General features: G+C 44.1%; 3 protein-coding genes and 1 pseudogene across 3 annotated transcripts; 1 reads left to right on the top strand and 3 right to left on the bottom strand.

Annotated features, from left to right (window-relative positions):
• Window positions 1-348: 348 nt before the first annotated feature.
• Window positions 349-30033, bottom strand: LOC148509102 (phospholipase A2 inhibitor and Ly6/PLAUR domain-containing protein-like). Its single transcript, XM_088443656.1, has 5 exons — window positions 29964-30033; window positions 16273-16389; window positions 10049-10198; window positions 6974-7114; window positions 349-1905 (listed from the first exon to the last, which is right to left on the bottom strand). The coding sequence occupies exons 1-5, from the start codon at window positions 30019-30021 to the stop codon at window positions 1715-1717; spliced, it is 657 nt and encodes a 218-aa protein (XP_088299782.1). The 5' UTR covers window positions 30022-30033; the 3' UTR covers window positions 349-1714.
• Window positions 30034-38670: 8637 nt separating this feature from the next.
• On the top strand, window positions 38671-40924 carry LOC148509101 (serine/threonine-protein phosphatase 4 regulatory subunit 3 pseudogene; annotated as a pseudogene).
• Window positions 40925-47179: 6255 nt separating this feature from the next.
• On the bottom strand, window positions 47180-67775 carry LOC148509100 (phospholipase A2 inhibitor and Ly6/PLAUR domain-containing protein-like). Its single transcript, XM_088443654.1, has 5 exons — window positions 67717-67775; window positions 64225-64341; window positions 58884-59033; window positions 53409-53549; window positions 47180-48709 (listed from the first exon to the last, which is right to left on the bottom strand). The coding sequence occupies exons 1-5, from the start codon at window positions 67772-67774 to the stop codon at window positions 48519-48521; spliced, it is 657 nt and encodes a 218-aa protein (XP_088299780.1). The 5' UTR covers window position 67775; the 3' UTR covers window positions 47180-48518.
• A 35112-nt stretch (window positions 67776-102887) lies between these two features.
• Window positions 102888-120011, bottom strand: LOC148509099 (phospholipase A2 inhibitor gamma subunit B-like). The gene is made up of 5 exons (XM_088443651.1): window positions 119933-120011; window positions 115658-115774; window positions 110414-110563; window positions 109451-109591; window positions 102888-103326 (listed from the first exon to the last, which is right to left on the bottom strand). Exons 1-5 carry the CDS (start codon window positions 119988-119990, stop codon window positions 103133-103135), a joined length of 660 nt encoding a protein of 219 aa, XP_088299777.1. The 5' UTR covers window positions 119991-120011; the 3' UTR covers window positions 102888-103132.
• Window positions 120012-121896: the final 1885 nt, after the last annotated feature.

Raw genomic sequence — 121896 nt, 5'->3', positions numbered from 1 at the left:
AGTACGCATGCGCGAACCAGTCAGTGCGGCCAAAAATCGTTTGTACGCTATATAGCGAGTGCCTGCTATTTTGAGTGACAGAATGAGGCGTATGTGGGTGGTAACAGGGGAAGGTGCTTGAAAATGGGGAGTGTAGATCCGAACGCAGGCGTGCTTAAAGGTCAAAACGGGCGTATTATGGGTGTGCATAATTAATACAGCAGCGTCATTGACCACGTCACTGGGTTATTTTATAGCCAGAACTGCTCGCAAATTTGTGGTAGCAAACACCAACCACAAGAATAGCGAGCAGTTCATACGCTGGTCGATGTACTCGATTAATCTAATAAATAGCGGACATGACGTATGGTGCGAGCGGCCAGGGGGCGTTTTTAACAAATAAACGAGCGTATGTTTTGCTCGCTCGTTCAGACTTAGAGGTGTGAACAGACTGCAATTTGCGAACGGATCATTTGAATAGCAACCCCTTGTTTTTGAACGAACGACCGCAAATAGCGAACGGCTCTGAATGAGGGCCTATGTTCTCTTTCTATTTTTATTTATATGTTGCTACATGTTGGAATGTAACGATTGCTCCAATGGGACAAGCATAATACATAAAGATACAAGAAGTCAATTTGTTTCTGTGGAGAATCTCAACTTGAGCGCAATAGGCGAGTGGACATTAAACATACCAGGAACGTGACTATAATTGTACATATTACATGTATGATATAAGACAGTGCTGATGCATGAACTCTACTTTCTGGTTTTGAATGGTGTATATTAAAGGAGTGGGGAACTTCTTATCTGTAGAGTTCTACAGTGGCCGCAGTCTGGTTGCGCAGGAAGAGATTCACAATCATTGTTGGTCCACGATCGTATTGTATTTCACCAGGGTTTTTTTTACTGCTGTACCATCTGTTTTTATTCCAGCGCTGATGCATGAACTCTACTTTCTGATTTTGAATAGTTTTTGAATGGGTTGATGCTGAAATTGGTTCATTTTGTATTTTATAATACAGTATGAATATTGTGTCTATAATACATCAAATATTTTACAATAATAACTAACCAATACAAATTAACATATTAGAAAAAAAAGAAGCAGCAATATTCATTTAAACATTTTAAAGAAATTTTGGTGCCAGTGCCAGAGTGGGGGTGGGGAGTGGACAGAGGGCCTGATTCAGAGCCGGATGCTCTGACAAGAGTGCTCGCTCTGAATCAGGGCCGTCCTACCTATTATTGGAGCTGCTTCCAGGCCGCTCTCATAGCTGTGGGTGACCACCCACAGCTTATGCGAGCGGCCAAAAAGAAGGTCGCGATGGTCAAGGCCATCATGACCATCGGGGTTGCGACGAGACCCTTGCAGTAGGGTCTCATTGGCCGCATGCCCGGAGTGCTTTTGGCTCTAACAGAGCCAAAAACACTCCCACTGACATCACTAGTGATGTCAGTGTGGCGGGACCCAGACGGTAGGCGTTCCCATGGAAACGCCTCCATCTGGCCAGCCACGCCCCTGGCACGCCCACCAAAGGGGGCGTGCTATCACTCAACATCGACAGCATGCCCCCTTTGGTGTGAGACCCGGAGCGACGGCTTCCCCGTCGCTAGCCAGGTCTCACGCATGCGCACGACGGAGCAGCCTCCGTCGTGCGCATGCGCACTTGGGCAACATCGACCCGCTTGCGAGCACTCTGCGCTCGCTAGCGGGTCTGAATCAGGCTCAGAGTCACTGCACAAGTTTTAACACTGAAAGAGCAACAATAATACAAAAGAGAAGACTGCTCTGTAGCCCAACACTTCCATTGCATAAATAATTAATTTGCATTTTCAGCACCCCAAATTCCACAGTATGTGTACGAACATCACAAAAACTTTTAGTGGTGCATCCACGAACAGCAGAATATTTTTTTTTGGGTGCTGCAAAAAAAGAAAAGATAAAAAATATAAATTATATATATTTACATATATGCGCAAACAATATGGAGAGCGCAGTAATGAGAATAGTATAAAAAAACAGCTTTATTTGTAATAATGCTCACATACATCAATGTAAAAGACTTCACATATAGCCCGGTTCTTAGCCCCCGTCAGCTCAGAGATCTCCACAGCTGCCGTCGGGACCTCTGGTTTGCTGCTTTCTCTACAGTATAAAAGGGAGCAGATAGAAGGGTTAGCCACACACCCTGATGAAGTCATAGGTGAAACGCGTTGGGTGTGGCATCTAACATTAGACATTGTTACGTCACCTGCTCCTTCCAGTGACAGCGGCAATCCGGAAGGTCCTGACGGCGGCTGTGGAGAGCTATAAGCTGAGGGGAGCTATGAATTGGGCTATATCTGAAGTCTTTTACCTTGATGTATGTGAGCATTAATATATATATCACTCAAATTCATGTTACTTTTTTAAAAAGAAATATGTAAAAGTATTTTGTACTATACAAACTGGTAAAGTTTTATTGAGTGAGGTCAAAAATTGTTAATATTATTGTTATTATAATTAGTAGAATTACTTATATAGCTCAGCATATTTTGTTGCACTTTACAACTGGGAACACCAAGTAATAAAACAAGACTGGATCATAACAGACAGACATAGAGGTAAGAGGGCCCTGCTCGCCAGCTTACAATCTACAGGGAAATAAGCACTGATACACCAGGATAGGTGCAACCTATCACCTATTGCTTAGTGGTTCAGCCAGATTGCAGAGGTTCATGGTGGGTTGTAGGATCCAGTCATAGAGATGGTGTGAAAGTGAAGAAAAGGACAAAATGAAAGTTATGTGTGGACTGTATAGTGGGAATGGAATTGGGAAGGATATCTTATAGAGGTTATTTGGGTAGTTCTGGAATTTGATAATTTTGTCTGAAGAGGTGAGTTTTCATGGAACACTTGAAGATTTAATGACTAGATGCAGAGCCAGGCCTGACCAATTTAATGCCCTAGGCAAGATTCTTTCAGGTGCCTCCCCCCCCAATGTGGGACTCAAGAAGGGGGCATGTCCTCACTGAATGGGTGACTGGGGAGGCAGAGAGTGTCATTGTCTCAAACCATCAAATCTCTCTGCCTTGTGTGCCTCCAGCCATCAAATGTGTTTGTTTTGTATGTCTCCAGGCATCCAGTCCCCAGACTTTTATCTTGTGTCTCCAGTCATCAAATTTTTCCCCTTGTGTATCTTCAGCCAGTCAGTCCCCAGCCTATTGTTTGTCTTCAGAAATCAAATCTCTCCCTCTTGTCTGTCTCTAGCAATTCAGTCCCCATCCTATCGCTTTAAGAAGCTCTCATAAGTTACTTACTTTTACTGTATTTATCTGCTTCTCTCGTCCGCAGTGTGCTCTCTGCTGTAAATGACGCTTACATGAACTTAGGTCATGCCAGTGTCATACTGATGGAAGCTGCAGGAGCTTTATGACCCGTGCGGGGCTATGACAGGCAACAGTGCAGCAATGCTGGAAAGCCTGTACATTCCATTGGAGGACCACCACTGTTAGCCGGGACTTCTGAAATCTGGAGCTGGCGTAGCGGAGCTTATATGTCCGACCTTCCCAATTTCCCCTAGAATTTTACAGATGCCCCTAGCTATTTTCCAATACCAGCTCTGCCCAGAGGAAAGTCTCATTGTGCATGGGAAGGCATTCCAAAGAATGGTTGCAAAACTGGGAAACCATCGGTAACATCAGAGCCTCACGCACACTCAGAAATACTCAGAAATTGCTAAAATTCCTGTACGCAATGAGAGCTCAGGCTGCGTATGCCATCGCAGTGGATAATTTATGCACGCCCCTGTAACGGCGTTCAAACACACAGGCACGCCCTTTGCTCTACTGACCACCCTCCCATCACCACCTCTAAATGGCACTTCCTGTCAATCACTCTGCCATGGGTCTGCATGATGTCTGTGATTGCAGTCTGCTTGCTGTGCGATCGCAGTGGCAAGTTATCGCACACGCACTCCATGCACAGAACGCAACAATCAGCCAATTTTGTGCGAATTAGCAACTGTGATCCTTGCTGAATCAGGCCCTATGCCCCATGTTTTATTGCAATGTTATTACACAACAGATAATGAAAAAACAATATGGGCGCTGATGTTGCCAGTAAGGGAGCATATGAAATAACCAGCTGTAATAGACTGTAGCTATCTTGAAAAGCGAGGCACTGACCCTCCTAAATACCAAATTGGGCAAACAAAAACAAGAAGCACTATCCAATGACAGTCAGTAGTATTTAATATTAGACAATATAAAACAAAATAACGGATAAAGATAAATACATATAGGGTAGTGTCTGCAAACATTAAATATGACCCCGTAGGATAAAAATGTCAAAAGACATTTATTTTACACTAATGTCTTTAAAGAGGTCCTAAACAATATAAAAATGGGCCTTCTATTTTGAAACTGAAGCCAATATATCTGTAGATTCAGTCGATATAATAAACCGAGAAATCACTGTGCAGAAAATTATTTCCAATGGATGGAGACTCTCTCCAATATTAGTAAATAAATCATCAAGACCAAATGATGCACCCGGTAACTGACTGCTACTGTTATCAAAACTATTTAAAACAATAAAAAAATGAACATATGAAAGAACACATATCAAAATGCAAAGCAAACAACCATGAGATTATAATACCAAAAATTGAATAAAATAACTAAAATGTAAAATTAAAATCATTATTATATAAAAATATCTCCATTTTAGCTAATTTATCATGACAGGAAAAGCTGCCCTAATTCATCTAAAAAAAATCTGACAAACAAAGGGAAGATGACTAACACATGCATCAATAAATATTTGTAATTATATATTCTAAATATATTCAAAAGACATTCTATTACACAGTGGATGGGAAACAGGACGGAATCTCAGATTTAACAATGATCTTACATCCTACAGCACAAAACCCATTAGTAACTAACAGAAGTCTCAAGATAGAGTACCTTTATTTTGAGGAAGTAAACAGAAAAGAAAGAGAGAAAGAAAGGAAGAGCTATTCGTATTCGGGATATGCAAAAGGCTGTGGTAGATACAAGGGATAAATAGTGGCAATGTTCAACGGTGCGAGTGGATGGTAACAGTCATTGATGGGCCCCTCGGGACCTAAGGTGTCCATCTGTCTACACCCTCCATCCCCAAGACACCCGCCATTCTATCAAACATTGTTGAGTTCAATGGTATCATTTAACCCCGTTGGGAACTAAAGTCCCTCATTTAAAAATCCAATATGCCTCTTTCTTGCATAATAATTGATATCGATCTCCTCCTCTGGTCGCCGGTTTGATCTGTTCGATCGCTTTTACTCTAATGTCTTTAATGTTTCCAGCGAGGCAGGCCGCCACATGTCAAGGTAGTCTATGTGTTTTTACATTTTTCAGTACACAACGTCTATGATCCAAAAACATCACGTTTAATGTACGTGTGGTTCATCCGACATATTGACTGCCGCAGCCGTATGTACTAACGTAGCTGACATAGGTACATTGACAATTCAGAAATGAGTTAATTGTATAACTGTTTTGATCAAAAGATTAAATTATTGTGTTACTTTTATGATCAGCAGGAGGGGCATATAGCCTTCCCACATTTAAAGAAACCTTTAGGTTTCATAGCCAACCTGGGTAACCTATGTTCCTTTCTGGAAACAATAATTTTCTATGTAAGTAGACTAGGTGCTAATTTGTGCTTCAGGTTACCAGCCTTCCTAATAGCACTTTACACTTTCCATCCAACTCCATGGTGAGAAACCTGTCCATTCTGAGAAGGGAGGAGTTTCTCCTATGATATTTCTAATTTCAGAGGCTGAGGAATTATACCGGGTTATGATCTATTATCAGTAGATGCATCTTTTTTGAGCGCAGGTGCTAGATAAATGTCAAATAGAATCTGATTGGTTGCTATGGGCAAGATCTCCACTTCTAAAAACCGGCATTTTAGTAAATATACCCCTAAATCTCTCTGCATATTTTATTCCTGTCCAACCTACAAGTGCAACAAGATTTGGATAAGTAAGAGAACCCGAGTGAGGCAACAATATAACAAACAGGAAACATTTCATGACGATTATAGTAACTTAATATGATCACAATCCCATTGGCTGCTCCACAGCAACTGGGGAAGCGGTGGGCAATAAGAAGTGTAAAGGAGCACTGGGTTCTGTGATCACATCATGCATCTCTGTTGATAGTGATCAGAGAAGAGACTGGACAAGCATACACCAGTGGACATGGCTGAACTGGTTTTGTGGCAATAATTTATGTAAAAGGATAAAGGGTGAAGACCCTGGAAAAACACCAAACTTTGCCGAAAATTCACTGAGCTTACAGATTGTAATGTGACATGTAATGTTGGACATTAAGAGTTTGAGTTGATGAGGAGAGCGCACTGACGGCCTAATTCAGACCCGTCACGAGCGCTGAGCGCTCGCAAGCGGGTCGATGTTGGCCAAGTGCGCAAGCGCATGAGGGAGCCGGCTCCGTCGTGCGCATGCGTGACATCAGGATAGCGACGGCCAAGCCGTCACTATGGGTCTCGCTACAAAGGGGGCATGCTGTCGATGGTGAGTAATAGTACGCCCCCTTTGGTGGGCATGCCGGGGGCGTGGCTGGCCAGACGGAGGCATTCCCATGGGAACGCCTAATGTCTGCCGGCCCCACTGACATCACAAGTGATGTCAGTGGGAGCACCTTCAGCTCTGATAGAGCCAAAAGCACTTCAGGGCTTGCGGCAACGAGACCCTACCACAAGGGTCTTGACCATCGCGACCATCTTCCTGGCCGCTCACCCACAGCTATATGAGCGGCCAGGAGGCTGCTCTAAAAATTCAGAAGGACGGCCCTGATTCAGAGCGAGCGCTCTGTCAGAGCGTCCGGCTCTGAATCAGGGCCTGAATCTCCAATTAGTAGGTTTCCTTCACTTATGTAGATTACAGAGATAATATTGTGCTACTGAAGATGGAAAATGACTAAGCGTTGCTACAGTTACCGGTTTCTTTGGTAGTTTCTAAAAGACACATAATTTCATTTCCAGTACACTGCATGGTCTCATTCGTGTAACAGTTATCAGAAGAATCACTAGAACATGTTTGGCAGATCCGTCCATTTGGTTGATCGTTATCATCAGGTACTGTGAATCAGAAACATAAATAGGTCTTAAGATAGTCATACACTACAGATTTGTAAGAAACATTTGTCGGAGTGATTAAATTATATTGCAGTGCACACCATACATGGAAGAATTTGTCAGATAGGACTGATAGGGGTAAATTTACTATTGCTCGATTTGCAAGTCGATTTGAGGAGTGATTTAGCACTTCTCGAATCGCATGCAGTGAAAAACGTGTTTTCACTGTATTTACTATTAGTCGATTTGTTTTGCGATTTGCAAAACAAATTCGATTTGAGTCGGTTTGAACAGTGATTTGCTGTTCGATTTGGCAAGTTCATCTCCAAATTGAAGGGCAAATCACCCTTCAAATCACTCTTCAAATCCCCGACACAACGAACTGCTTCATGCTTTCACTTTCAGCATGAGCAGTTCATTGTCATTCTGATACATGCAGACATCAGTGAGATGCCTGCATGTATCTCACTGTAAAAAGTGTCTAAAGTGTCTAAAGAGTTAAAGTCACCCCCCAAAACACAACCAGCCCCAAACTTTGCCAACCCTGTTCTGATTAACTAAGTACAGGGAAAAAATTACGTAGGGTCTCCCTGTACTTAGTACAACCAGCACAAGGCTATGGGAAGCAAAGCTGGTTCTGGATTTACAGGGAAAAAATTGCGTAGGGTCTCCCTGTAAGATCCAGAACCAGCCCTGGACCCTTTCTAACGGGGCACTGATGCCACGGCCAGGGGAGCCCTATCACCGGGCTCCCCAGCCGCAGCATCAGCCCTGACCATTAGTCAGCCCAGGCCAGGGATCCCTGGGGAATTGGATACCCCTTCAAAACAAGGGGTCTCCCTCTCCAGGGAACCCCTAGCCTACGCTGATAGCCCGGGGCTGGCCCCGCCACCCCTGGTTGGTGGGTGGCGGGTTGATTGTGACAGTGTGGTGTAAAAATAGATATAAATAAACATTGTCTTTCCAGTAGAACTGCAGGTCCCAGCAAGCCTCCCCTGCATGCTGTTCAAAGTAAACTATCCCCTACTTAGTGCATTATGGAGCGAATTCTAAGTAATGAACATAAACTTGGACAACAGGTACATCAGAGGATATGCTAGACATTTGTTGAAAATATAAAATATTAGTTACAAATTTTGTACCATATAGGAAACTGCACACCCTGAATATATATATATATATATATATATATATATATATATATATATAGTCTCTGTTGACACTATTAAATTACATTTTGTACCCTGCATGATCTGAAAGACATCATGTGCTGGCTATTATACCTGACATGTTATGTTCTGCTATAGAGAATGCTGCTAATTAAATGGACACTGTTGTTGTCCACAATGGAGGACACATTTAACAATTGTAGCACTGTACAAATGACTTGTATCGCCATATCACCACCTGGCAATGTGGTGAATTTTTAACTAATCTTTTTTTTTCCAATCAATGAAAACTTCTCTGCAGCACCTGTTGTCCAAATTTCTCTTAATTAAGAGCCTTAGGGGTAAATTTACTAAAGTGAGAGTTTTTAGAAGTGAGTTTTAGAAGAGACGTTACCAATAGCAACCAATCAGATTCTACTTAACATTTAACTAGCACCTTCTAGAAGATAATAGCTAGAATCTGATTGGTTGCTATGGGCAACATCTCTTTTAAAACTCACTTCTAAACACTCTCACTTTAGTAAATTTACCCCATAGAACTCACTCCACAGTGCTCTAAGATGGGATACTTTATTTTTAACAGCCCTGCATATTAACATTTTAGGGATCTGAGCTCTTGGTAACTGATATTGCCTAAAGCAGCTGTATGCCTACAGGAACTGAAAAAAAAACCTGGCACTAACATAGCGTACGCAGGACCCATTCTGCGAGTGTGCAGGACAGGTCCTGCATAGTTTCACGCAAGCCCTTGAATGCATCTGCCTGATTGACAGGCAGAGTCATTTAAGGGGCGGTGCAGGGGCGGCCGCCATTCCCAGAAACGGGGGTGTGTCCGCCTCATTTTCCGGGCGTAGCTAGTCCAGGATCTGCGTTGATCAACGCAATGTCCTGGGTTCGCAAACCGACAGCCAAAGTATACTGAGGATTACTCAGCTGGCAAGAGGCCCGGCACCATCCATGATAGCAACCATCGACCACGATGGCGATCCCAGTCTGCGACATCTGTCGCAGTGTTGGGATTGCAAATGCAGCAGGGGGTGACGGCCCTGTTCAGACGGACATTCTGCGCCTCCGTAGTGCTGGTATAATGTTCGATTGTGCGACCCTTGTGCATCCAAAGGTGTGTCTTAATACGCAAAGAGGTGGATTAGCACCACAGATGGTGGGTGTCTCTTTTGGAATCTCATCAGCTGCGGCATTAGCCTAAAGACTAATAGGGGGTATCCACTTAGCGATATACAAACGACAGCACGATTGTGACATTGCAATCGTGCTGTCGTTTGTATAGCTAGTGATGTGCTAGGACTGCATGTTCACTCGTTCAGTCCTGGCACATCCCTCATGCCCGCACATGCAGAACCTGACAAGATCATCAGGTTGACCTGCATGTACGGGCGATGTCGGATGTCGGAAGCGACCCGCGGGCACGCGCATCGCGGGTCGCTTCCGTCCAAAACATCCCCGATGCATGCACGATTTGCAAGCGATTGCACGATAATGACATCGTTATTGTGCAATCGCTTGTTTAAATCGCTTAGTGGATACCCCCCATTAGTCGTGCTGTGGAATAAGATGCAGTCTCGGTTGAATTAGCATCCAACTCTGAAACAGGCCCAAAAAGGTTAAAGTAAGTAAAATTCAAACTTGCAAGGTTCATCGTTTCCTAGAATAAAAAGGTCATTATAGTTCATATTTATTAGACACAGCATTTTTCACTTTTATTAAAATAATGAATTTACAGCAGGGAAATAAAAATATAAACACTTACATATCGGTATCGGTGGCGTACAGTTATCTGTGTGACAGCAAGTGATGCCCGTCTTGAATTTGTAATTTAGAGCACTGAGACTCCCCGAAACATTGCATTCGTTTTTAGGTGCACACGCCATGAAAAATTCTTTTTTCACTAGTTTTCCATCTGTAAAACATAATTAATAATGAGGATCTATTATAAAAGAAGCAAATAGAATACTTTTAGACAGATTTGAATAACTAATAAACAGCAGTGGGCTGAGCCACTTGGCACTGGACCCCTATTGAATGTTGTAGTCCAGCATCTGGCTGGCCCTTGCTGTGTGTGATACAGGTCTTTTATGTGCGGCCTTTGACCTTTACTGACACAACATTGATACTGTAGAATCCAGTGGGACCAAGGTTGTGATGTTAACCGATTCGGCTGCATACTGTTGGCTATGACCAACACTATGCTGCCAGAGGGCCTGATTCAGCAAGGCTGTGGCGTCCCTCCCCGCGGTGACACCCGGTGCGGGGAGGGATGCCTTGAGCGCGGTGGAGCCGCACACTCCGCTGAAAAGGGGCGTGACCTCGACGGAGGAGGCGTGGCCTTGGGAACGGGGGCGTGGCTTTGCATCCCGAGTCCGCCAGTACTTAGTTATCAATGGGGGGTGGCGGAGGTGCGGGCAGTGCAGGCTCCCTCTCTGTGACAGGAGCCGAGTGCTGCACATGATGTTACAGTGCTGCACCCGCCTCCTGTCACTGAGGGGGAGCCTGCACTCCCTCGGCAGGTGACACCCAGGTGCGGCCCGCATCCCCCCCACCCCCCTTCTGACGCCACTGCAACAAGGATGGCAATTGCAGAGCTGCACGCAGGCTATAGATATACTGTATGATTTATGCACGCAGGCAGAAAGTGATAAGGTACCAGCCAATCAGCTCCCAACTGTCATTTTTCAAACACTGCCTGTGAGATAGCAGTTGGGAGCTGATTGGCTGGCACCTTATCACTTTCTTATCACTTTTCACTCTGTCTCCTAACACTTCTTAGTAAATAGACCCCAATGTGTGGTAAAATTTGGCAGCCAGTCCCTCATAGTTGTCCCAGCTAGTGTTCTTAAATAAGAAGCCTGACTCTAGACAAATGTATCTCCTGGACAGAATTGAATGTTTTTTATGTCATTCTATAGGATAATTAACATGCAGGAGTGTATATACTGGACATGTGCAGACCAGATTGCATCAGTTATATCAAAACAAATTAAATAGAAATAAAATGGCCGTAAGGTACAGTAGTGCATGGCAAATCCCCAAACCCATTTCTGCTATCTCTAAGTCGCTCACTTACTGAAAGCAGAATGTGTGACCCTAACAGTGTACAGAAACTCAGCGCGGTTGCTCCTTTGTGACATAAAGCATGAGGGGGCTCAGAGGTGACATCTCTGGGAGTACAAAAACTTTCACTGTTTGTTGGGAAGACCTTGATGAATTCAAAGAGCACTTAGCTAAGTATGGATTACAGTACATGTAGGATTGTAATTAGAGTTTGTGTTAAAGTTGAAATGCACTATTTGTTGTTGCACTAAGCTGTTAGTTTGAGCAATTGCAACCAATCAGCTTCTGTCATTTATCTAGCATCATATTTAAAATGACAGTTAAATGGCGATTGGTTCCTTTGGCAGACATTATGTCTCCAAGGATAGATACATCTCCCCCACCGTCTTTTTTACGCTACACAACAGCTTGGATTCCCAGGCTGGTGTCAGGAATATCCCTGTACTTAATAAACCCAATTTGCCAACGATAGCTACTGTCTGTAATAACCTTCACTGGCTGCCTCTGATGATAGCTTCTGAATGCCTAGCATGAAGTACCGCCAGCTGCCCTCCTATTACTACCTACATCCTCTGGACAATCTGCTCTTTATCCACTGAGGCATCACCAGAAATCTCCTAGTGACAATGAGAACGTAGTCAGCTTCTCTAATGTCTATAGCTCCTTCATTCCCTTATGAGATACTAGGACCAATGCTCCCATTCTATAGAGGCTTCTTGTTCCACACCTGCAACGCAAATCTCTGTCTTCATTACAGGGACTAATACCGTATGTCAATATGGCATGGTTACATCAGGTACCATTGAAAGAAGCACTGCGGTGCGTGGTGCGGGCCCCACCTGGACCCACACCCTGCCCCAATTATAAATACGCCCCTGATCATATGGTGCTTCCCCCATAAGCGCATTATTCCCAGATGCAGCAAATACTGTGAATGAGTACTATAAAAAAATAATAAAATCAAGCGCTGATAACAATTTGTAAACCCCTGTCTCTTTCCAGCAGCTACCAATTAGGGAGTACACAACCCCCAAAGTGATAACAATATAGAAAAAGAAGGAAGGGTTTGGAAAAACACAAGTTGCATTTAGTAATAATAATACATTATTTGAATAATACACAATTCACAGTCACACCGGCTGGTATTACCAATATATAAAACATACATGAAAAAAAAATTTTTTCTAATACTAATCCATTATGTGGAAATGCTGGATAGAAAGTCTGACAGTCTTCAAAGCAATTATGATGTTACTTATTAGTGTTTAATAGCACAATTCTCGATTATGCCTATTTATCCTATTCTCCAGTCATGCACAAGCAGGGTTAGTGTAGCTGTCCTTGCAAATTATATTATACAGTACATCACTGCAAGCTCAACAATTAGCTGTGAACTGAGAAAGTATAATTACCTCCTCTGGTTTACATTCCTGGCCAGGTAATGCATATTGTACTGACTGAGTGCATCAATTATACCCCTTTTACACCAGAGCAAAAACCTGGGTTTTTGCTGGGTCTACCCTGGTCGCAGCTCAGTGTAAAAGTGTCCCTGAAAAATAACCCAGGTCAAGTGACCCAGCAATCCAACCCAGGTAGCTACCAGGGTTGGACCCAGGATGGACCCGGGTAATGGTGCAGTGTAAACGGTGCAACCCAGGTTATCTGACCTGGGTCATGCCTAAAATTAGCTGATTGGTGGTTGTGGAGCATTCACTTCCCACTTTTTATGACCTCACAGGTTTAGCAGGGCAGACCTGAGTTCAGTGTGAACAGGGCTGACCTGGGAGTAACCCAGATCGAAGGTGAAGTGTAAATGGGTCTGACCTGGGTCTGACCAGGGTTGGAACCATGTCCAAAAACCCAGGTTGGACCTGGGTTTTTGGTGGAAAAGAGGTATTAGTCACCTTGCAAGCTGCGATCCATCTCAATAGACACTTGCAGTCTGGGGTTTGCAATCCCAGTTCCCTCTTGAATGCTGCCTCATGTAACCTTTTTCCAAAAGGTCTGTGCACAGAACCGATCTCCTGCTTGGGACAGTTTGAGATAGTTCGGCCGGTGTGTTATAATGAGCTCTCTTTACTCATTTCTCCATCTCAGCAAATCCTTCTGATGAAGCCACATTGCGGATCTTGCCTACATGGACTAGTGCCATCTTCAGATGGCGTTAGCAGATTACCTACAATGGGGCAGCCCTGCCAGAGAGGGATCTTGCAATTCCTCTCCAATGGGCTGCAGGATGTTGCAAAGCGCATTGCTGCTTTTGCCGCAATACGCATGTGCAACTTTATAGCCACAAGGGTATTCGTAGGTAGAAGTAAAGTGATGGCAGGTCCGATCATTTTACTTTTTCTTGATCGCCAGGATAGGTTCTTATCAGAGCCATTGTCCTAGCGATTAAAATGAATACATCCCAGCAGCACAAGCATCCTTATTGCCACAATTTGAGGCAATAAGACTGCTTGCGTCAATATATATGCCTCTATTTCTCTAGGAGGATTTTGAAAATTATAATTTGCTCAGAGAAGGAGGGAACTCCCAGTCATCTCTTTCCTCTATGAGCAGGAAGCAATGTGCAGTTTCAACACCGAGCACAGATCTATCTTTCAAAAGATAGAAGGTGACATTACCTAAAACGATCAACCCGGTTATTGCTATCATTTAATGGTAGTGAATGATCAATGATAGCTAAATGTTGATAGGTTGATTTGGGCAACTTCTACACCAGTTCTGTGAGGAAGGTTTAATTGATACATCTCCCCATAAATGAGGTGAGGTGAGTAAATAGGTGGATACAAGGGCAAATCTTTAATGGGTGCAGGATATACTTGCCAACTCTCCCTGATTGTCAGGAAGACTCCCAAAAATATTAGAAAGTTCTTCCAGCAAAGCCAAAATCATCAGTCCCTGGCACTACAGAATTTTGGCCTACTAACTGGCTGCTTGCCGGCGTCAGTGCATATAGGACTGGGTGTAGGAGAGTTTTAAACCCTTCCTGTCTCTCAGTTATGAGCTGCAGCTGGGCCTGTCTAACCGGGAAAACCCGGAATTCCACATCTCCACTGCTACTACAGCTGGCACAGGCTTCACTCTAGTCTCCCTTGGAGGGAGCTTATCCCACAGGAATGTGGGCAATTCAGGTGAGAGATAACACCTCTCACCACAATTATATAAAAAAACAGATTTATGCATACAAATGGGATTATTAGTTTCATTTACCTGCATTGGGTATAAGGTACAATGATCCCTATGGCTACATATATTTTCTGAAAAATATCAGTGTTTTTATCAACAAGTAGATCTTACTAACAGCTTTGGGACTCTTTTACATTTGGATGTAAATCAATTTTATGGCGCGTCTCTCAGATGTAGCAGTACACGCCCACTTTACCGCTGTGCTCATAGGTGCTGCTTTCACCATCTCCCTGAAATGCTTTTTCAAAAGTAGGAAAGTATGGTGCAGGATGTGTGGTGCACATGGCCCCTGGGTCCAGAGGGTCTACACCACATACACTGCACCCAGTGGCGTATCTATAATAGATGCAGTGTGTGCGGGGCACACGGGCCCCCAGGGTCCAGGGGGGCCCCACACTGCACACATATTATTTTAGACGTACCTGTCTGTGGTCCCACGTCGGGTGTCTGCGCTGCTCAGAACACTGGAAAATGGCCGTCGCGGCCATTTTTCTGGTGTTCTACACATGCGCAGTAGAATCCGGGCACTAGAGTATGCCCGGACTCTACTGCGCATGCACAGAACACCGGAAAAATGGCCGCCACGGCCACTTACTGGCGTCCTGCGCAGTAGAGTCCGGGCACACTCTAGTGCCCGGAGTCTACTAAGGCATCGGTGGCTGGTTATCCGCGTTAGTCGGCTGCCGGCCACCGGGGAGAGAGGAGGGGGCCCCACACAGGGAGTGCTCATGGGCCCCCTCCTCTCTTAAGATGCCCCTGCCTGCACCCATATATAATTATACTTACCTCTCCACAGTCTCCAAAGTTCTGTTCTGCAGAGCCAGTCCGATGCTGCAGAGCAGCAAAAATCACAGGGACAATGGTGGCGGCCATTTTCCTGGTGACTTGAGTAATACAGATGTAATACAGATGTCTCTGGGAAAAAGGCAAGGGTGTCATTTTGCTGGGGACCTGCACATGCTCAGTATATACTGGCACAAAGCCAGAATCTACTGCGCTGCTTGAGGAGTGGGCCCGCACTGAGGGGCTGATTCACTACCATACACAACTGCATATGCAATAGTGATTACGCACGCAGTTCAACTTCGATAGTATGCTAATCCTTTGTGATTGCAATTCCCTCGCAGCACTACATAAGGACGCCCACTTTACCTTACACACATCCATAATATTTAGCAAGACTTCAAAACCATCGGTAGAATCGAGTACCATCGCAGCCTCACGCACACTTGTGCAAGCTCTGACCTTACTCAGAAATTGCTAACAATCACACGCTATCAGGCCTCAGGCGGCGTAGGCAATTGCAGTGGATAATTTATGAACGCCCCTACAACGGTGTTGAAATGCACTGGCACGCCTGCATTCGCCCGACCACCCCCCCGTCACCACCCACAAATGGCACTTCCTGTCAATCGCTCTGCGATGGGTCTGGGTAGCCTCTGCAATCGCAGTCCCGTTCGCAATAGCTAGTTCGTGCACGCGCATTGTGATGCATACACATGCGCAGAATGCAACAATCAGCCAATTGCATGCGTAATCGTAATTGCGTATGTTAGTGAATCAGCCCCTTTGTCTCCTCTCTTAAAACATACCTGGGTGGATAACCTAGAAACCTTGGAGGAGTCTTTTAAATCTTACTCTGGAGAAGCAAAAGTTAAGTTATGCAACTGCTGGTGATCTACTGTAATAGAGTATATTTTGGCAATGTTTCAGTTATCTTGTGGAACATACGTAAATACGTCATAGTAAAGAAAGATGCACAGGCGTTATCCACAGGACAGACAGTACCGGCTCCTCGGCAGAATTCCAGAAACGCACCAATACACATGTGGCAAGAAAGTGCATAACCTATGGGAAGACACAGAACATCTATTACAAAAACATTTTACAACTCAGCTTCAATTCAGAGCCAACATGAGTATAAAGTACAGAAATGAAATTGCCAATGAATTATAATTTATCATATGTAGAAAAACCAGGAAACCCTGCTGAGATGGTCTCCTAGCTATGAGGCGGATAGAGCATTAGTAGCAAAATGAGTGTAAATTAGTACCAAAAATAAATGCATGCAAAACTTACATACAGTATTTCCATTTTCCACAACTATAAAGAGCCACTGACATCTCGCCATCCATGTATGTGTGCTTATAGACAGCATGTGCTCCAAGGGCAGGGGTCTTCAACCTTTAACCCTCCAGCTACTGTGGAACTACACATCCCAGCATTACCTGCCACCATTTTGATATGATAGCATGCTAAAACTGTGGCAGGGCATCCAGGGATCTGTAGTTCCACAGCAGCTGGAGGGCCAAAGGTTGAAGACCCCTGTCCTAGGGCCTGATTCAGATTTGGGAATAAAGTAATGCTGCGTACACACGGGACGATCTGTTCGGTGAATGATATATCTAAACGATCTCCCTAGAAATTCCCAGTGTGATGGATGAACGATATTGCTCGCTCTGAATCAGGGCCGGGTTTTTTTTTTTGGATTGGCCTCTTGGCCGCTCGCATAGCTGTGGGTGACCACCCACAGCTATTGTGAGCGGCAATGATGATGGTCGCGATGGTCAAGGGTAGTGGTAGGGTCTCATGGCCGCAAGCCCCAGAGAGATTTCGGCTCTAACAGAGCCGGAATCTCTCCACTGACATCACCCGTGATGTCAGTGGGGCCCCCCAAACGGGAACGCCTCAGTTTGGGCAGCCACGCCCACGGCCTGTCCACCAAACAGGGCGAGCTGTCACTCAACATCGACAGCTTGCCCCCTTTGGTGCGAGACCCGGAGCGACGGATTGCCCGTCGCTAGCAGGGTATCGCGCATGCACACGACGGAGTGGAATTGCTGTTGCCAACCATGATTAGTACTGGCATAATAAAGGCACAAAGTCCAACGTTCCCCTGGTATCACCACCAGCCCTCACAAGGAAGTGTAAGTTTTGTTGCATGTCACACGCATCACGGCTCTCGGAGCAGCTCCTCAATGTGATGAGTTGGCATTAGGAGGCTCGTTGGTATAAAAAGTGTGACACAAAATCAGCAATCAGACAAATTATCTTAACAAACTGATTCTGAAACACATAAATCATCCGAATGCCTGAGTAAGGATAAGAGATGTGCAAGGACCCCCATGTTTTTGTTTTGATTCTAATTCATCATCGAGTTTTAGTTTTGGCAAACCCTCTAGTGTTGTGGTTCAGATTCGGTTTTGGTTTTCCTTTAAAGGTGATTAAAAAACAAATTTATAAAAACATCTAAAATCGTTTGGACCTGTCTCTTTACATGCAATCCAAAACCCGAGTTCAATTTTTAAATCTGAGTTCTGAACTGAGTGCAGACCTGAACCAGGACTCCGTTCGACTTGGTACCCCAAAGTGATTCCAAACTAGGGGTGTGCACCGGCCACTTTTCGTGTTTTGTGTTTTGGTTTTGGATCTGGATCTTTCTTCGTGTTTTGGATCTGGATTGGTTTTGCCAAAACCACCCTTCCGTGTTTTGGGTTCTGGGTTTTGTGTTTTGGATCTGTATTTTTTTTAAAAAAAGCATAAAAACAGCTAAAATCACAGAATTTGTAGGTTTTTCTGCTCCTATGCTATTATTAACCTCAATAACCTTAATTTCCACTCATTTCCAGTCTATTCTGAACACCTCACACCTCACAATAGTGTTTTTATGTCCAAAACGTTGCACCGAGGTAGCTGGATGACTATGCTAAGCGACACGAGTGGGCGGCACAAACACGTGACCCATCTAGGCGTGAAACTGCAGTGGCAGACAGGATGGCAGTTTGAAAAACTAGGCCCCAAACTGTACATAATGCAAAGAAAAAAAAGAGGTGCAAGATGGAATTGTCCTTGGGCCCTCCCACCCACCCTTATGTTGTATAAACAGGACATGCACACTTTAACAAACCAATCATTTCAGCGCCAGGGTCTGCCACACAACTGTGGCTGAAATGATTGGTTCGTTTGGGCCCCCACAAAACAAGCTGGCAATTAATGTGTCCCTGCACAAACTGGCTCTATGGAGGCAAGATGTCATCCTCATCCTCCTCATCCACCGATTCCTCACCCTCTTCAGTGTGTACATCCTCATCCTCACAAAGTATTAACTCGTCCCCACTTGAATCCACCACCACAGGTCCCTCTGTACCTTCTGGAGGCTGGTCTCCCTGGAAGAGCTGATAATTCATTTTGATGAACATCATCTTCTCCACATTCTGTGGAAGCAACCTCCTATGCCTTTCGCTGACAAGGTTCCCGGCTGCACTAAACACTCTTTCGGAGTACACACTGGAGGGGGGGCAACTCAGGTAAAATAGAGCCAGTTTGTACAGGGGCCTCCAAATTGCCTCTTTTTCCTGCCAGTACAGGTATGGACTGTCTGCCATGCCTACTTGGATGCTGTCACCGATGTAATCCTCCACCATTCTGTCAATGGTGACAGTATCATATGCAGTGACAGTAGACATGTCAGAAATTGTTGCCAGGTCCTTCAGTCCGGACCAGATGTCCAAACTTGGTCCTGCCTGCCCTGCATCACCGCCAGCGGGTTGCTTAGGATACCTAAGTTTTTTCCTGGCAGCCCCAGTTGCAGGAGAAAATGAAGAAGGAGCCGTTGACGTGTCACGTTCCGCTTCAGCTGACAGTGTGTTCACCAGCAGGTCTTTGCACCTCTGCAGGCTTGTGTCGGCCGGAAAGAGAGACACCACATAGGCTTTAAACCTAGGATCGAGCACGGTGGCCAAAACGTAGTGGTCTGATTTCAACAGATTGACCACCCTGGAATCCTGGCAAAGCGAATGAAGGGCTTCATCCACAAGTCCCACATGCCGAGCGGAATCGCTCCGTCTTAGCTCCTCCTTCACTTTCTCCAGCTGCTTCTGCAAAAGCCTGATGAGGGGAATGACCTGACTCAAGCTGGCAGTGTCTGAACTGACTTCACGTGTGGCAAGTTCGAAGGGCTGGAGAACCTTGCACAACACGGAAATCATTCTCCACTGCGCTTGAGTCAGGTGCATACCCCCTCCTTTGCCTATGTCATAGGTGGATGTATAGGCTTGTATGGCCTTTTGCTGCTCCTCCATCCTCTGAAGCATATAGAGGGTTGAGTTCCACCGCATCACAACCTCTTGCTTCAGGTGATGGCGGGGCAGGTTCAAGAATGTTTGCTGGCGCTCCAGTCTTCGGCACGCAGTCGCTGAATGGCGAAAGTGGCCAGAAATTTTTCGGGCCACCCAAAGCGTCTCCTGCACGCCCCTGTCGCTTTTCAGAAAATTCTGCACCACCAAGTTTATTGTGTGAGCAAAACATGGGACGTGCTGGAATTTGCCCAGATGTAATGCCCGCACAATATTGGTGGCGTTGTCAGATATCACAAATCCCCAGGAGAGTCTAAGTGGGGTAAGCCACTGGGCGATGATTTCCCTCAGTTTCTCTAAGAGGTTGTCGGCGGTGTGCCTCTTACTGAAACCGGTGATACACAGCGTAGCCTGCCTTGTAACGAGCTGGCGTTTCTGAGATGCTGCTACTGGTGACGCTGCTGCTGTTGCTGCGTAAGGTGATACATCTACCCAGTGGGCTGTCACAGTCATATAGTCCTTAGTCTGCCCTGTTCCACTTGTCCACATGTCCGTGGTTAAGTGGACATTGTGTACAACGGCATTTTTCAGGACACTGAGGACACTTTTTCTGACGTTTCTGTACAGTCTCGGTATCGCCTGCCTAGTGAAGTGGAATCTAGACGGGATTTGGAACCGGGGACACACTACCTCCATCAATTGTCTAAATCCCACTGCACTAATGGCGGATACCGGACGCACGTCTAACACCAACATAGCAGTCAAGGCCTCAGTTATACGTTTTGCTTCAGGATGACTGCTGTCGTACTTCATCCTCCTCGCTAAGGACTGTTGGAGGGTCAATTGTTTAGTAAAAGTAGTGGTGTTCCTACTTCCTCTCTGGGATGATGAACGACTCCCAGCAGCAGTAACAGCAGCAGCGGCAGCAGTAGGCGTAGCAATGCAGGATCCTCCAGAGGAATCCCGGATAGGAGAGTCAGTCATGCCAGTGACATGGCCTGCAGGACTACTTCCGATCCTGACTAAGGAGGAAATTGACGAGGAGGGAGTTGACGGTGTGGTTTGCAGGCGCTTGGATACAACAGGACAATGGGATTTAGGTGTCCCTGGACTGCTTACGGTCTTAGCCAAAGTTTCTGAACTTGACAGTAACTTTTTATGAACGTGCTGCAGGTGCCGTATAAGGGAGGATGTTCCTAGGTGGTTGACGTCCCTACCCCTACTTATTTCACCTTTACATATGGTACATATGGCAAGACAGTTGTTGTCCGGATTTGGATAGAAATATTGCCAGACCAAAGAGGTGGAATGTTTGGTCTTCTGCCCAGGCATGACCGTGATGGGCTTTTTCATCCCACGGACAACAACTGTCTCCCCCGGAGCCTGATTTAAACAAACCACATCACCATCAGAATCCTCCTCGCCAACTTCCTCCTCAGCGCCAGCTACACCAGTATCCTCATCCTGTTGTACTTCAACAGTGACATCTTCAATTTGCATATCAGCAAGTGGACTGTGGGTGCTCCTTTCAGCACTTGCAGGGGGCATGCAAATGGTGGAAAGAGCCACCTCTTCCCGTCCAGTGCTGGGAAGGTCAGGCATCGCAACCACCACCACACTTGGACTCTCCTTGGGGATTTGTGATATCTTCTTAGAAAGCACAGTTCTTCGCTGTGCTTTTGCCAGCTTAACTCTTTTGATTTTTTTAGTGGGAGGAGGGCTTCCATCGTCATGTGAAGCTGAACCACTAGTCATGAACATACTAGGGATCGACCTTAGCCGTTCCTTGCCACTCCGTGTCGTAAATGGCATATTGGCAAGTTTACGTTTCTCTTCAGCTGATTTAAATGTCTTTTTCAAGGTCATTTTCCTGAACTTTGCCATTTGGGATTGTATGTGCCCTCTACTATGACATTGGGCATCGGCCTTGGCAGACGACGTTGATGGCATGTTATCGTCTATGTCATGACTAGTGGCAGCAGCTTCAGCACTAGGAGGAAGTGGTTCTTGATCTTTCTCTATTTTATTTTTATCGGAGAAAGTTTGGTCCTCCATTTATGTTATATCGATTTGATATATACGTGCGACTAAACACAGAAAATAATTTTTTTTTTGGTTTGGACTGGAGTGTACTTTGTGGGTTACAGCACCCTTTAACGGTCAAGCCAGCCGGCCCTTTACTTATGACACAGGCGCACTCTTGGCACTACTTTGTTGATGCACGTGCGGCTACTGCGCACACAATTCACAAACACAGAAAATATTTTTTTTTTGGTTTGGACTGGAGTGTACTTTCGGGGGTTACAGCACCCTTTAACGGTCAAGCCAGCCGGCCCTTTACTTATGACACAGGCGCACTCTTGGCACTACTTTGTTGATGCACGTGCGGCTACTGCGCACACAATTCACAAACACAGAAAATAATTTTTTTTTGGTTTGGACTGGAGTGTACTTTCGGGGGTTACAGCACCCTTTAACGGTCAAGCCAGCCGGCCCTTTACTTATGACACAGGCGCACGCTTGGCACTACTTTGTTGATGCATGTGCGGCTACTGCGCACACAATTCACAAACACAGAAAATAATTTTTTTTTTGGTTTGGACTGGAGTGTACTTTCGGGGGTTACAGCACCCTTAACGGTCAAGCCAGCCGGCCCTTTACTTATGACACAGGCGCACGCTTGGCACTACTTTGTTGATGCACGTGCGGCTACTGCGCACACAATTCACAAACACAGAAAATAATTTTTTTTTTGGTTTGGACTGGAGTGTACTTTGGGGGTTACAGCACCCTTTAACGGTCAAGCCAGCCGGCCCTTTACTTATGACACAGGCGCACGCTTGGCACTACTTTGTTGATGCACGTGCGGCTACTGCGCACACAATTCACAAACACAGAAAATAATTTTTTTTTTGGTTTGGACTGGAGTGTACTTTCGGGGGTTACAGCACCCTTAACGGTCAAGCCAGCCGGCCCTTTACTTATGACACAGGGGCACGCTTGGCACTACTTTGTTGATGCACGTGCGGCTACTGCGCACACAATTCACAAACACAGAAAATAATTTTTTTTTGGTTTGGACTGGAGTGTACTTTCGGGGGTTACAGCACCCTTAACGGTCAAGCCAGCCGGCCCTTTACTTATGACACAGGCGCACGCTTGGCACTACTTTGTTGATGCACATGCGGCTACTGCGCACACAATTCACAAACACAGAAAATAATTTTTTTTTTGGTTTGGACTGGAGTGTACTTTCGGGGGTTACAGCACTCTTAACGGTCAAGCCAGCCGGCCCTTTACTTATGACACAGGCGCACGCTTGGCACTACTTTGTTGAAGCACGTGCGGCTACTGCGCACACAATTCACAAACACAGAAAATAATTTTTTTTTTGGTTTGGACTGGAGTGTACTTTCGGGGGTTACAGCACCCTTAACGGTCAAGCCAGCCGGCCCTTTACTTATGACACAGGCGCACGCTTGGCACTACTTTGTTGATGCACGTGCGGCTACTGCGCACACAATTCACAAACACAGAAAATAATTTTTTTTTTGGTTTGGACTGGAGTGTACTTTCGGGGGTTACAGCACCCTTAACGGTCAAGCCAGCCGGCCCTTTACTTATGACACAGGCGCACGCTTGGCACTACTTTGTTGATGCACGTGCGGCTACTGCGCACACAATTCACAAACACAGAAAATAATTTTTTTTTTGGTTTGGACTGGAGTGTACTTTCGGGGGTTACAGCACCCTTAACGGTCAAGCCAGCCGGCCCTTTACTTATGACACAGGCGCACGCTTGGCACTACTTTGTTGATGCACGTGCGGCTACTGCGCACACAATTCACAAACACAGAAAATATATTATTTTTTTAGCACTTGGGTGGAGCACCCCTGATGGACAGAGCACCCCCTGGACAACACTACAGCACTCCTTTAGGACTGGGACACTGCACAGGACTTTGGAGTGGACACAGCCCCTATGGAGAACTGACTGCACAACACAGTCCAGCCAGACCCTATGGACTTTGAAGTAGTGGACACAGCCCCTATTAACAACAGCAGCACAGCACAACACAGCCAGCCCCTATGGACTTTGAAGTAGTGGACAACAGCAGCACTACACTACACTACACTACACAGCCCTAACTCCCACCCTCCCTCTTCACTGTCCACAGCCGAGTGAGAAAATGGCGCCGACGTGTGTACCTTATATAGGATCCAAAACCCGCGAGACTCGGAAGGCGGGAAGATGACGTTTTGCCTCGATTTCAGATCCGAGTCAGGCGGGAAAAGTCGAGCCTGACTCGGATCGGACTCGGATCGGGGGGGCTCGGGGGGGTTCGGATTTCAGAAATCCGAACCCGCTCACCCCTATTCCAAACTGGGACTCTGTTAGACTTGGAACCCCTCAGTTCGTGTCAGGGCCATAACTAGGGTAATGTGGCCTGTGCCATGGCACAGGGCACTGCAGGGCAGGGGGCACTGTTTGGGCCTGTCAATTTTCCTGTTTATTATCATTCTCACTTGTAGCTTCCTCTTCCTTTATCCCCAGCACCTCCTGGCCTACACTATCTCTTCCCTGGCCCTAACCCATGAGGCCATGGCCCTTTTTCAGGTGCACTATCTTATATTCCTATACAAAAATTGAGGGGGGGGGGGTGGTGCCAATGCTCTTTCTGGCCCAGGGCACCAAAACGTCTAGCTGCGGCTCTGAGGGAAGGGCTTCTTTTTTTCCCAATCTGGAATAGCTAAATGTTGGGATGTATACAACCTATAGGAAATGACATCATCCAAATGGTCACGGTAATAAGTGAATCGATCTGCTCCGATCCTGTTCTTCCCTCCGCTGCAGCTTCTTACATTTTTCTTTCACTCTACTCTGATTCTTCGTTTCCCATAGCCCAGACCCCCCCCTCTCTTCAGCACATTGTACAATGCACAGCAATGGTCAGTATATCAGCAATATGTTGTGAAGTAATAATGTAATGTGTGGAAGTGGGGTGGTATGTATTACTGTAATGTGTGCAGGTGGGATTTTATATAATGGAGGAGGCAGATCTGTCATCAGAAATTGTTGGGCCCAGTACAAGTGAATCAGTAATACACATACAGCGGCTATAGTTTAATATATAAGTAATAGCTTGTATAACAGGGTTGGGTATGGGATGCTGGCGCTCGGGATCCCAGCGGTCAAAATCCCTAAACTGGCAATTTGACATGGTTAGGGTACCAACACTTGTCGTTCAGTATCCTAACAATTCCCCTCTCCCTCCCCTCCCTCCCCGGTGCCTGACACTAATCCCCGCTAGTGCCTAAACCTAACCTCCCCCTCCCCTCCCCGCACCCTAAACCTACCCCTACCCCTTAGTGCCTAACACTAACCCTTCCCCTAGTGCCTAACCCTAACTATAACCCTCCCCCTAACCCCGATACTTAGCTTCGGGATGCCGGAGGTCAGGATGCCGGCACCGGGTTTCTGAAAGGTATCAGGATTCAGGTGCCAACATTCTAAGTACCGGCATCCGGATTGTCGGGATATTGACCGGATCCCGTATAACAAGCAGATTAATTTATAGCTTGTGTAACAAGCACATGAAACTTGCAAGCTTGTATAATGTTCAACTGGTACAATAATATAAATCTTGTGCAATATAGATCGTGTATAAAAAGCATACAAATATATAAACCTCCATAATAAGCACATAATTAGCATATTAATATATCACCTGTATAACAAGCACAGGATAATTGCAAGCTTGCATTACTCTTACCTTGTTCTACTGTACATGGATAATATATACAGTGGGTTGGGTATGATATCCCGGCTGTCCTGACAGCAACGGCATCCCGACAGCCTGAATACCGACACCCATAAAATGATATGGTAATTACTTTTGTAACCCCTACCCTAACCCACCCTCCCCGGTGTCTAACCTCCCCCCTAGTGCCTATACCTAACCTCCCCCTCCCCGCATCCTAAACCTATCACCCCCTCCCCGGTGCCTAAACTTATCCTCCCCCCTAGTGCCTTTACCTAACCTCCCCGCACCCTAATCCTAACCCTCCCTCCCTGTGCCTAACCCTAACTCTTCCCTTAGTGCCTAACCCTAACCCCACTAGCTAACGCTACCCTCCCCCTAACACTCCGATACTTACCTTCGGGATGCCGACGGTCGGGATACTGGTTCCGGGATCCCGACCTGTCGGGATTTCGGCGCCGGTATGCCAAATAAATCCCTATACAGTAGCTTGTGTAACAAGCATTTTAATATACAGCTTGTACAACATAGAGTCTGTATAACAAGTATATATCAAAACACAGCCTGTATAAGAGATACATGATAATCGCAAGCTCATGTAATAACTTACAAAAAATTGGAAACCTTAATGACCTGTATAACAGGAATACTATTATTTAGCTTGTGCAATAAGCATGAGATAAGGGTCTCCTAAATATAGAACGGACTTCCGTGAAGCTCCATTAATCTTTCTGTTTGGACAGCATGGCAGTATCATGTCTGCTATTTATGCTGCATACTAGAACGATCGTGATACAGAGCCACTAATTCTGCCACTAACTATACACAGCTGTACAATCTTTGACTATTATGGTAATTAAATAAAACACGGTTTATATCCTGCTTGCAGGAAACCACTCACATTATTTATACCTGTGGGTCAGTTATTTAGCGATGTAGTTGCGTTGCACAGAATGCCGACACTCAGCATCCCAGCACCGGAATTCCGACAGGATGCCACTGTCAGTATTCTGACTGCCGTCCTTCCCGACTGCCAGGATCCTGAACCCAACCCATTATTTACCCGCTCGCTTTGAGGTAATATTTGGATAATAGCCGTACCTGTGCTATTTAATAAATATCTGCGGTATCTTTAAACAGGGAGTTACAATAGGTATATTTAACAACATTTAGCTAATGAGCACAGAATTCACAGATAAAGTTGTATGATTTATGAGACTGTACAATGGCAAAAGGACATTACCAGCTAGGGACGGTATTTAATTAGTTTCTCACTCGCGATAAAGCTTTGCCTGCATCACGTATTTTAGATGCGGAAACTTATCGTGCGCGCCCTCACTTTTCGCCGTATACAATTCCAAAGTACGCGAAAACGGAGACACACGAAGTCAAAAGACGCGAAAAGTGTTGCCAGAATCGGGGAAATCAGCCTGAACCCCCCAATAAGCTGCAGAAACATTGGGGATCAATGTAGTAGTGCCCGATTAGCCCTAATAAAACTATTTGGCGTGCATAAGTTCGCACAATTGGTACTAATTTGCGTCTTTGCACAAGTGGTGAAGAATGGCATAAAGCAGTATTTTTTGGTGAAATTAAGTAGTCCTGGCAAATTTGGGGTACCTGAAAATGGGTGCTAGCATGTTTTAATGTCTGGTATGTGAACTTTTAAATAAAGTGAGATTGCACCTCTAAAAATGCACCTGCAATCTCCAAAACAATTCTTAGTGTGCCCCCAGAACCTTATTTCGCTAGTTTGCGAACTTGTCCCCCCAATTTACACATTTTCACCCCCAAATTCCAAGTATTTTTTTAGGGTGTTCTTGGGACTTTTTTTAGGATTTTTTTGGTGCAGTTCCATTGGGGGGGCTCTCCCAAGGGTTTTGAGTGGTTGCCCCACCTTTGCACCCCCAAACAAAAATATTGCACCTCTTTTCTCCACCTATTCAGAGGCAAATCTTTTTTGCCTATTACATTGCATTGCGTTTTTGCGTACGCGAAAAGCAGATGGAATTAAATAAGGCAATAATTTTCTGACAGGCGAAAAGTCGCAATCGATGATACTTTTTCGCGGATTTCGACTTTTCACTTATAATTGAAAACGGGCCTAAAGGGGGATACTATTGATACACTGTATACCTTTTAACACCTGCTGGTTAACATCAACAGTGTCAAGAAATTGCTACAACTTATATTATCTACAATTAGTGACTTACTTCAATAGTTCACACACACATGGATTCATTTTGCATTTATCACTTTATCTCTTGACATTATTTGGTTATACTTTGCTTTGAACAATCCCTATTACAAGGCATATATACGTGATTAGATATTCAAATTTAGAATGCATGAGATTTGATTAACATTAGGGGCAAAATGTAATAGGGTCCGAGTTTGTAAAATGTGCGAGTATAAAGCTACAATATAGTCGCATATTTGTAGAACTCTCCCTAGGTGAGTATGCGTGAGTGTGAGTGTGAGTGTGCATGTATGTTTAAATAAAATGTAACTTTCACAGTGTTTGTGTATTGTGGTTAAATATTTATTTTGCAGACAAACTAGAGGTACTAGTGATCCCTTAAACCCTGCATGCTGGTACTTGCTAGGACCTCTAGTTCTCCAGTAAAAGACAATATTATTGATCTAATTTTTAAACACAATCAACCACCCAGGGGTGCTGGGTATAGCTCCAGGCTATTATCCCAGGCCTGGGGTGCCCTGTAGAGGAGGAACCTCAGGGCTGACTAGCGGTCAGGTATAATGCTTTAGCCAGGGACTCGGTGAAAGTGTTTCCTGGCTGTGACATTACACCTCTGCTAGAAAGAGTCCAGTGCTGGTTATGGAAAATACAGGGGACCCCAGCTCATTTTGTCCCCTGTATTTCCACAACCAGGACGGGCTCAACAGAGCATGGTGCTGATTCATAAAATACCCTACACATTTTTTCACCTGTACTTTAAGAACCAGGATAGGCTCACAGCCTCACCCCTCTAGCATAGCAGCCCTGGGCTGGTTATGCATGTGGAAGGGGGGGCACATTTCATTTTTTTTTTAACACAGAAGCCTTTACGGATCTTACTGATCTGTGAAGGCTTCTGTCTAAGTCAGACCTTGTAATGTGAGTCACATTGTAAGCAGATAGGTGTAGAATCTTCACAAGGACAACAAAGGTCTATGAGCCTGCACGGGAAAAAGAGTATACAAGCAGAGGTCGGGAGGCAAATATCCCTAATGCCAACTTACTGTCATTGTATATGCTGATTGCTGTTTAACTATAGAGGGTTGGTGGTACTCCCCTGAGTCAGAGTTACAACATTCAAAAAGGACAAAAGAGAAAGAAGACTCTCGTTTGGGGGCACACTTATGTAAAATTTATATAATTAAAACATAACTTTTAATAAACACCACTAAAATAATTTTATAGTATCAAACATTTAGAAGAAATGCAAAGAAAAAGAAAAAATAATAATAAGACAGTTATATACAATACAGGCATATACATGTTTGATAGAATTAAGATAGTAGCTCATATGGGTAAATGTCCCATCAAGCGGTGGTGTATTGCCAAGGCAAAATAATAGTGTAAATACACACTATGAAAAGACTGATTACTTGTACCCTTGTACTGTATGGTCAGCACCAAGTAGTTACGGAGAGAGTCTTAATAACCATATGGTCAAATTCTCCTTGTACTCAAAGACAGATGCTGTAAATCCTATTACCCTTGTTATCAGAAATGTTAGATACAAATGTGTCACATAAAGGCAATGATGTATAATCATAACACTTTCCTATGACTGTATGTCCAGGAGGATGCTGTAATAAAATACCTGCATAACGAGACGCTCGCTGCTGCCTAATAGAGTAGCTATTTAAACAGTGAGAAATCAAATGGAGAGTCTCTTTGATGTCTCACTGTTTAAATAGTCACTCTAATAGGCAGCAGGAAGCGTCTCGTTATGCAGGTATTTTATTACAGCATCCTCCTGGACATACAGTCATAAGGTGCATACACACGGGACGATTTGCTCCATGAACAAAATCGCCGTGTGTCCCCGGCAGGGGTCTGCTCAGTGTTGTGTTGATACTGAGCACAAACACTGAATGAAATCAAGAACGATTTAGTTCAGTGCCGGGCTCCCTCTCTCATCCCCGAACATATTCAACCTGACAATATAGTCAGGTTGGACGGGAGGTTCAGGCGATGAACGTCAACTACCAACTCCAAACAGGAGCGCGCATTGGTAGTTATCGTTCATCGTTTTGGGGCAAAAACTGGACGATTTTTTGGACGACTGAATGATAACGATATCGATATCGTCCAGTCATCCAAAAAATCGCTGCGTGTGTAGGCACCTATAGTCATATTGATATAAAAGTTAGTAAGCGCTGACAACTCTTTTATTTTGTACTTTGTGAGTTGTTTTTTAGATTAATTTTCAGGCTGATCTTAGCAAGTTATGCTTCCGATGAAATACAGAACATCCCTGCTGGTGTTACCAGATCTGTCACTAACTTTCCAGGATTGTTTTACTTCAAAGCAAACTCTATATACAATAAATGATGGGAATAAAAACAAACTTACCAGTCTGTGATAGAGCAGACAGGATACATAGAAACAAGAGGAGAGACTTTAGCCCCATTCTGGAAGTCAACAGAATAACAAATGTGATGATGGCGCAGCTTCAAATTCAGATTGCGAAATTTCTCCAGAAGTCAGAGATTTGGAGTATAGTGCCAGAAGAACAGACGTGGAGTCTCACTAAATAAATATAAAGCTGCACAAGGACAATAGATTGAATATGATATTCTGTAGTAGTATATTCTGAATTGTTATACGTTTAGTTTTAATATGAAATGTATTCTATGTATAAGTGGTAACACATGACACCAGTGGGTGTTTTCACATGTACACAGAGGTCTATGCAGGGGCGGATTGGGAACTGAAGGTGCCCACACACATACCGATATACTTACGATCCGACGATGTGTCCGATTTGCCTTGAAACTCTCCTCGCCAGCTCAGCACACGATATGCACACGATATACTGTCCAATCTTCATCCAATCTCCTGCAGCCAGACTCTTTTTTATAGTGCATTGTGTCCTAGATTGTCATTGTACAGCACGGCAGATCTGACGATGCGATGTGCGGCCTGCGGGGGCGCGCATCGCATCGTGATCGTGAGTGGGAACTCACGATTTGGGAATTTTTTACCCCATCTGTCGTTCCGATGTGTCCGAATCGGCCAGATCAGGTAAAAAATCGCTATGTGCGTTGGCAGCTTGAAAGTGGCCCTAGAAAATATTTCTTGAAGTGGCCTTACATGGGCGGCAACAAATCAACTGTAGGTGGAGCCAAAACCAAAGTAGGCAGATTTGTACATCACTATACCTGGAGACATCAGTGATAGGCAAGGCTAAAGCAGCGAGTAATGGTAGGCGGAGTTACACCAACAAAAGGCGGAGCATGTCACAATAACCAAACCTAACACGCAAAAAGGTTAGAAATTATTGTGCTGTACAAAAACTGTCTAAGAAATGAAAACTTGGGGCGATGTTTCATCCTCTGCTAGTAATAACTTTCACAAATTTCTAAGTAAAAGTTCTCAATACTTGGCAGAATATTCCACTTTGCATATACGTGTAAGGCACATGCTACTGCTCTCTGTTTTCAGAATGTACTGTGATTCAAAGGGGGTGTCAAAGCCGGATAATCGGCTGAGACACTCCCCCACTTCCTCTCTGCTGACCTTCCCTCTATAATCCTTGGTGACTTTAACATCCCTATTGACATCAATAATCCTGCATCCACCAATCTTCTTGCCCTCTTCTCCTCCTTTGGACTTTCTCAATGGACATCCACCGCTACCCACTGTCTCGGCTACTCCCTTGACCTTGTCTTCTCCCATCTGTGTGCTCTCTCTGACTTCTCCAACTCTCCCTTCCCCCTCTCTGACCACCATCTGCTTTCCTTCACTCTTTCAACTCCTCCACTCCTCCCCTCACCCAAAGCCACCATCACCAGACGCAATCTTGAGACTCTTGACCCTGCTGTCCTGTCCTCATCACTTGATACTCTCCTCTCTCCTCTATCAACCATGGCCTGCCCTAATCAGGCAGCCTCCTTCTACAACAACACCCTCACTTCTGCACTTGACTCTGTTGCCCCCACCTCCTCTGTCCCCCTCCATCAGTCCAAACCCCAACCCTGGCACTCCAAACTGACCCGGTTTCTCCAAAAGTGCTCGCGCACAGCCGAGCGTCTCTGGAGGAAATGTCGCTCTCTGGCGGACTTCCTTCACTTCAAGTTTGTCCTCTCTTCATACAGCTCAGCCCTCTCCCTCGCCAAGCAATCCTTCTTCCAGTCGCTCATCACCTCTCAGTCCTCCAATCCCCACAGTCTTTTTGGTACTTTCAACACTCTCCTTCACCCCCCCCTCAACCCCTCCCATCCTCCCACACTGCATTTGACTTTGCCTCCTTCTTCTCTTCCAAAATTGAGGCAATTCATCACAGTATTTCCTTCAATCTCTTTGCCGCAACCCCACCTCCCCCACCATCCATACCTCCCAGCCATCCCACCATGTGCTCCTTGCACCCCACCATGGGTGATGAGGTCCACTCCCTCATCGTGTCCTCTCCCCCTTCCACCTACCCCCTTGTCCCCCTCCCTTCTCGCCTTCTACGCTCCCTCTCCACTGCCTGCTCCCACCTTGCTCACCTTTTCAACTTATCACTCTCCACCGGCATCTCTCCCTCCTCATTCAAACATGCTCTTGTCACACCTATTATTAAAAAACCCAAACTTGACCCGTCCTCACCCGCCAATTACCGCCCCATTTCTCTTCTCCCTTTTGCCTCCAAACTACCTGAGCGGCTTGTCTACAGCCGCATCACCAGCTATCTCTCTGACAACTCCATCCGTGATCCTCTTCAATCTGGCTTTCACCCACTTCACTCCACTGAAACGGCCCGACCAAAGTCAGCAATGACCTGCTTGCAGCCAAATCCAGGGGCTACACTATCTCTGCTCATCCTCCTGGACCTCTCTGCAGCATTCAACACCATGGATCATCCTCTCCTCCTCCTCACCTTCAGACCTTTGGCACCTCTAACACCATCCATGCCTGGTTCACCTCTTACCTCACCAACCGCTCCTTCTCAGTGTTTGCCTCTGGCTCCACCTCCCCCCTTCCACCCTTCCCATTGGTGTCCCGCAGGGTTCTGTCCTGGGCCCACTGCTCTTCTCCCTGTACACCTCTACACTAGGAGAACTCATCAGCTCCTTCGGCCTCCAATACCACCTCTATGCCGATGACACGCAACTATACCTCTCCTCTCCTGAGCTCTCCCCTTCTGTCCTCTCTCAGGTATCCAGCTGCCTCTCTGCCATCTCTTCCTGGATGTACGAGCGCTCTCTGAAGCTCAACATTGACAAAACCAAACTCATCATCTTTCCACCTAACAGAGTCTCAACTCCATCCAATCTCGCTATCACTGTTGACAACACCATCATCTCCCCTGTACCCCAACTTCACTGTTTGGGTGTCACCCTTGACTCCACTCTCTCCTTCACCCCCCACATTCAATCTCTGGCACAATCCTGTTGGTTCCAGCTACGCAACATCGTTCGCATTAGGCCTTTCCTCTCCCAGAATGCTACCAAACTGATTATTCATTAATTAATAATTTCTCGGCTTGACTACTGCTACCTTCTCCTTACTGGCCTTCCACATTGCAATCTTGCCCCCCTCCAGTCTGTTCTCAAAGCTGCAGCTAGACTTATCTTCCTCTCCCGCCGTTCCACTTCTGCTGCTCCCCTCTGCCAAAACCTTCACTGGCTCCCATTCCCCTAGTGAATCCTTTTTCAAACTCCTCACCTTCACGTACAAGGCCCTCTCTAACTCTACTGCTCCCTACATCTCCAACCTCATCTCCTTACACACTCCCTCCCGCTCACTACGGTCTGAAAATAACTGTTACCTCTCCTCCACCCTGGTTACTTCATCTCATGCTCGTGTCCAAGATTTTGCCCGTGCAGCCCCCATCCACTGGAATGAGCTTCCTCGCTCGATCAGGCTCTCCCCAACCCTGCAGAGCTTCAAACGTGCACTGAAAACCCACCTGTTCATCAAAGCATACCCTTCCACCACATAACCATATTACTAGGTCTCTGTCCCTCCCGCCTCAGCCATCTCTACCTTGCTTACTTCCTGCACTCAGGTCCCCCTCTACATACTCATGCCTCATGTCATCTGTCTGTCTCCCCTTTCCCCTAGATTGTAAGCTCCTAGGAGCAGGGTCCTCCTCCCCACTGTCTCACAGCCTTCTTCTCTAGCACTTCTATGACAGCCTTCACCTTCAGGGCTGTATTGTGTATGGAGAATTGTGTTGCTAATTGTTACTTGTGTTCTGTTTATATTTTGGTTACTGTATTGTAATGTAATGTTCTGTGTACCCTTTACTGTATGTATGGCACTGCGGACCACTTGTGGCGCCCTATAAATAAAATGTAATAATAATAATAATAATAATAATAATAATGCAGTATGTTACTCTATGTTCCTGCACATTAGATAATCACCTGTACCTTATTATGGTAAGTTTAGATTAATGATAAACTTTTAGTGAAGCAAGTTATTGTTAATGCTAAGTGCTGCAATATTCACTTGTTTATACTTTATTTGAACCAAGTCAACAATACTGATTGTGTGACCACCACGAATGCTACTTAGTACTGGCAGTGATTATGTTTAAGTTAGTTAATAGCTAATTATACCTGATTTTATGGTTCATTAAAGGTAACATTTTCTAAAGTGTTTTCTTTTTTTCCACTTTCTAGATTGTGTAAAAAAAAAGTGAGTTTTCTGGAAGAGCGTGTGTGCCTAAGAGTCAGTGACAGGGGCCCGGGAGTTTCAGCGCTTCCAATAGCCAGGCCAAAAAGGTATTTTGTTGTTGTTACACAGACAACTGTGCTCTGCCCCCACTGGAGTGTAAGTGTTTTCCTGTCTATGCTTCTGTTATGGTCTCCTAGGACTCACCATGTAAGACCTCTAGAATCACTAAGATGAGGTCTTCACCAATAACAGCCACCCACTGTTCCCATAGAACTGGACATGTTCACAAGTACTTAGGTGGCTGTCTGGATTTACCTTGAGATTTTAGAAGCTTACACAGTTATCCTAGGGCCACTAGATGTTATGTGACTGATTGAGATATGGCTTTGAGAGCCGAGATGATAACAGGCTAAGATGTGACCTTGTAGGCCGAGGTGCGGCTAGAGAGCCAGGATGCGGCTTTGAGAGCAGAGGTGGGTGGTAACAGGCTGAGATGTGGCCTTGTGGGCCGAGGTACAGCCAGACAGTTGGGATACGGCTTTGATAGCCAAGATGGTAACAGGCTGAGATGGGCAGAGGTGCGGCTAGACAGCCGGGATGTGGCTTTGAGAGCCAAGATGTTAACAGGGTGAGATGCGGCCTAGTAGGTCGAGGTGCGGCTAGTCAGCCAGAATATGGCTTTGCGAGCCTAGATGGTAATAGGGTGAGGTTCAGCCAGACAGACAGGATATGGCTTTGAGAGCCTAGATGGTAACAGGCTATGATGGTTATAGATGACTACATCGAGCGGTGAGGCTGCAGGGGCAGGACAACTCAGGAACACTGCAGGCAGCACAGAATGGACAATCTAGATGACAGAGTGAGAGTGTAGGAATAGAGTTCTAGGACTCAGCAGAACAGGCACAGATGAGCAGGACCACGACAGGCAGGATCCGTACGGACACACACACACTTTCTATAACCTACGAGTCGGGAATGAACCAACAGGCTTAAGAAAGGTGCTGAACCAATGGATGTGAGGCAGGTGATTATTGGAATCTACAGGTTAGAAGGTAACGTCATCCAGTATGACGAGCTATAGACCGGGAGAGTGACTGGCGAGCTGGAGGGGAGACACCCGGAACACAAGTTAGTAGCAAGGCGCGCTGGCAACTTGTAATAGCTTATATGTTTATTAATTACAGAACAATGAAAACAATACAGATGTCAAAATCAGTTTTATAATACTGCATAACATTAGGCATACTTGGTTGTATTTTATCACTAAAAAATGCATGTGTGCTTATATGTGAACTGTGAAAATTAAAGGAGCAGCACAAATCTTTTATTAATGTGGATGCATGTAATAGGTTAGTACGACAAGATGATGGAGCTTGTGAATAGAACAAATTTTTGGTCAATAAGATTAAAAAGACTGGTTAGCACAGGGTGTATCTCGAGGGTGCCGTTGGGGTAGCGACATTGACGCCTCTATACTCTGTACTTTGGGTGGCAGCATAGGTCACATACCCCTCATTATGGCCTTTGAGCAACATAACTAACTCTTCAAAAGAAAGCAGGGGCTCTTAAAGGTAGGGAGTGGGGGAGAAATTATATGCTGCTGTGCCAATATGATGCCGTGGGAATATAAGGGAGGCACAGTGTGGTAGATCCATACATCCTCCCCTGATGGAGCATAACCCTCTTTACACACATTGCCATGCATTCCTATAGTCTGGGACCCAGTGGCGTAAATTCATCCCAGACGCCCGGAGGCAAGTTATAATTTGGTGCCCCTCCCCCGGTAACTGCCACTGGCACTGTAATGTAGCAATTCACATGCAGACAGGCTATAGATAGCTGAAGGCAGCAACTGATGGTATGATATGGAGCTATCGACTAGTGTATGGTGGCTCTCAGGTGCCGGGAAGGGGTACTGGGCGGCTGTGACGGTACACTTTGGGTACACAGTTATAGCCCTAGGTTGGGTGAATATGTTGTGGACAATGGAGGAGGTGCCCCTTCAAAGCTGGAGCCCGGTGGCAGGTGCCTCCATTGTCTCCCATAGTTCTGCCCCTGCTAGGACCCACACAATGACTTGGGCACCCTGAAAGCAAGAGTTATAATGCAAACATTAGACCTCAAGACCTCACACAAATTGGATATTGCTCCTTCGTTAACCCCTATGATGTGTTTTACACTGTGGTGGCCTCAGTTCTCTGATCTCATGCTTTTCTTGCCTACAAAAGGAACATTGGCCCTCATTCAGAGCCGTACGCTCTGAGCAGAGCGCACGCTCTGAATGAGGGCCGGCCTCCATGAAAATGGAGCGTCCTTCTGGACGCTCGTATAGCTGTGGGTCACCACCCACAGGCTATACGAGCGTGCATTTTGATGGCCGCGATGGTCGAGACCATCACGACCATCGAAATTGCGAGCCGGAGCCTGCGGTTGAGGTTTTCAACCGCAAGCTCCGGAGTGATTTTGGCTCTATCAGAGCCAAAATCACTCCCACTGACATCACTAGTGATGTCAGTGGGCCGGCTTCTGACGGGAGGCGTTCCCATGGGAACGCCCCCATCAGGGAGGCACGCCCCCGGCACGCCTACCAAAGGGGGCGTGCTGTCAATCAACATCGACAGCACGCCCCCTTTGATCAGACAAAACGAGCGAAGGACTTTCCTTTGCTCGTCGCGTCTGGCGCATGCGCACGACAGAGCTCCCTCCGTCGTGCGCATGCTCAGTCCATAACATCGACCCACTTGCGAGCGGACTACCGCTCGCGAGTGGGTCTGAATCAGGGCCATTGTCCAATAAGGTAATTCTCCGCAGATGTATCGCTCCCACTATCTGCAATATCGGCAACCAATTGGTGATAACTAATGGAATAAGTGTTAGTGTTCACATTTCGTGCACGGGATGATGTTCTGGTCTTTACTGTGATCTTCACTATGGATTTGTTGGATTTGCGATGATAATATTTTTATTTATCTCCTGAAACATTCCAGTGAATGTATCGCAGACAGCAACTCGTATAGCACAATCATGATGAAGATTTTTGCTTTCATTAGGCTCCAAAACAAATAGAAGAAATACTGTATATTTTCATACATTAAACTTAAAACAGTTGAAAAATAAATGTGGTGGGATTGTGCTGTAAATGAGCTATGGTGCAATAATTTCATAAAAGCTAAAAGTTAAGGTGTATACACACGTAAAGATTTTCTGTCCATCCATCCAGCAAGTTGATTGGTTGGAAAGAAAATCTGGTAAGGTATGAAAGCAAAAGACAATCAGCAATTTGCTCTCAAATGCCGGAAAATGGACAAAAACTGTTGTATTAACAAATTGATTAGATCAAACATTTAACAAACTTGTCTGACGCCCATTTTCATCTGTTTTCTGGCATTTAGGAGCAAAATGCTGATCATCAGTTACTCCCATATGTTACCAGATTTTCATTCCAACCAATCAACTAATTGGATTGTTAGACAGAAAATCTTTTCGTGTGTACCCAGCTTAAGTGTAATACCCCACAACAGTGCCCCTATATTTGCGCAGTCTAACTTTAATGCATAGGTGACAGCTGAGAGAAATGGGGCTGGTAGGAGTGGGCATGCAGGTAAGTGTGCATCGCCGCATGCCCACAGCCATACACAGGAGAGATAAAAGGATCCTCAGCAGCCATAGAGCATCATTTGGAAGAGCCTGGAGGGGACTGGAGCTGCGTGGTGTAGCCAGCTGCCTGTGAAATAAAAAGGCTGCTACTGCCGTGTAACCAGGACCAGACCAAGAGCAGGGGGAGGCACCTAGAGAGAGGACCTTGGACCAATCATGTGGCTTCATTCCGGAGCTCCGGCTCAGGAGACGAAGAGAGGAATGCCCAAATGTCTCCTAAGCCAGCCCACCACTCAATGACTGAAGGAGAGATGATGAGGACATTAGGTTAGAGTGGAGATTAGCAGCAGTAAACAGAGGTACATCGCCCTGGCTCCTCCTTTACCCCCTCTTGCCTCCAACAGCTCCAGCCCAACACAATCCCCACTGCCCCAGGAACCTCATCCGTTGATTGCCGTGGTGACCAGCCCTGAGGAGAGCCCAGAGATTCCAGGCCTGAAGCCGCATGTTTCTGTCAATAAAGTCCAAGGATCAGGCCTGCGGTCCGGGCTGAGAGAAGAAGCAGTTACTGGTGTCAGGAATACTCAGGGATCTGGCCGAGGAATGAGTATAAGGAGATCCCGGCAAGCAGGCCCTGGAAGCCATTTGTTGGGGGTCACATAAGCCTGAAGAGTGTGCTGGGCCACCTGGAAAGCCTGGAGATTGAGCCCTGCTTACTGGATGATTAGAGTCAGGGAAGACCAGGGACCGGGTCCTGCACACTGTATGATGGGATTCAGGAAAGGCCCTTGCTCTCCAAGTGATGAGTGTCCGGAAAGACTGGGGACTGGGCTTCCCACAGTAGAGATGCACCAGGATGACTGACACCCAGCAACAGGTGAAAGTTTATTCACTGAATGAAGAATAGCAGTGGGACGAACGGTGCACTGGCCATGTGTCCTCCGGCTACATGGAGAGACTGAAGGGCATGTTGCTGCTATTGAGGGCCGAGTGTGATGTCTCACTGTTGTTCAAATCAATAATTAACCTTTTAACACTGCTTACCAGAAACAACAGGACACTTTGATTGTGTGGTCAGATGCAGAATACTTTGATTTGGCTCTGATTTTTTAGGAAAAAGCTGGTTGTGATGAGATTTAAAAGAAGATATGTCAGAAGCAAGGGAAATACCCTTCTGTGGACATCACTTAGGACATAGTCAATGAGTCAAAAGAGGAGCAATTTGAGGATATGTCATTCCCTGGCTTGGAGCTGTCATCCTGTGAACTCAACCGGCTAGAGAAAATTGCTGAGGTTGTGGCATCCTCTTTACCCTCTCCGCTTTTCCATGAAAAACTGCCACTGGCCCTAGAAAATGAAGGGTACTTCAAAAAACTCCTTGAACTTTTCCATGTGTGTAAAGACTTGAAGAACATTGAAGGATTACACCACTTGTATGAAATTGTCAAGAGCATCTTCCTCTTAAACCAAACTGCTCTCTTTGAGGTCATGTTTTCTGAAGACTGCATCATGGACATCATTGGCTGCCTGGAGTATGACCCCACCTTTTCCACGCAGCGCAAACAGGGAGCTTCTGACAAAAATTTCCAAGTTTAAAGAGGTAATTCCAATATCGGACACAGAACTGAAACAGAAAATACACCAGACCTATAATGTGCAGGACATACAGGACATGGTACAATGCACCCCTTCCATCTTTGAGGAAAGCATGTTGTATATGCTCCACTCCTTAATATTTTTAAACAAAGTGCAGATAGTTGGGATGTTACAGGAAGCTCAAACATTTGTAATAGAATTATTTGCGCACCTCACAGATGAAGCAACAGTTGATGGGAAAAGACAGGAACTGGTGAATTTTCTAAAAGAGTCCTGGGCTTTCTCCCAAACATAACAAGCTCAAAACAGAGAAGCGTTCTTCAAGACATTGTCTACAATGGACATTCTGCCTGCCCTGGAAGTCATTCTAGGTATGGACGACACACAGGTCCGCAGTGCAGACCTTCGTATATCCAGAGAACATGCTTGCAACATCCATAAAAACAGAGACAACATAATTCTTATGGTTCTTCTACAAACATTGCATGAACATCTTTACTTCCCCCTTAATAGCCAACACTACTGAGGAGAGGCCCAGCAAAGTTGATTTCCAGATGGCCAAGCTGCTGGCACTGATCCTAGAGCTGCTGACATTTTGTGTTGAGCATCATACTTATCACATGAAGAATTACACCACCAACAAGGACATAATGTGGAAAGTACTGGTGTTCATGTCATCCATGCACTCCTTTGTGGCCCTGTGCACACTGCGATTCATGCAGAAGATAGTCTGCCTCAAGGATTAGTTCTACAGCAGATACATAGTGAAAAACATCCTTTTTTTACCTGTGGTTAAAAAGCTTCTCAATAATGGTTCTCGATATAATCTCCTGAACTCTACAGTTATCGAGATATTTGAACATGTCCATGTGGAGGATGTAAAATCATTAACTGCTCATATGATTGAGAATTACTGAAAGCATTGGAGGATGTGGATTATGTACAGACCTTCATAGGACTTAAACTGTGATATGATCAGCAACGCGAAAGGCAAGACAACACCGAGCTAGACAGCATGCGATCCATCTTCCGCAATCACCGGTACAGGCGAGACACCCACTCCATAGAGGATGAGGCGAACGTGTGGTTTAACACAGACAAAGACGACATTGAGGATGGAGATCCAATGGTGATTCCTGCTTACAAGATAAAGAGCAGTGATGATCTGATGGACCCTATCAGCAAGTTCATGGAATGATAGAAATTGAAGGAGAGTGAAGAAAAAGAGGTTCTTTTAAAGACTAACCTCACTGCCCGGCAGAGGTTCAATTTTAAGATTTACTTTTCTAGCATGACAAAGACGAACCTCACCAGCCAATCAGCAGCAAGCAGTTAACCGCTGTCTCCGGGCTCTAGGATCCGATTCCAATAGCACACCCCAGATGGCAGCTATTACTACAAAGGGAGGCCTCGGTAGACTGGTGGATTATCCAGATGATGATGACAAGGAGGATTACGAAGATGAAGAGGAAGTGACTCTACCAGCCTCGAAGAAAGCAAGTATTGGCTCCTAACACCAGCATCTGTTTTGGGCAACTCCCATCAAATACATGATCTCCCTCAATAACAGAAAACACACCACAGCTGTATGCACAGTGCTGTGAGCAAGTCCGACACCATCCAACATGTTGATATCTGCTAATGAGTGCCAATCCCTAGCAACACAAGGAGAGGGAGGGCGACCACTGTAAGACAGGACTATACACAGCCTCTGCTATCCCACAGACCACACTTTGCCATTTTCTCAGGGAAGGAAAAAAGACAAATAAAATGCAGACAGGGCAGGAGTTTATTGTAAAACTCTGTATTGCTGTATTGGCTGATCCAATGCTACTACATGTAAGTATGAGAAGGAGAGAGGCTCTGAGATGTGCAACTCAGTGTCGAAAGATTAACCAGGGTACATCAAGTTATTGGATCAAATAATGAAGTGAATCCAACAATGTGCTCGAGCAAAGTAGTATGGCCCTTGCTGAAGTAGATCCAACACAAACTAAATACCAGGGCAAGACAGAGCTTCTAGAAGAGGTTGTTGACAAGGAAAAGATAGATGAAGAAACTCCTGTGGAAGTAGAAACAGAAGCTGAAGCCAGCACAGAAACAAACAAGCAAGCTAGCATGAATGGATTCCTTATTCCCCTTGACAATGTGGGAAAGGTAAATAAAGCAGATTGTCTGCAAAAAGGAGAAACTGTGAAGTTCCAAATCTGTGTTCTTAGTCAGAACAGGGAAACCATGGACTGCAGCATAGAGCCCCTCGGCAAGGGTACTGTAGAATGTGTGAAAGATCAGTTCATCTTTTTTAACTATGAAAAAAGGGACAGCAAGAAACCTTTCTTCGACTTGAAGGATATCTAGGATGATTTTGAACTGCAGGCTGTGGAGGAAGTGCAATTCTCGGTTATCATTAATCAGCGAGCTGGGCAGTGCTGTAGCTGTAATGTTACACTCCTAAGTAAAGGCCCTGAACAAGCACAACAAGGGTTTGATTGGCAAAAGGTACAGGAAGAAAGTCCAGTGCTGCAAGAACTGATAGACATCATACACAGCAAAAGGTTACTGAACAAAATGCAAAGGATTAAGGCTGATCCTGAACTTATCAAGTTGTTAAGACATCAACATCATATTGTAGTCAAAAAGGAACTGATCGTCAGAAACAGTATTGACCCAGGTACTCATTAAAGAACCATGCAAATTGTGGTACCAAGACAACAAGCCAACCTTCTGTTGTCCGCATATCAAAATCAATCTAGACATTTCGGCAACCAGAAAACTGAGGCCATTTTAAGAAAATTATACTTTTGGATCGGAATGAGAAGATCCATTGAGACTTAGTGTACAAATTGCATTGCCTGTTCCCTCAAAATAAATACCAGGCCTGGACAAAGGGCTCCCCTTCACTGCATAAAATGTCAAAATCCCTTGGAAACTGTAGCTCTTGATCATATCTAACTTTATCATGCTTTGCAAGGCTACCAGTATGCCCTAACTATGACAGATCATTGTACCAAATTTATAGTGGCTGTCCATGTGCGAGACTTGACTGCTAAGACAACTGCTGAAGTCTTCCAAAAGAACTTTGTTGGTCCTTATGGTTACCCTGGCCTTATATTGACTGACCAAAGTCCTGCCTTTGAGTCTCAATTGTTTTTAGAGCTCTGTACTCTGTATGGTTGTAAGAAATCAAGGACAACTAGCAGAACCAGGAGAGCCCCGGGACTCTAATGGCGTAGGATACACTACATGCTTTTAAAGACTGACCATTGCCAGTTCTATATTTCAGCCAGTAATTGTTTGATTATACCACCTATGGATATAAACACAAGTGCTAATTTACTTTGGATTTAATTTGGATGTAACCCCGGTATAACCTAGTGTGGGTGTTGCTGATTGTGGTTTTTTATTGTATCTTTATGTGATCTTCCTTTTTTGTACATGTTGATTATTAAATTTGAAAAGACATATCACACTATATGTTTTCTTTCTATTTTTATTTATATGTTGCTTCATTTTGGAATGTAATGATTGCTCCAATGGGACAAGCATAATACATTAAGATACAAGAAGTCTGTTTGTTTCTGTAGAGAATCTCAACTTGAGCACGACAGGAGAGTGGACATTAAACATACCAGGAATGTGACTATAATTTTACATATTACATGTATGATATAAGACAGCGCTGATGCATGAACTCTACTTTCTGGTTTTGAATGGTGTATATTAAAGGAGTGGGGAACTCCTTATCTGTAGAGTTCTACAGAGGCCGCAGTCTGGTTGTGCAGGAAGAGATTCACAAACATTGTTGGTCCACAATTGTATTGTATTTCACCAGGTTTTTTTTTCTGCTGTACCATCCATTTTTTTTCCTGCCCATATGAATGGCAATTTTGTGGATACTTTCTGCAGTTTAATAGAAGAAGATATAAATGACATAAATATGAGAAATGTGAAATCCAATCTCACATATGAAGAAAGAAAGGTTTTAAAAGGTATCCTATCAAATAGCGACCTTATAACTGAACCCGCAGATAAGGGCCGGTATATTGTCCTGATAGACAGGGAGAATTACGAGTCTAAAGTACTTCAACTTTTAGATGACAGAACTATCTATCATAAATTATGCACTGACCCTACAAATAATATCATGGGAAAATTACAAAATTTGGTAACTGTATATGTAACAAAATGTTCTAGAGGAAAAGGAACAAAAGTTTTTAAAAATTCAAGAACCCATGATTCCAGTTTTAGATATTTTACCCAAAGTGCACAAAGATCTGATCCATCCTCCTGGAAGACCTATTGAGTCAGGGATACATTTTGTGACTTCCAATATGTCAGAATTTATTGATTTTTAATTTTTTACTTACAGTCCCTGATAATAAAAAAATTATCCCACATAAAAGATACTAAAAATCTCCTCTATGCACTGAACACTTTAGAATGGGTGGAAGCACTCTTTATGATAACTGCAGATGTAAAATCATTGTATACCGTTATAGAACATGAAAATGGGATTAAAGCTGTTTCAAACTATTTAAAAATAGTGAGATTAATGCTAAATTACAATGCTTTTTAGCATTATGTAAACTAATAATTATTTTAAATTTCAGGTGGATTTTTAACTCCAGAAATCGGGGACAGCAATGGGCACCAGGTTCGCTCCAAGTTATGCAAATATTTTTATGGGTCAGTGGGAAGAGGACTTTGTATGGAATCACAACCCATTCAGAGTGAACCTGTTGTCCTGGCTGAGATGTATAGATGACATTTTATTTTTTTGGAGAGGTAGTTGTCAAATGTTAGAGGATTTTTGCACATATCTTAACTATCTCACTTAATTTTAAAATCAGTAATTTAAGTGTAGAATTTTTTTAGACATAATTATTTATGATGAGGGAGTTAATTTATGTACAAAGAATTTTATGAAACCCACTGATTCATGCACATATATTCAAGTCACGAGTTGTCAACACACCCAGTGGCTTAATGCTATTCCGGGTGGACAATTCAAATGTTTAAAATGCATTTGCATATATGAAAAGATTTATAAACAACAAGCCAGTGAGATGAAGGCAATTTTAATTTCTTGTGGCTACGATAATATGTTGGTAGATAAAGTTGCCTATGAGGTAGAGAAAGTAGTTAGAGATGAAATGTTGAGAAATAAGGATCCCAACAAACAAATGGATTGCACTGGCTAATTAGAATGGGCCTTCATGACCAATTAAAGCTCTCAATATAAATTAATAGATAAGTTCTTGAGAAAACATTTGGCTGTATTGAAAAAAGACCCAATTATTGACCATGTGATTCCAGACAAACCTAAATGTGTATATAGGAATGCAGCCAATTTAAACAATAGTCTTGTCCACTGTGCACTCCTGAATACGAAATCTGTATCCACTATTAAATCTGTGAGTTTTTATCGATGTGGCATGTTTCTGGGGTGCAGATAGGTTAAAATTTGTAAAATAGAAGAAGCCACTATCAATGGAAATTTACACAAGATAAAACAAATTATCACATGCAATACAAAATCAGTGATATATGCCATTGAGTGTAGCTGTAATCTTTTTTATATCCGACAAACCTCAAGATCTTTGAAGGTTCGTCTAAGATCTCCAAAATATCCAGAAGGGATAAGAGACACAAGCACTATCAAATCATTTCAAGAAACCTTTTTCCCTGGAGGTATTAACCTTGATTTTTAATTAAAATGGTCTTTATAATTTATTTACCAAACACTCATCCACCTTATTTTTTCTCCCCTCCTTCGTTTTCCTCCTTCTTTAGATTTTATAATATATATATATATATATATATCACACAAAAACAATGTCTTCAACTTGCGCTTCAAATATAAAATATATAGAAGATAAATAACAGTACTTGATAATTTCATAAGCTGCTCCCTTCACAAAATCCCATGTTAGATGGATTAGACAAAAAAACACCGAATATATAGGAAGGGGCGCTAATAGTGATTTATAGCCTGTAAGAGATGAATGATCTCAGTCTATTCTTTTTTGTAATTCAATCTTTCAGTAGAGGGAGATACGGTGATGACCCAGAAATCTTGTTGTCTTCTCTGAGACTGTATGATCCACATTGTAACCTTTCTCTCGAAGGAATTTTTTGTGTGGATGACCTTTTACTAGAAATAAACTCTCGCACCAAGGGAAGAACACCCAAAATATAATAAGTCAACAGTTCATGTAAACATGAATATATTTATTCCAGTATAAAATCTGTTTTAATAAAAAATCTTTACAAGATATTTTTCATAGCAAAAACAATAAAACTCAAAATACGAACAAAGCACAACATTTGTTTTACAAATATTTTATAAAAGGTTTCCCCACCTTTACATTCTTTGATTCACAAAATGTGGGGACCCAAAACAAACATGCTCAAGACTGTACCCAACGCATTTCCCGCTAATAAGGTCTTCCTCAGGGGTAGTTTTAGCACATAGGCATAATGCCTCACTAGACCAGTAGATACTAAAGTCTTTATTGCACATGGACTAAGACCTGCCTCCTTATGATAAAGCAGAGAAGTCACAGCAAAGACACTGGGTAAATGGAGCTTCAAGCAAGGATTGCTTACATATGGACAATGAGAATGTTGCTATTCGTCTATATGCCGAGATTATGGGACACTGGTATAAGTTAATCAGTTGCAAAAATAGATCACATGGATCATTATCTCTGTGCTCACTGGTAATAATCTGGGGATAATTGAATGGCAGTGCTGTTGTTCCCTATCTTTAGATTCCCCGGAATCTAGACTTATGTAAATGGAAAAAAACATAAATTGTGATCCATAAATATGTTTACATGGGATAGCGCGCTGCTGGTGGAAAAAGAACGGTATATATGTTGTATCTAGTGATACATGATTAATTGCAACAAACCATTCCTGTAGTAGTAAAGTAAGCAGAGTCTGATGGACAGTAGTATAAACTTTTTGTGGTTTATTGGGTATACACTTAATGTAAAAACTAGAAAAAGTGATGTACGTATATTTATGTATATATAGCTATATATACACACAAGAATGGGGGGAGAGGGAGGGGGTGAGGGAAATCAGGGACTATGAAGCAATGGATGGAGATGATGGAAATGGATCCAAAAGGGGGTGGTGGGTATATGGGAATGAAGTGGTGCAGTGACAATGGCTAATACGTGCAGAGGGAGGGCGTCCCACAACCCACTGCACTTCAGGTAATACAAGTCAGTTGTGAACAAAGTTCCCTCAAATGAGTCAGATGGGTAAAGTCAGAAATGAACTAACACAGTCCAGGTGAGGCCTCATCTCATCTTCTTCTTTAGTCCTGGTCCTGTTTCCTGTCTTCTTCCAATTCTTCATCCACTCCTGCTACTGCCAATGGCCGGGTCGTATTCCAGTGGACACCTAAGAAGCAGCAGCTGGCTTGGTCCCCGCAGTGTGTCTGGGCAAAATCTGATCCAGACCCACAATTTCGCGAGATCTCACGGGCTGGAGGGGATGCCATTGCTCCGGACTCCTGCGCGCTCATCTCACCTTCTGAGGAGACTTGTGGCAGGCAGAGGGACATGATGAGTAGTAGTGGCAATGTCTGAATGTGTCGAGCTCCTACATGTGTCGGCTATATTTAGGCTTCCTCAGGGTTTGTCGCAATTAATACTTGTATCACTAGGTACAACATATATACCGTTCTTTTTCCACAAGCAGAGCGCTATCCCATGCAGACATATTTGTGGATCACAATTTATGTTTTTTCCCATTGGTATAAGTTAATGACCACATTGGTATCGTATTAAGACCCCGGGCGGAAGTGACGTATCTAAACAAAAAAGCATCATGGGATATGTATTTCGTGGTAACCACGCAAACGGATAAACTTCCGGTCAACGCTAGCAGGTCACATGGACAGAATTTCATCCATATGATTGGCGGTTTGAATACAAAGCTCCAGAGTGCAGTTTGCTGATGATAAATATACAGTATTGTAGGTGTGTATGCGAATGGGAGATTGGCTGGAAGGGGTATTTAAACAGTAATTTGGGAACATTTAGCACTTGTTTGATTCACCCAGAAAGGAGTGGAAACACATTGGTTTCAAGATCCAGTGTATGGTGAGAAATCCTTTGATATACCGGTGATGACAACTAGCAGAACCAGGAGAGCCATGGGTTTCTAATGATGTAGTATACACTATATGCTATTAAGGCTTGACCATTGCCAGTTCTATATTTCAGCCGGTAATTGTTTGATTATACCACCTATGGATACAAACACAAGTGCTAATTTACTATGGATTTAATTTGGATGTAACCCCGGTATAACCTAGTGTGGGTGATGCTGATTGTGCTTTTTTATTGTATCTTTAATTGATTTTTTTTTTTGTACATGTTGATTATTACATTTGAAAAAGACATATTACACTATATGTTTTCTTTCTATTTTTATTTATATGTTGCTACATGTTGGAATGTAACGATTGCTCCAATGGGACAAGCATAATACATAAAGATACAAGAAGTCCATTTGTTTCTGTGGAGAATCTCAACTTGAGCGCAATAGGTGAGTGGACATTAAACATACCAGGAATGTGACTATAATTTTACATATTACATGTATGATATAAGACAGTGCTGATGCATGAACTCTACTTTCTGGTTTTGAATGGTGTATATTAAAGGAATGGGGAACTCCTTATCTGTAGAGTTCTACAGTGGCCGCAGTCTGGTTGCGCAGGAAGAATTCACAAGCATTGTTGGTCCACGATCGTATTATATTTCACCAGGGTTTTTTTTCCTGCTGTACCATCTGTTTTTATTCCAGCGCTGATGCATGAACTCTACTTTCTGATTTTGAATAGTTTTTTTTTCGATTTGCCTGGGTTGATGCTGAAATTGGTTCCTTTTTGTATTTTATAATACAGTATGAATATTGTGTCTTTAATACATCAAATATTTTACAATAATAACTAACCAATACAAATTAACATATTAGAAAAAAAAGAAGCAGCAATATTCATTTAAACATTTTAAAGAAATTTTCCTATCAGCCTTCTTTCAATTTTGGAACAAGTTACAGAGTGGGGGTGGGGAGTGGACAGAGTCACTGCACAAGTTTTAACACTGAAAGAGCAACAATAATACAAAAGAGAAGACTGCTCTGTAGCCCAACACTTCCATTGCATAAATAATTAATTTGCATTTTCAGCACCCCAAATTCCACACTACTTGTACGAACATCACAAAAACTTTTAGTGGTGCATCCACGAACAGCAGAAAATTTTTTTTTGGGTGCTGCAAAAAAAGAAAAGATAAAAAATATAAATTATATATATTTACATATATGCGCAAACAATATTCAGTGCAGTCATGAGAATAGTATAAAAAAACAGCTTTACTTGTAATAATGCTCACATACATCAAGGTAAAAGACATCACATATAGCTCGGTTCTTAGCCCCCGTCAGCTCATAGATCTCCACAGCTGCCATCGGGACCTCTGGTTTTCCACTTTCTCTACAGTATAAAAGGGAGCAGATAGAAGGGTTAGCCACACACCCTGATTAAGTCATAGGTGAAACGCGTTGGGTGTGGCATCTAACATTAGACGGTGTTACATCACCTGCTCCTTCCAGTGACAGCGGCAATCCAGAAGGTCACGACGGCGGCTGTGGAGAGCTATAAGCTGAGGGGAGCTATGAATTGGGCTATATCTGAAGTCTTTTACCTTGATGTATGTGAGCATTAATATATATATCCCACAAATTCATGTTACTTTTTTAAAAAGAAATATGTAAAAGTATTTTGTACTATACAAACTGGTAAAGTTTTATTGAGTGAGGTCAAAAATTGTTAATATTATTGTTATTATAATTAGTAGAATTACTTATATAGCACAGCATATTTCGTTGCACTTTACAATTGGGAACACCAAGTAATAAAACAAGACTGGATCATAACAGACAGACATAGAGGTAAGAGGGCCCCGCTCGCCAGCTTACAATCTACAGGGAAATAGGCACTGATACACCAGGATAGGTGCAACCTATCACCTATTGCTTAGTGGTCCAGCCAGAGTGCAGAGGTTCATGGTGGGTTGTAGGATCCAGTCATACAGAGGGTGTGAAAGTGAAGAAAAGAACAAAATGAAAGTTATGTGTGGACTGTATATTGGGAATGGAATTGGGTAGGATATCTTATAGAGGTTATTTGGGTAGTTCTGGAATTTGATAAATTTGTCTGAAGAGGTGAGTTTTCAGGGAACGCTTGAAGATTTAAAGACTAGATGCAGAGCCAGGCCTGACCAATTTAATGCAATTTAAGGCAAGATTCTTTCAGGTGCCCCCCCCAATATGGGACCTAAGAAGGGGGCATGGCCTCACTGAATAGGTGACCGGGGAGGCAGATAGTGTCATTGTCTCAAACCATCAAATCTCTCTGCCTTGTGTGCCTCCAGCCATCACATCTCTCCATGTTGTGTGCCTCCAGCCATCAAATGTGTTTGTCTTGTTTGTCTCCAGTTATCAAATATCTCTGCCTTGTATATATCCAGCCATCAAATGTGTTTGTTTTGTATGTCTCCAGGCACCCAGTCCCCAGACTTTTATCTTGTGTGTCTCCAGCCATCAAATTTTTCCCCTTGTGTATCTTCAGCCAGTCAGTCCCCAGCCTATTGTTCGTCTTCAGAAATCAAATCTCTCCCTCTTGTCTGTCTCTAGCAATTCAGTCCCCAGCCTATCGCTTTAAGAAGCTCACATAAGTTACTTACTTTTACTGTATTTATCTGCTTCTCTCATCCGCAGCGTGCTCTCTGCTGTAAATGATGCTTAGATGAACTTAGGTCATGCCAGCGTCATATTGATGGAAGCTGCAGAAGCTGTATGACCCGTGCGGGGCTATGACAGGCAACAGTGCAGCAATGCTGAAAAGCCTGTACATTCCATTGGAGGACCACCACTGTTAGCTGGGACTTCTGAAATCTGGAGCTGGCGCAGCGGAGCTTATATATCCAACCTTCCCAATTTCCCCTAGAATTTTACAGATGCCCCTAGCTATTTTCCAATACCAGCTCTGACCAGAGGAAAGTCTCATTGTGCATGGGAAGGCATTCCAAAGAATGGTTGCAAAACTGCTAAACCATCGGTTACATCAGAGCCTCACGCACACTCAGAAATACTCAGAAATTGCTAAAATTCCTGTACGCAGTGAGAGCTCAGGCTGCGTATGCCATCACAGTGGATAATTTATGCACGCCCCTGTAATGGCGTTCAAACACACTGGCACGCCCTTTGCTCTACTGCCCACCCTCCAATCACCACCCCCATATGGCACTTCCTGTCAGTCACTCTGCGATGGGTCTGCATGATGTCTGAGATTGCTGTGCGATTGCAGTGGCAAGTTAGCGCACACGCACTCCATGCACAGAACGCGACAATCAGCCAATTTTGTGCGAATTAGCAACTGTGATCCTTGCTGAATCAGGCCCTATGCCCCATGTTTTATTGCAATGTTATTATACAACAGATAATGAAAAAAACAATAGCGGTGCTAATGTTGCCAGTAAGGGAGCATATGAAATAACCAGCTGTAATAGACTGCAGCTATCTTGAAAAGCGAGGCACTGACCCTCCTAAATACCAAACTGAGCAAACAAAATCAAGAAGAAGCACTATCCAATGACAGTCAATAGTATTTAATATTAGACAATATAAAACACAATGATGGATAAAGATAAGTACATATAGGGTAGTATCTGCAAACATTAAATATGACCCCGTAGGATAAAAATGTCAAAAGACATTTATTTTACACTAATGTCTTTAAAGAGGTCCTAAACAATATAAAAATGGGCCTTCTATTTTGAAACTGAAGCCAATATATCTGTAGATTCAGTTGATATAATAAACCGAGAAATCACTGTGCAGAAAATTATTTCCAATGGAAGGAGACTCTCTCCAATATTAGTAAATAAATCATCAAGACCAAATGATGCACCCGGTAACTGACTGCTACTGTTATCAAAACTATTTAAAACAGTAAAAAAATTAACATATGAAAGAACACATATCAAAATGCAAAGCAAACAACCATGAGGTTATAATACCAAAAATTAAATAAAATAACTAAAATTTAAAATTAAAATCATTATTATATAAAAATATCTCCATTTTAGCTAATTTATCATGACAGGAAAAGCTGCCCTAATTCATCTAAAAAAATCTGACAAAGAAAGGGAAGATGACTAACACATACATCAATAAATATTAGTAATCATATATGTAACCTATATTCTAAATATATTCAAAAGACATTCTATTACACAGTGGATGGGAAACAGGACGGAATCTCAGATTTAACAATGATCTTACATCCTACAGCACAAAACCCATTAGTAACTAACAGAAGTCTCAAGATAGAGTACCTTTATTTTGAGGAAGTGAACAGAAAAGAGAGAGAGAGAGAGAGAGAGAGAGAGAGAGAGAGAGAGAGAGAGAGAGAGAGGAAGAGCTATTCGTATTCGGGATATGCAAAAGGCTATGGTAGATACAAGGGATAAATAGTGGCAATGTTCAACGGTGCGAGTGGATGGTAACAGTCATTGATGGGCCCCTCGGGACCTAAGGTGTCCATCTGTCTACACCCTCCATCCCCAAGACACCCCCCATTCTATCAAACATTGTTGAGTTCAATGGTATCATTTAACCCATTGGGAACTAAAGTCCCTCATTTAAAAATCCAATATGCCTCTTTCTTGCATAATAATTGATATCGATCTCCTCCTCTGGTCGCCGGTTTGATCTGTTCGATCGCTTTTACTCTAATGTCTTTAATGTTTCCAGCGAGGCGGGCCGCCACATGTCGATGTAGTCTATGTGTTTTTACATTTTTCAGTACACAACGTCTATGATCCAAAAACCTCACGTTTAATATACGTGTGGTTCATCCGACATATTGACTGCCGCAGCCGTATGTACTAACGTAGCTGACATAGGTACATTGACAATTCAGAAATGAGTTAATTGTATAACTGTTTTGATCAAAAGATTAAATTATTGTGTTACTTTTATGATCAGCATGAGGGGCATATAGCCTTCCCACATTTAAAGAAACCTTTAGGTTCAAAGCCAACCTGGGTAACCTATGTTCCTTTCTGGAAACAATAATTTTCTATGTAAGTAGACTAGGTGCTAATTTGTGCTTCAGGTTACCAGCCTTCCTAATAGCACTTTACACTTTCCATCCAACTCCATGGTGAGAAACCTGTCCATTCTGAGAAGGGAGGAGTTTCTCCTATGATATTTCTAATTTCAGAGGCTGAGGAATTATACCGGGTTATGATCTATTATCAGTAGATGCATCTTTTTTGAGCGCAGGTGCTAGATAAATGTCAAATAGAATCTGATTGGTTGCTATGGGCAAGATCTCCACTTCTAAAAACCGGCATTTTAGTAAATATACCCCTAAATCTCTCTGCATATTTTATTCCTGTCCAACCTACAAGTGCAACAAGATTTGGCTAAGTAAGAGAACCCGAGTGAGGCAACAATATAACAAACAGGAAACATTTCATGACGATTATAGTAACTTAATATGATCACAATCCCATTGGCTGCTCCACAGCAACTGGGGGAGCGGTGGGCAATAAGAAGTGTAAAGGAGCACTGGGTTCTGTGATCACATCATGCATCTCTGTTGATAGTGATCAGAGAAGAGACTGGACAAGCATACACCAGTGGACATGGCTGAACTGGTTTTAAGGCAATAATTTATGTAAAAGGATAAAGGGTGAAGACCCTGGAAAAACACCAAACTTTGCCAAAAATTCACTGAGCTTACAGATTGTAATGTGACATGTAATGTTGGACATTCAGAGTTTGAGTTGATGAGGAGAGAGTGCAATGAATCTCCAATTAGTAGGTTTCCTTCTTATGTAGATTACAGAGATAATATTGTGCTACTGAAGATGGAAAATGAATAAGCGTTGCTACAGTTACCGGTTTCTTTGACAGTTTGTAAAAGACACATCATTTCATTTCCAGTACACTGCATGGTTTCATTCGTGTAACAGTTATCAGAAGAATCACTAGAACATGTTTGGCAGATCCGTCCATTTGGTTGATCGTTATCATCAGGTACTGTGAATCAGAAACATAAATAGGTCTTAAGAAAGTCATACACTACAGGTTTCTACAGCCGAAGAAACATTTGTCGGTGTGATTAAATTATATTGCAGTGCACACCATACATGGAAGAATTTGTCAGATAGGACTGATAGGGGTAAATTTACTATTGCTCAATTTGCAAGTCGATTTGAGGAGTGATTTAGCACTTCTCGAATCGCATGCAGTGAAAAACGTGTTTTCACTGTATTTACTATTAGTCGATTTGTTTTGCGATATATATATATAATGGGAGGTGATACCTGTTGAGACTATTAAATTACATTTTGTACCCTGCCAGATCTGAAAGACATCATGTGCTGGCTATTATACCTGACATGTTATGTTCTGCTATAGAGAATGCTGCTAATTAAATGGAAACTGTTATTGGCCACAATGGAGGACACATTTAACAATTGTAGCACTGTACAAATGACTTGTATCGCCATATCACCACCTGGCAATGTGGTGAATTTTTAACTAATCAATAAATGAAAACTTCTCTGCAGCACCTGTTGTCCAAATTTCTCTTAATTAAGAGCCTTAGGGATAAATTGACTAAAGTGAGAGTTTTTAGAAGTGAGTTATAGAAGAAACGTTATCAATAGCAACCAATCAGATTCTACTTAACATTTAACTAGCACCTTCTAGAAGATAATAGCTAGAATCCGATTGGTTGCTATGGGCAACATCTCTTTTAAAACTCACTTCTAAATACTCTCACTTTAGTCAATTTACCCCATAGAACTCACTCCACAGTGCTCTAAGATGGGATACTTTAATTTTAACAGCCTATTAACAGCATATTAACATTTTAGGGATCTGAGCTCTTGGTAACTGATATTGCCTAAAGCAGCTGTATGCCTACAGGAACTGAAAAAAAAACCTGGCACTAACGTAGCGTACGCAGGACCCATTCTGCGAGTGTGCAGGACGGGTCCTGCATAGTTGCACGCAAGCCCTTGAATGCCTCTGCCTGATTGACAAGCAGAGTCATTTAAGGGGCGGTGCAGGGGCGGCCGCCTTTCCCAGAAACGGGGGTGTGTCCACCTCATTTTCCGGGCATGGCTAGTCCAGGATCTGCGTTGATCAATGCAATGTCCTGGGTTCGCAAGCCGACAGCCTAAGTATACTGAGGATTACTCAGCTGGCCAGAGGCCCGGCACCATCCACAATAGCGACCATCGACCACTGATGGTCGCGATGGTGATCCCAGCCTGTGACATCTGTCGCAGTGTTGGGATTGCAAATGCAGCAGGGGGTGACGGCCCTGTTCAGACGGACATTCTGCGCCTCCATAGTGCTGGTATAATGTTCGATTGTGTGACCCTTGTGCATCCAATGGTGTGTCTTAATTAGGGATGTGCGCTGGACCATTTTTGACGAATTTGGATTTGGATTTGGTTCTAATTCGTCGTCCGGCTTTGGATTTGGATTTGGATTTGCCAAACTGCGGTGACTGGCTTTGGATTTGGATTTGGATTTGGATTTTTTGCCAAAATTTGCAAAAAAATCTAAAATTACATAAATTGGGCTTTTTTTTCTTCCTAGAGTGTTATGTACCTCAATAACATTCATTGCCAGACATTTACAGTCAATTTAGACCACCTCACAGCTTAAATTATTGTTTTCACCATTATTGGCTAAGGGTTGCAGTGAGCTGACTGGTGACCGAGCATCAGAGCAGCAGCGCAGTGGCACAGACTCCACAGTTTAAAGCACATCTATGAAACTATGCCACACAGCAGTGGCAGAAATGAAAGGTAGTGCTAGATGGAATTGTCCTTGGGCCCTCCCACCCACCCTTTATGTTGGATCTTAAAAAGGACATACACACTTTAACAAACGAAGCATTTCAGCGACAGGTACTGCCACTTTGTGGCTGAAGTGCTTGGTTTGTCTGGGCTCCCACAAAAAAATCTTCCAATCTACTAAAGGCAACAGGTCTACAGTGGCATGATGTCACCATCATTGCCATCCTCACCCTCATCAGTGTGTACATCATCCAATTCCTCACACAATATCAGTTCATCCCCGCTGGAATCCACCATTACAGAAGTATCTGTACTGTGACGTGATGGGTGGGAAAGGTTTTCCTTGTGAAATTTCCAGTTCATTTTAATGAACATCATTTTTTCTACATTTTGTGGAAGTAGCCTACTTCATCGTTCGCTCACAAGGTTCCCAGCTGTACTGAAAACTCTCTCCGAGTACACACTGGAGGGTTCGCAGCTTAAATAATGCAAAGCCAGTTTATACAAGGGTCTCCAAATTGCCTTTTTTTTCTTCCAATATTCGAAGGGACTCTGTGACATGTCTACGTGTACGGTGTCCTGAAAATAATCCTCCACCATTCTTTGGATGGTAATCGTATTAGATGGAGTTACGGTAGAGGTGTCACTGGTGTTGGGCAAATCTTTTAGACACGACCAGATGTCAAAATGTTGACTTGACTTATCTGCATCACCACTGGGTCTTTTGGAAAAGGTGCATTTTTTTCTGGCTGCTGCTGGAGAAACCGAAGGAGGAGACGTCATCGTAGTGCCATGTGTCACTTCAGCTGCCAACTTGCTCATCAGGAGCGCTTTGGTTCTTTTAAGATCTGGGTCAGTTGTAAAGAAAGACACAGCATATGACTTGAACCTAGGATCAAGAATGGTTGCTAAAATATAATGATCAGATTTCAAGATCTTGGCCACCCATGGATCCTGGCGAAGCGAACAAAGGACTTGATCTATCAGTCCAGCATACTTTGCGGAATCACTTTGTTTAATCTCATCCTTCAATTTCTCCAGCTGCTTTTCCAAAAGCGAAATCTGGGGAATCACCTTACTCAAGCTAGCAGTGTCAGCACTCACTTCACAAGTGGCAACTTCAAATGGTTTGAGCACCTTGCACAAGACAGAAAGTACTCTCCACTGTGCTGGGGTAAGGTACATTCCCCCTCCTCACCCAATGTCATGGCTTGTCGTATAGCTATGGATGGCTTTTTGCTGCTCCTTCATCTGCTGAAGCATATACAGGGTTGAGTTCCACCTCGTTACCACTTCTTGCTTCAGTTGATGGCAGGGCAAATTAAACTATTCTTGCAGGTGCTGCAATCTCCTGCACGCTGTTGCTGAATGCCGAAAATGTCCCGAAATTTTTCGGGCCACAGACAGCATCTCCTGCACCCCCCTGTCGTTTTTAAAAAACCCTGCACCACTAAGTTTATTGTGTGAGCAAAACAGGGGATGTGTTGGAATTCACCCAGCTGTAATGCTTTCACTATATTTGTAGCATTGTCAGAAAACACAAATCCTGAGGAGAGCCCAAGTGGGGTAAGCCATGTTTCTATGACATCTCTTAGTTTTTCTAAGAGGTTGTCAGCGGTATGCCTCTTATTGAATCCGGTGATGCACAGAGTTGCCTGCCTCTGAATGAGCTGGTGTTGTTTGTTAGATACTGCTGCTGAAGGCGATTCACCCACCCAGTGGGCCGTCACAGTCATGTAATCTTTAGTTTGTCCACTACCGCTTGTCCACATATCTGCGGTTAAGTGGACAGTGGGTACAGTAGCATTTTGCAGACCAATAATTAGGTTCTGTTTAACGTCCTGGTACAGCCGAGGAATGGCTTTTCGGGTAAAATGAAACCGAGATGGAATTTGGTACCGGGGACACATGACCTCAATTAGCTGTGTAAATCCCACTGCATTAATTGCGGATATTGGACGCAGATCTAATATTAGCATAGCTGTCATGGCGTCAGTGATCCGCTGTGCGACAGGGTGAGAGCTGTCATACTTGCTTCCCCTTGCAAGAGATTCTTTAACAGTTTAATTGTTTTTTTGGTATACTACTAGTAGTCTTCTTTGTCCACTTCTGGGATGAAGATCCACCAGCAGCAGCAGCAGCAGACCTAGTGCTCAAAGATTCAGTTTCTGGAAATTGGAGGAGTCACCGTGACTTAGCACTAACAAATTGGATGTTGTACTACCACTGATCATTCCTGAGGATATTGAGGAGGAAGGTGTTGTCGGCAGAGATTGCAGGTGCTGGGATTTAGTAGAGAGAAGGCATCTAGCTAATGCTGGACTGCTTGTTGTTATTTTTTTGCAGTAGTTTCTGTTATCAAACACCTGTCATGAGCTCGCTGCAGATGACGTAATAGCGTAGAGGTTCCTAGATGCTTAACGTCCCTACCTCTACTAACTGTGGTCTCACAGAGGCTACAAATGGCTTGACAAACGTTGTCAGGGTTTGGGTAAAAGTAATTCCACACAAAAGATGTGGATTTGTTGGTTCTACGTACACATACACACAGTGGGCTTATTATGCCCAGTCACGGAGCACACACAAAGGGCTTATGCCCAGTAAAGTCACAGAGGTTAAGCGGCAAGAACACTGCCTACTCTATCTAATCTAACACAAGCACAGACAGTGCACTACCTAACTACGCGTGACACACGAAATGGCGCCGACTGCCGGGCACCGCGCCTTTTATAGAGGCCGAACGTCACCGGGCTCTCGCGAGGTCTCGCGAGAATCCGACGCCGGACGGGTGACGTTCCGCCTCGAGGTGGTATCCGAGTCAGGCGGGAACACCCGAACTTGCGTTCGGGTGGACTCGGATTCCACCTGTTCGTAGCGGTTCGGATTCCTCAGAATCCGAACCGCTCATCACTAGTCTTAATACGCAAAGAGGTGGATTAGCACCACAGATGGTGGGTGTCTCTTTTGGAATCCCATCAGCTGCGGCATTAGCCTAAAGACTAATAGGGGGTATCCAGTTAGTGATATACAAACGACAGCACGATTGCGACATTGCAATCGTGCTGTCGTTTGTATAGCTAGTGATGTGCTAGGACTGAACATTCACTCGTTCAGTCCTGGCACATCCCTCATCCCCGCACATGCAGAACCTGATGAGATCGTCAGGTTGACCTGCATGTACGGGCGATGTCGGATGTCGGAAGCGCCCCGCGGGCACGCGCATCGCGGGACGCTTCTGTCCAAAACATCCCCGATGCATGCACGATTTGCAAGCGATTACACGATAATGACATCGTTATTGTGCAATCACTTGTTTAAATCGCTTAGTGGATACCCCCCATTAGTCGTGCCGTGGAATAAGATGCAGTCTCGGTTGAATTAGCGTCCAACTCTGAAACAGGCCCAAAAGGTTAAAGTAAGTAAAATTCAAACTTGCAAGGTTCATCGTTTCCTAGAATAAAAAGGTCATTATGGTTCATATTTATTAGACACAACATTTTTCACTTTTATTAAAATAATGAATTTACAGCAGGGAAATAAAAATATAAACACTTACATATCGGTATCGGTGGCGTACAGTTATCTGTGTGACAGCAAGTGGTGGCCGACTTGAATTTGTAATTTAGAGCACTGCGACTCCCCGAAACATTGCATTCGTTTTTAGGTGCACACGCCATGAAAAATTCTTTTTTCACTAGTGTTCCATCTATAAAACATAATTAATAATGAGGATCTATTATAAAACAAGCAAATAGAATACTTTTAGACAGATTTGAATAACTAATAAACAGCAGTGAGCTGAGCCTCTTGGCACCGGACCCCTATTGAATGCTGTAGTCCAGCATCTGGCTGGCCCTGGCTGTGATACAGGTCTTTTATGTGCGGCCTTTGACCTTTACTGACACAACATTGATACTGTAGAATCCAGTAGGACCAAGGTTGTGATGTTAACCGATTCAGCTGTATACTGTTGGCTATGACCAACATTATGCTGCCTAAGGGCCTGATTCAGCAAGGATGGCAATTGCAGAGCTGCACGCAAGCTATAGATATACTGTATGATTTATGCACGCAGGCAGAAAGTGATAAGGTACCAGCCAATCAGCTCCCAACTGTCATTTTTCAAACACAGCCTGTGAGATGACAGTTGGGAGCTGATTGGCTGGCACCTTATCACTTTCTTATCACTTTTCACTCTGTCTCCTAACACTTCTTAGTAAATAGACCCCAATGTGTGGTAAAATTTGGCAGCCAGTCCCTCATAGTTGTCCCAGCTAGTGTTCTTAAATAAGAAGCCTGACTCTAGACAAATGTATCTCCTGGACAGAATTGAATGTTTTTTATGTCATTCTATAGGATAATTAACATGCAGGAGTGTATATACTGGACATGTGCAGACCAGATTGCATCAGTTATATCAAAACAAATTAAATAGAAATAAAATGGCCGTAAGGTACAGTAGTGCATGGCAAATCCCCAAACCCATTTCTGCTATCTCTAAGTCGCTCACTTACTGAAAGCAGAATGTGTGACCCTAACAGTGTACAGAAACTCAGCGCGGTTGCTCCTTTGTGACATAAAGCATGAGGGGGCTCAGAGGTGACATCTCTGGGAGTACAAAAACTTTCACTGTTTGTTGGGAAGACCTTGATGAATTCAAAGAGCACTTAGCTAAGTATGGATTACAGTACATGTAGGATTGTAATTAGAGTTTGTGTTAAAGTTGAAATGCACTATTTGTTGTTGCACTAAGCTGTTAGTTTGAGCAATTGCAACCAATCAGCTTCTATCATTTATCTAGCATCATATTTAAAATGACAGTTAAATGGCGATTGGTTCCTTTGGCAGACATTATGTCTCCAAGGATAGATACATCTCCCCCACCGTCTTTTTTACGCTACACAACAGCTTGGATTCCCAGGCTGGTGTCAGGAATATCCCTGTACTTAGTAAACCCAATTTGCCAACGATAGCTACTGTCTGTAATAACCTTCACTGGCTGCCTCTGATGATAGCTTCTGAATGCCTAGCATGAAGTACCGCCAGCTGCCCTCCTATTACTACCTACATCCTCTGGACAATCTGCTCTTTATCCACTGAGGCATCACCAGAAATCTCCTAGTGACAATGAGAACGTAGTCAGCTTCTCTAATGTCTATAGCTCCTTCATTCCCTGATGAGATACTAGGACCAATGCTCCCATTCTATAGAGGCTTCTTGTTCCACACCTGCAACGCAAATCACTGTCTTCATTACAGGGACTAATACCGTATGTCAATATGGCATGATTACATCAGGTACCATTGAAAGAAGCACTGCGGTGTGTGGTGCGGGCCCCACCTGGACCCAGGAGCCCCTGTGCACCGCACACCCTGCACCCATTGTAAATATGCCCTTGATCATATGGTGCTTCCCCCATAAGCGCATTATTCCCAGATGCAGCAACTACTGTGAATGAGTACTATAAAAAAATAATAAAATCAAGCGCTGATAACAATTTGTAAACCCCTGTCTCTTTCCAGCAGCTACCAATTAGGGAATACACAACCCCCAAAGTGATAACAATATAGAAAAAGGGTTTGGAAAAACACAAGTTGCATTTAGTAATAATAATAAATTATTTGAATAATACACAATTCACAGTCACACCGGCTGGTATTACCAATATATAAAACATACATAAAAAAACATTTTTCTAATAGTAATCCATTATGTGGAAATGCTGGATAGAAAGTCTGACAGTCTTCAAAGCAATTATGATGTTACTTATTAGTGTTTAATAGCACAATTCTCGATTATGCCTATTTATCCTATTCTCCAGTCATGCACAAGCAGGGTTAGTGTAGCTGTCCTTGCAAATTATATTACACAGTACATCACTGCAAGCTCAACAATTAGCTGTGAACTGAGAAAGTATAAATACCTCCTCTGGTTTGCATTCCTGGCCAGGTAATGCATATTGTACTGACTGAGGGGGTCATTCAGACCCGCTCGTGTGCGTCAGTATGCACGCAAGCGGGTCGATGTTCCCCACTGCGCATGCGCACGACAGAGGGAGCTCCGTCGTGCGCATGCGCGAGACCCGGCGAGTGACAGGCTTTCAATCGCTGCGGGTCTCGCATCAAAGGGGTCGTGTTGTCGATGTTGATTGACAGCACGCCCCCTTTGATGGGTGTGCCGGGGGCGTGCCTGCCAGACGGATACCGTCTGAAGCCGGCCCCTCTGACATCACTAGTGATGTCAGTGGGAGTGATTTTGGCTCTGATAGAGCCAAAATCACTCCAGGGCTTGTGGCAGGGAGACCCTACCGCAGGGTCTCCGTCGCAAGTCCAATGGTCGTGATGGTCAAGACCATCGCGACCATCTTTTTGGCCGCTCGCATATGCTGTGGGTGGTCACCCACAGCTATACGAGCGGCCAGGAGGCCGCTCCATTTTCATGGAGGAGGGCCCTGATTCAGAGCGAGCATTCTGCTCAGAGCGCTCAGCTCTGAATCAGGCCCTGAGTGCATCAATTAGACACCTTGCAAGCTGCGATCCATCTCAATAGACACTTGCAGTCTGGGGTTTGCAGTCCCAGTTCCCTCTTGAATGCTGCCTCATGTAACCTTTTTCCAAAAGGTCTGTGCACAGAACCGATCTCCTGCTTGGGAAAGTTTGAGATAGTTCGGCCGGTGTGTTATAATGAGCTCTCTTTACACATGACTCCATCTCAGCAGCTTCTCAGCAAATCCTTCTGATGAAGCCACATTGCGGATCTTGCCTGCATGGACTAGTGCCATCATCAGATGGCGTTAGCACATTACCTACAATGGGGCAGCCCTGCCAGAGAGGGATCTTGCAATTCCTCTCCAATGGGCTGCAGGATGTTGCAAAGCGCATTGCTGCTTTTGCCGCAATACGCATGTGCAACTTTATAGCCACAAGGGTATCCGTAGGTAGAAGTAAAGTGATGGCAGGTCCGATCATTTTACTTTTTCTTGATCGCCAGGATAGGCTCTTATCAGAGCCATTGTCCTAGCGATTAAAATGAATACATCCCAGCAGAACAAACATCCTTATTGCCACAATTTGAGGCAATAAGACTGCTTGCGTCAATATATATGCCTCTATTTCTCTAGAAGGATTTTGAAAATTATAATTTGCTCAGAGAAGGAGGGAACTTCCAGTCATCTCTTTCCTCTATGAGCAGGAAGCGATGTGCAGTTTCAACACCGAGCACAGATCTATCTATCAAAAGATAGAAGGTGACATTACCTAAAACGATCAACCCGGTTATAGCTATCATTTAATGGTAGTGAATGATCAATGATAGCTAAATGTTGATAGGTTGATTTGGGCAACTTCTACACCAGTTCTGTGAGGAAGGTTTAATTGATACATCTCCCCATAAATGAGGTGAGGTGAGTAAATAGGTGGATACAAGGGCATATCTTTAAAGGGTGCAGGATATACTTGCCAACTCTCCCTGATTGTCAGGAAGACTCCCTAAAATAGTAGAAAGTTCTTCCAGCATAGCCAAAATCATCAGTCCCTGGCACTACAGAATTTTGGTCTACTAACTGGCTGCTTGCCAGCGTCAGTGCATAGAGGACTGGGTGTAGGAGAGTTTTAAACCATTCCTGTCTCTCAGTGATGAGCTGCAGCTAGGCCTGTCTAACCGGGAAAACCCGGAGTTCCACATCTCCACTGCTACTACAGAATGCACAGGCTTCACTCTAGTCTCCCTTGGAGGGAGCTTATCCCACAGAAATGTGGGCAATTCAGGTGAGAGATAACCCCTCTCACCACAATTATATAAAAAAACAGATTTATACATTCATATGGGATTATTAGTTTCATTTACCTGCATTGGGTATAAGGTACAGTGATCCCTATGGCTACATATATTTTCTGAAATGTATCAGTGTGTTTTTATCAACACGTAGATCTTACTAACAGCTTTGGGGATCTTTTACATTAGGATGTAAGTCAGTATTAGGACACGCCCCTCAGATGTAGCAGTACACGCCCACTTTACCGCTGTGCTCATAGGTGCTGCTTTCACCATCTCCCTGAAATGCTTTTTCAAAAGTAGGAAAGTAGGGTGCAGGTTGTGTGGTGCACATGGGCCCCTGGGTCCAGAGGGTCTACACCACATACCCTGCAGCAAAAATCACAGGGACAATGGCGGCGGCCATTTTCCTGGTGACTTGCGTATGCATGATACAGATGTCTGTGATTACGCACGCAGTTCAACTGCGATAGTATGCTAATCCATTGCGATTGCAATTCCCTCACAGCACTACATATGGACGCCCACTTTACCTTACACACATCCATAATATTTAGCAAGACTTCAAAACCATCGGTACAATCGAGTACCATCGCAGCCTCACGCACACTTGTGCAAGCTCTGACCTTACTCAGAAATTGCTAACAATCACACGCTATCAGGCCTCAGGCGGCATAGGCCATTGCAGTGGATAATTTATGAACGCCCCTACAACGGTGTAGAAATGCACTGGCACGCCTGCATTCGCCCGACCACCCCCCTCCCCCCGTCACCCGTCACCACCCACAAATGGCACTTCCTGTCAATCCCTCTGCGATGGGTCTGGGTGGCCTCTGCGATCGCAGTCCCGATCGCAATAGCTAGTTCGTGCACGCGCATTGTGATGCATACACATGCACAGAACGCAACAATCAGCCAATTGCATGTGTAATCGCAATTGCGTATGTTAGTGAATCAGCCCCTTTGTCTCCTCTCTTAAAACATACCTGGGTGGATAACCTAGAAACCTTGGAGGAGTCTTTTAAATCTTACTCTGGAGAAGCAAAAGTTAAGTTATGCAACTGCTGGTGATTACTGTAATAAAGTCTCTTTTGGCAATGTTTCAATTATCTTGTGGAACATACTTATATACGTCATAGTAAAGAAAGATGTACAGGCGTTATCCGCAGGACAGACAGTACCGGCTCCTCGGCAGTATCCCACAAACTCACCAATACACATGTGGCAAGAAAGTGCATAACCTATGGGAAGACACAGAACATCTATTACAAAAACATTATACAACATTTTACAACTCAGCTTCAATTCAGAGCCAACATGAGTATAAAGTACAGAAATTAAATTGCCAATGAATCATATGTAGAAAAACCAGGAAACCCTGCTGAGATGGTCTCCTAGCTATGAGGCGGATAGAGCATTTAGTAGCAAAATTAGTGTAAATTAGTACCAAAAATAAATGCGTGCAAAACTTACATACAGTATTTCCATTTTCCACAACTATAAAGAGCCACTGACATCTCGGAATCCATGTATGTGTGCTTATAGACAGCATGTGCTCCTAGGGCAGGGGTCTTCAACCTTTAACCCTCCAGCTGCTGTGGAACTATACATCCCAGCATTCCCTGCCACCATTTTGATATGACAGCATGCTAAAACTGTGGTAGGGCATCCAGGGATCTGTAGTTCCACAGTAGCTGGAGGGCCAAAGGTTGAAGACCCCTGTCCTAGGGCCTGATTCAGATTTGGGAATAAAGTAATGCTGCGTACACACGGGACGATCTGTTCGGTGAATGATATATCTAAACGATCTCCCTAGAAATTCCCAGTGTGATGGATGAACGATATTGCTCACTCTGAATCAGGGCCGGGTTTTTTTTTTTGGATCGGCCTCTTGGCCGCTCGCATAGATGTGGGTGACCACCCACAGCTATTGCGAGTGGCCATGATGATGGTCGCGATGGTCAAGGGTAGTGGTAGGGTCTCATGGCCGCAAGCCCCAGAGAGATTTCGGCTCTAACAGAGCCGGAATCTCTCCACTGACATCACCCGTGATGTCAGTGGGGCCCCCCAAACGGGGAACGCCTCAGTTTGGGCAGCCACACCCACGGCCCGTCCAGCAAACGGGGCGAGCTGTCACTCAACATCGACAGCTTGCCCCCTTTGGTGCGAGACCCAGAGCGACGGATTGCCCGTCACTAGCAGGGTCTCGCGCATGCGCACTACGGAGTGGAATTGCTGTTGCCAACCCTGAATAGCACTGGCATAATAAAGGCACAAAGTTCAAAGTCCCCCTGGTATCACCACCAGCCTTCACAAGGAAGTGTAAGTATTGTTGCATGTCACACGCATCACGGCTCTCGGAGCAGCTCCTCGATGTGATGAGTTGGCATTAGGAGGCTCGTTGGTATAAAAAGTGTGACACAAAATCAGCAATCAGACAAATTATCTTAACAAACTGATTCTGAGACACATAAATCATCTGAATGCCTGAGTAAGGATAAGAGATGTACAAGGACCCCCATGTTTTTGTTTTGATTCTAATTCATCATCGAGTTTTAGTTTTGGCAAACCCTCTAGTGTTGTGGTTCAGATTCGGTTTTGGTTTCCTTTAAAGGTGATTAAAAAACAAATGAGTGCTCATGTAATAACTTACGAAAAATTGGAAACCTTAATGACCTGTATAACAGGAACACTATTATTTAGCTTGTACAATAAGCATGAGATAAGGTTCTCCTTAATATAGAACGGACTTCCGTGAAGCTCCATTAATCTTTCTGTTTGGACAGCATGGCAGTATAATGTCTGCTATTTATGCTGCATACTAGAACGATCGTGATACAGCGCCACTAATTCTGCCACTTACTATACAGCATCTGTACAATCTTTGACTATTATGGTAATTAAATACAACTCGGTTTATATCCTGCTTGCAGGAAACCACTCACATTATTTATACCTGTGGGTCAGTTATTTAGGGATGTAGTTGCGTTGCACAGAATGCCGACACTCAGCATCCCAGCACCAGAATTCCGACAGGATGCCACTGTCAGCATTCTCGACTGCCGGGATCCTGAACCCAACCCATTATTTACCCGCTCGCTTTGAGGTAATATTTGGATAATAGCCGTACCTGTACTATTTAATAAATATCTGCGGTATCTTTAACCAGGGAGTTACAATAGGTATATTTAACAACATTTAGCTAATGAGCACAGAATTCACAGATAAAGTTGTATAATTTATGAGACTGTACAATGGCAAAAGGACATTACCAGCTAGGGACGGTATTTAATTAGTTTCTCACTCGCGATAAAGCTTTGCCTGCATCACGTATTTTAGATGCGGAAACTTATTGTGTGCGCCCTCACTTTTTGGCGTATACAATTCCAAAGTACGCGAAAACGGAGACACATGAAGTCAAAAGACGCGAAAAGTGTTGCCAGAATCGGGGAAATCAGCCTGAACCCCTCAATAAGCTGCAGAAACATTGGGGATCAATGTAGTAGTGCCCGATTAGCCCTAATAAAACTATTTGGCGTGCATAAGTTCGCACCATTGATACTAATTAGTGTCTTTGCACAAGTGGTGAAGAATGGCATAAAGCAGTATTTTTTGGTGAAATTAAGTAGTCCTGGCAAATTTGGGGTACCTGAAAATGGGTGCTAGCATGTTTTAATGTCTGTTAAGTGAACTTTTCAATAAAGTGAGATTGCACCTCTAAAAATGCACCTGCAATCTCTAAAACACTTGACCCCTTCTTAGTGCACCCCCAGAACCTTATTTCACTAGTTTGCGAACTTGTCCCCCCACTTTACACTTTTTCACACCCAAATTCCAAGTACTTTTTTGGGGTGTTCTTAGGACTTTTTTAGGATTTTTTTGGTGCAGTTCCATTGGGGGGGGGCTCTCCCAAGGGTTTTGAGTGGTTGCCCCACCTTTGCACCCCCAAACAAAAATATTGCACCTCTTTTCTCCACCTATTCAGAGGCAAATCTTTTTCGCCTATTACATTGCGTTTTCGCGTACGCGAAAAGCGGATGGAATTAAATACGGTGATACTTTTCTGACAGGCGAAAAGTCGCAAACGGTGATACTTTTTCGCGGATCTCGACTTTTCGCTTCTAATTGAATACGGACCTAAAGGGGATACTATTGATACACTGTATACAGTGCCGGGCTCCCTCTCTCATCCCCGAACATGTTCAACCTGACAATATCGTCAGGTTGGACAGGAGATTCAGGCGATTAACGGCAACTACCAACTACAAACGGGAGTGCGCATTTGTAGTTATCGTTCATCATTTTGGGGCAAAAACGAGACGATTTTTTGGACGACTGAACGATATCATCGTTATCATCCAGTCATCCAAAAAATCGCTGTGTGTGTACGCACCTATAGTCATATTGATATAAAAGTTAGATGACAACTCTTTCATTTTGTGCTTTGTAAGTTTTTTTTAGATTCATTTTCAGGCTGATCTTAGCAAGTTATGCTTCCGATTTAAATACAAAACATTCCTGCTGGTGTTACCAGATCTGTCACTAACTTTCCAGGGTTGTTTTACTGCAAAGCAAACTCTCTATACAATAAATGATGGGAATAACAACAAACTTACCAGTCTGTGATAGAGCCGACAGGATACATAGAAACAAGAGGAGAGACTTTAGCCCCATTCTGGAAGTCAACAGAATAACAAATGTGATGATGGCGCAGCTTCAAATTCAGATTGTGAAATTTCTCCAGAAGTCAGAGATTTGGAGTATAGTGCCAGAAGAACAGACGTGGAGTCTCACTAAATAAATATAAAGCTGCACAAGGACAATAGATTTAATATGATATTCTGTAGTAGTATATTCTGAATTGTTATACGTTTAGTTTTAATATGAAATGTATTCTATGTATAAGTGGTAACACATGACACCAGTGGGTGTTTTCACATGTACACAGAGGTCTATGCAGGGCGTATTGGGAACTTAAGGTGCCCACACACATACCGATATACTTACGATCCGACGATGTGTCTGATTTCCCTTGAAATTCTCCCTGGCAGCTCAGCACACGATATGCACACGATATACTGTCCAATCTTCATCCGATCTCCTGCAGCCTGACTTTTTTATAGTGCATTGTGTCCTAGATTGTCAGATCTGCCGTACAGCATGGCAGATCTGATGATGCAATGTGCGACCTGCGGGGGCGCGCATCACATGGTGATCGTGAGTGGGGACTCACGATTTGGGCATTTTTTACCAAATCTATCATTCCAATGTGTCGGAATCGGCCAGATCAGGTAAAAAATCACTATGTGTGTGGGCAGCTTGAAAGTGGCCCTAGAAAATATTTATTGAAGTGGCCTTACATGGACGGCAACAAATCAACTGTAGGTGGAGCCAACACCAAAGTAGGTGGATTTGTACATCACTATACCTGGAGACATCAGTGATAGGCAAGGCTAAAGCAGCGAGTAATGGTAGGCGGAGTTACACCAACAAAAGGCGGAGCATGTCACAGTAACCAAACCTAACACGCAAAAAGGTTAGAAATTATTGTGCTGTACAAAAACTTTCTAAGAAATGAAAACTTGGGCGATGTGTCATTCTCTGCTAGTAATAACTTTCACAATTCTAAGTAAAAGTTCTCAGTAGTTGACAGAATATTCCACTTTGCATATACGTGTAAGGCACATGCTACTGCTCTCTGTTATCAGAATGTGCTGTGATTCAAAGGGGGTTACTCCTATCAGCTGTGTACAGCAGTGTTTCCCAAACTCATTCCTCAGGGACCACTAACAGTTCATGGTTGGTGAACGCACATCGACCCAGTTTTTTTCTGTATGAATGTACAGTAAATGCCCCAGGTTGGAAGTCCCAGGTCCACGTTCCTGTTTTTTACCATGGCCAGGTTCTGAGGACCTCATTCAGAGTCGGTCGTTGCGGTCGCTCGGCCGTACGCAACCGATGTTTGCTAAACTGCGCATGCGTAAATTTCGCAAAAGCACATGCGCAAACTAGCTGTTACGATCAGAAATTTCTCTCTCCTGAAACACAGCCAGGTCATTAGTTTGAGTGACAGGATGAGGCGTTTGTGGGTGGTAACAGGGGAAGGTGCTTGTGAACGGGGGAGTGGAGATCCGAACGCAGGCGTGCCTGACTATGCAAACGGCGTTTTATGGGAGTGCATAATGAACTAAGTTGTGTCACGGCACATGTGACATGGGAGGTTTTTACACTGACTTGATCGTAGTGCTTAAGAGAGGGTATGGTCAGCCTTAAGCTCTATGACCAGCTCCGATGGTTCCCGATGGTCTCGATTAATCCTTATATGCCCGGAGATGACGTGTATTGCGAACGAGAAGGGGGCATGTTTTTAGTCTTACGGCCGTATCCTCCCCTTGCTCGTCCAGCTAATGATCCCATCTTAACGACGCAACTTGCGAGCGCTTCATTTGCATATCCAGCCGCTTTTCCCTTACAACCGAGCGGCCGCAACGACCGACTCTGAATGAGGTCCCAAGACCCAGAAAATTCACAGGTTGATAATCCCGTGTATTTTCTGGGTCATCGGTCTAAAAGGGGTATAAGAGGTCTCTGTGGACTGGAGTTTGGGAACACCGATTATGTTCTAGCGCTGTATAACAGTGGAGAGCAGCAGCATGTGTGGGGATTACATGTAGGGAAAATGCAAACTGAAGACATCAGATTAAGGGGCCCATAGACTAGCGACGGATCACCGCGTTCCGGTGATCCTGAGATGCTGGGTTTCAGGATTGGTTATATCCAACATGCTGGATTTCACTGATTTGCCGATCATGTTAAAAATATGATTGTGATTTGCAAATTGGTGAAACTTAACATGAAGAATTTCACTGATCCTCCGATGGAGTGCGGAACATCGATGGTTACCAGTCAGCATTTCTGACCAGCAGATCGGAGTTTCCGACCCCACGCAGCAATCTTTCCATAGGTGTGTGGGGGCCTTTACTCTTATAAACATAATCAAAGACATTTTTCACTGACAATAACATAGACTTTTTTTCCCCCCTCTACACATGTTAATTTACTTTTAATCTATAAATACAATAATAAAAATATATTAGAAATGAATTTGCATTGTGATTCCTACTCCTATCCCAAGTCCTCAGGACATATTTGTATTTCAAGTTAACAAGGTAATTACTAAAACAATTACATAATACCAAGGGGGTGATTTAGAGGTGAAGTGACTGTGGTTACATTGCCATTAGTGCATAGAATCAGATGAGCCCATATTCATAGTGACGCTGTTTTGTATCTTGCATTGCTGGAGGATTGGCTGTGTGACTGTGTCTAATGCTGGGCATACACTATACAATTATCTGTCAGGTATCTGTCCAATCTGGCTGGTTGGAATGAAATACAAAAAACACAGAGAGGACTCCGCACAGGATATCATAATTTCTATAAGATTCAAAAAACCAACATCTATATCACATTGACTTGGGGGGGAAAAGAAAGAGACCTCCCTATCCCATAACGCAGTTGGTGGTGCTCCCCTAGAGTAAAACAGTATATACCTAGAAAGAATTATCCTATATATTAGAATAACAGAAGAAACTCCTTTGTGGGGGCACTCTTAAATATTTCTCAAAATGTATTAATAATTAACTTTTATTTTATTATGTACTTAAAAAGACCAACAAAAGACAAAGGGTCTGATTCAGAGCCGAATGCAATTTGCGGATGGACGTTCTGAAAAAGGGGCTGGATATTTAAATTAAGTGCTCGCTCTTTGCGGTCTGTTGACGCCTCTATGTCTGAACGAGCGAACAAAACACGCGGTTGCTATTTTGAAAAAAACGCCCCTTGGCCGCTCACATCATACGTCATTTCCGCTATTTATTAGATTAATCAAGTATATCGAACGGCGTCTGAACTGTTCGCTATTCTTGTGGTAGCATTTTCCTACCGTAATCATGCGAGCAGTTCAGACTAAAAGACACCCAACTGACGTGGTCGATGACACTGCTTTGTTAATTATGCACACCCATTAAATGCCCGTTTTGACAGTTTGGCACGCCTGCGTTCGGATCTCCGCTCCCTGTTTTCAAGCACCTTCCCCTGTTACCACCCACAAATGCCTCATCCTGTCACTCAAAGTAGCAGGCATTCGCTATATTGCGAGCACACGATTTCTGACCGCACTGACTGGTTCGCGCATGCGCATTACAACCCATACGCATGCGCGAACATCGCTCGGAATGAACGAGCGGCCGCTTTCGAGCGGCTCTGAATCAGGCCCAGAGACCACAACACATACATTATAAAATAATCAGCACCACAGTATTGTGTACCATATATAACTGCAGCACAGTAGATTAAAAATAAATGGAAGATATCTGCACCACAGTTTAGATAAAACAGAATATAACCGCAGCACATTCAAAAATATAATCACCATTTACTATCTGGGTGTGTCTCATACCCTGCTGTTAGCAGTGGAAGAGAGAGGCAAAATATTAGATACACTTGTAACAATAAATGATAATATGTAGCAATCTCAGTTGTCCATGTATACAAGCTATATCGGGTAACCGGCGTCTGGTTTTATAACCCTTAATTACATTTGCAAAATCTTTATGCAAATAGTAGTTACATCATTTGTTTAGTACATCTAATTATATGGTTTGCATTACTAATACCTGGGTGTTTGTTGTTAGGCTTGATGCACCAGACAGATTCAATCAACACTTGTTGATCCTTTGTGAATCCTAATGATACTATAGGTTAGCCCCAACCTATTGTAGCTCTAAACCTCACATATCACATCCCACTATATACATGTGTATGGCTAAGGGAGAGGAAAGCCCCTCAAGTATCGGAGAGTTACAGGGGTATTCAATATGGGAGTGAAAAGTCCATGCTCCACTTTTCGCTCCACATCGGAGAATTTTCAGGGATAAAGTATCGGGCGCGTGCCCGCTTTATCCCCGTATTCAATATAAAAATTCCGAAAACGGGACCTGGCGAAGTGGGATTTGTGTAAAAAAACAAATTTTTCCTGGAAAAAATTGTAGGACCCCCCTAAAGTTGTAAAAACATGGGGGATCACTATGGGTACCCCCGTTTTAGCCTGCAAATGAAAGTCGGGGATTTAAACAGCTGCGGCAGGTTCTTTTTTCCCGAGATTGAAGAAGTGATGCAGAAGAGCACTTAGGTTATTTTTTTCGTTTTTTTAAGTGGTCCCATCAAATTTGGGGTACATGAAAATGGGTACTGGCATATTTGTATGTCCCTAAAGTAAGTTTTTAAAAATTCTGCAACTATGCACCTGCCGCTATAATTCTATTCTAGAAAACATCTGCCGCATACTTGCAGAATAGCCCTGAACCTATTTCCCTAGTTGTAAACAATTTTTTCCCATTTTTTTTTTTCACGCCAATTTTTAAATTAATTTTTTGGGGTGTCCCTATTTTTTTTTTTTTACTTTTTTTGACACAGTTATTTTTTAAATGTCAATCTCAGGGGTGCAGGCTATTTTTTTTAAGCCTGCACCCCTAAACCCCAATTCTGCACTTTTTTTCGACACCTATTCAATGGTGAAAAGTTATCCCCGTTTTTTAACAAAGACTTTTCGAACCTGAGAAAAGTCTTTGAAATTGAATACGGTGTAAAACTAAAACCTGCGATAATGACGTCATAGGTGCGATATTAACGCAAAAACAGAGTTTTTGCTCCCATATTGAATTCCCCTATTAGGCTCATATATTAGCCAGACCACTCCTAGCTCGTCTAACAATGAGACAGGAGGCACAAGTGTCACAGGAGGAGCAGACTGATAACAAGGGGAAACGTGTGTGGTATCTGTGCGGTATCACCGCATTATACACCCGGGGTTATGCTAACACCGGGAGGTCAGATGAGCACAGCTGATACTCACATATCCTGTGTGGTGTCACCGTGATGTACAGCGGGGCTATGCAGACGCCGGCCGGGAGATCAGCTGAGCATAGCTGATACTCACGTGTCCTTTACAGATTGCTACATATTATCATTTATTGTCACAAGTGTATCTAATATTTCGCCTCTCTCTTCCACTGCTAACAGCAGGGTATGAGACACACCCAGATAGTAAATGGTGATTATATTTTTGAATGTGCTGCGGTTATTTTCTGTTTTATCTAAACTGTTGTGCAGATATCTTCCATTTATATTTAATCTTCTGTGCTGCAGTTATATATGGTACACAATACTGTGGTGCTGGTTGGAATGAAAACCTGGTAATGTATGGGGGTAAATGACAATCAACCATTTGGTCCAAACACCGGAAAACAGACAAAAATTATTGTTCAAATTGGTTAAATTTGTGTGTTTTAACCAATTTGTCTGAACAACCATTTGTGTCTGTTTTCCAGTGTCTGTGAGCAAATGGTCGATTGTCTCATTTGCTCCCATACACTACCAGATTTTCTTTCCAACCAGCCAGATTGCACAGATATCTGACAGATAATTGTATAGTGGATACCCAGCATAAGTGATCATACATGTGGCTTCTGAAAAGTTTAATTTGTCTTGCGTATGTGAAAATGTCACCCCTAAGCACAATCTACAATCACATTCAGCCTGCCATCATAACTAATTAAAACTATTGATCCCCCCCCCTGAATATAGTAATCAATTGGCAGTAACCTCTGTCCCCACGAGTTATATCCCTAACATTTCAGGGAAGTCTTTCACTGAAGTGAATGACTTTCCCGGGGGAAGCTGACACTATGCATGCGCACAGCGTCTGCTTCCGGGAACGGACAGGGGCTTGCGGGGGAGAGATCGAAAGATCTCTCTCTTGCCCCTGGAGACCCCATAGACAAATAGTAGTTGGTGTAACCTACCAGGGCTAAGTTTCGCTTTTTGGAGTTTAGCAAATATGGGTAAGATCGTAGTCCCCATTGTGATCTAGAAGTGCAAATTAGCACTTTGCAGGAGATTTTTTTGAGTTTTCTACTGATGCTAATAATAATAATAATAATAATAATAAAAATATGTTAATTGACTCAACTGACTGAGCGCTACACTCTTTATCTCTGTTGCACATTTTTTTCAGTGGGTAGCAGACCCCATATTTACTATCAGATAAGCCTCCGAGTTTTTATTACCCCACCATTTTTTCCATTTTTTATGCCAACTGTTTTTAACATCTTCTGGTGGCATTTTTTTTATACATTTTATATGTTTAAGTTGTGTGTGTATTGCCCTACCTATTATAGGGTCCATCCATGTTATAATTAAATTCTTATTTTTAATATATATTCACAATTTTTGCATCAAGTTATTTATATACTTTTTATATATATTTATATATTTATTTACGTAACTTATGAGATTGCACTATATTTGCACATGTTTACACGGCTTGCACTACATATTGCATCTTTGCACAAATACCCAGGTATTGGGACGGTGTTTTTATATTCATAACTATATGTATTGTCCATTTTATTCATTGTCAATTTGACCTTGTGCAAGATTGCACTTACTAGCACCTTTGAGCGCTCTATATCAGTTCTGTTATTTTTACATATATATACAGTATATATATATATATATATATATATATATATATTGTGCTGAAAGGGGTGGTCGCTCACCTGGATTGCCCACATTCTAGTGGGATCAGCTCCCTTCAAAGGAGTCTGGAGTGAACCCTGTCCAGTTTGCAGCAAAGGAGGTGTGGAACTCCATGTTTTCACAGTTGCACAGGCCCAGCTGCAACTCATCACTGAGCAGCAGAGGAAGAGTTTAAAGCTTTCATTTGCCTGTTGCTCTTTGCCCTGATGCTGTCTAGTGACCAGGTAGTAGGCCTTAGTGTTGTAATGCCAGAGACCAAGGGCTATGTTGGGAGAGCATGGCCAATTGTGGCTGCAAGCCACTGCTGACTGTTAAGCACAAGGAGTGCTGGGGCATTTACTTTATTTGTTTATTTGTGTTATATGCCTCTGTGTGGCCAGGCATAAGCTCATGTATGCTAAAGTGCAGTGTCTGCTGCCATTAAAAGACACTGCTTTGCCGAATACCTGTCTAAATCCTCATTTAGCCACTATAAGTAACAGCTGGTCCAATCAAATATAGTATATGATGTGGATAGTTTAACAGGAATACCCAAGTGAACAGTTTTTTGTTGGAAAACCTTCAACAAGCTATTTGTATCCAGTGTACTGGAGATTTGCCAATTAGGACAAGTGACGACAACTGCTGTGTCATTTTGGCTCTAAGGAAACATTTTTGTTAAACAAATTGCAACAAACATAATTAAGTGTTATCTAAATTCCAGCTTGCCAATTAGGATAACTGACACTACTGTTTGGGTACTACTTTGGCTCACTTGGGAAACTTCTGCTTTTTTTTTGCACATTTTATTTTTAATCTCTTGGAGAACAGGAAAGTCATAGTCACAAAATGAGAAACCACATTTCTGAGTTTTATTTTTTTAAGTAAAATTATTGTAGTCTGATCAACTCCTTTTATGATGACTAATAATTTATTCTAAGGAATGTGTACATATTTTTTTAAACCACTTGCCTGGCTCGGTCTTATCAGATACGACCATAACAGGCTGTGCTTTTCCTGACATTCTTGTATCTGATACGACCAGTCAGAAATGCCCAGCGTGTGGCTGTTGAAAGAGAATCTTCCTGCAGCCACCAGTCCCAGAGGGACCTCCCGGTCCCTCTGCAACTATGTATTCTACTCGTGTGTGCTGATTACTGCTGGGCACATTGATCAGCCAGCTCGGCGCCTCCCGCCCCCCCACCCAGTGGCGTATCTATAATGGGTGCAGTGTACCACACACTCTGCACCCATTTTTTTTTAAACTTACCTGTCCGATGTCCTGCGTCGGGTGTCACTGCTGCTTAGAACACTGGAAAAATGGCAGCCGCGCCCATTTTTCCCACATTCTGCGCATGCGCAGTAGACTCCGGGCACACTCTAGTGCCCAGAGTCTACTAGTGCTCCATTGGCTGGCCAGCCACGTCAGTCGACTGCCAGCACCCAGGGAGAGAGGAAGGGGCCCCACACGGGGAGTGCGCATGGGCCCCCTCCTCTCTTAAAATGCCCCTGCCCCCACCCACCAGAGAAATATAATCAGTATAGCCGCCTCCTGTCCCCCCTGTGTACCCAGGAAATATTATGCCACTACCCCCCCACATGTAACCCCAGTGCTGCTCTTTGCAGACGCCGGGTAACTATAATGAATGGAGCCTGTGCTCCTGTGTAACCCCTGTGCTGCTCCTCCCAGATGCCGGGGAAGTGATCATACAGCACCGCCCACCCCCTCATCTCTCCACCCCCTCACTTCAGATCAGACCTGGCTCTGCTCCTTGCAGATGCCAGGTTATTAGAATAAAAGGAGCCTGTGCTCCAGTGTAACCCTGGTGCTGCTCCTCACAGATGAATGAATTAGAAAAAATAGCTATTATAATGGTTCTGTATACTATGAGCCATATTCAATTTGGAGCGAAATGTTTGAAATCAGTGATAATTTATCGCCGATGACGGCATTTTTGCCAATTTCAATTATCCCCGTATTCAATTTCAAAGACTTTTCGCAGGTTCGAAAAGTCTTTGAAAAAAGACTTGGATAACTTTTCACCACTGAAATAGGTGGTAAAAAAAAAGTGCAGAATTGGGGTTTCGGGGTGCAGGCTTAAAAAAATTTGCCTGCATCCCTGGGAATGTCATTTAAAAATAAACTTTTTCAAAAAAAGTTAAAAAAAAAAATAAAAATCGGGACACCCCAAAAAAATGTACTTTAATTGTGGGGGTAAAAAAAAAATTATTAGGGAACACACTTCTAAAATAGCCAAATTAAATTCAGAGGGGTTCCCAAGTATGTGGCAGGTGTTTTCTTCATTGCGGGAGTAGCGGCAGGTGCATTTTTGTAGAATTTTTAAATATCATTTTAGGGACTTAAAAAAAAATGCTTACCCCCATTTTCATGTCCCCCTTAATTTGATAGCAATAGTTATTTTTACCAAAAAAAAAAAATCTAAGTGCAATTCTTCACCCCTTCTTCATAGCCACAAATATGCATCTGCCGCGGCTATTAGAAACCCAGACTTCCTTTAGCAGGTAAAAATAAGGGTACCCATAGTGATCTCCCATGTCTAGACATCTCTAGGGGGGTCCCTGGAATATTTTTCCAAAAATTCCCATTTTTTGGCGATACTTACCTTTCCGCCGGCTCCCGTTTTCGTTGATTTCTAATTGAATACGGGGATAAAGGGGGCACGCGCCCGATACTTTATCCCCGGAAAACCTGCGATGTGGAGCGAAAAGTCCAGCATGGACTTTTCGCTCCCAAATTGAATATGGCCCTATCTTTCAAAAGAAACAAAAAAAAAACAACAAAAAAAGATTTTTTAAAATAAAATTGTATTGAGTAAGTTTTAACTAAATGTTCTTGACCTAATTCAGTCATGAGAAAAAAAAACAATTTTTTGAAAAACTTTTGTCAGTTAAGTGGTTAAAGACTTATTTGGTACAACTTAGTTGCCCTGGGGCCCCCACAAGCCTTAATCCGGCCCTGGGTGTGAGTTTGACTCACACAAAAAACTTGCACCTTAGTGTTTCCTTATGTGTAAGGGGCTCTTCAGCTTACTGAAAATGTCCTATAGTTATTGCCCCTTTGGCTTCTGTTTTTGTCTTACATTCCTTCGAGCAACTTTCCTTTCACATGTCTGTTTCTCATTGGTGGGTGTTTGGAAAGTGGCAGTATTTGTTGTGTATTGCTGTTGATGATGAAGTCAGATAACTCTACCCTAAAAATATTCCTGTCATTCACCAATTTGGGTCATCTTGCTCTTTTAATAACACAGGTTATAATGTGAACACACAAAACTACATGTAAATTGTTTGGGTGATATCATCGGACAGATTAATAAATGTAGACCTATCACAACTTGCTGCTGTACTATATAAACACACTGTATGAAGGGTTGTAGCTAGGGGTGTGCAGTTGGTGCCGTTTCGGCCCTACAGCCCCTGCATCTCACATGCATGGTGCCCCAACCATTGAAAGTGCTGGGTATGGATCCTTCAGCCTGTACAGCCAACTGCAGCGTCCTGAGGACTCTTGGGCAATGCCGAACTCACTGGTACTAGTGGCCCTGTCTTCTTGGCGTGACATCTATTTGATGACATAATTTATATTGAATTTCTTCAGCATGTCCCCACCCCTTGCTGTAAATTGCAGCCAATCATAGCCTTGAACAGTGGTGGGTGGAACCATGATCATGCAATCACAGCACTTCGGACATACTGTAGTTACCACTCTGGGACTCTCTTAGATGGGGGTTTGTAAATATCAACAAGTATGACTCTATGGGCTAGATTCAGACACGCTTGCTAGATGCGTACGCTCACACCCAGCGTATGTAAATTCAGCAAAGGCAGGCGATCGCACAGCAAGGCATTAGCATGCCCACTATGTCTTGGCGTGCGATCGCTCTGTTTATGCAGACATCCACCAGCCAGCATTAAGACGCCCACTAAGGCACGTCATCTCCAGGAAGTGTATGCAACCATCGGAAACACCCTGCACCATCAGATGCGATCGCAGTGCTTGTGGCTGTCCATACCCTACTGCAAGCACTGCGAGTGATTCAGTGTGATTTTCAACCAAGTGACATGTACTATGATGCTCTATGTTAATTATGCATGCCTCCTAAACGGCGTTGAGACGCTCAGACACGGCTGCGTTTGCATCTCCACTGCCCCGTTTCTATCAACCAACCCCTGTTACCACCCACAAATGGCTTGTCCTGTCACTATCTAGCGAGCAGTCTATGCGCAGCGACCAACCGATTCCCTGGACTAGTTCGCGCATGCACGCTGCGATGAGTACGCATGTGCAGATTACTAACCATTGCCAACTACGAGCTAACACAGCCTAGTGAATGGGTCTGAATCGGGCCCTATGTTCCTACACATTAGATGGAGAATCACCTGTACCTTTATTATGACCGGGACTGGTCTGGTTGGGCCTCCTCAGGTCATCACCACTTAATACACATAGTTACTTTTCACATCACCTGTTATGTTTGTATTATAGTCATGTCATTTTTCACATATATTTTAACCCCTTTTTCAACACTTATTAACTACTCGCACACATCTATACTTTACACTGCGCTGTCACCCTTTTTCCATTATTTGTGTGATGCCCTGGGGGGGGTCCTGGGCTAAAAAAAAGCAGCTGCCATTTTTGTTTGTTGTAAGAAGCATGTTATTGTTAGTGCTAAGTGCTGTAATATTCACTTGTTTATACTTTATTTGAACCGAGTCAACAATACTGATTGTGTGACCACCACAAGTGCTACTTAAGTACTGGCAGTGATTGTGTTTAAGTTAGTAAAGAGCTAATTATACCTGATTTCTTTTCTTCCACTATCTGGTCTAAAGAAAAGTGAGTTTTCTGGATGAGCGTGTGTGCAGAAGAGTCAGTGCCAGGGGCCCGAGAGTTTCAGCACTCCTAATAGCCAGGCCAAAAATGTGTATATTGTTGTGTTACACTGACAGCTGTGCTCTGCCCCAACCAGAGTATAAGCGTTTCCCTGTCTATTCTTCATATGTTTCATAATCACAGAACAATGAGGACAATACAGGTGTCAAAATAAATGTTATAATATTACATAACATTAGGCATACGTAAATGTATTTTATCACCAAAAATGCATGTGGGCTCATTCGTGAACTACGAAAATGAAAGAAGCAGCACAAATCTTCTAATTTATGTGGATGCATGCAATAGGTAAGTAAAACAAGATGATGGAGCTGGTGAAGAGAACAGATTTTTAGTCCATAAGATGAACAAGGCTGGTTAGAACAAGGTGCATCTCCAGGGTGTCACTGGGGTAGTGACATTCCCGTCCCCTCTACCCTGTACCCTGGGTGGCAGCACAGGTCACACAGCCCTCATTATGGCCTTTGAGCAACAAAACTCATTCTTCAAAAGAAAGCAGGGGCTCTGAAAGGTAGGGAGTGGGTATAAAGTATCTGCTGCTGTGCCAATATGGTGCTTTTGAATATAAGGGAGGCACAGTGTGGTAGATCCATACATCCTCCCCTGATGGAGCATAACTCTCCTTACACACATTGCCATGCATTCCTATAGTCTGGGAGTCAGACCCACACAATGTCTTGGCCAACCTGAAAGCAAGAGTTATAATACAAACATCAGACCTCACACAAATTGGATATTGCTCTTCAGTTACCCCCTGTGATGTGTTTTACTCTGTGGTGGCTCCAGTTTTCTGATCTCCTACTTTTCTTGCCTACAACATGAACATTGTTCAATGAGGTCGTTCTCCGTGGGTGTTCCACTCCCACTATCTGCAATATCGGCAACCAACCGGTGATCACCAATGGAATATGTGTTTTTGTTTGTATTTCGTGCTCTGAAGGAAGTTCTGGTCTTTACCGTGATCTTCACTTTCATATTTTTGGATTTCAGATGATAAAATTCTTATTTATCTCCTAAGACATTCCAGGGCATAGCCATCATGTATCGCAGACAGCAGCTCATATAGCACAATCATGATGAGGATTTCTGCTTTCATTTGACTCCAAAACAAATTGAAGTAATACTGTATATTTGTCATGCAATAAAATTAACACAGTTGAAACATAAGTGTGGTGGCGTTGTGCTGTAATAGGCTTAGGTGCAATAATTTAATAAAAGTTAGAAGTTAAGCTATTTTTTTTTAAAACAGAGGCACAGTCACACCGATTAATAAGTTTGCTAACTGAGAATTTTGCAGTGTTTTGTTTTATTGATCTCAGTTTTATTTCTGTTATTCCACACATGATGTATGATCGGTATAAACTATGAGTATATGCTAGCCTTGCCAACCTGCACGTACAGAGCAAGATTCTGAGTCGGATGTCCCAGCATCCATGTTGGCTTATCTCGCCGGTATAGCATATGCGATTTTATGTAAATACCGCTACAGGTCCTTCCCTGCTGTCTTGCTGTGTGTCTGACTGTACAAGGACTGATACGCTATAATACCGCTTAGTGTATCTTTAGATGTCACCATTATTCGCACCATCAACATGCTAGGTGCAGATTCTCCATCATAGTGGGGTCTCCAATGTGATCAATTATGTGTCTGAGTTTGCAGCCACAATCACTGACACCCTTGCGACACTACCATAACATGCCCTTTATACAGACCATCTCTGTGCACCCATATCCACCTCCCAGTCACTACCCAGGAACATCCAAGACATTTCTAAAATATGCATCTCAATTGTTACTGTGGATGTGTGCACTTGGACTCTGCGCCTGAAATTTAAGCTTAGGCTATCGCAACTGCATTTTCTCATGGGAAGCAGTTGCTAAAATATGCTTTATCCTATGCTGATTCACATTTACAAGTTTATGTGACTACCCTTGCATCCTATTTTAAAGACACTACACATTTTTAACCTTATCAATTCAGTCAAGTGGAAACATTACTATCAATCATTAACCTGTGACATAGAGTCTTTATACACGATTATACCACATGAACAAGGACTACTTGTGGTAGACTTCTATCTTAGTAATGATCATGTGGTGCAAGGGACAACACATGACTTTATTCTCAATAGCATTAGGTTTATTTTAGAGCACAATTATTGTTCATTTGATTCACAATTTTATTTGCAGACACCAAGAACTGCCATGGGAACCAGGTTTGCCCCGCGTTTCATCAATCTATACATGGGTAGTTTCGAGGACTCTTTATGTGCAGGGCGGCGGATTCGGGGCACACCTGGTTCTCTATGGCAGATTAATTGACAAATTATTTTTTATTTGGGATGGGAATACAGTAGTCACTCAATTTTTACATTTGTAGAACACTTAAATAGTAACACTTGTGGTTTGAAATTCATGACCATCCACACAACACAATTAATTTTTTGAATATTGCACTTATAATATGTGATAATTAGATCCAAACAGCCACTTATATCAAACAAGTGGATTGTGGCAGTTATTTAAATTATTCCAGAGGCCATCATAGACCCTGGAAAGATAATATCCCTAAGGGTCAGTTCCTCCATCTTCAAAGGAACTGCTCCTCATTAGAAACCTTTTGGACTCAATCTCAAGATTCATATAAGACCTTTGTATGTCAAGGTTATCTCCGTTCCTTACTCGAAGTATTAAATGAAGTAGATAAGATAGAACATTATTGCTCTATGATAAATCGGGTAGTTTATCATCAAGTTTAAAAAAATTACAGGTAGATAAACACATACCTTTCATTACTCAATATAACTCCTCTGTCTATGCGATTAGGAAAATCAACACCAAAAATTTGGCATTATAATAATCAAATAAAATATTAGACTCAGCTATTGATAGGCCAAGTAAAATAGTCTTTAAAAAGACTCCAAGTCTCAAACAGAAATTGGCACTGTCTATTTACTAAAACAGTGGATTCGATTAATGAATATACTTGTCCTGGCTACCTTCAAAACCGTTAGGGTTTTACAAATGTGATAGCAATAAATGTTTGACATGTAAGTTTTCAGCCAACAAAATCACAGAACTAGTTTATTTCCATACTAAAGAAAAATGTATTATAGAAAATGTTTAAAACTGCAAACCAATTTATGTGATTTATGTAATCCAATGTAAAGGTGGACTACAATATGTTGGCACGGTAATGTGTTCTTTGCATATATGATTTGCCAAACAAAGACAGAATATACTTAACAAATTAAGAATAATAACCTTTTTCGACAAGTTAATTTTAGTCAGACCAATCCACTTGATGGTCTATCGATTAGAGCTACAGAGCAGATTCATTATATTCAGGGGGGAGGGGATAGATATCGGCTGCTATGTAAAATTGAAACATTTTCGATATTCCAACTTGATACCTTAGTTCCACATGGTCTTAATGACACTGTGAAACTGAATAATTTCTGATGATTGGTACATATGTTGATCGGCTTTTGACCATCCCACGGGTCCGGATATGACACCATAGGTCCCTATGGGCCTTGTCCAGTTAATTTGGGATGGACCTACCCATGTCTTGCGTCTACCACACTTGAGATTTTTCTGTATTATTTCATATCTCATTCATCTATTATAATGTGTTATTGCACATACTTGCTTGGTATCCCTTATTATTTACATTGATTCCCATTTGTCCAATTGGTGTCCTCAAATTACTATCTTTAAACATTATGTTTTTCATTAGATCATTATTTCTTCTATATTTAGTCTTGTATGTCTTGTGTCCTCAAATGGCTGTCTTTAATTGTGATGTTTATCATTAGTGATCAGTAAGGCTGCAAAGACGTAGGCTGCATTAGATTCAAAGTGTTAGATTATAAGTGTAATTACAATTTAATAACTAAGACCCAGTTACGCTGGAGATCTAATTAGCCATATGAACACCATGCAAAGACTGATCTGACTTCTCCCTTTCTCTGGATTTCAGGTAATCTGCTACTACAGTCCTCATCAGATGCTGTTACCTTGATTGCTATTGCACGGCTTTAAAGAATTATTCTAGGTAATCTGCTACTACAGTTCTCATCAGATGCTGTTACCTTGATTGCTATTGCACAGCTTTAAAGATTTATTCTAGGTAATCTGTTACTCAGGGCCAGATTATAGGCGGGGCAAACGGGGCGGTCGTCCAGGGGCCCCCACACATTGCCCCTACCTGGCCCACTCTGCCACCTCCCTTGTGTGTCCAGCTTCCGGAGATAGTAGACTCTACAAGTGCAAAGCGGGGCCCTCCCCCTACTCACCTTCCAGTCCAGTGTAACCCGGGTTGGAGAAGATGTTCTCCGCGGCGCTCTGTTCTCTTGCCTGGCTCCACGCTCTATTAACCCAGGCTGCTGCTGCTGCTCCCCTGTGAAAGTCAGGCCAGTGACAGCACGGTAGTGTGTAGTTTCCCTCTCAGCACCTCCACCCTCCGGCAAAAGGAAGATGTCAGCTGAAGGCATGATCCTCACCAATCGCGGCCGGTCCTGACAGGTATCGCACCAGTGCCCGATCCTGGCATTCTCCATGTGTGTGTGCGCACACTCTGCCCTCCCCTGCCCATTGCAGTGACAGCGGCTGTGATGAGAGGCTGCAGCCAGCAACCTGACAATGCTAAATGGCACCTGGCTGCCCAGAGAGCACCCTCCCTGGCGGCTCTACTGCCCCCAATGTTTCTTACAAATGCCACCTTTGTGTCAGATTATCATGCAGGGGCATATGAGTGGCAGCCGGAGGTCAGTGTCAATTTGATTGGTTGGGGCCCCCACAACTTGGTTTCTCCGGGGCCCCCGCAAGTCTTAATCCGGCCCTGCTGCTACTACAGTTCTCATCAGAAGCTGTTACCTTGATTGCTATTGCACAGCTTTAAAGATTTATTCTAGGTAAATTATCAGTACTGCTATATTAGGAGCAATTTCTATAGAGGAAGTTAGGATTTTTTGTGAATCTGTGATGGTCCACTCCCTCCTCACAAACTGTTTATCTTAGACTTTATTGCATCCCAATTTAGTGTGTGTTGAGCTCTGGGGGTGGGGTCCCAATCAGTGAGCACACAGAGACATGTTTGAAACTTTAGTTATTAGAAAGGCTGCAAAGACGTAGGCTGCATTAGATTCAAAGTGTTAGATTATAAGTGTAATTACAATTTAATAACTAAGACGGAGTTACGCTGGAGTTAAGCTGGAGGAAAACTGAGGGAAAACATCCTCAGAGCCAGAACACCTTCGGAATGACATCAAGCAACATATTTAAGTGAGTTACCAAATTCACCATCTGCCGTTGTATGAATACCTAGGACTCTCCTTGCTGCACTCACTGCTTGGACATTGCAAGTACCCCCCTATCTGCTGCTGCTCTTATTGATTGATCTTTGTTGTTCATAACATTTCTGACTGAATTGGTTCTGTACATTGTCATTTTTCCCTTCATACTTCAAAAAAATCCTGTTTGTACTGTATTGCCTTTTTCCTTTGTTCACCTTAATCATTCTTTTAATAACTAATTCCTGCACCCACTACTCGCACACCTCTCTTTATATATCACTTTTGGAGCTGTACTCATACATTAGCAGCACTGTTCTTGTACATGTATTTCTGAACATTTAACTCCAGTTTTCATCTCACTTATTACCTCGTCCACAGCATGAACACTCTTACTTCATACACCCTCATTCAGTGCCCACATAATCCTCTGCTTTATCCATCCCTATCCTCCCCATCTCGCCTCCTCCACTTGCTGCCCCCCCTATTTTCTCTCATCACTCTGCTTTTCAACCCTCTGCTCCTTTCCCCGGCCTTTCCTGTTCCTCCACTCTCAACCACCTCCTTTCCTTCATGGCCTTGTTACCCCACCACTAAGCCCTATGCCCTCCTGGTTCAGCCTGTTACCTCCAGGGCTGCCAAGACAAATTCTGGGCCTGGGTACAGCAACAGCCTGTGGGACCACAGCATATTGGGCATGGCTGCACCCATTTGTGGGTGGGTCTAGCATGTGAGATGCACCCACTCACAGGAGCATAGCACCCAGCAGCTGGGATTAAAGTAGTCACCACTGTATCAGGATGGCGGGACAGTCCTATAATAGCTGGATTTTTATCTGGATGTATTTAGATGCTAAAATATAACACAATAATTAAAGTGCTACAACTTCATTTTATATATCTCTCATGTACATAACACATAATCAAAATCTATTTTTTGACATACCGATATATGAATGAAGGACTTAATTTTGACATAACATCAGGTCATCTTATACACACACATTCCGCAGCATATATCCTAACCCCTTGCTCCATGCTCCTTCCTCACTATCTACCCCATCTGTGTCGCCCCTGTCTGTCTGCCCTTCCCCTTTAGAATGTAAGCTCTCACGAGCAGGGCCCTCGTCCCTCATGTGCTTCTCCTCCCCCTTTGTATAGTATAATTTACTCCTAACTCCCCACAATAGCACCTAACACCTGGATGCTGATGTCCTGCTGCTTGTGTTATGCAGCTATTTCTATAAACTATGTTCTTGTCCTGCATTGTATTGTACGGCTAATAACTGTTTTTCTTGTGTGCTCATTTATGTACTGTGTAAGGCACTGCGGAACCTTTGTGGCGCCATATAAATAAAGGATAATAATAATAATAATTAGATCATTATACCTTCTATTTTTAATTATGTACGCCCATACATGTACATTGTTGGGTGTGTGCGCCTGTATATATGTGCCTGTATTTCCAAATATACACTTATTGACACATACTGTATATAGTATGAATATATATATATATATATATATATATATATATATATATATATATATACACATATTGTAGCTGCATGTGTGTCCGTTTGCATGACTACCTCCATATGCATAGAGAAAAATAAAATATTTTTTTTTATATGCATGTTTTGGGATCCTATACATGTTATTAATAATCTGTAAATTGTGTACAAATCTTTGATTTCACACCCTGATATGGTAGCAACTTAATATAATTCATTGCATCCTGTCAGTGTGACTGTCCAACCATACTTTTTATGCAAAGTAATATTACAATATATTAAAATATAAATAAATAATAATAATGATATAAATAGAAATAAAAATCTTATATAAATAATAAGGCATTTTTACCTATATGTATGTTATGTATTTTTTATAGAAGCAAATATATATTTTTAATATGTTTGGGTAATATTGTTTTTTATATACAGTATCTACTTTCTATTTAAATTCATTATCTATTTGTATGTGGGGAAGTTTTTCTGTTAATAATGTGCACAGAAATTGATAATATAACTACTAGACAATTTCCAGCTGTAGCTCATTAACCTTAGCATAAGAAGCTCCAACTAAGAAGCCTCTACACACCTCTGATTTTAAGTTTATTGAAATTATTTGATGGGGCAAATTTCAGCCCTTTCTTTAGCACATTATGGCCCTCATTCAGAGGTGGTCGCAAGAAGCAACCCGTCGTTCTGAATGAGGGCGGCTGCTTCTTTTTTTTAAGTGCGGCCTTCTGGTCGCTAGCTAAGCTGTGGGTTACCACCCACAGCTTAGCGACCAACCAAGGTGATGGTCGCGATGGTCAAGACCATCGCGACCATCAGGGCTTGCAACGAGACCCTAAGGTTGGGTCACGGCAACCGCAAGCCCCAGGGAGCTTCCTGCTCTGATCGAGCAGGAAACTCCCCACTGACATCACTGCTGATGTCAGTGAGGCCGCCCACAAACCGGCAGGCGTTCGCTTGGGAACGCCTCCGTTTGTGTAGCCGTTTGTGTAGCCACCTACAAATGGCTTCCCCTGTCACTCACTCTGCTGGGCTGTCTATGCGCAGCGAGCGAACGCATTGTGAACTTTCGCTAAGGTATGTACATGCGCACACTGCATACCATCAGCAGCAGTGAAAGTATGCATCTTAGCGAGCAGGTCTGAATCAGGCCCATAGGTCAGAAATATAAGCTATCCAAGGAAAAAAAAATGCTGCCATATCAGGTTGCTTCTTTAAAAATACAGAATCACGCACATGTTTGTATCTCACAGGCTATTGCATAAGACCCATTGGGACATATTCAATTAGAGGTGGAATTGTCACACTGGACCTATTCAATTAGCAGGGATTCCTCGCGCAAGTCCCTGAGACTCTGCGCACGAGTCCCTGCAGTCGGACTTTACCTTGCAGCTCATGGAGGTGCGAGGTAAAATCCACGTAAAAACCACCAAATCGAGCTCTCGAGCGGGGAAAATAAACATTGATTCCACAGTTTACACGGAATCAGTGTGTTTCTGCGCGTGAGTCCCGGTTTTTGTCATTAACAACATTGAGCACACATACTGAACGATATCATTCAGTGCCGGGCACCCTCCTTCATCCCCGAACATGCAACAATCTGACAATATCATCAGGTTGGCCTGCATGTTCGGGCGAAGAACGACAATGACCAACGACCTACGGGAGCGCGCATTGCTGGTCGTTCCTCGTTATCGTTCATCATTTTAAGCGTACACACTGGCCGATATAGTGAACGACAATATGGGCAAGTATGTACGCGCCTTTACATGCTGCATGACTGCCTGATGTGCTTCGATGTTACCGATGTTTATGCTGTTGCCAGCGGTGTATTTATACTGGGTGTACCTGTCCATGGTCCCGCGTCGGGTGTCACTGCAGCTCAGAACACCGGAAAATGGCTGCCACTGCCATTTTTCTGGCGTTCTGTGCATGCGCAGTAGACCCCGGGCACACTCTAGTGCCCGGAGTCTACTAATGCTCCGGTGGCTGGCCAGCCGCATCAGTCCGCTGCCAGCCACCGGGGAGAGAGGAGCGGGCCCCGCACGGGGAGTGCACACGGCACTGAGGTCATGGGTTTGATTACCACTACGGCCCTAACTGTGCGGAGTTTATATATTCTCCCTGTGCTTGTATGGGTTCCTCCGGGTGCACCGGTTTCCTCCCACACTCCAAAAATATACTGGTAGGTTAACTGGCTCCCCTCAAAATTGACCATAGTGTGTATGTGTGTATGTGTGTGAGCATGTGGTAGAAAATATAGATGGTAAGCTCCACTGGGGCAGGGACAGATGTGAATGGTAAGATATTCTCTGTAAAGCGCTGCGGAATATGTGCGCGCTATATAAATAACTGGTAATAAATAAATAATAAATAATTAGTAGAACACAGATGTATGTAGTCTGTATCCACTGTGATGATTATGGTTAGATCTAAGCAGTAAAAAAGATTTTTCATAAAAGGAAAAAAGAGAGATGAGATCTACAGGGGCAATTGTTGCAAACTCATGACATTTAAAAAGTAGGAAAATAAAGTGACGTTTTAAAAAACAATGGGCCTCATTCAGACCCACTCGCGAGCGGCTGTCTGCTCGCAAGTGGGTCGATGGTGCGCATGCGCGAGACGCGACGAGCGAAGGACTTTCCTTTGCTCGTTGTGTCTGATCAAAGGGGGCGTGCTGTCGATGTTGATTGACAGCACCCCCCCTTTGGTGGGCGTGCCGGGGGCGTGCCAGCCAGACGGAGGCATTCCCAAGGGAATGCCTACCATCAGAAGCCGGCCCCACTGACATCACTAGTGATGTCAGTGGGAGTGATTTTGGCTCTGATAGAGCCAAAATCACTCCTGGCCTTGCGGTTGAGAAACTCAACCGCAGGCTTCTGCTCGCACTGGCAATGGTCGCGATGGTCAAGACCATCACGACCATCATCCTGCACGCTCGTATATGCTGTGGGTGGTGACCCACAGCTATACGAGCGTCCAGGAGGACGCTCCATATTTATGGAGGTGGGCCCTGATTCAGAGCGAGCGCTCTTGTCAGAGCGTCCGGCTCTGAATCAGGGCCAATGATCACTATGTCTTGTCTTATTTATTATTATACATGTCTGATTCTTTTAAAATTTATATCATGATATAAGCATTAAGTTAAAAAACAATTGTTTTTGTGTTCCAACATCAGTATAAATATAAACCACACTGCAAGCAAATTAATATTGACATGCTTGTTTTACATCACTGAATTTGTGAATAAATAAATATTAAAAGAATCAGACATGTATAATAATAAATAAGACATGACATAGTGATCATTGTTTTTTAAAACGTCACTTTATTTTCCTACTTTTTTGTTACAAATCTTCACTATTATGTAAATGTCATGAGTTTTTCAACAATTGCAATCCTTTTTAAATATACCAAATAAAGGTTACATTTTAAGCACAAACACAGACATCCACCAATAAGCTTTCATTAAAAAATCCTCTGAGTGCACCTGTAGATCTCATCTCTCTTTTTTTATTTTACGAAAAATCTTTTTTACTAATATGTAATGATGAGTTGGGTAGCACCGTCTTATTTTCCCATTTAGCAATGATATATACAGACTAAAAGGAATAATAAATACAAAAAATAAAAATTGAATGAAAGCCCTTGTAAGGGTAGAAAAGGGAATTTAAGAGGATTTTTTGTAAATAATAAGCAGATATATTTCTGTGCGGAGCAACTACGATTATATGCTAGATATAAGCAGTAATAGATATAATGTATGTGTTTTAGGTATAGTACCTTGCTGTAATTGTCACACACACACATATATATATATATATATATATATATATATATATACAGGATCTAAACGTTTTGCAAGCTGCGATATCAATGCCGTCCACATGTATTCATAAACCAAAATATTACTCTGCATATAGTGGAAGAAACTGACATTTATACAAATGACAGTGTATTGTTGTTATCAATATGTATAGCTTGATACAGTTGCTGCTCTGGAATCAGTATGAAATACCGGCGGCCCTGTGACCGACAGTTCGAATCCCATCAGCGCCTGGCCGATAAAAGCAGAGATCCGGTAGCGGAAGCCCGACAGCGCTGGAAATCCAGATCGTGGATAGGTAAGTATCTACTAACCTAACCTAACCCCCTAACCCTAACCCTCCTTAGGGGTGCCTAACCCTAACCTCCCCCCCAAGTGCCTAACCCTAATCCCCCCTCTAAGTGCCTAACCCTAACCCTCCCTCCCCCTAGCCTAACCCTAACCCTCCCGGGGGGTGCCTAACCCTAAGTCCCCCCCGGGAGCCCTAAACCTAACCCACCCCCCCCGCGGCTGTCCGCTGGCGGCGCCCGGCATCCCTTCGATCGGGATGCCGGGCGCCGGTCTCCCGGCATCGGGTAAATGACAGGCGTCTAGATTTAGACGCCGGTCATTTATCCCACGCCGGGATAAAGCAATCGGGAAGCCGGCTGTCGGGATTAAGACAGTCGGTTTTTTTATTGCATCCCGCTGCACAAATGTGTATGCATTGAATCTAGTTGTTCTACATGCAGCGGCAAAATAAAAAAATGGAGATCATATATTTTCAATGTGACACCTCACTGTGATAGTCACACACCTATATGCACACTGTGATAGTCACACACCTATATGCACACTGTGATAGTCACACACCTATATGCACACTGTGATAGTCACACACCTATATGCACACAGTGATAGTCACACACCTATATGCAGAATCTAATAGTGCTATATGCAGCAGAAAAGATACATAAGCAGGAGCTCATGAGCAAAAATCATACATCTGAAATAAATGCTGATCACTAAGTATAGTAAGGGCAATAACACAAGATAGACAGCACATAAATATTACATAAATTATAAGAAAGAGAAAAGGCAAAAATTAAACTTAAATAAATCTAATATACATCTAGTCTAATACATATATATTAAAAAAACTGTTCACCATCAAACAGAACCATAATCTAATCACAATGGATATACTGGTGATACGAGGCGTCCCCCTCTGTTATACCAGGGAGAGTCCATTGTGATTAGATTACAGAAGTAGGAAGCTCCTTCTCCCTTCTACGTTCCCGTATGCGGCGATCAATGCAAATGACCAGGTGCATGAGGTCATCCAATGTCTCTGGAACTGTATGTTGGACAAGGATATCCTTTACCTGGTCAGAGAGACCAAGGAGGAATTGACTTCTTAGTGCAGGATCATTCCAACCAGAGTCATTGACCCACCTACGGAACTCCATGCAGTAATCCTCAGCAGCTCCTTGATCTTGTGATAGAGATCGGAGTTTGGACTCGGCTAATGCTGCCTTGTCTGGGTCATCGTAGAGAAGGCCTAGAGCAGCAAAGAAAGCATCCACCGCCTGGAGAGCACTATGAGCTGTAGGTAGACCAAAGGCCCAGGTCTGAGGGTCACCGTAAAGCAACGAGATAATAATACTGACTCATTGAGTCTCTGATCCAAAAGAAGCAGGCCAAAGCCTGAAGTACAACTTGCAGTTTTCTAGGAAGTTGAGAAAATCTTCACGTTTGCCAGAAAAACGATCCAGCAAATTGAGTTTAGGCTCAGGGAGCCGAGCTGAGGCTGAAACTGAAACTGAGGGGGGAGCTGGCCGTGTCTCTTCTGCCTGGAGAAAAAGTTCCTGGACCTTTTGTGTTAGGACCTGTATTTGAGCAGCAAGAATTTGAGCTAGGTTCTGACCTGGCTCCATGAATACAATCTGTGGCTCTACAAATTTTTATGGCCGGTGATAATGTTATGATTCCTGGAGGGAATCGATGGTATGATGTAAAGCCAACTGATGACAGCCTTGAGGGCTGGAATGTATAGTACTAGTCATGGCCAAGGGTTAAGGATTTGGTTGCAGCCGCTGGGCTGTCGATGCTACCTTGGGGCTGGTTTATTTTGACTAGTTGTGTCAAGGGCAAGAGGTGTGATGCAGCCTGTGGGCTGTAGGAGCAGCCTTGAGGGCAGGTTGTGGCCTTTATAGTTGTGGCCAAGGGACTTATGGTGTGAAGTATGAAAAACTTCTATCACTGGCATGGATTGCAGGGCTGGCTGGATTTTAACAGGAACAAGGCCCAACCAGAACAAGTCTCCCTTAATAATAGACCAGTGTGCAGCTGTGCTATGAACAGACAGGAGAATCAATAAGCATGCACCTGACACTGCACACAGACAGGCAGTAATTAATACAGTGCCTCAGGCTAGAAGCTGCAGATCCTGACAACATGTGGGCTGCATTGATAGCACAGCTTGCAAAATGTTTAGATCCTGTATATATATATATATATATATATATATATATATATATGTGCGCCAATAACAGCAAGTTACCATACCTAAAACACATACATTATATCTGTTACTGCTTAGATCTAACCATAATCATCACAGTGGATACAGACTACATACATCTGTGTTAGACTTATTGCATAGGGATACATGATAACAGTGTCTGAGATTATACACATAACTATCCTGTGACACTATTGTTATTTTTTCATCAATTTTTATTGTATATATTTTGTTTGTCTGGGTGTGATATTAGTGTTTTGATCATTCATTTATCTCCGTAATATGGTCATAGATAGTTATTCTAGTGACTTTCTCTTTTTATTGAGTATTTAATAAAAGGTGTGTTTTAACTACTATACTATTTCTTGTGATTATGAAATTGTGGGGTGTGCCTAGCAAAGGAGTCTTTTTCTTTACCCTCTCTTGCTGCATATTACGTATCAACATCGACAGCCGCCCCGTTTTGCTGCAAGCCCCGAGTGAGTGAAGTTCTCTCTCACTCCGGGGTGCACACATGTGCAGTGCGCACGCCGGGCATGTGCACTGCCCCACAAACGACCCGCTTGCAAGCGCTATGCACTCGCATGCGGGTCTGAATCAGGCCCTTTATGCGCAAGTTCACCCAAGTAGATAAGATGGAGGCACTAAAATTTAATTATTCACTGTACAAAAAGAAACTGGTTCATTTAGTAGTTATCAACCAGGTACAATAGGGTCTAGCAGGAGAGACCAAGATGATGTAGAGTCCAAGGAGGTGTAGAGATGTGGAGCATAAAAAGGCACAGGTACTGTAATTACCAGGTAGCAGATGGAACTTCCACAATACTGTAGGCCCTAGAAGCATGGTGACAAAGTGACAGATGTGGGCCAGAATGAGATCAGGGTTGAACCATGCGCCAATACAGCTGTTGGAATAGACACATGATCTCTCTCACAGCAATTAGAATCTTCACAATCTTCATGTAGTGGAATGTTCTGGGAACAGCGTCTCACACAGTGAAGGTTGATCACTGCTGGGTCCCAGGAGACTGAGATGGTCATTGGAGGAGTGAAGTAGGCTGCAGAAAGGAAATCCCAGGAAACAGATGTAGGCCATGGTGGTTTAGGTCAAGTGGGGACTCCACATAAGCGATCAGCTCTGGCATCAGGAAGCAGAGCATCCAAAGAGAGGGGAGGTTTGCAGGTTGACTAGGCAACAACTGCTGCATGGATTAGTGGCTGCAGGCCGGATCAGGGATTGATGGTCAACATGCAACCCTAGAGCTGAGCCGAAAAAGCTTTAGCAAGGACTAAAGCAAGAAGAATTATTTTTTGTTGGCGTACTCATTTCTCAACCATTTTTAGATAATCAAATAGGAAGCATATGAGAAAATTGATTCAAATTAAAATATACATTTTATTGACATTTTATTTCAAATAAAAGGGTAATTAGACTCCTGAAAATTGTGGCTTCTACCTATGTGAAATTGGATTAAATTGTAATCGATATACCTAATTGCCTTTTTTCTGCATGTACTGACGATATATCAAATGGCACTTACAGAGTCCTGGGTATTGGCTCAGGATCAATGTTTTTGACTGCAAGGGTTATGTATTATCTTCTCTCTTTAAATTATGTTGTCATGCACAATTACCATTTGTAGGCCCGCATTTATCAGCAATGGTAAACACCAGTGGAAAATTTCATTTATTATAACTATGATACAAACGATAAATGTACTGGTATTTACCAAAACTTACCCCTCCAGCGAGGTACCGCTAAGGCCAGCGAAGACCTCATCCTCTATGAGGTCCTCTGCTGGGCTACTGGCAGCCTAACGCTGCCAGCGGCGGGGTTCCTGTTATGCACATGTGTGGCGATCCGTTTGCATGACACGGAGACCTGGCAGTGCCTCGAAGGCTTTGCTGAAGCCGGAAAGGCACTGCCGGGTCGCTATTGCTGGCAATGGGGAGCGCATTGCTCACACCATCTAAAAGGTGGCGAGAGCGATGCTTCATAAATAGCGGTAATCTTAGATCAATGCTGTTTGTTAAATCCAGAAACTTGGCATAACTTCTTTAAAGAGCGCTACAGGGGTTATGCTTCGTTGATAAATGGGGGTCTTAGTACCTACTGATACCTTATTTATTTTTCTGTCTAAATATTTACACAGGACAACGCAAGGAGGAAGGAGGATCTGTCTACACTGCTGCCGGTCATCGTAATTTGTTGATGGTTATCAGATATATTTTTTCAAAACAGTCTAATTTCTGCCTTTAGGCAGGCTGATTTTGATTTGATTACTGTATGAAGGGCGGACTTACATTTTTAGGAGTCTAAGGGCCATATTCAATTTGGAGCTAAAAGCCGTTATCGGCGATACTTTATAGCTGATGACGTCATTTTCACATTTTTCACTTAAACCCGTATTCAATTTCCCTGATTTTTCCCAATGCAGAAAGTCAGAGGTTCGAACCCAGTAATAAAGTATCACCAATGAATAGGTGGCAAGAACAAGTAAGAATTGGGGTTTTGGGGTGCATACTCCCAAAAACCACCCTGCACCCCTTGGACAGTCCCCCAAAATTATTCTGTGTCAAAAAATATTAAAAAAGGACCACAGGACACTACAAAAAAGGTACTTTCATTTTGGGGGCCAAAATAAAAAGTTGGGGGACAAACTTCTAAACTAGAGAACTAGACTCAGGGGGGGTCCCCAAGTATGCGGCAGGTGATTTTTTTGATTGCAGGTGGTTGCGGCAAGTGGATTTTTCAAAATTAAAAAAAATTCACATTAGCCACTTTAAAATATGCTAGTACCCATTTTCATGTACCCCAAATTTGATGGGACTACTTATTTTTCCCTCAAAAAGTTGCTAAATGCTATTCTTCACCACTTACCCAAAGACACTATACAGCACCTATTGAGACCGTTTAAAGACCCCACATACCTATAGCACGCCTATTCTGGGGTACCCATAGTGATCCCCCATGTCAGATCATCTTTTGGGAGGTGTCAGGTTGATTTCCCCAAAAATTACAGCACTTTTTGTCGATTTCCTTTCCGCCCGGTCCCGTTTTCACCAATTTCAAATTGAATAGGGGAATAGTGGGGACGAGCTCGATAACTTTTCAACGGCAAAACCTCAGATGACGGCGAAAATTCTGGCAATGGACTTTTCGCTCCAAATTGAATATGCCCTTAATTATACCCTTATTTTGAATAAGATATTAATAAAAGGTATATTTTAATTTGAATCAATTTTCTCATATGCTAATGTGATCACAGCTGCGATTTCACATGGAACACAACTGCGAAAATATGATAATGCTTGCCAAACCACAGCCAGCATAAAGACGCCCACTGCGGCCTTCTCATATACGTCCAATATCGCACTCCTGAATATACATTGGTATCATCAACACACATCAAGCGGTCAGGCCCGTCAAGAGCCGCGGCGGGCCCCGGTAAAAATGGGGGTGTGGCCTAATTGCAGGAGGCATGGCCACGCCCCCATAGGTAAAAAAAAAAAAATTTGCGGCACTGCGTGCTGGCCAGGGGCTGCAGTGAGCACCCTCAGCCTGGTGCAAAACCAGTGGGGGTGTGATCAGCTTGATCGCTACCCCCACAGGCATAGGAGACTGCTGTGGGTGCTTCACAGCAGCGTGTGCTGGGCTGCTGTGATGTAAGAGGGGGGGAGCGGTGCCGGGCCCCTCCAGCAAGCCTGGGCCCAGGTAATTTGTATTCGCTCCCCCCCCCCTCTCGGCACTCCTGCAAGTGACCAGCCGCAGCCTCTGCAAGTCTCCCCGCATGCAGAGAGGTCTCATGCTACGTATGCAATCACAGTGGCTAATTCATGCACGGCAATGAAACGGCTTTCAAACGAACAGACGCGTCTGCGTTTTTCTCTCCGCTCCCCCATCACCACCCCCAAAGACTTACAGCCTGTCACTCACTTTGCAATGGATTCCTCTGCATCCGTAATCGCAATGTGCAGCTTATACATATGCACATTGGCAAACAATCGCTCGATCTGCTTCTGTAATAGCCATTGTGTCCGCTACTGAATCGGGTCCCTATGTAACCAAATAAAATCTGTATAGAATCCATTATTAGTATGTCCTACTCATATAGGCTTTTCTAACAGAAATACAACAGGCGACATTACAGCAACATGAATCACAGAATCCTTCTTGTAGCTGTGCTGTTTTAATGAAGAATCAATTACAGAATTATATTTTTTATTTAGTATAGTAACCATATAATACAGCTATGTTATGCAAAATTCTTCCAATGTGATGACATTTAACTCAAAGTGCAATAAGTAAAAATTAGTTTATACTGTAACTAATCCAGAGGAAAAGAGGTTATCAGAGGACAGAGGGCCTGATTCAGACCCGGTTGCGAGCACTGAGCACTCGTAAACGGGTCGATGGTGGCCCACAGGGCATGCGCACGATGGAGCCGGCTCCGTCGTGCGTATGCGCGAGACCCGGGTAGCAATGGGCACTCTGTCGCTCCGGGTCTCGCACCAAAGGGGGCGAGCTGTCGATGTTGAGTGACAGCTCGCCCCTTTTGGAGGGCGGGCCGGGGGGAGGCTGCCCAAATGGAGGCGTTCCCATGAGAACGCCAACCGTTTGGGGGCGGCCCCACTGACATCACCAGTGATGTCAGTGGGAGAGCTTCCGGCTCAATTTGAGCCAGAAGCTCTCTGGGGCTTGCGGCCATGAGACCCTACCACAAGGGTCTCGTCACAAGCCCGATGGTCGCGATGGTCTTGATCATCGCGACCATCATTATGGCCACTCGCTATAGCTGTGGGTCGTCACCCACAGCTATGCGAGCGGCCAGGAGGCCGCTCCAAAAATAGACCATCGCGACCATCATCATGGTCGCTCGCTATAGCTGTGGGTCGTCACCTACAGCTATGCGAGCGGCCAGGAGGCCGCTCCAAAAATAGACCATCGCAACCATCATCATGGTCGCTCGCTATAGCTGTGGGTGGTCACCTACAGCTATGCGAGCGGCCAGGAGGCCGCTCCAAAAATAAAAATAAAATGCCCTGATTCAGAGCGAGCACTCTTTCAGAGCGTCCGGCTCTGAATCAGGCCCAGAGGGCACTGTAGGTATAAGGAGAAGTAGGTTTGCTTAGCAAATGAAAGTGCAGTATTGTACAGAGACTACATGAATTTATGGCAAAGGAAATCAGCCTTGTAGTAACTATTCCTCCAGCAGGATGTACCCCTGACCTTCTGCTGTCCTATAGTAATAAAACATATTGCTGTATCCTCTCTCCTTATCTGTTATCTTGATGTCGCTCTTCACTGCTCTGCTGTGATCTCCTTCTGTCCCTTTTGTGTCAAAATTTAGAATTTTTTTTAGTTTCCTCTGTAATTCAGCCTCGGTTCCTTCTAATCCTACTCTCCTCACTCACCACTTGTTCCCTTCTGTACCGCTTTTATCTAATGTACTACTCTATGTTCCTTGCAATCCATTTCAGGCTTTATCGTTGTCAGATCCCCTTTTGTTCTGATCTCAACTCGCCTGTACTCACTCTAAGCAAAATATTCCTTAAAATAGTTTCTGAGCAGCATCTCTCTCTCCCCCCTTCACTCTTCCTTCCCCTCATGAAGTTTTAATCATGAGTTATTTACTTGACTATTATGATGCAATACACTGAAACATTGCCCTATTTAGCAATCTATTTTGATAAGATTGTGTGGCCCCTCAGGGTGCTATAATATGTGATAAATAATGCTACACTGCTTTGGGAGAATATTTAGGATCACGGATGTTTTGTAGACATGTATAAAGTCAGGAACTTACAGGAATTGTTTTTCTCTTTTGTTGGGTGAATGGAAAACAGTCATCCTGCAGCACATTGTGGTTTGTCCTCAGGTGCGATGCTAGGAGAGTGCAAGAAGAGCTATTGCCCAGGGCAATGCGACCTGAGGGTGCATCCGCATTCACCCTAAAGGTGCATCTAATCTGACGGCACCTGTCCGCTCTTGCCCGCCGCAGTGACGCCATTGCAGACAGTAATGCAGCGGAGCTGCCATGATGTTGAGTTGCTCCCTGTCACCATCTCCCAGAATACCGGTACACACTGTTGGGAGTGATGACGTCACACCGCATGATGTCGTTGCCGTCATGTATATGGCATTATGGGACTAGGAGCAGCCACAGGGGAGAGAGGAGTGGGTAAACGGATGAGCAGCCTGCAGACTGAGCCTGCCTGCCTGTCTCTGAGCAGGCTGTGTGAGGGGGGCATTACAGTGTGGCATAATGTGTAAGGGGCAGGCCCGTGACAAGGGGGTACAAAGTGGACACTTATACCGAGCCCCGAGACTCTGAGAGGTCCAGTTCATGTGTCCCCCGTCGCTTGCTTCTGCCGGTGACCCGCTGCTGTAAGCAGGCACACACAGAAAGAAGTTGGGCTAGTAGCTCGTGGCAGAGATGATAAACTGGGGTCGATGGGCAGCACAGCGCGCATGACATCATGATGTCACGCTGCTGGAAGAGCGAGGAGCTGGGGCTGGGCTTCAGCTGTCCGCTCAGGAAGAGAGCAGAACAGCATTACAGCACAGCAGGGCAGGTGCCCGACAGCCGCAGCAGATAAGTGTTGGCTTGGCTGGGTGGGCTAGAGAAACACGAGTGGGTGGTGGAGGCATGCAGATGAAGGGAGGAGATGGAGCTGAGAGAATCAGACACACCGGACTGGGGATGATTAAAATGAGAGGCAGAGGGGTTGGGGGTTGAATATGATGTGAAACATAATGGGATTGGGGGTGATTAATCAGAGAGATGGGCTGGAGGATGATTAAACTGAGAGACAGGGGCTGGGGATGATTAATATGAGAGACAGGGGCTGAGGAATGATTAATCTGAGAGATAGGGGCTGGGGAGGATTAAACTGAGAGACAGGGGTTGGGGGATGATTAATCTGAGAGATAGGGGCTGGGGGATGATTAAACTGAGAGACAGGGACTGGGGGAGGATTAATCTGAGAGATAGGGACTGGGGGATGATTAAACTAAGAGATAGGGGCTGGGGATGATTAATCCAAGAGACAGGCTGGGGGATGATTAATCTGAGAGACAGGGGCTGGGGATGATTAATCTGAGAGACAGGGGCTGGGGATGATTAATCTGAGAGATAGGGGCTGGGGATGATTAATCCAAGAGACAGGCTGGGGGATGATTAATCTGAGAGACAGGGGCTGGGGATGATAAAACTGAGAGACAGGGGTTGGGGATGATTAATCTGAGAAAAAGGGGCTGGGGATGATTAATCTGAGAGATAGGGGCTGGGGGATGATTAATCTGAGAGATAGGGGCTGGGGATGATTAATCCAAGAGACAGGTGCTGGGGGATGATTAATCTGAGAGATAGGTGCTGGGGGATGATTAATCTGAGAGACAGGTGCTGGGGGATGATTAATCTGAGAGATAGGGGCTGGGGGATGATTAATCTGAGAGACAGGTGCTGGGGGATGATTAATCTGAGAGATAGGGGCTGGGGATGATTAATCTGAGAGACAGGTGCTGGGGGATGATTAATCTGAGAGATAGGGGCTGGGGATGATTAATCTGAGAGACAGGTGCTGGGGGATGATTAATCTGAGAGATAGGGGCTGGGGATGATTAATCTGAGAGACAGGTGCTGGGGGATGATTAATCTGAGAGACAGGTGCTGGGGTATGATTAATCTGAGAAACAGGGGCTGGGGATGATTAATCTGAGAGATAGGGGCTGGAGAATGATTAAACTGGCAGACAGGGGAGGGTGGCTGATTCATCTGAGACAGGCACTGGGGGATGATTAAACTGAGAGATGGAGGTGTGGGGAATGATTAAGATGAGAGACGTAGAGGGGCTGGGGGATGGTTAATCTGAGAGATAGAGGGTAGATGAGTGTATGGCTGGAGATGGAGAGATACAAGGATGAGGCTGTAGACAGGGATCATGCTGCAGCGATACCAGATAGGATGAGGCTGGTGCAACACAGGCGAGGTTAAGGCTAAGAGACACTGGGGATGAGCCAATGGCTGACCGGCATATACAAACTAGGAGGGGATAGGGGGCCCCCAAAAAATTAGTGTGCCGGGCAACATGATTTCTATTGCTGACCCTGGTAAAGGGCATTGCTGAGTGTGGCATAATGTTATAAAGGACATTACTATTTGTGGCATAATATGGTATAAAGGGCATTACAGTGTGGCATAATGTGTATAAGGAATACTACTGTTTTGCATAAGGTGAATGGGCTCTGTGTAGGATAACATACAAACTGTAGAGGTGCCATTTACACAAACTGTGCTGCTGTTCTCAATCCCTCCAAGTCTCCCAGAATGCCAGTGGTGACGTCGTCACACATGGCATTCTGGGAGCGGTCTTGATAGAGGATGGAGTAGCAGCACACTGCAGCAACTCATACACTTTTTGCTGAGCATGCTGCCTAGAGTGATTAACAGGGGGCGTGTCTTGAAACAACCATGCCCCCTTTAAAGACACTACCCGCATACAGAAGAATGCCCTCTTTGACTTATGCATTTTGAGGGGTTTTTTGGTGGGCGGTGGGCACCACAGGGAACTTTTGCCATAAACTCCACCATGTCTAGAACCTGGCCTGTTTGGCAAGTGGTTTTGTTATGGTCAATTACTATAGGGAGGGGCTGTTGTTTTACAGTGTACAATAGCAGGGATGTGTGTATTGAACAGTATAACCTTTAATGGAGATGAGGATAAAAAGGAATAAAGCAAAGATGTATTTTCACAACATTATGGGGTCAGTTCAATTAGGAAGGCTGAATGGGTGGTGCTACGCAACGGCACCCTGCATCACGTATTTTAGTTTGCAGCCTCAATTATGGGCATATAAAATTTCAGGATACCATACTGTACATGATTTGTGTGCTCTGCACTTTATCCATACGTTACGCAGGAACAAGTGATTTTGTGTCACATTGACCCTGCTGTGAACAGCCATAAAGTATATGATCTTAACCTAAAACTCACCATGTTCAACACCCTCCTTTGTATTTTCTCTAAGGATAGAACATCCTTACCTCTCCCTGCATCTCCCCTCTCTGGGCACACTGCCGCCCTATTGAGTCACTCACCTCCTCTAAAAACTAATGAGCTTTCTATTCATCATACATTGACTATTACAGCCTCATTGTGTCACTATAAAAAACTTTTACACACCTACGACTATATCTACTTCTCTATCCTTCTGCTTTTATTATCTGGTGACATATCATCAAATCCAGGCCCCACACACATACAGCGGATTTACTATGGAATAAATATCCTGCAAACCCCACATGTCCCCCATCACCCTCCAAATCACTAAATGTGCCTTATAGAATCCACACTTGATCACTACTTATCATTAATTTACATGTGAACATCTCTTTACAATAACTACTTTCATCAATTCCTACATTCACCTGAGACTGCTGGTTCACACGTTAACCAAACTCTTTAAATAGCCCTTGATGAAGTGGCTTCAGCTACCCATCAAACTTCACGTAAACTGAAATAACAGCCGTGGCTTTCCCCAGACACCTACCAAAACTGCCTCGTAAAGTAGAATGTCAGTGGTGTAAATCTTAAACCACATGACCTCCTCACGTACTGTAAAATAGGAATCCACCCATCTGTCATCCTAACCCTCTTTCCCATGCTCCCTGTCTACCCCATCTGTGTCACCCCTGTCTGTCTGTCTGCCCCTCCCCTTTAGAATGTACGCTCTCACGAGCAGGGCACTCTTTCCTCTTGTACTTATCCTTTCAATACTTATATTATCTACTCTATACTCAAAAGCGCCTAACCCGTGCCTTTTGCCATCCTGCTACTGTTGCAGCAATGTTTATATACCATATACTTATCTTGCATTATCTTGTACTGTATGTCACTGTTTTCTTGTTCTGCTCAACTGTTTATGTACTGTGTTTATGTACTATGTAAGGCTCTGCGGAACCCTTGTGGCGTCATATAAATAAAGGATAATAATAATAAACTTTGGCATGGATGATGTATGTCCTAATATGGACACTGCAGTCTGAGATATTAATGTATTTGTAGACTGATGGATTTATAGCGAGTGCAGTAAGTAATGACACTACTGATATTTTTGTGATGTTATTTATGCAGTTTTCCTATTTGGATTTGCCTCGGTTTGTAAATGCTGATATTAGGTAGCTCATGCTGAAATTGGTTCATTTTGTATTTTGCTATATGAATATTAAGTCTTCAATACATCAAAAAATTCACAATAAAAACTAATCAATACAAATGAACATATTAAAAAAAAAAGCTGCAATAGTCAATTAAATCTTTTAAATTATCCTTTCAGGGTTATTGTAATTTTGGAACTAGTGCCAGAATGGCAGTAGGGGATGGGCAGAGTCACTGCACAAGTTTTAACAATGAGAGAGCAACAGTAATACAAAAGAGAAGAATGCTGTGTAGCCCAACACTTCCACTGGTGCATGAAAATGTATTTTGATTTTTCAGTTCCCCAAGTTGAAGATGCTGTGTGTCAATGTTACACAAACTTTCAGAGGCGCATCCACGAATAGCATAAGTGCCTTTTGGGGGTTCTGCATAAAAAGAAAAAATAATAAAATATAAATATATTGATCAATACATAATTCATGTTACGTTTCAAAAAATAAATATGTATTTTGTACTATCCAAACTGTTAAAGTTTTTCTGAATGAGGTCACAAATTATTATAATTGTTACTTATTTAGGCGCCAGCATTTTTAGTTGGACCCACCACTCTAGGGGTGCGGGGAAGAGCCCCGGGCTTCAGTCTAATCCTGGGGTGCTCGGGAAAGGGGGGACCACTTTATTGGGGGTCCCCACCTCCCCTGAGATCCTCAGCTTGAGCTGACTGACTTGTGGTGTTAATGCTTTGGTCGAGGAGACCCGGTGACAGGGTCCCCTGGCTGTGGCATTACACCCCGGGCAGTTTTAAAATAAGGGGACCCCTGCACAATTTTTCCTCTTAATTTTAAAACCAGGACTGGTCTGCAGCCCAGTGCTGGTGTGTAAAATACAGGGGAACCCTACACCTTTTTTCCCCATATTTTTACAAACCAGGACTGGCTGAGCAGCCCGGGGCTGGTTATAGTTTTGGGGGGGGACCCTACGTAATTTTTTTGTTAATATTAAACATTGACATACTTATTACATGTAAAAACATGTACAAATCACACTGATCTGTGTATGTTTCTGGCCAACTCGCAGCTCAGGAGGTGTACTATTTGAAACTTCTATTTACTGCCCCGATTTAGCACCAAATTCGGCCAAATTGAACAATACGAATAATGGTAAATTCCCATGTTATGCTGAAGACTATGAAAAGTACTTCTGAGTTGAGTAGATGATGTATTTATTTCTATAGGCAAAATTGGCCAAATTTGCAGAATAAATACGGGCAAATTCGCCACCCAAAAACGATAAATACATCCGATTTGATCGATAGTAAATACCGGTGTTGGTGAAAAACGATATTTACGCCCGAGATTGCAATCTCGGACCAACACGATTCTTAGTAAATTAACCCCAGAGAGAGATAGAAATATAAAGAGAGAACAGGCGGTGATAGATTATTACTTAAGCGAGCCCTAGGTAAATATTATGGGCCTGATTCAGAGACAGACTCTCTTTCAGAGCACTCGCTCTGAATCAGGGCGTCCTCTTTTTTTTAAAGTTGGCCTCCTGGCCGCTCGTTAAGCTGTGGGTGACCACCCACAGCTTTTGCGAGCGGCCAGGTTGATGGTAGGGTCTCATCCATCGCAAGCCCCAGTGAGCTTCTGGCTCTAATAGAGCAACCCCCCCGCCCGCCTCCAAAATGGGGCGAGCTGTCAATCATAATCGACAGCCGCCCCGTTTTGGTGCGAGACCCGTAGCGACGGAGTGCCCGTCGCTGGCCAGGTCTCACGCATGTGCACGCCAGAGCTGGCTCTGTCGTGCGCATGTGCAGTGGGGGACCATCAACCCGCTTGCGAGTGCTGTGCGCTCGCGATCAGGTCAGAATCAGGCCCTATGTTCTTGGGCCTCTAAAATTTTACATAAATTAACTGATTTCCAATAACTATTTGTGTTTGGGGATGCCCTTCCCAAATTTGGGAGACTAATTATTTATTTGTTCAACCCAGCACCAGAAAAAAAAAAACAGTGATTGATTGGGGTTTATGTTGGCATGCCAGAGTCTCCGGACTGAAGCACACAAATGCCAAAGACTATTTAAGAATAAAACCTGAAAGAAGTGTTGTCTCCTATGAATCCCAGGAGGCCAAGCCCCATTGCAAAACTCTGAGAGCTCCAACTGTTGGCAGTTTAAATCTTTTAGTTTCTGTTTGGCAATCTCAGAGGTGGTGGCCCAGAGCCGGCCCTAGGCATTGGCAAACTAGGCAATTGCCTATGGCATTTGAAATGCCTAGGGGCATAGCCTTGGACTGGCTCAGCTTGACAGCTGGCAGCAGCGGGACCAGGACGGGCGGATTGTACCTCTGTTCTGGCTGTCCTACAGCAATCCGAGCTCCCAGCTCAGCTCTGATCGGGTGGCAGCTCATACAACCAGCAGCAGTGGGAGCGAACAGAAGAGACAGTGGGGGTAGCAGGCAGGGACAAAAATGGCCACTGGAGGAGGGTTGCTGCTCATTCCTAGCGGCAGCAGCTCCTCCTCCTATGGGCCTTTGCAGAGTCCAGCAGGCTGAGCCTGTCTGCAGGGAGACACACAGTGTCAAACTGTGTATAGAGTTAGGAGCGCAAGCATGGCAGCTTCAATAGAGTCCAGGCAGGCTGAGGTGACGAGGTCACAATTTTTTTGGCCAGGTGAGTGCTGTGCAGGGGGTGCAGGGAGGTTGGGGTGTAATAATATGTGGTATAATATGTAAGGGGCATTACTGTGTGACATTAGGCATTATGTGCATAAGGGGTGCTACTAATGTGTGGCACTATGTGCACAAGGTGCACTACTGTGTAATATAACATGTAAAAAGGGCACTACTGTGTAGTTTATTGTGAATAATGAACACTAGTGAAGTAACACGAACAATGGGCACTACTGTGAGGCGTAACGTGTATAAGGTAAAGAGGCACTACTATGTGGCATAACGTGAATAAAGGACACTACATGTCATGTAATGTGAATAAAGGACACAACTGTGTCACGTAACATGAATAAGGGACATTATACAGTGATGTAATGTTGCGTTACTGTGTGGGGTACTTTGAATTGGGGGTACTATTGTGAGGTCATGCCCCTTAGATGCGCACCCCTTCAGCAAGTGCTTTACCTGTTTAAACTACGGGGTTGGGGGCGCCATGCTCTTGCTGGCACAGGGCACCAAAATGTCTAATTACAGCTCTGTGGATGAGGATTGATATGGGTGAGGGGTGATGGATGTTGCTAGCTGCTGGGTCAGAGGTGGACTAGCGGCAGTGCTAGGGAGCACCAGCCAACATCTTGCCTAGGGCATCAAATTGGTAAGGGCCAGTGCTGGGTGGTGCTAGACTCCAGCGACAAAGCTCTTGAAGAAAGCCAGTGCAAGAGACCTAATGAGTAGATCTTCCAACCCAAACTAAACAGCTCCAGTGCTGAAAGGGTCCAAACACCCTGACATCTGGCTAAACACTTACAGTGGAGAAGACACTCCACCCCCATGGCAAAATATCTCATACATCTGATCATCAGTTCCCCAGGCTACCTTTCTCCGTCTGTATATATTGGAAAAATAGAGTTCAGAGGCCATGATTCAGAACTGGACGCTCTGACAGAGCGCTCGCTCTGAATCAGGGCCGTCCCTCCTCCTTTTTGGAGCGGCCTCCTGGCCGCTCGCATAGCTGTGGGTGACCACCCACAGCTATATCGAGTGGCCAAAATGATGGTCGCGATGGTTAAGACCATCGCAACCATCGGGCTTGTGACATTTCTGACCCAAATCTAAATCTCTCTGTACATTTTATTTCTGTCTAACCTTCAATGCAACAAGCTTTGGCCGAGTGAGAGAACCGGAGTGAGGCAACAATTTTAACAAAGGGGTAACAGTCATGCCGATTATAGTAACTTAGGCCCTCATTCAGAGCCACTCGCTAGCGGCAGTACGCTCGTTGCGAGCGATGTTCGCACATCTGCGCATGCGTACGGATCGTTATACGCATGCGCGAACCAGTCAGTGAGGCCGAAATTCATGTGCTCGCAATATAGCGAATGCCTGCTATTTTGAGTGACAGAATGAGGCATATGTGGGTGGTAACAGGGGAAGGTGCTTGAAAACGGGGAGTGGAGATCAGAACGCAGGCGTGCTTAAAGGTCAAAACGGGCGTTTTATGGGTGTGCATAATTAATACAGCAGCGTCATTGACCACGTCACTGGGTTATTTTATAGCCAGAACTGCTCGCAAGATTGTGGTAGCAAAAACCAACCACAAGAATAGCAAGCAGTTCATACGCTGGTCGATGTACTCGATTAATCTAATAAATAGCGGACATGACGTATGGTGCGAGCGGCCAGGGGGCGTTTTTAACAAATAAACGAGCGTATGTTTTGCTCGCTCGTTCAGACTTAGAGGTGTGAACAGACTGCAATTTGCGAACGGATCGTTTGAATAGCCACCCCTTGTTTTTGAACGAACGACCGCAAATAGCGAACGGCTCTGAATCAGGCCCTTAGTACGATCACAACCTCATTGGCTGCTCGCACCAAATGGGGGGGGGGGCGATGGGCAACAAGAAGTGCAAGGGAGTATGGGTTCTGTGACCACATTTGTTGACAGTCATCAGAGAAGAGACTGGACAAGGATACACCAGTGGACGTTGCTGAACTGGTTTTGTGGCAATGAATTATGTAATAGGTTAAAGGGTGAAGACCCTGGAAAAACACCAAACTTTGCCAAAAATTCACTGAACTTACAGATTGTAACGTGACATGTAATGTGTGACATTCAGAGTTTGAGTTGATGAGGCAAGAGGGCTGAATCTCCAATTAGTGGGTTTGCTTCACTTACAGTCAGGTGCATAAATATTGGGACATTGACAGAATTTTCATATTTTGGCCTCTGTTCACCACCACAATGGCTTTGAAATGAAACAAACAAGATGTGTTTTAACTGCAGACTTTCAGATTTAATTTGAGGGTAATTACATCCAAATCAGGTGAACGGTGTAGGAATTACAACGGTTTCGATATGTGCCTCCCACTTTTTAGGGGCCAAAAGTAATGGGACAAACTAAACAATCCTAAATCTAACTTTCACTTTTAAATACTTTGTTGCAAATCCTTGGCAGGCAAATACAGCCTGAAGTCTGGAACGCATAGACATCACCAGATGCTGGGTTTCATCCCTGGTGATGCTCTGCCAGGCCTCTACTGCAAATGTCTTCAGTTCCTGCTTTTTCTTGGGGCATTATCCCTTCAGTTTTGTCTTCATCAAGTGAAATGCATGCTCATTCAGATTCAGGTCAGGGGATTGACTTGGCCATTGCATAACATTCCACTTTTTAGCCTTAAAAACTCTTTGGTTGCTTTTGCAGTATGCTTCGGGTCATTGTCCATCTGCACTGTGAAGCGCCGTCCAATGAGTTCTGAAGCATTTGACTGAATATGAGCATATAATATTGCCCGAAACACTTCAGAATTCATTCTGCTGCTTTGTCAGCAGTCACATCATCAATAAATACAAGGGAACCAGTTCCATTGGCAGCCATACATGCCCACGCCATGACACTACCACCACCATGCTTCACTGATGAGGTGGTATGTTTTGGATCATGAGAGGATCCTTTCCTTCTCCATACTCTTCCCCTCTGGTACAAGTTGATCTTTGTCTCATCTGTCCATAGGATGATGTTCCAGAACTGTAATGGCTTTTTTAGATGTTGTTTGGCAAACTCTAATCTGGTCTTCCTGTTTTTGAGGCTCACCAATGGTTTACATCTTGTGGTGAACCCTCTATATTCACTCTTGTGAAGTCTTCTCTTGATTGTTGCCTTTGACACATTTACACCTACCTCGTGGAGAGTGTTCTTGATTTGGCCAACTGTTGTGAAGGGGTTTTCCTTCACCAGGGAAATAATTTTTCTGTCATCCACCACAGTTGTTTTCTGTGGTCTTCCGGGTCTTTTGGTGCTGCTGAGCTCTCCGGTGCGTTCTTTCTTTTTAAGAATGTTCCAAACAGTTGATTTGGCCACACCTAATGTTTTTGCTATCTCTCTGATGGGTTTGTTTTCATTTTTCAGCCTAATGATGGATTGCTTCACTGATAGTGACAGCTCTTTGGATCTCATATTGAGAGTCGACAGCAACTGATTCCAAATGCAAATGTCACACCTAGAATCAACTCCAGACCTTTTACCTGCTTAATTGATAATGAAATAACGAGGGAATAGCCCACACCTGTCCATGAAATAGCTTTTGGGTTGATAGTCCCATTACTTTTGGCCCCTTAAAAAGTGGGAGGCACATATAGAAACTGTAGTAATTCCTACACTGTTCACCTGATTTGGATGTAATTACCCTCAAATTAAATCTGAAAGTCTGCAGTTAAAGCACATCTTGTTTGTTTCATTTCAAAGCCATTGTGGTGGTGAACAGAGGCCAAAATATGAAAATTCTGTCAATGTCCCAATATTTATGCACCTGACAGTATGTAGATTACAGAGTTAATATTGTGCTACTAATATGGAAAATGAATAAGCGTTGTTACAATTACCAGATAGTTCGGAAGCTTGGAGAAGACACATCATTTCATTTCCAGTACAACGCATGGTTTCCTCCGAGTAACAGTAAAGAGAAGTATTACTCATACATGTTGGGCAGGTCACTCCATTTGGTTGAATGTTATCAGGAGGTACTGTCAATCAGAAAAATAAAAGTTATACATCACCAACTGGTGACAAAATTTGGAACTAATCTATTTTTTTTTTTGTTTAATAAAAGAAAACTCCCCTGAAGCACCTGTTGTCCAAAATTCTTCTTCATTAAGATCCTTAGAATTCACTCCACAGTGCTCTAAGACAGGATACTTTTAATTTAACAGCCCTTTCTATTAAAATTTTAGGGATCTGAGCTTTTGGTAACTGATGTTGCCTAATGCAGCTTTCTGCCAACAGGAACTGAAAAAAGAAACAAGCACTAACCATTTCACATATATCATTTCATTTGAAAATGTTCCATAATACAATGTACAACAGAAAGGGCCGAATTCAGAGGAGGACCCAGTGTTAATGTCAGAGGCATGCGACCAATTTGTTACAGCCAGGAGGCGCAAGAACTAATTTGGACGCAGAGAGAAACAATTTCAGAGGGAGCTCCTGAGTGGTGACAGGGGCGTGGCTAGCCAGATGTGGGTGTGTTTTGGGTGACTCATGGTCAGTAACTGCGTCCTTTTCCACAGTTCCACTGATTTCAGCGGTCCCGTTCAGACGGACATTCTGCTCCTCCATAAACCTTTTGTAATGTTTGATGGTGCGACCGTTGGTGCATTTTATTATGCAAAGAGACGGATAAGCACCTCTGAATCAGGTTTAAAGGGTTAAAGTAAAACTCAAACTTCAAAGGTTAATCATTTGCTATAATAAAAAGGTCATATGGATAATTTTTATTACGGACAACATCTTTCACGGTTATTAAGATAATTAATTTCTGGCAGGAAAATTAAAATAAAAATACTTACGTATCGGTGTAGGTGGCGTACAGTGATCTGTGTGACAACAAGAGGTGGCCATCTTCATTTTGTCAAAGGGAATACTAAAACTCCCTGAAATACTGCAGTATTCCAAAGGTGCACATGTCATGAGAAATACTTCACTCACTGGTGATCCATCTATAAAAAGTACATCATTAAAGATGAGGATCTATTATAAAATAAGCAAAGAGTTTTAGTCAGATTTAAACCAGTAACCAGCAGTGGCACCAGATCCTTATTGAATGTTTTTAGTCCAGCATCTATCTGTAAGTCTCTCACTTACTGAAAGCAGAATGTATGACCCTACCGGAGTACAGGAGCTCAGCGCGTTTGCTCCTTTGTGACATAAAGCATCAACTTTTGCATGGGGACAAAAGTTCACGTCTCTGGGAGTACAGTACAAAAACTTTCACTGTTTGATGGGAAGATCTTGATGAATTCAAAGAGCATGTAGCTAAGTGTGGATTAGATGTATGATTGTAATTAAGATTTGTGTTAAAGTTGAACCCCATTATTTGATGAGCAGTTTGTGTGAGAAATTACCCAAAGCAACTAGTCATCTTCTACCTGTCATTTACTGTATCTTCATTCTTTTTTTTCCATCACTTTTTTTATCTTTATGGGTCCTATTTATTAATCCATTCTGCCCTTAAAATATGCGGAAATGGCTGTTTCCGCATGTTTAAGGGAAAAATTAAACGGAGCCGTAACTAGCTGTCCAGCCGCCCAGTGCAGGCCACACCCCCTCCATGTGACATCCTCAGGATGCTCTGGATAGGTGTTAGGGCAGTGATGGGCACTCCTGAAGTGTCCTAAGGATGCTCCAGGTAGCACTGCTGCATAGATTATGGCTGCAGGGTGCCTTTCCAGGTGCAGGAGCTGTGCGTGAGCGGCAGTGCTGCTCACAGGACTCTACGTGGCCGCACCGCTTGCACACCACTATTTATGGCCCTGGAATTAAATATCCATCAGATTTGCCAAAAAAAAAGAACAGGAGATAATGTGTGAGGTTCTAGTTTGTTGTGGGCCCGGGTGGTAAAAGGAGCAGACACTGAAGCTGATTTAAAAATAAATGTGGAGTTTTTAATGAGTGGCAAAACAAAAAGTCCGGGTATAGCACTAAAGTGCACTCAGGGAACTGTAGTGAAGCAATGGGAAAATGTCCAGGTAGTGATAACAGAAAGTAGTCCAGTAATCCAGGTTTTGAGAGGCAGAAATGATTTGCAGGCTGAAGTGAAGTTGCAGTTAGAAGGCAAGTGGAGGCAGGGTGCAGGGTAACAGCTGACGCAGGTACTCAGGCAAGGGAGAGGCAATGGAGGAGGCAGGAGAATCCAGGGGGCTGGAACAGGCAGGGACAAGCAGGCTAGGCAATGATCCCAACAGACAGGTGAAAACACAGGAACTCTCTCTGAGCTCTCGCTGAGAAACACATTGCACTGGCAATGAAAAGAAGCTCTGCACTCCCTTAAATCCCCAGTGCCAGACTGTGACTGGCCAGAGAGAGCATGTGACACACCAGGATAGGACGACTAGGTCACATGACCGGAGGCAAGATGGCGGCACCCATGCCAGAGCGCAAGGGAAGCACCACCAGGCCTAACCAGACCAAAGTGACAGTATTCCCACACAGGACTACGCGCAGCCAATGCACCCCGCCAGATACCAGCGCCACCACCAGACGCCCCTCGCCATAGCATCCTCATAGGTAATACCTGCCGGCCGGCATGCCGAGAACCCCTGGTCGTGACATAATGGAGATATGTCCTGCTTTCTGTCCACTGGCTCCCGCAGCAGCTGTCCCTATAGTTTTCTATGAAGACAGTATTTATCAAGACACAGAAAGCGTCACTTTGCTGATCTTGCCTGTGTAATGCTCTGAGTGTTTGTACAGATACACCACTAGAACCAGGTTCAGGTGTATGTGTTTGGCTTTCTCACGGCTAAGCTTCCCGTCTTGGAGGTAGGACACACGGGTGACAGAGAGGCAAGCCTAATGCTGGTACACAATGGCAGATATCAATTGATCGGCCAATAAATCGGGTGCCCGTTGGCCAGTGTGTACCAGGGATATGTCTGTGAACAACGTCATTCACAGATATATTGCATCGGCTCTGCTGTTCAGTCAATGGAAAATATACCGTATCTGTCCATCAGCCAGTATATACAGGAATTCTGCCCACCCTAGACTAGCAGTAGAGGCCACGTGGAGGGGGGTGGGATACGCCCCCGGCCAATGGGACCGATGACCGAGGCAGATGATGGTCGTTCAGTGTATACGAACGACCATCATCTGCAGATATATTTGTGCAGTGTGTACCCAGCTTAATGTTCCATTATGATCAGACACACGACGGATACGTTGTTCTTCAAAAAAACACACCTTTTTATGTTGCAGTAATTGACAATATAACAGACAGTAAGAATTGTCTCAGAATAGAATTTGTGGAGAAAACTAATTCCCCAGGAGAAACAATTTTGTTGACAGTGTAGTTAAGGAGCGTAATTTACAGGCGGTTTTCGGGTCGATGTTCAGTCTCAGTGGTGTTGGTGGTGGGGTTACTTGGAATGTGGAGGTTTGGGATTTATCACAGCAGCTTAAAGGTCTGTCAGTGTTGGGGTCATAAGACTACCAAGCATATTGATGCCAATAGCTTTCACACAGGTGTAGTGATGTGTTAATCCCGCCTACTTTGGCATTGGTTCCGCCTACAGTTGATTTGGTGCCGCCCACGTGAAGCAACTTCTAGAACATTTTCCAGGGCCACTTTTAGTTCCCAATCCGCCCCTGCATACACAGACCTCCCCGGCACACAATAAGCTGAACTCTTTCTATACCTTCAGTCTGTGATCTACACAGCCAGCTCCAAGATTGTGCATGGCTCTTCTGATGGATAAATCCTGCTGCAGGTGCAGCTTCACCAGCGCCCTCCTACATCTAGAGCTGGTGAGTAATTTTGCATAATCATTGTGTATCACCAGTGCAGCCATTGGAGTCACACTGTACTTGGCAGTGACACTTAGATAACAGTGGTACAATGGGAATGGTACCCTTTTATCATGCCCCTTCCCCGTGAGGCCATGCCCAATTTTTTGGTCACTGGTCTTATGAAAAATAGGGGGAGGGGGGCAATGCTGTTATTTGCCCAGGGCACTAAAAAGTCTAGTTACAGCTCTGCTTATTGCCACAATTTGAGGCAATAAGGGTACTTATTTTTCAGGGGCAGACCGTGTGTATATGTCTCTATATACCTATCTAACAATCTTTCTTTGTCATTCTGTTCCAATGTACCCGATTTCTGTCATTCTGCATGCCCGGTCTCTGGGCCGAATTCAGCATGGATCGCTAATGTGATCGTGGCTGAGATTACACACGCAGGTCTGCTGCGAAAATATGCTAAAGACTGCAATCGCAATGTCATCGCAGGCCAACATAAAGATGCCTACTTCCTCTATCTCACATTGGTAATACCTTGCAATCCAGCGAAAACATCGGTAACATCAAGTAACATCGGAGCCTGACGCATAATTACAGAAGGTCTGACCTTACTCAGAAAACTGCTAACCTCCTCGCACGCAGTGAGTACACAAGCTGTGAAAGCAATCGCAGTGGCTAATTTATGCACGCCCATGCAACGATATTCAAACGGACTGACACGCCTGCGTTTCTCCGACCACTCCCATGTCACCACCCCCAAACACTGACATCCTATCACTCACTCTGCGATGGCTTTCAGTGGTCTGCATGATCACAGTGCGATCGCAGTTCACTGGTCGCGCACACTCACTGCAATGCGTACGCATGTGCAGTTCGTAACCTCTGCATACGCTCTTGCATTTGCGATCCATGCTGAATCAGGTCCTCTGTCGTTTTGTGCGTCCGGTCTCTGTCATTCTGCAGTGCCCAGAACTATTCATTTGAAGACCCATGATCCACCTGCAAGCAACCCGGAGGCAGCAGTTAATGATTAATTATATTTGCACCATCCAGAGGTGGAAGTAGAAATAATCGTTAACTGTATCCTTGTGGTTCCTCGGAGGCTGATTACAGGCAGTGACCTTAAGAAAGCTCACTGACAGGAAGTCTGGTTTACATTGGTGCACCAACATGTTTACAGTAATGGCAGCTTTGGGCACTGTGCGACTGCAGATACGAGGAGGATTTTGAAAATTACAATTTGCTCAGAGAATGAGGGAACCCCCAGTCTTCTATAAGCAGGAAGTGATGTGCAGAGCTACACCGAGCACAGAATCTATCAAAAGAAAGAAGGTGACATTGCACAAAGTGACCAATCCGGTTAAAGCTATCATTTTCTAGCTGTAAATGATCAATGAAAGCTAGGAGCTGATTGGTTGCTGTTGATTGATACATCTCCCTATAAATGAGTAAAGAGGCAGATACAATGGCATACCTATAATGGTTGCTGACTAGATGGTGCACACAGGCCCCTGGGTCCAGGGGGGCCCACACCACACACCCTGCACCCATATATAATTATACTTACTTCTCCGCAGTCTCCAGAGTGCTGCTCTGCAGCATCAGGCCGGTGATGCAGAACAGCAAAAATCACAGGGAAAATGGCAGCGGACATTTTCCCGGTCACTTGCACGTGCGCAGTAGAGATGTCCCAGGGAAAAAAGGCGTGAGTGCCATTTTCCCGGAGACCTGAGCATGCACAGTAAATTCTGGTACCAAGCCAGAATCTGCTGCACTGCCAGATAGGAGGGGGCCTGCACTGAGTGCCTGATTCAGACCCGGTCGCGAGCGCTGAGCGCTCGCAACCGGGTCGATGGTGGCCCAGAGCGCATGCGCACGACGGAGCCGGCTCCGTCGTGCGCATGCGTGAGATCCGGATAGCGACGGGCAATCCGTCGCTCCGGGTCTCGCACCAAAGGGGGCGTGCTGTCGATGTTGAGTGACAGCATGCCCCCTTTGGTGGGCGGGTCGGGGCGGTGGCTGCCCAGACGGAGGCGTTCCCATGGGAACGCCTACCGTTTGGGGGTGGCCCCACTGACATCACAAGTGGGAGAGCTTTCGGCTCAGTTTGAGCTGAAAGCTCTCTGGGGCTTGCGGCCATGAGACCCTACCACAAGGGTCTCGTCGCAAGCCCGATGGTCGCGATGGTCTTGACCATCACGACCATCATCCTGGCCGCTCACATTAGCACATTATGCCACTGCTTGTGATCTAATAGAGTATCCGTAGCAATGTTTCAATTATCATGTTGAGCATACCTCTATATAGCACAATATAGGATGATGCACAGGTGTTATCCGCAGGACAGAGAATACTGGTTCCTTGGCAGTATTGGTCAGTCATATTAGCACACTGGTTGCAATAAAGTGCATAACCTATGGGAAGAAACAGAACATCTGTTAGTAAATATTACTAAAACATTACATCACATTTTACAACACTTGGGCTGATTCAGCATTGCGCGTATGTTTAATGCTGAACCCGGGTTCCCGATTATCGGGAATCTGTGCATGCGCAGGACCTGTTCTGTGAATGTGCTGTGATAACACGCAGCCCCTTCTATGCCTCTGCCTGATTGAAAGGCTGAGACTTTAAGGGGCAGGGATGGCCTGCATTCCCGGAAACGGGGGCATGTCCGCCCCATTTTCCGGGAGTGGCAAGGCCAGGGATTGCATCCACGGATGCAGTTTCCTGGTCTCACAAGCCGGGCAGCCTTAGTAACTTGAGGCTTACTAAGCTGGCCGGAGGCCCGGCACCATCCACCATCGTGACCGATGTCTAATATGAACTTGCAGTGATGAAATTACTGATCACCTGACCTCAACTTTGAGTGAGACACATCACAGGGAGTAACACAGCGATATGAGAAGATAAATGCCAGGTCTGTTATGTGCTGTAGCAATGAGGACAGAACAACCTCTTACCTTTTAATCCTTTTGGCAGAAAAGTCGAAAAAAAATAGAATTTATGGGTGGGATTTGGACAGATAAGGGAAAAGCTTCTTTTTTTGCTAATCTGGCATAATTTAATGTTGGAGATTTGCAACCTATAGAAAATGACATTATCCAAATGGTCACAATAATAAATCTTATCTTTTGCTCCTCCTCCTTCCATCTAATCTCCTTTCCTCCGCTGCTGCTTCTTACATTTTCTTTAGCTCTACTCTGATCCTCCCCTTCCCATAGCCAAGACCCCTCCTCACTTCTGCACATAGGAGCTCATTCAGAACCACTCGCTAGATGCGTACGCTCGCACCCAGCATATGCAAATCCGGCACGCACTCAGCAAGGCAGGCAATCGCATGGCGAGGCATAAGCACGCCCACTATGTCTTGCCGTGCTATCGCTTTGTGTATGTAGATGCCCACCAGCCTGTCTTAAGACTCCCCCTTGCGCATGTCATCTCCAGGAAGTGTATGGTACATCGGGTACCATCAGAAGCGAATGCAGCGCTTGAGGTTGACTATACCTTACGCTTTGGGGCTCACAACAAGACGGGGGCAGATGTTGATGTTGATTGACAGCTCGCCCCGTTTTGTGGGCGGGTGGGGGGTGGCCGGACAAACACAGGCGTTCCCTTAGGAACGCTTGGCGTTTGTAGGAGGGGTTACTGACATCACTAATGGTGTCAGTAGTGGATTTCCTCCTTTATTATTAGAATCAAGTCCACTCTGGCTTGTGGCAGCTAGACCCTACCCCAGGGTCTCGTCGCAAGCCCGATGGTTGTGATAATTGCGACTGTCTCCAGCCCGCTCGCACAAGCCGTGGGTGGTCATCACCCACAGCTTTGCGAGCGGCCGGAGATCAAAAAAAAAAAAAACGCTCACATTCAGAGCAAGCGGCCGCCAGCAGCGACCGACTCTGAATGAGCTCCTGAGGCCCTGATTCAGAGCCGGTCGCTGCTGGCGGCCGCTCGCAGGGCGCGTGGGCGTGGTTTTTTTTTTGGTCTCCGGACGCTCGTAAAGCTGCATGTGACCACCCACAGTTTGTGCGAGCGGGCTGGAGACAGTCGCAATTATTGCAACCATCGGGCTTGTGACGAGACCCCGGGGTAGGGTCTAGCTGCCGGAAGCCCGAGTGGACTTCTTGCTCTAATAGAGCAGGAAATCCACTACTGACATCATTAGTGATGTCAGTAACCCCTCCTACAAACGCCAGGTGTTCCTAAGGGAACGCCTGCATTTGTCTGGCCACCCCCCCCACCCGCCCACAAAACGGGGCGAGCTGTCAATCAACATCGACAGCCACCCCGTCTTGTTGCAAGCCCCGTAGCGACTGACCTTCAGTCACTCAGCGGGGCTTGCGCATGCGGACGCCGGACGCGGTGCATGTGCAATGCGTAAACAGCAGGCCGCTTGCAAACGCTGTGCGCTCACGAGCGGCTCTGAATGAGCTCCTGAGTGCACTCTCCTAACATTGTGAACATGGCAAAATAGTGTCCTGGCTCTGTCTGGCACGACGACACAAAACAAAAAGCTACACAGCTACTTTGAGTTGTTCGATGACCATAAGCTTGTCGTGCAGCAGAATGAAAGTCTTTTCCATGACAAGACATACAATATGTTGAATTGAGATAAATAGTGAAAACAGAGCCGTAACTAGAGGTATGCGAGCGGTGCCATTGTACAGAGCACAGGGATATAGCGGCGGCACCATTGCTGCCCCATGGCCGTTGTTTCTGGCTTGCAGGATGCCAGGATTTCTGTTGCAGTGCCCCCCAGAGTGTCCTTTTTGCGCACCAGGCAGGCACCCTGCAGACTGTACAGCTGTTTGGAGCCTCCTCAGGACACTTGGGGCAGTGCAGCACTTTCAGTTGCTGTTCACTCCAGAACCTCTCTGCAACATTATGATGTCATGAACTGAGGGGATGGGGGTGGCAGAGGGCGCACTGCAGCTCTGTTACACCGCTGGGTGAAGGACAGGCATGATTGCCAAGTGGAGCAATTGACTGTTTCATTGTTGGAACAATTTGCTAACAACAGCACATATTTTATTTAGAATATCCTGTATTAGTGCTACACACTGTATTAATTATATGCAATGCTTAGTACATCTGGCCCACAAAGTCAGTCCCAACTCAGAATCAGCCTCTTAGGGGCATATTCAATTGAGCACGAGGTTTAGCGAAGAAAAAACCTTGCGCCCCTTTTTTGGATTACCGTGGGTATGCCTGCTCCCGATACCCTCGGTATCCAATAAAAAAAAACTGGTTGTGGGGTTTTCAGCATGAAAAAAAAAGAATAAAAATTCTACACTTACCTGCCCAAGGGTCTCCGGTGGTCTCCACGGCTTCCAGTGGCCTCCCCTTCATCTTCTCACTGGTGAGGTGGGCTGCTGGGAGTCCTGGGAACTGCCTGGAGGCTCCAGGGGCAGGTGGGAGGAGCAAGGGCTGCTAGGAGATGTAGTTCTCCCAGCGCCCATTATGGGGGGCACATAGACACTGGGGGGGGCACACACACCTGGGGTCCCACACGCACAACACTCATACACACACACACTCATACACACTTAGAAACACTAACAAACACTCACACACACTGACATACTCACCCTGCAGCAGAGGACCCGGCTTCCAACGCTGGATGCAGAAGACTGCACTGCAGGAGGTGAGTAACTAAAGACTAATTAAGCTAATTGGAAACTTCCAATTGCTTAATTAATCCTCAGGGAGGGGGTGCCGCCGAGGTCCCACAGCAAGTCCCACTGATTTTTCCTAAAATTAATGATTTTAGAAATAATCAGACTTGCTCTGGAGGTGTGAGAATAATAATCTCCCGATGCTCAAAAAGGAAATAATCTGCGCCTAATTGAATAGCAAAAATCCCGCACCTGCAGGAAAACCTCAAAGGTGCCGGAATTTTGATTTTCTCGCCCCCAATTGAATATGCGCCTTAATGTGATATTAAAGTCTTGGGGGCTTTTTACTATGTTTGCAAATAATATAATGTTATGATCAAGATATGACTAATACCTAAAGCTGGCCACACACTAGACCAACTTACATCCAACCAGCCAACTTGTTGATTGGTTGGAATGAAAATCTGGTAACGTATAGGAGTAAATGATGGTCAGCAATTTGCTCCTAAATGCCAGAAAACAGATGAAAATGGTCGTTTAGACAAGTTTGTTAAATGTTTGATCTAAACTATTTGTTCAAACAGCAGTTTTGGTCCAATTTCCAGCTTTTTGGAGCAAATTGCTGATTGTATTCCTTACCAGATTTTCATTCCAACCAATCAACTAGTTGGTTGGTTGGACAGATAATCTTTAGATGTGTGGCCAGCTTAATACTTTCATCATGATAGATCTATACAGATTTGCACTAGTAATTATGAGGACTGACAACTCTTTTATTTTGTGCTTTGTGAGTTGTTTGTTAGACTAATTTTCAGGGTGATCTTAGCAGGTTATGCTTCCGATGAAATACGAAACATCCCTGATGGCGTTACCAGATCTGTCACTCACTTTCCAGAATTGTTTTACTGCAAAGCAAACTCTTTATACAATAAATGATGGAAATAAAATCAAACTTACCAGTCTGTGATACAGCAGACAGGATACATAGAAACAAGAGGAGAGACTTTAGCCCCATTCTGGAAGTCAGCAGAATAACAAATGTGATTATGACGATGGTGCAGCCTCAAATCAAGATTGTGAAATTTCTCCAGAAATCCGGAGATTTGGGTGGAGTATAATGACTGGAGTCTTACTAAAGAATTACAAAGTTGTGCAAAAGCTATATATTTATTATAATTAACTGGAGAAAACGTTCTTATTCTGTAGTAGTACATTCAGAAAAGTTATATGTTTAGTTTTATTAGCAATGTATTTTATGTACAGTATAAGTGGTAACACGTGACTTCAGAGATACATATTGGGCGTACAGTAGCTACAGTAGATGGCTACAATAATCTGTGGGAATATGACACCAGTGGGTACACAGTGGGCCTGATTCAGACCCGCTCGCGAGCGCACAGCGCTTGCAAGCGGGTCAATGGTCCCTCACTGGGCATGCGCACGCCGGAGCCGCCGTGCGCATGCGCGAGACCTGGCCAGCGACGGGCGCTTCGTCACTACAGGTCTCGCACCAAAAAGGGGCGGCTGTCGATTGTGATTGACAGCTCGCCCCATTTTGGAGGCGGGCAGGGGGGTGACTGGCCAAACGGAGGCGTTCCCGAAGGAACACCTGCTGTTTGGGGGCGGCCTCAGTAGTGAGCTTCTGGCTCTATTAGAGCCGGAAGCTCACTGGGGCTTTCGATGGACGATACCCTACCACAAGGGTCTCATCGCAAGCCCGATGGTCACGACCATCACCTGGCCGCTCACAAAAGCTGTGGGTGGTCACCCACAGCTTAGTGAGCGGTCAGGAGGCCGGCTCTGAAATAAAAAAATGCCGCCGTGATTCAGAGCGAGCGCTCTAAAAGAGCATCTGGTTCTGAAGCTGGCCCAGTGTTTTATGCAGGGGCAGATTGGGAAGTGAAAGTGGCCCTGGAAAAAAATTCTGGTACTGGTCTCACATGGGCGTTCCAAATCAACTGTAGGCGGAACCAACATGAAAGCAGGTGGGATTCGTACATGACTATACCTGGAGACTTGGGTGATAGCCAAGGTCAAAGCAGCGAGTAGTGGTGGGCGGAGTTACAACAACAAAAGGCGGAGCATGTCACAGTAGCCCGAAATAACACACAAAAAAGTTAGAAACTATTGCGCTGCACAAAAATGTTCTAAGAAATTAAAACTTGGCCGACAATTCATCCTCTACTGTAATAACTTTCACAATTTCTAAGTAAAAGTTCTCAATATTCTACTCTGCATATACATGTAAGGCACATGCTTCTGCTCTCTGTTATCAGAATGCTGTGATCCAAAAGGGCTTACTCCTATCAGATGTGTATAGCAGTGCTTCCCAAACTCATTTCTCAGGGACTACAAACAGTGCCTGGTTTAAATTTTTCCTAGTTAACACAGACATAGCCAGGGGCATAGAGACCGCCACCGGGCCCCGGTAAATAGGGGGTGTGGCCTAATTGTGGGAGGTGTGGCCACGCCCCCATGAAAAAAAAAACACGCCAGGGAGGGGTCGCTGTGAGCCCATCTCCCTGGTGCAAAGCCAGGGGGGACGCGATCAGTGTGATCACTCCCCCCTCAGGCATAGGAGATTGCTGTGGCTGCTGCTTAGCAGCCGAGAGCAATTTCCACTGCATCCCAGCACATGCTGTGTGCTGGGCTGCTGCGAGGGAGGGAGGAGGGAGGAAGGGAGGGCAGCGCCGGATCCAGGCCCCTGCCTGGCCCCTCTGGAAGCCCGGGTAAATTGTTCCAGCCCCCCCTTCCTCTTGGCGCCCCTGCACATAACACTCATGGACACACTTAGACAGATGGTTTGTTCTACTGCCATAGTGGATTTTTTTTCAGCACTGATTTTTAATTTTTAATTTTTTTTTACACCTCTTCTACACTCTGAGTGAGAAGGGCTTGCATCGTTATGAAAGGCAGAAGAA

Source organism: Taudactylus pleione, unplaced genomic scaffold (assembly GCF_031769625.1).
Source record: "Taudactylus pleione unplaced genomic scaffold, aTauple2 ptg000332l, whole genome shotgun sequence".
Classification (NCBI taxonomy): Eukaryota; Metazoa; Chordata; class Amphibia; order Anura; family Myobatrachidae; genus Taudactylus; species Taudactylus pleione.
This window is presented reverse-complemented; position numbering and strand designations above follow the sequence as displayed.

Bases quoted from the DNA above. Each gene is read 5' to 3' on its own strand.
- LOC148509102 (XM_088443656.1), bottom strand. From the start codon at position 30,021: ATGGGGCTAAAGTCTCTCCTCTTGTTTCTATGTATCCTGTCTGCTCTA. The intron at 7,115-10,048 runs GTAAGTGTTTAT...TCTGATTCACAG, and splicing joins TACGCCACCGATACCGATAT to TACCTGATGATAACGATCAA. The intron at 1,906-6,973 runs GTAACTGTAGCA...CTTTTTTTGCAG, and splicing joins AGAAACTACCAAAGAAACCG to CACCCAAAAAAAAATATTCT.
- LOC148509100 (XM_088443654.1), bottom strand. From the start codon at position 67,774: ATGGGGCTAAAGTCTCTCCTCTTGTTTCTATGTATCCTGTCGGCTCTA. The intron at 53,550-58,883 runs GTAAGTGTTTAT...TCTGATTCACAG, and splicing joins TACGCCACCGATACCGATAT to TACCTGATGATAACGATCAA. The intron at 48,710-53,408 runs GTAACTGTAGCA...CTTTTTTTGCAG, and splicing joins ACAAACTGTCAAAGAAACCG to CACCCAAAAAAAAATTTTCT.
- LOC148509099 (XM_088443651.1), bottom strand. From the start codon at position 119,990: ATGGGGCTAAAGTCTCTCCTCTTGTTTCTATGTATCCTGTCTGCTGTA. The intron at 109,592-110,413 runs GTAAGTATTTTT...TCTGATTGACAG, and splicing joins TACGCCACCTACACCGATAC to TACCTCCTGATAACATTCAA. The intron at 103,327-109,450 runs GTAATTGTAACA...CTTTTTATGCAG, and splicing joins CCAAGCTTCCGAACTATCTG to AACCCCCAAAAGGCACTTAT.